Source organism: Castor canadensis, chromosome 15 (assembly GCF_047511655.1).
Source record: "Castor canadensis chromosome 15, mCasCan1.hap1v2, whole genome shotgun sequence".
Classification (NCBI taxonomy): domain Eukaryota; kingdom Metazoa; phylum Chordata; class Mammalia; order Rodentia; family Castoridae; genus Castor; species Castor canadensis.
This window is the reverse complement of record NC_133400.1, coordinates 36,461,835-36,606,013: the sequence shown is the minus strand read 5'-3', so window position 1 is coordinate 36,606,013 and position 144,179 is coordinate 36,461,835. Positions and strand designations below refer to the sequence as shown.

At 44.6% G+C, this 144,179-nt stretch overlaps 1 protein-coding gene across 1 annotated transcript; it reads right to left on the bottom strand.

Moving 5' to 3' along the window:
• Positions 1 to 74,180: 74,180 nt before the first annotated feature.
• On the bottom strand, positions 74,181 to 143,220 carry Abcc12 (ATP binding cassette subfamily C member 12). Its single transcript, XM_020155440.2, has 30 exons — positions 143,158 to 143,220; positions 131,765 to 131,933; positions 128,520 to 128,675; positions 125,840 to 125,987; positions 125,319 to 125,552; positions 123,834 to 124,007; positions 123,283 to 123,430; positions 120,011 to 120,159; positions 117,246 to 117,353; positions 115,040 to 115,315; positions 113,005 to 113,076; positions 109,828 to 109,952; positions 107,828 to 107,900; positions 106,244 to 106,447; positions 102,849 to 102,983; positions 102,664 to 102,739; positions 102,509 to 102,580; positions 98,929 to 99,018; positions 98,149 to 98,252; positions 96,163 to 96,360; positions 95,263 to 95,489; positions 92,933 to 93,070; positions 89,186 to 89,372; positions 81,540 to 81,629; positions 79,426 to 79,615; positions 78,818 to 78,977; positions 77,664 to 77,742; positions 76,598 to 76,711; positions 75,017 to 75,181; positions 74,181 to 74,908 (listed from the first exon to the last, which is right to left on the bottom strand). The coding sequence occupies exons 2-30, from the start codon at positions 131,881 to 131,883 to the stop codon at positions 74,822 to 74,824; spliced, it is 4,098 nt and encodes a 1,365-aa protein (XP_020011029.2). The 5' UTR covers positions 131,884 to 131,933; positions 143,158 to 143,220; the 3' UTR covers positions 74,181 to 74,821.
• Positions 143,221 to 144,179: the final 959 nt, after the last annotated feature.

Below are 144,179 nucleotides of genomic sequence, written 5' to 3'. Positions count from 1 at the left end.
AGATAGGCAGCCATGGGACAGAGTGAAGCTGAGAGTTCCTATACCCTAACAAATTTGGTGTGTTTACAAACCAGATGCTCCCAGGCATGGTAGGGCAAGCCTATAATCTCAGCACTTGGGAGGTTGAGGCAGGAGTATCAAGAGTTCAAGGCTAACCTGGGCTACATAGTGAATTTAAGGCCAGTCTGAGCTACATAAGAAGACACTATCTCAAAAAAGTGGTGGGGGTGGCTGGCAGAGTGGCTCAAGTGGCAGAGCTTGCTTGCCTAGCAAGCATGAAACCCTGAGATCAAACCCCAGTACTGCTGAAAAACCAAAACAGAACAAAAAGGAAGGAAGAAAGGAAGGAAGGAAGGAAGGAAGGAAGGAAGGAAGGAAGGAAGAAGGAAGGAAGGAAGGAAGGAAGGAAGGAAAAAAATCTAGTGTTGGAAAGTATGCACCTTACCATGGCTCCTTTTTTGCCTTGGATATCAATCAGGGAGCTCAAAGTAACATCTTACACTTATTGTAGTCAAGGTTTCCACAGCAGTATTTTCTGTTTTGCCTCTTAGAATATCTTTCTTACCATTTGAATCTTATTTTAATGCGCATAACATATTGCTTTTGTTTTTGTTTAGTGTAGCTAACACATCTTTTGGAAATCCAGGGAAAACATATAAATAATAAATAGCTCATAAGGAGTTTGACCCAGTGGTGAATATGGATTCCAGAGACATCAGATCCCAACCCACAGCATCAGAGCCCAGGCAGGAATGCCTCTCTGAGCTCTTCCCTAACTGTGATGTCACTCTGATTCACTGCTTTTCTGATTCTCCTTGGGTAGATTTTGGAAAGCCAGAAGAAACTATGCCCTGCCCCGACAGAAGAGCTTAAATTCTAGGCTCTGCACTCAAACTTTGCAGAGGAGGTTTCTCTTAATTTATTTGCATGGCAAATGCCTCTGTGCCAATGGAGGAGAAAAGTCCTGTGAATGAGGCCAAGTGGGAAAGGAGCAGCCCCAGGTGAGATGCTAGGGGAGAGCTCCATTCCTGCAGCTCCAGATACCTGGTGCTGAGCCTCTGAGGCCTGTTTGCAAGTAAGCCACCATCCTCTAAATCAAAGTTCCCTGATGGTTTCCCTCATTTGGAAAGTTTTGTGCTGAATAAGCCAAAGTAAGCCCCCTCCACCCTTCCTCACTGCACTCCTTCCCTGTGGATTTCAAAGCATCTTCTATTTATAGAGGAGTTTTGTGAGCAAACCCAGTGAGGAAGAGAGTTCTGGACAGAGCTCCTTTTTTGTGTGTGATGTTCTCATGGCCCACAATAAAAGAAAGTGACAGGCAGAGCAAATTCCAACTTAAAAGGACCATTGTCAGCCATGGCTGGCTGGTCTTTACCTTCCTGGTGCCATGAATCTGGGGTGACCATTAGCATCAGGCCACAGGAGCATCTGCCACCTGGGGCAAAGCTGTCAGCCCAGACTGTGAGTAGGGGAGAAGCCAACGTCAAGAGTGGGTGTTCTGCCTGTTCATTCAGATTTGTAGTGAGGGAGTCCTATATATTAGTCCCAGGACCATTCAAGTGACCAATATCATCTCTAATGAGGAGGGATCTTTGCCAAGAACAGCTAACATGGTTCCCCGTCTTCTCTCCTAACACTGGGAGCATGAAGCTAATTACTATCACTCATTTTCTGTCTCAATGTGGATGACAGCGGCTTTTAGGGTGAGGAAATTATGTCCCATCTTGCAGGAAACAACTGCACTACTTTCTCCTGCCTCATCATCCATGTTTGCAAAGGTCCTAAAAGCCGTGAGAGTTAGCATCTGCAGGTGCCTGGGTTTGGGATATGCCATAAGATTGTGCCTGCTTGCCTCAAGGTGTCACTCTCTTCTGGGACCTCAGTAACAGCAATTTTTGAGTTAACAATTCTTGGGTAATGAGGGTAAGAGTTTGGGGGGGCGGGTCACACAGGTCAAGAGTCAAATCTCTTCCTTTCCTGACTCACACACCACCTATTAAGTGTGTGGTCTCAAATAAATAACACCTCTCTGAGCGTCCTTGCTCATCTGTCCAGCGGGGAGAGTCATTGCTTCTGGCTGGCTGGAATGGTGTGAGGAGGGACTCAAAGGTCAGATGCATGTTAAAAGGCCTGGTAAAGGCCTGGCACAAAGTAAGCGCTCAGTAAAGGGTGGTGGTTGTCACCTAGTGTGTATGGTAATGGTGCTCAAGGCACTTCTTTGGAGAAGCTCCTGAAAATAGAAAGAGGGAATTTTGATGAGCCATTTCTCAGGGAATTTACAAACTCAGTCCTCAGTCCTCCAAGTTCTGCAGAACAGCACTCTGCAATCTAATTCTAACTTGCTCTGTCCACATAATTCAGCCAAGATATCACATGCAACCTTAAATAGTCAGAAAGAAAGCTGGGAAGTGTATTAAAATTGGTCACAAGAACAAGCAAAAATCAAGCTCTGTAATTAATGCTTAGCCTTTTATAGATTGTGAAGTTAAACAAGACTATCTAAAGGTCAGGGGCAGGACTTAGTCAACTAAACTGGGGGAGAGAGAGAAAGAAAGAGGAACCATCTTACTTCATGTCCACATCCACATTGTTACACCAGACCTTGTGTTGAGGAATTAGAGGAATTCCAATTAAGCCTTTTCATTTTGATGTCTCATTAGATCCTTAGAAAATCTGCAGAAAATTAAATTGAACTAGAGACCTCCAGCCGGGAGATTTATCTGATTTAATGTTTTGAAAGAGACTTATTATCTTGTCAGGAATAATTCGAAAATCCAAATAAGAGCAATTGAATCAGCAGAATTTAGGCCTGAGATAACAATCACTTTGTACGATGGACCGTAGCGTTTAAACTGCTGAAGTAGCTCTTCCAAGGCTGCAGCTCCCAGCAGTACAGTCCTTCCACAGCTCAGCCCCTCCTAATACCTCTTGCCTCCTTGCCTCTCTAGTCCCTTCTTTCAAGACCACAAAAGATCTCCACAATAGCATGAAAACTGAGCTGTCACCTGCATTGCTCACTCTTGCTTGACACAGCTTCATGAAACCAGAGTTTTAGGCCTCGGGCCCAGGGGCTCCACATGTCAGGTCTACCTACTCACCCTGATACACCAAATAGAGATGAGAAATTGTGAAGGGTGGAGAAAGGACATTTATTACACGGCACAGGCACAACGCAGAAAGAGGCAAAGTAGGCGCCTCAGCCATGAGCTTTTGGGTGAAACAGGAAAAGAATTTGGGGCAGGGAGCAAAAGGTATGCATACATGATGAAACAGTCCTGGCCAAAGTATGGCCTGGTCGATCATTATCTCAGTCCTGGTTTGGGAAGGTTCTGAAGAAGCTGTTATTCCACCATTACTTGAGGGGAGCAAGGTGGTCAGGACAAGCAAGTCATTGGTGGTAGTCTGTCCTGGGAAAGCTCTGCTGTTCTTTCTTTGAGGGTCCAGTTTCTTCCATCCCTCCTTGTAAAGATATTATTGATCTGTCCTGTCCTTCCTGGATTCCAAGGTGGCTGCAAGGTGAATGGCTCAGAGCAAAGATTGATACAAAATGAAGACAGAGGTGCCAGACTTTTCTCCTGATTTTGATTGACTCATGGGCCCAAGAAAGGACTCTGTGCTTTTTAAGAAAAGCACTTTCTAAGTACTTGTATAGTCACTCGATGTGCTCTTCTCATTTGTGAAGAGCAACTGATACCTGAAATACTGTCCCTTTCTATACTAATCCCTTCCTGCTAGCATCTCTGTGATCAGCTGTGCTCTCCACGTGAGCTAGCAGCTGACTGCTTCCCTCTAGCAGTGGTCTGCCGGAGTGGGAAGCCCACCACTAGAAATAATCACATGGCTGGGTATTTCTTCTTAGCCTCCAGATCATTCAGGTACGGTAAGCAGGATGCACCATTGTGGTCTCCCATACCATAGAATCCCTGCTGAGACCATGTGGAAACTGGTATTGACTCCAATGACTTAGGCATTGGTCCTGAAAGACTGGGTCCCTCCAAGCAGCCCCTGCTGCCCTGGGGCTGCCAGACCTCCAAACTCTCTCCAGCTTTGTCTGCTGAGCATGATCTGGGAGAGAGGAATGAAGACAAGGAGCACACTTTAAATGTACCAAATAATGCTCTCTCTCTCTCTCTCTAACTAAAGTCATTTAAAGAGTTTCTTTTAGTTCATTACAATCTCTATTGGGTAAATATTTGGTCACTTCAAAGATATTGCTTCTTCCCCTCCTCCTGCCTTACTTCTGGGTCTGGGAAAATGTTGAGTCTTCCTGGTATGGAGGTCATGGCATGTGGCCCACATGCTGTCCCCCTCCAGCCCTTGCTGTTGAGTGGCTGAGCTGATCTGATAGGTAAATGGTGTTTGTATATGTACCACTGTCATTGCTTATGGTCCTTGAAGTTCCATCCTTGGTGTCCTGTCTTCTTGACCAAGGCTTTGGTCATACCCATAGTCCTCTCCATGCCTATCAGCTTTGCAAGAACATGTGGGAATTTGTGGGCCCCTGAAGCCCATTCACAGGTCTGAGAGAGCCAGGAATGCACAGGTCTCCTATCTAACTCCTCATTCTGGAATGCTTCATTACTATCCCTACTGTGTTGGATATGGCCAAATAAATGGAGCATTTCTTTAGGCTGTGCCCACTGAAGTATGGTATCTTTCAGGTCTAGCCCTGTAATGATATTGGTTCCTACTTACCTATCAGGATATTTTTACCAATCCCAGCAAAGTTTCCCTCCGTGAGGGAGTACATGGGGATACATGTCTGACATCTTCACCTGATTTTTCCCCACACTTCATTATAATTGAGAGGTATTTCATCTCACCTGTTCTCTTTGGAAGGCACTTATTCTATTTCCCAGGGCACTCATTGCCCAGCTTTAAGGGCAGAAAGAGCCTTATCCTGTCCATATCATAGGAGAAACTCTATGATCTGAGTCACTCAGAAAAGGTTCTTGATATGGGAATTCCTGATTGTAGGAATAAAGGACTAGCAATGACGAAAGTAACACTGGTTTAATATCCCTACTATATTCTCAGCCTACTCTGCCTTCCTCACCAAGAAGGAGCCTTTGTTATTAATTAGGTGCCAGGTGTGAGGATGCTTCCTGGAGGAAGTGAACCACACTGCCTAGGTCAATTAAGGAAGGTAGGAACCCATAATACAGGTGGCCTTTGATAGGCAGAAAGCCAGGTCTGACATGGCTGGGAGGCTGTGGAAGGGCACTCTGGAAGAGCAAAGGGAATCAGTGGGCTGACATGAGAACAGGACTTAGGAGGCAGAGTAGCAATGTTTATAAGGAATACATAGGAAATTTGGCTTCATGAACTACGAACTTCTCACCTCCTGGAAACATAGCATTATGGACGTGGATCTAATTTTGGGGCGTTTGGAACCTCTGAGCCCTGTTTCAAGGTGGGGATTCCATGGGAATCCAACATCAAGTCCCATGTCTGTCTTCCTTGGGTTCTGCACCTAAACAAACTCTGGAGGTTGCCGAGGTCTATGAATATTCCTGACTTCCCTTAATCACTCCTCACTCATTTTTCAAAGAGTTTGTCCACACTTTTTGTTGAGATGGTGGGTTTTTTGTTTTCCTTATTTCAGCTAATAAGTGTTAAAAATTCTTTCTCAGTACCATAGAGTCACCTGATAAACAGTTATTGAGTGCCCACTTTTTGTGGCAGGCAGAATTCCAGGTACTTAAGAGAGTAAATACATCAGGCACAGCCACTATAATCATGCCATTTTGTGGAGAAGGCAAACATTAAATACTTGATTGAACAATGTAGTGGCCGTCCCATGCCTATGATGTACTATCGGAGAGGAGATGTGGGTAGTGCCCCTAGAAGGGGTCATCAGGAGACTTGGCTACTCCAAGAAGTCGGGAGAGACATTCTCAGAGAAGGGGCATTTGGTGGAGCTATTCCAAAGAATGGGCAGACATGAGCTAGGGAAGATGAGAGGAAGAAAAAGAGCCAATCAGTGCAAAATTTGAAGGCAAGAGCATGTACATCTCCTAGAACTTGAGAGTAGCCAGGATGGTCAAAGCATGGGAACTGAAAGAGGCTGTGGAAAGAAATAAGGCTGAGACATTATGAGAGTCTGTCTTGGTGGAGATCATAGAAAAGCAGCGTTCAGTGCATAGAAGTCAAGAAGTTCAGTGCATAGAAGTCAAGAAGTCTTGTCTCTGAAGTGGAAGAGTTTGGGCAACTTACTTACCCTCCCTAAATTATAGTTTGTTCATCTATAAAACTAGAATACCTGACACCTGGGTTTATGTTGAGGATGAAGTGAGATAACCACAAAAATCACTTCTCACAGTGATGAGAACCCTACTTATAGGCTACCAGGAGGAATTGGATTATACTTTCAAAGCAATGGGAAATCACTAATGAGTTTTAAGGAGAATATCATAATTGATCTTGTGCTTTTAAAAGTACTGTTCTGGTAGAGTATCAGTTCCACTGCTGGGCCTCTTCTGTGGAGATCTTCTGGATGTTATCCCTGAAGCTGAGCCCACACATAGCCTTCCAGTCCTTCCAAATTCCTTACGTCCTTCATTTAAAAGGTAAAGTAATTTCTATTTCCTACAGCTAGCCCCCAATTGATGACATACTTCAGACATGAAATAATGATGGCCTAAACTAACATATTATTGCAGGGGAGTGAGTAGAAGGGAATATATTTGAGAGATGTTTAAGCAAGCAAATTAGTAGGGCTCAGCGATTGATTGAATGTGAGGTTGGAGAGGAATAACACCTGACTTATAAATTATTGACTTAAGAAATTATGTGGGTGGGTGGTAATGCCATTTCTTAAGACTATCAAGACTGAAGGGGGAGCCATTTTGGCGAAAAATTAAGCATTTAATTCTAGCTACATCCTATTTTAGACATATTTGAAGAATCTATATGGAGATGTGGCAAATATATGGTTTTGACGTTCAGAGTATTTGAAATTCATTGTACAGAGATGGTGATTAAATTTTTGGAAATGTACATGATTGCTTAGGGTACGTGCAGAATGAGAAAAACAAACTTCTAGACAGATCTCTGAGAGACACCAACATTTAATGGGTGTTTAAGTATAAAAGAACTGAGAAGGAAGCCAAAAAGGAGCAGCTAGACAGGCAAAAGGAAAACAAAGATAGAGAAACCAAAAAAAAGACAAAGCACCGAAGAATGAGGGAGAGAGATCCAGTAGGGTATGAACTGAAAGGTGTCCGTTAGATTTAGCAATGCGGAAGTCAGAGGTGAAGTGGCAAGGGAAGAAACCAGATTGGAGTGGGTTGAGAAAAGAGTAGGAGGTGAGGAAATGGAGAGGTACATGTAAACAGCCCCCTGGGGCAGCATTCACCAGCTCATATGCCAGAAAACTGAAAATAACAGTAAGAATAGCAGGCCCTTTAGGGCTTCCGGCCAGAGCTTGATTCTTTCCAAAATCTCTAATATTATGATGTGGACCTTTCTAGTCTTCATATAAAGGAAGAATGTAAACATAAAAATTATTAAAAATCCAACAACTTTGCTGAAGTTTGAGAAGAGAAAGGCCAGGAGGTAGAAAGAAGAGGGATGAAGAAAGACTTTTTTAAGATAGAAGAGACTTGGCATAGTTCAGTCCTGATGGGAGGCAGCCAAGAAAAAGAAGGATTATTGATTGTGTGAGGTTCTTGGGAAGATGGAGCAGCATGGGCCCTGAGCACAGGAGGAGACATTGGCCTTGAAGAGGAGCAGGGGTCACTCTGCTCCAATAGGAGACAGGACGAAGAAAGGGTAGGTGGTTATCTTAGGTCAAGTTTCTCAGAAGCAGAGTCCAATATGGAGACTTTCATGCAAATGATTTACTAAAGAGTATTCTCAAGAAAGCATGTAAGAGAATATGAGAAGCAGGCTGTTGGCTGGATAAAAGCTAGGCAGAGGTGTGGTTTCCGAAAGCTAAGCTGGCTTCAGCCTGATCCCTCAGGGAGTTCTGAAGTGTGAATTGCTTCCATAGAGTCCATCTGTTCTTGAAGCAAGAGGGCTGATTTTTCTTTCCCTGCATTAGTCTGTCATTAGCCATTGGCCACTCTCTTGGAAGTGGGTTTAGGTGCATTACCTCTCAGGGATCTGTAAGTAAAGCAGCTTCTATAATCAAAGGCCAGTCTTCCAGAAGGGTACCAGATTCCACTGTAAATGGGGAACAGGTACCCCTACCAGTAACAGAGATCTTGTGGGGAAGGGGACAGGAGATACTATAATACTAAAGAAGGAACATTTGCATATTTGGTTTCAAGGGCTAATAATAAGCAGGATTTGGTTATTATTAACAAATAATAACCAACATTCAGCTCAATCATGTCTCTCTAGTTCTTGACTGAATAGGCCTTTTATCTATCAAGCTTCTTCAATAACATTAGGGTTGCCTTCTGTTTTCTAGAGATCCTCAGTCTTCATTGTGGTTTTTCCCTATGAGGTATGGTAAACTCAGCTGCATGTGGTACTTTAAGGAGAATCCATAAGGCTGTGGTCCAAGGCAGGCTAGCAGTCTTGTGTTCATGGAGCCAACATGTTCTCAGGGTCAGAGAATCTGGAGCTGTGTTCCAAGATATATGTCGAGACTTGTGTCCCCAGGCTGGTCTTTGTGTCCTTGGGATCAGTGCCAAGGTGGCACCACTTTAAGGACCTGTTGTGGGAAGAAGACCAGTTTTCTTTGGGAGATAATTTGATGTAAGCCAGCATATCTTCTGGTGCTTTGGAGAGCAGGTAAAACTACCTTCTTTCTCCTGATCTTGGGAAGTGGGCAGCATGGTTTGGGGTTTGGAAACCGTACCTGCCTGATTTGAGTTTCTAATTCCCCAGGTATGCTTCCTCCTCTAGACAATGGAACCAGTGACTCCATTTTGTCTTAACAAGCTTTTGGTGAGAAATTGATACATCAAACTCTTAGCACAGTTTCTGGCACATGAAAACTCCCCAGTAAAATTTAACTATTGGCATCTATACCAATATCCACCTCCCTTTGTAAGTAGTGAGGGGACATGGAAGTATTAGACTCTATGTCCAATATAGATTCAGACTCTGGCTTCTACACTTGTTGATTGTATGATCTCAAACAAGAGACTCACACATCAAAACATTGTTTTCTTTATCTATAAAGTGGGGATAAAAGGAGTTTCCTAAGGGTCAAATGAAATAATGTATATTAAAAAGTAGGTGGTCAGTTGCTGCTTATATTGTGTTTGTTATTTGTTTAGAGATACAGCCGTTAGCCTTAGCCTTATTGAAAAGAACTAGCTAACTGGACATTGGAGACTCAGTCTAAGGCTCTTTGACCAAAATAGCTTAAGATTTTTCAATATTGAGAGTAGGGAGAGGAAAAAGAACTTGTTACTCATATGCTTAGTTTAGGAGGAAATGGATGCATATAGAATATTGTGAGTATGAAAATCTATAAGAGCCTTTAGATGGTGTCCAGCTCACCCTGAGAAGCTGTAGCTGGGAATGTGATGGAATTACACATGTACATTAGTCAACTTTCTGATGCTGTGACAAAATACCTGAGGAAAAAGACTTAAAGGAGGAAAGGTTTATTTGGGTTCATGATTTCAGAGGAGTCACTATATGGTATCTTGGTTCCTTCACTTTAGGTCCATGACAAGGCAGAACATTATGACGGGTAGTGTGGTGGAGAAAAGCTAGTCACCTCATGACAGCCAGGAAGCAGAGAGAGAGAGAGGAAGGAAGGGACCTGACACAAACTACATCCTTCAAAGGCACACCTCAGTGACCTACTTCCTCCACCTAGGCCCCACCTCCTAAAATTTCCACCACCTCCAAATATTACATTCAACTCTGAGTCAATCAATAAATTGATCCATTGATGAGACTAGAGTCCTCAAAATCCAATCACTTCACAAAAATCCCACCTCGGAACAGTGTTGTGCTGGAGATCCAGCCTTCAATACCCAAGCCTTTGGGGGCATTCCAAACCCAAAGTGTGGTGTATCATCACCATGTAACCCATGCAAACAAGCCAATGCTAACTCAGCTATGCAAGAAGGAGATAATTTAGTCTTTAATAGAAGAGAAAATGTTATAAATTTCACTAAGCAAAGAAATCTGTTCCCACAAAAGGTATTGGACACTAAGCAATTTGTGGATAGGTTCACCCTTAGTATTCGAGGGCTGTTCCTCTTATTGGTAGGTGTGTTATAGGCATGGCAGGCCCTCAGCAGGGAGACCATGTTGATTCCTAATGCAAGGAGACAGTCTAATTGAGTTTTATCCCAGAATATGAAGATATTTTTCTAGAGCCACTTTTATTCTCATCTGGAATTTTTCATTGACCTGAGTTACATCTCAAAGGCAGAATCACCATAAAGGAAATATCATATTTCAAAGATAAAAATATCATTTACAGATTCCCTGGCAGGAAGTCTCCTTTTTGGAAGTCTGTGATTGTTTTATTTTCCTTCACCCAGAATTGGGCTGTGTCACTCAAGTCAATCCACACACGCCATGTGTCCACATTGTTTGCACACCTCATTGTGGTCTACTCTGCCACAGCAATGTTTTATTCATTGGCACCCGCTTCTCTCAGTACCACTGACACTTGTCTCCTGTCAGCCTTTCATCAAATAATCTTCAATCTACTTTAATAATTTGAGGGGGGAAGGAGGTCTGGACATGGTGTTCTCCACCATGTAACAAAAGTGCCAGTGATTTCATTTGAATTACAGCAATGGAGTGTCTACCTTTGCAATCAGTGATTTTCCTCCTTCCTTGGATGATAATAATTTTTTATTATAAGTAGTGTTCAACAAACTTGATAACAGTTCCTGTGATTTTCTATAACAGCAGCCATATGGAACTGTAATTTCAAAGTCCCTTTGATCTCATATAGTTTTATGCTGTTGGATTAAATGTCAAAGTCATCTTTGTACTATTTGCAAGATTTCTTCCATTCTGAATTCTCTTACCTTCCATTCAGTTATCTGGTGAATCATTCTGAGCATTTATTATTAGTACTAAATTTCTAACTTAAAAGGAAGCAATTCAACATAATTTATCTTGTTGCCTCTAGTTTTGAAGATATGGAGTAAAATTGATTCCCAAGTGTCAAGAACTACAGAGGTGAATCAACAAGGGAAAAGGTTGATTTTAAAAAGCATCATTCGAATACCTTAGTGTTCCAACTAATAAAAACATCCCATAACATCCTAAAGCATATTGGTTTATGTTTTCTCTTCATCCTCACCAAGAGAACAGAATTGAAAGTAATATGTTTTATAGAGGTTTATTATAAAGAACATTTTGACAATAGCAAAAACTGGAAACATTTCAAATATCTATCTTCCAAAGAAAGATTATGCAAACATGGCACCCCACGCTATGTATTTGGGGTTGTTAGAAAGCAGAAGTATGAAGCTGGGAGGACTGAGTCAGTAACCCTATTTGAATTGTTGAGGATGAGGTGGGGTTTTTTACCTATCAGATGGGCAAGTATGAAATTTTTTGATAATACTCATTTTTGTAAAGGTTGAGAGTAAACAGTGCTTAGACATAATCTTGGTGGGAATGTAAAATAATATAACTTTTTGGGAACACAATTTAACCCTGTTTAGTCTATAGAAATTTACACGTCTTTCATGTTAGCCATTCTTTTAGTAGTTTATTAAGCTTGTTGATGTATACAAAGTCAGTGTACATAAATAGGCTTATAGTGGCAAAAACATATGAAATAGCATAAACATTCATCTAGGGACCAGTTAAATAAACTGACACTCCATACAAGGATATTCTAGGAGGCCAATAAAAAAGCTGAAGTATATATGTGTGTACAGTGAAGGAAAGTTCTCCAAAATGTATTGCTAGATGAAAATATAAAGTTTCAGGACGATGTGTATAGTATGCTCCCATTGGCAAAAACATACAGACAGACATGCATCCAAAACCTATGAAAGTGTATACAAGATTTTAACCCTACTCTAAAATGGAGGACTGAGTATCTAGAAAAGGAAACTCTTTATTGTTCATTATTTTGTATTATTTGAAATAGTATACAGTACTCCTCTTTTTTAAAGTCAAGAAATATTTTTGAAACAAATGGATGAATATGATGTTTACTATGGGAGGTAAAAAGAAGAAAGCAATTAGAGATGTGGTCCCATGATCAGATAGGGCCAATCAGGAAAAATGCATCCATACCAGGCAACTAAATAAACAGAATCTAACATGGGGGATTCATGTCAGAAGATATGGGAAGCCAAACAGTGTTAATAATGCAGCACAGAGATTGGTAACAGCAGAATCCCGAAGAGCAGGCCATGGAGACTAGTCGCTGCTGGAGACGCCACTCCTCAGAGACTCCACTCCTCAGAGACTCCTCTGGCCTCTTCTCTCTCTGATGAGCTTGTTGGGTCAAGCAAGCCTGGGAAATGAACTTGGCAGGGCTTGGCTCCCTGGAGTGAAGCAGAGAGCAGAAGGCAAATGACTATCACATTCAATGACGCAGTAGGTAGTCCTCCAGAAAGGTGCACAGAAAACTGAGCTTTCAACAATGGAGGAAGTTTGAGGTGAGTTAGGAGACGAGGATGCCAGAGGTGAAAATAAGCACAAAGCTTTGAAGGACTGGAGCCCAGATGGAAGAGTTGGAGGTGAGAATGGATTGAGGGATCCCATCATGCACAGCTTCGAGCACTAGGAATTTACAGACTCAAAGTGAAGTAGGTATCTGTGCAGAGGACACTACTTGAAAGAGGCTTAAATTGAAGTTGAGGGTGCCTTTAGAAAGCCCACTGGAGCATTTTTTATTTCACAAATAAAAAAATGTAGAGCCAGGCATTGTAGCGTATGCCTATAATCCTAGCCCTCATGATTTCAGGCAGTCTGGGCTACATAGTGGGGCCCTGTCTGAAAAAAAATAAAATAAAATTCAATGTAGAAAGCTTGGACAAGAGCAATCTGATTTAATGTTTTATTTTGTGTTTTAGTTCTTTTTTAAAGTTTAGAAATAGAAGAAGCTTCATGTTCACAGAGCCCTAGATTTCCCAACAGGACATCCACGTCTCCTTTTATTTTCTAAAATAATTTCCCCTTTGGCAGGCAGAGCATGGGAATGTGGGCTGCATTACTAATTCTTAGTCAAAGAAAGGAGACATTGAAGGACATGTGCTGGATCATCTTGGTCAAACCATTACCCTTGCGCAAGCCAGATAATCCTGAGGTCGATATTTTTCTGCATTATTCATACAATATCCTTAGTTCTCTACTTCATGTTTTGGATACAGTTCTAGGCACAGGGTCCTACCTAGGTTCTTTGTTGAGTCATCTTTGTTTTTTCTGCCCCACACTGTCATCTTCTAAGGATGTCACCTTCTTCCTTGGTGATAACATTGCCGATCTCAGTTCTCTGCTTCCATAGCTATAGGGTGGTCCGTGCCGTGGAGTATCTCTCCAGGATCTTTTTGAGTTGGAGCTGGGGTAGAGATGTTCCTTCTCAATGTTAAATGAAACTCAATTTCAGCAGTGTTGTTTGCGTGGGTCAGAGAAAATGAAACTCTCACATAGATAGAGGCTAAGAACAATACGAAAACAAAAGGCCTTCTCCCTGGTTCCACTGTCCATGCGCCCAGCTGCATCGTGTTTTCAATACAATTTCAAGAACCAGAGCTGTTCCTTTTTTGAGCAAGCTGATTTGAATTGGGTTTCTGTCAGGGCTGATGGTATTGTCCTTGGGCTGTTTACCCTGAAATCAGACCTATTAACCCAGGTATGCACCAAAGCCACAGATAATCACTTCTGCCAGATCTGGAAGACTGTTCTGGAAGGGGTCTTTTGCTGGTGGAAGAGCTCCTGCTTCTTCCTAGAGGTCCCTGCTGGGAGGTGATGAGCAGTGTGTGAATTACATGAAAGGCACTCTAGCAGAGCATGGATTCTGGAATCAAACTGGATTTTAATCCCAACTCTTCTTCCTACTGATTCTGTAACCTTAGACAAGTACTTAACTTCTCTGTGCTTTAGCTCACTCATCTGTAAAATGGGAAAAAACATGTAGTCTCCAGACCCTAGACCACCATCTTAACAACTAGAGAACAAACAGAAGGAGCAAGGCTCTTTCATAATAGTTTCAGAAATTAGTTTGCTAGGCCAGCGTTGGGTCATGTACCCATTTATGAATAGCATAAAAATAGTGGACATTGGGCTGACACAAGCAACAGCTGTCACTCTGCTGTGGTAGACTGTGATTGCATCTTACACTTTTCTGAGCACAATCTTTGGCACTGTGAGCACATGGTAAGTACCCCATAAATGAACCATCCTTCCCCCTGGCTATTACAAACTCCAGAACATATTGAAAATTCCCTGGCTCTAATTGTGATTCCACCTTGCTATTTAGGCAGGAGAGCCCACAGCAATCTTCATGGCCTCAAATACAGCATAAATGCTTTTTAAAACCTTTTGATTTTGTCCCAAGTTCTGAATGGCACTCAAAAACCTCAGACTGAGCAGCAGACCTGGAAAGTGTCTTTGGAAACTCAGTTGAGGCTAATGGTCTTAAAGTGCAGGAGTAATTGATCAAGCTTGGTGTTGTTGCTTTCAATAGACCTCTACACAGACCCCACGGTAGGCCTTTGATCTACCTGAAGAGGCAGTGAGAGCTAAGTTTCTTTGGGGATCCTTAAGGGGATTTATGGCCCTGGCCATAAATCCTGAGCTTTCCAGGACACAGTTGAATTTTGTTCTTCAGCTAATATATTGTGGAGATGAAGTGTTTGCCTGCCCGTAAATCTGTTCAGCCCAAATGCAGAGATGATGCTTTAAAGGCAAGGGTAATCTGCCCAATATAAAAACGCAGATGGAGCCCGCCTAGTTAAATGTCAAAAACAAGGGAATTAGGATAATAACAAGAATGGGAAAGTCTCCCTCTGTCTTCTTACCAGCAGCTCAGAATCTGCTCCAACTGGGAAGTACACTGGACAGACTTAGGGAAGGGAGATTAGGATACCAGATGTGTTGGATTCCATCATGTCATTTGAATATGGGGCAATGGGCCTTCAAAAGATTTTGGTCTTTGACTAAAAATTTTTGTAAAGGACAAGAATACCACTGGGGGAAAATTGCATTTGAAGATCTTAACAGGTAATCTTTTGTTGGAGAGAAAGAGATGATTCATTTATTCCTTGTTGCTGGTAAGAAGAAGAAGACAAAGGAGGAGGAGGAGGATTCAGAGAAGGGGTCCTTCCTGCAAAAAGTTGTGCATCATAACAGGATGGGAGTAAACCAGGGCATAAGTGGCTTTGAAATACACAGATGGCTGATGGAGGAAGAGGAAATGAAGGGTGCGTCTTTTTTCTTTTGGAACTCCTTCAGCTGCTCACTTTATCCATATGGTTTCCATGGGATTTGTCATGGTCTTACATGCGCCAACCTTAGCCATAGTTGACTGATCAAAACTGGGCCCCTTCCTTAAGCTGGGCTGATGAATATCCCTACCATCCTGACCAAGACTGATTGATTCAGGCATGGGCCTCTGATTTATTTGACTCAATAAGACCCTCCCTTAGAATTTATATTGGAATAAAAGCTCTTGCTTATTCAGCATCTCTCTGGTAGATGAAGTTAATAAGATGCTGCTAGTAGCCATATTCTCTGCCACCTAGAAGCCCTTCAGCAGAGGGGCAGAAGGAGCTGACTTATAGAAAGCATCAAGGATACAGAATGGGACTGGAGTTTGATGGCATTTGAGACCTGGTCCCCTCAAAGAGGCCTATCCCTGCCTTTCTGTGACAGATCACTCAACCTTTCCTTGGACTCTTTTGAGCCTATAAATTTCCTTTATTGCTTTAGTAGGTTCCAGTGCTTCTGAAAAAGTGCCAACAGCACAGGCACTTAAAATGGTCCTGAGAAGACAGAAGGTAGGAAAATGTTTACTGGGGGAAGCAAGAGTTTGTTTACCAGGTACAGAGCTTCTGGAGTTTGGTTGCATAGCAATGTGAATGTATTTAACACAATAGAACTGTACACTTAAAATGGTTAAGATGGAAATTTTGTCTTATATGCATTTTGCCACAATTTACAAAATAATCCTAAGAACAAAACAAAAACATGCCTCCCCACATCTCTGAGTCAAGGGTCAGCCTCACTGTGGGTCCATTGCTAAGTATTATCTTCAAATCAGCTTTGTAGCTGAGCCTGAAACTTTTCCAATTCCAATTGGACTGTTCCCTGACCATCTAGATTCCATCATTAGTCATCCCTTCAATGTGTGGCCTCATTTTAATAACATGGACTCTTTTAGGCCAAATTGTAATGAGTAATCACAAAATAGATTGGCTCCATCAAAACCAAACTCATTCAATTCCTTCCAAAGCCATGCATAAATGGTGTGGGGACCTCAGACCTGCTGCCACCTCCACCAGTACAGTTGCCCAAGCAGCTGCACACATGCATGGAGGGAGGTCTTCAGTCTGGACATGGGTCCCATTAGAGCAAGAGAAAGAGGCTTTGATCACAACTCTATTTAAAAAATCCTTCTGTGTGGCTGAAATTGGGAGGAGTGGCTTTTAATGGACTCAATCTGGTCCTGATGCATGTACCACTTTCTCTCCAGCTGCAGCCTTCTGAGCAAGTTGGCTGAATGAGGCTGACAAGGGAGGGTAAAGGACATGCCACAGCTCATCTTCCTGCTCACCAAGGGTTGAGCCAGAAGCAAAGCAATCAACCAAGACAGTATTTCCATAGAGAAAACTCAAGTGCTGGATTATGTTGAAAAGACTTAGCAAAACCAAATGCTCATCTTTGTCCTCCAGACCCCCAAATATTTTGTATTCATGTGTATAATATTCTGATTCACAAACTGACAAATCCCTTTCTTTCCTAAACAAGCTATTAAAAAATATACAAATCTTCAAAACTCATTTCAAGGGAATTGACTTGGGGAAATGGAAAATCCTCCAAAAGAGGTGAACACAAAAAGATTTTTTGAAAGACTATGAAGAATGTGAACCCAGATATGAAGCCACAAAACTATAACCAACTTGTCTTTGACAAAGGCACTAAAAATATACGATGGAGAAAAGACAGCCTCTTCAACAAAAACTGCTGGGAAAACTGGTTAGCAGTCTGCAAAAACTGAAACTAGATCCATGTTTATCACCTATACCAATATTAACTCAAAATGGATCAAGGATCTTAATATCAGACCACAAACTCTAAAGTTGATACAGGAAAGAAGAGGAAATACTCTGGAATTAGTAGGTATAGGTAAGAACTTTCTCAACGAAACCCCAGCAGAACAGCAACTAAGAGATAGCATAGATAAATGGGACCTCATAAAACTAAAAAGCTTCTGTTCATCAAAAGAAATGGTCTCTAAACTGAAGAGAACACCCAGAGTGGGAGAAAATATTTGCCAACTATACATCAGACAAAGGACTGATAACCAGAATATATAGGGAACTTAAAAAACTAAATTCTCCCAAAACTAATGAACCAATAAAGAAATGGGCAAGTGAACTAAACAGAACTTTCTCAAAAGAAATTCAAATGGCCAAAAAATACATGAAAAAATGCTCACCATCTCTACCAATAAAGGAAATGCAAATTAAAACCACACTAAGATTCCACCTCACCCGATAGAATAGCCATCATCAGCAACACCACCAACAACAGGTATTGACGAGGATGCAGGGAAAAAGGAACCCTCTTACACTGTTGGTGGGAATGTAAACTAGTACAACCACTCTGGAAAAAAATTTGGAGGCTACTTAAAAAGCTAGACAATGACCTACCATTTGATCCAGCAATACCACTCTTGGGGATATACCCAAAAGACTGTGACACAGGTTACTCCAGAGGCACCTGCACACCCATGTTTATTGCGGCACTATTCACAATAGCCAAGTTATGGAAACAGCCAAGATGCCCCACCACTGACGAATGGATTAAGAAAATGTGGTATCTACACACAATGGAATTTTATGCAGCCATGAAGAAGAATGAAATGTTATCATTCACTGGTAAATGGATAGAATTAGAGAACATCATTCTGAGTGAGGTTAGCCTGGCCCAAAAGACCAAAAATCATATGTTCTCCCTCATATGTGGACATTAGATCAAGGGCAAACACAACAAGGGGATTGGACTATGAGCACATGATAAAAGCGAGAGCACACAAGGGAGGGGTGAGGATAGGCAAGACACCTAAAAAATTAGCTAGCTTTTGTTGCCCTTAACACAGAGAAACTAAAGCAGATACCTTAAAAGCAACTGAGGCCAATAGAAAAAGGGGACCAGGAACTAGAGAAAAGGTTAGATCAAAAAGAATTAACCTAGAAGGTAACACACATGCATAGGAAATTAATGTGAGTCAATTCCCTGTATAGCTATCCTTATCTCAACCAGCAAAAACCCTTGTCCCTTCCTTTTATTGCTTATACTCTCTCTACAACAAAATTAGAAATAAGGGTAAAATAGTTTCTGCTGGGTATTGAGGGGGTGGAGGGGAAAGGGAGGTGGCGGAGTGGGTGGTAAGGGAGGGGGTGGGGGCAGGGGGGAGAAATGACCCAAGCCTTGTATGCACATATGAATAATAAAATTAAAAAAAAACAAAAAACAAACAAACAAACAAAAAAAGAGAATGTGAGTTTGAGTTTTAAAAGATGTGGAAGAAGCAACAGGAGTAGACCAGTCTGCAGAAACATTTCTTTTTCTGCACTAACTGAGGGAGGCATTTTAAAGTGCAGAGTGTAAATTCTGTAAAGTCTGTGGCTTGAGATCTATGCGTGTGTGTTCCGTGAGAAGGCCCTGACAAGCCAGGCCTCTTGCTTTTGCTCACATTAGCATTCTAGGCACCGGGAAAAAAATGATTTGATTCTACCAAATATGAGAAGCTATTAATAAAAACAGAATTGAAATAAATCCCTATCAGGAGAATGCTGGCTGCTGGACTTTGAGGGAAGGTAAGATTCATGAGACTGTACAGCATGAAAAAAATTATTCCGACTGAGATGCTGTGGCAACTCTGCCAGCACAACCAACCCTCCTGCTGGAGCCAACTTGGCTCATGCCAGAGCAGGGTGGGTGTGGACGAATCTGTAACCTGCCTCCTTATTTCAGAAGGCTCATACGTACACTGAGTTCACCTGAACTGCCTCTGGGAAAATGGGATTTGCCTTTTTAAGATGGTCAATAACTGTAGAAGAAGCTGTTAAGGCTCAGAACTGCTCTTTGCAGATGACCAAGCTAAGGAACAGACAAAGTATTACTCAGGCCCATTACTCTCCAAGTCCCAGTGCCATCGCCCTCCTCTGAGCACCTCGGCATCACTCCTACAGCTGTGTGGACCTTCTCCTAAACCCCTAATCCATTCCTCAGATCCCTCTCTTTTTTAGGGAATCACAGTTCGTATTGGCTTGTCACCAGATGATAAACCCCTCTTGGTTGCTTTTCAAGAGAAGAAACCCATAATTTAACTAGAATATACATTTCTAGAAAACCCTTCCTGTCCAATTGGTCCTATTGATAGATATTTAAAACACAGTAGGAATCTAGTGAGATGGAGTGGTTGGGAGCAGTTGGGTGTTATGGCATTGTTTCCTTCTTGGCTCTGTCTCCGTCCTTGGGCTGCCACTAGGATTAAATCTCAATATTTGCCTTTCTTTTCTCCAGAGCATGCCGGCTTAATTTTCTGCTCATGGGTTTACTGAAAACAAAAGTAACTGCCTGGGACTTAAGCAAAGCATCACCATTACCTTTAACCAAGACAACAAGACAACATCAGGAACACTGTGCCCATCAATCAAGATGCCACCCAGCTTGGAGCGGGGCGGGGGGGGCGGGTGTCACTGCCATCTTCCCATCTCACCTCTCGGTATTGATGGTGTGGCTCAGATATGTGTGGGGCTAGCCTACCAGAATGAAGTTGAGAAAAAGAAGAGTTCAAAACTTGTCATTCTTACACTGAGGAAGTGATGTATGGGTCTGTGTCACTAACTCTGATAATGCTAACAGTTTATGGGGCTGTTTTGTATGAGAAAACATAAAGCTATAGTAAAAAATGACCTCAATCACTCCTTCACTGATTGAGTTAGCCTGGCTTATATGGCTTTTACAATCACTGGTTCCAAGAAGGGGCCAATGTCATCAGTTTTGGTCTGGTGTTCAGGTAGCTGGGAAGGTCTGGGGTTGGTAGCCACCATTGCACACCATTTGGCACAGCAAAAAAATGTAGAAGAGAGCAGGTTGCTAAATTTAATAATAACCATAGTACAAAGGCTGGTCAGGGGATTGCTCTATTTGTCAAGATGTGCTCCCAGTGTTTTTCTGGGTCCAGGTCTATTTCCTTTGGCTACACAAGCAGAGTGAAGGTGCCAGACTTAGGCACTGAGAGGGCCACAGGCTGGGCTTGTGCATGCTGCACATTTATAATGAGAGCCGAGACTTCAAAATAGACTGTGCACACCTAGAAGCACACAGAGAGCATCTGAAGTCAGTGCCATCAAGTGTGTGTGACACACTAAGATTCCACCTCACCCCTGTTAGAATAACCATCATCAGCAACACCACCAACAACAGGTGTTGACGAGGATGCGGGGAAAAAAGAACCCTCTTACACTGTTGGTGGGAATGTAAACTAGTACAACCACTCTGGAAAAAAATTTGGAGGCTACTTAAAAAGCTAGACATTGATCTACCATTTGATCCAGCAATACCACTCTTGGGGATATACCCAAAAGACTGTGACACAGGTTACTCCAGAGGCACCTGCACACCCATGTTTATTGCGGCACTATTCACAATAGCCAAGTTATGGAAACAGCCAAGATGCCCCACCACTGACGAATGGATTAAGAAAATGTGGTATCTACACACAATGGAATTTTATGCAGCCATGAAGAAGAATGAAATGTTACCATTCGCTGGTAAATGGATGGAATTGGAGAACATCATTCTGAGTGAGGTTAGCCTGGCCCAAAAGACCAAAAATCATATGTTCTCCCTCATATGTGGACATTAGATCAAGGGCAAACACAACAAGGGGATTGGACTTTGAGCACATGATAAAAGCGAGAGCACACAAGGGAGGGGTGAGGATAGGTAAGACATCTAAAAAATTAGCTAGCATTTGTTGCCCTTAACACAGAGAAACTAAAGCAGATACCTTAAAAGCAACTGAGGCCAATAGGAAAAGGGGACCAGGAACTAGAGAAAAGGTTAGGTCAAAAAGAATTAACCTAGAAGGTAACACGCATGCATAGGAAATCAATGTGTGTCAATGCCCTGTATAGCTATCCTTATCTCAACCAGCAAAAACCCTTGTTCCTTCCTATTATGGCTTATACTCTCTACAACAAAATTAGAAATAAGGGTAAAATAGTTTCTGCTGGGTATTGAGGGGGTAGGGGGGAGAGGGAGGGGGTGGAGTGGGTGGTAAGGGAGGGGGTGGGGGCAGGGGGGAGAAATGACCCAAGCTTGTATGCACATATGAATAAAAAAAAAGTGTGTGTGACATTGTTGGCAGTGTACATATTTGGTGCTTTATGCTAGGAAAACTACAAAAAGTGACAAGAAGCAGATTGAAGACAGCATGAACATATCCTGTTCCCCGAAATAACCACCTGCTTCTCCCCCAAAAGCACAGAGCTGTCCCACACTCCTCTGGCAACAATGTCTCAGCTCCCTGACAGGTCCTCTCCAGTTCATCATTCAAAGCTGAGCTTACGCATCCCTTTCAAAGCTGTGAGCCATTCCCTCCTTGTTAGTCACCACCCCTCCTACCCTGCTCTGATAGAACATTAAGCCCTGCAACCAGCATTTGCTTTCATGTTTCTGTCCCTCGTGGCTCAGTGAGAGCATGGGTTACAGCAGACAAAAGAGCCTCTGGTAGCCACAAGTCTGCACTGTGCAGAGCACAAGGCGCTTATGAAGAAAACATTAATTCAGTCTGATGACTGACCCCTGGGCACCCATCTGCAGAGCACCATTTGTGCACTTTGACAAGCTCTTTTCTGCCATCTTATGAAAATTCCTAGTAAGAACTTCACAGCAAGATCTCAAACCAAGGGAGGGAGTCAGTTTGTTTCAGATTCTGTTTGAAGAATATTTTGATATTCCAGAAGAGCTTTAGAAAATTAAGATTTCATCCTGGGTATAATTGATTTTTCTTGATGTCCTTTGCATATGAGACAGAAAATTTTAATTTTGTAGCTCATCTTAGTTTTTGCCATATTTGCTTGTTTACTCATTTGGCTGATGTTTATTTGGGCATTTGAACTTCAGCTCCAAAATTACTTATGCACCTGAACATGACACAGAATTGTTACTCAGATGGAGTGTTGTGGTGTGACATTTTGAAATTTTGAAAATAAGGCCACTTCATTGCCCACATGTGGTAAACAGCACCCCAACACATCTTTTTCTTGAAGCCCTGAAATCCCAGTCATGGAATTTACAGCGAGCTAATGGTCAAATTTCTTTTTTCCATGTACAATGAGAAAGTGAATCAGGGTGAGTGCCGACATGAGACAAGGAAATCAATCAATATTCATTGAATGTGAACTACAAGCTTGACACGAGGTAGACAAGAGGAGAAAGCAAGCTACTGGCTCCCAGCAATCTTACCCCAGTCTTACTGAAGTGACTGACCTCACACATGGGAAATGATTACAGATGACAGAAGACAGTTTCCTTCCCTCACCCGGCACCTCCTGAACTGGGAGCACCCGAAAATGCAGATGATAAAATTTCAATCTCTGACCTTAAAGGGCTGGCAATCTAAGAGTATCTACACACAACTCGCCACAAGATGGGATGATAAGCAATAACAGAAGAGATGTATGATGCCCATGAAGCAAATCATGCATCTACTGGAGGTCAAGCAGACTTTCAGAGGGGAGGACAGAGCAATTAGCTGCTATTGAGATGCAACATTCTTGTTATATTGAGGTCTGATGTCAAAAAAGAGTTTGAAGGAGAGAGAAGAGTTTCAAGTTTTGCCAACCTCTGATTCATTTCTTAGGATTATCTTAAGCCAAAATGGCTCTGAATAGACACATACATACATAAAGGCTCTTAGTTGCTGTCTTTCTCATTCACTAATTCATTCAAGAAACTGTGTTGAAATCCTAGGTCAGGCAGGATTCTAAGAACTGAGGATGCTGCTGTTCGCAAGCTAGTTTTTACCTTTAAGGAGCTTTTATTCCAGTGAGGAAGCAAATAAGATTTTATCAGATTTTGACAAGTGCTATGAAGGTTAAAAGCATAAAGTGATTGAGGGGAGCTTTATCACACATTCTGGTCAGGGAAGGCCCCTGGAAAAGGTGGTGTTTGAGCTGAGACCTAAAAGATAAGAACTGAACCTTCAGAAGAGTTGGTGGATAGTAGAGAAGAGAGGTTGATGGAGTTGAAAAAAATCCACTGAGCAAATTTGCCTTCAAGCTGTGGTCTTCTTATGACCCCTTTGGGAAAAGGACTTGACCATCATTTAGGACAGACTGGTTGCTACAATAATAAGTAATACCTGATCTCTGGTTTATAATGGCATAAGTTTGCATCATATTCATGGCAGCAGAAGATCAGGGATAGGGTATGTGTGGTGGTGGCTTCATCTCATCTCTCCTTACTCCAAGACCCCAGCTGCTGGAGCAGTCGTCCTCTTAATACTGGCAGAGGGAAGAGAGAGAGAGCATGATCACTTACCCACCAGCTCTTACAGCATCCACCTGGAAGCACCATATGCATTTCATCGGCTAAATCCTCACCCATGCTCACCTAACTCCAAGGGGATGGTGAGGTGCAATTCTACAGTGCACCAGGAGAATGAAAATGTTTGAGTAGTACTTGTGATCACCTCACATGGAAAAGGCAAAAGAATTTGTGTTTCCTCCTCTTATGTGGTAGATGAAATCAAGAATTTAAGGCTTGGAAGATTGGCATCAAGCTCATGAGATTTGATCATAACTTGTCTAGGTCTGAACAAAGAGGAAGTTGGTCTGTTAGGGCTTCTATAACAAAATGGTGTAGACTCAATGACTTATACAACAGATATTCATTTCTCACAGTTCTGGAGACTGAGAAGTCCCAAGATCGAGGAAATTTGGTGCCTGGTGAAGGCTTGATTCCCAGTTCATAGATGATGCCTTCTCTGTGTACTCATGTGTCCTCTCTTCAATATGTACTCACAAAAACAGAAAGCTCTGAGCCTTCTTCTACTAAGAGGAGCTAATCCCACCATAAACTTCATTACCTCATCTGAATCTAATCACCTCCCCAAGATCCTTATCTCTGCACATTGGACATATTCAAGATACGAATTGGGGTGGTAAGAGGACCCAAACATTCAGACCACAACAGTACCCTCCTCTCATGTAGCTTTCAAGGCCAGCTTTATTTCTGAACTCTAATTCCTGCTAAATGAAAGCTACTATAGGCAATAAAACCTCCAAAGATTCTAGCAGCCAAATAATGGGTCTTAATGCCCACTACCTTAAAAGCCCTGGGAGTCACACAGGGAGCTATGTCCTGAGAACAAAGGAACCACAAGATTGCCTAGAAGTTCAAAGAACCAATGGATTAACTAGGGAGGAAGAAAATGAACACAGAGGGATGGCTTCAGCGTGAGCCTGGGGAAAGAGTTTGGAGTATGGGAAGAAAGACAAGCTTAGTGTTATATACCACACCACTCCTGTATGCCCTCAGCAGTAAAAGTGCAGAGAGAGAGAGAGAGAGAGAGAGAGAGAGAGAGAGACACTTCATCTCCCTGAATCTCAATTCTCTGAAATGCACACTTCAAAGTCATCAGAGAGCCATCAAGGAAAGCTTCTGGCCTCCCACGTGCTTGGACCACAAGTAAAGCACAGAAGGCAGTAGAGGAGCAAGGCTTTGGTTTTTACTGAAAGTGGGGAAATGCCAGAAGAAGGTTGCGGAGAAAAGGAAAGATGAAAGATTTGATGCATCTCTAATGAAAGAGGTGGAGTGAAGATAATGTGGAAAAGATGGGTAAGAGACACAGGCAGCCAAGGTAATGGGGCAATGCCAGCACAGGGGGGAGGGGGAGGTATCAAAAGAGGAGGGTGTCCTTTTAAGTACGGGCGGTGGGGCAGGGGACATGCCTGGCTGATACTAGCTTGGGACAGCCCCCACTGCCTGAACTCTGTCCTTGGAGAAAGAAGACATTGGGTCATATCTGTGCCTTGTAAAACACAAGAACAGAACAAAGCAATAGACACAGGATTTGGCTAGTGAGTGCCTGGGCTCCACCATTTCTCCTCCAGAGAGGATGGGTTCAGGACAGCTGCTGACCTTGCCTGCCCAGCATCCATCCCTCCACTTTCACTCACAGAATCCTGACTTTCATTTGGGGACTCCCCTAACCGATGGATAACTTCCTCCTACCATTACCACAAAGTTGGGCATGTGACCCAAATTTGGCCAACGAAAATACAGCATCAACCAATTGGTTGGTATGAGGTTGGTATGTGAACAAACTGAACCAGCCATGTCAACATAAGAACTCTTGACTCACCAGGAATGATGGGATGCCTAGGTTCTCTTTATGTCTGGGGCCAAACTAAGCAGGGTGTCACTCTACCATCTGGGGAGAATGCCGGAATGGGGCAAAGGGAGGGAGCTGGGCAGAGGATGGAATATCTGGACCCAGCTGTGCTTGAAGGTAGACACAGCACATCCTTAAGACCACTCGAATTGGATTTCTGATACTCCATGGGCCTTCATATGGTTCCCACCTCTTCTGCCCTGAGCTCACTTTCTGCCCAGCTTTTCTTGCACATACTAGTTTGGCTTCTTCCTATGACCATAGCCCCAATCCAAGATCATAAAGTGTAGTTTGAATCCTAGCTATGCTGTTTACTAAGTGAGTGACTTCGAGTGAGTTACTTGAGCTCTCTATGCCTGCTTCCTGATCTGTAAAATGGGATGATAAGTACACTAGTATCTCCTCAAGGTACTGGGAAGCATAATGAGTCAACAGAAGTCAGTTGCTTAGAACCTTGTCTAACATATAGTAAGCTCTCAATGAGTTGCATTAGCTAGCTCATCCCATCTCATTTCTGTATGTGGACCCAGGAGGAGATGAACCACAGTGACCCTACCAGAGGTCTTTCCTCCTAAGCCTGCTCTTACGATCATGGGCTGACACAAAGTAGCTTTCTTTCTGCATCTTCTATTACCTTTAAGGCATGCCAAGGGTAAAGTGAGTGTTGATATATGGGACCAGATCTTGAGGTGCAATTTAGCCATGGCCCCAGGGAGATGGCAGCAGGAAAGGCAAGAGCTCTGAAGGGAGGGCACGGCAGCCTGTGGCATGGAGGTTATCAGTCAACAGGAAGGGTTTTCCTCCACTGGGCATTAAACAGCTCCAAATAGGAGAGAGCCTTGTTCTGTCATCCTTTGAAACTTCCCTGATAGATCTGGAACCATGTTTAAAAGTTATTTGTAGGTCTGTTGCCTGCATAGTGATTCGCTCTCAGCTATGAAGACTTAAATTGTCCTTAGTTTAAAAAAAAAAAGACAAAAAGTGAACTTTTAGAGAAGAACAAGCTAAGGAACTCAGGTCTGTAATATGCTACTTGTTGGGATTATTTCTGCAGGGATGATACCATTTCTCTTTGACATGTGGCAGGATAGCCCTCCAACTGCCCAGGATTCATTTTTAATTCTCTCCATGTCAGAACACACACAAGTCCTTTTTTCATGGACCCTCTGCTAGTTATCCCTGTTGCCATAGAAACCGCTGCCTGTGTCAGAGCACTCCAGAGAGGGTGGGAAGGAGGCAGGAGCTGCTGCCATAGCAACACCCGTCTCCACAGTATTATCCCACTCTCTGTGCCATCTTGTTTTCAAAGACAATGAATGGTTGTTGGGGATACCTGAGTAGCTTCCTCAGGCTGAGACTGTCTTGACCTTTATCAGTAGTTCAGACAGCTGTCCATGCCTGGGATGGAAGAACCAGAAAGTTGATTGCAAAGTGCTAAGAAAATCACAGAACCCACTGAAACCATAGTATCAATCATCTACCGTCATTGAAAAGGTTGAAGTATCAATACTAATGTTTATACTAACATTGTGCATATATAACTAACATACACAACATCATGGTCAAGAGTGTAAGCTCAAGAAACTCACTCTCTGGATTCAGACTCTGGTCTGGCCACTTACTGGCTGTCTTTTTGGATAGGTTACTTGCCTGTACATCAATTTTCTTTTCTGTTAAAGTGATGATAATAAGACTTCCTACCTCAGAGGGTCATCATGCAAATTAAGTGACTGAATTTACAGAAAGCTCAAAATTCCATCACGTAGTAACCCCAATAAACGTTACCTATGATGACTCTCACTAATGAGAGAAAGATACTACTTACGAGTGCTTAGATGCAGATGATCTTCAGTAGCCCCAAGCTGAGTGGCAGTCCCCTCAGACCTCTCTTTCTGGAGTACGCATTCTCAACAGGGTGACGTCACCCCCAAGAGGGCAAAAATTGGCTCCTGGGGGTGCCAGTGCAAAAACTTTACTGTTTTTATGTATAAAACACAGAGAAACAGACTGCCCGTTATTACACACACTGTATCTGTGCTGTTACATTTCATGGGTAGCAAGAGAGAGGAAAGCAATTAGGGGAAAAATGTTTAGGGAGGTGGTAACACAAACATGGTTGAGAAATCAGAGAAGGTTTAGGTAGTCAAACTGTAGGCAAAGCCAATCCAGCCTGTACCCTGTGCAGGGAGTCAAAGCCATAACTTCTGAACTCTCTTTCTTTCACCCCACTCTATGTTAAGAACTGGCAGGGAAGCCCTTTACTTCCATGACCTTGGAAGATATGGGCCCAACATCCAAGTAACTAACTTGAACTTGTTAGAAGAGCTGTGTGCAAATCCAGAGGTGGCTACTGATGATACGGACCAACATTTTCATGGGAATAAATCCCAAAGCTCTTCTCTGACTTTTTTTTCTTATTATTTCATTTATTCATGTGTGCATACAATGTTTGGGTCATTTCTCCTCCCTTCCTCCCGCCCCTTCCCTTTCCCCCTGCCCTGTCCCTCTCCCCCCACCCCCTTGCTACCAGGCAGAAACTATTTTGCCCTTATCTCTAATTTTGTTGAAGAGAGAGTATAAGCAATAATAGGAAGGACCAAGCATTTTTGTTAGTTGAGATAAGGATAGCTATACAGGGAGTTTACTCGCATTGCTTTCCTGTACATGTGTGTTACATTCTAAATTAATTCTTCTCAGAATAACCTTTTCTCTAGTTCCTGGTACCCTTCTCCTATTGGCTTCTGTCACTTTAAAGTTTCTGCATTAGTTCTTTTGCATTGTCTTCTCTGACTTCTGAACAGACAGATGTGCAAAACCTTTAAGGGGACAGAGTCTGCAAGCTCCTGTCCTAACTCTCCCTGGGGAGCTGAGAGCCAGCTATTGAGATGGGTGAGTTGAGGCCCTGACTGGCCTGGGAAAGGTTGACAGGCTGAGGCCTCCTAAAAATACTTCCCAGAGGACTAGAAGCTTTTCCATCCCTGTTGCCCAAGCTGCTATCCTCTGGATAATGAGATTTTAAATGGAAGAAATGGTACCCTGTGGGTTGTGGCAGCCACAGGACAAAAAGATGGGAATCTCCATCAGAGCCCACCATGACAGTCCCAGAACACCCAGCTCCCCTATTACCCCTTCCCATATGAACAAATCCACTCAGAAAAAGCAAAAGTCATCCTGGAGTTTATCGATGCTGAACATTTTATGATTTGCTAAGCAACTTCACATCCTTCATAGTTATGAGACATCATTTTCATTAATATTGTAATTAGGAAAGGCAGGGAAGGAGGGTAGAGCTTCAACTCGAAACACCCATAGGCCCCCCATCCCCCCTATAGACCATAGTCTTTCAAACTGGTTTTTGTCTGTGACTCAACTTAGGAGATACACTTTGCACTGTAAACAGGTGCATGCATATGGACACGTCAAACTGAAATACAAGGTCCTGAGATAATGCTTGTCCTCTACGGTAGAACATGATCCACTAGAAGGGCTTTGTGGATTAGAAACCAAGATTGGAAATGCTCTCAAAGACCTCAGGTGACTCTCCAGGACCCTGAGGCATAGGGGTTAAGAACCTGGGATCCAGAGTTAGACTCCAGCATCACCAGTCACTGCTGTAGAGATGTTAGCCGAGCTCCTTCATGTCTGTATCTCTGACTTGCCATATTTACAAGGCAGAAATCGTGTTTGTAAGGACATTGTCCAAAGGCTGCTTTAAATGTAAGTGAAATAGCTTTTCCAAGGCACTGAGCACCTGCTGGACACCTGGGAAGGGCCACCCCATGACAATTAGCACCATTTTTACAGTTGCAATTGTGGTGGCCACTGCTTTTCAAAAATATAGAAGGGGCTGTGTACACTGAGTTGTGATCTCTTGGGGCTTCAAACTGGATGAGGCAGAAGTAGAAATAAAGCCAGGCCCCAAAAAAAGAAGACGTGTGCCCTAGTAAAGAGCTCAAGAAAGTGAGGGGCAACCTGGGCAAAGAGGTGGGAGGAAGAATTCCAGGGTAGAGGAGTGGAAGGGATATCATTCCCACATCAAGGCTGTGGAGAGAGAGAGAGCGAGAGAGAGAGAGAGAGAGAGAGAGAGAGATTGAGGTGAGGAGGGGGCTGTTTGGCCTCAGAAATTCTCACATAGGAAATATTTTACCTCCCTTACATAAAGTCCAAGACCCATTTGCTTTTGGACCACAGCCAACTGCAAAACAAATTCTAGGAGACTGCTGTGGCCTAAGCAAACCTAGAAGCTTCTGATGCACTAATCGAAAATTACACACTTGGTTTTCTGACTGCCAACTCCTGTCCAGGGATGATCTTAAATACAGGTCTGAGCACACAGTCTTCCCACTCTTGACTCACTTCCCACTCTTGAGCAGCTGAAATTGCCAGAGAACCTACAGAGACAGCCTGGTTTGGCCCACAAATCACTATGTTCAGACCAGAAGCCAAAGGCCAGCTCCTTGACTCTACCCTCACCCTGCTGGGCATATGGTCCAGGAACCATGCTGTCGGGGAGGAGACATGCATGTTGAGTGTGCACACATGAGCACACACATGTGAATGTGTATGCACCTGCTACTCTGCCCATGTGGAGGGCAGCCAAAACAGATGACTCCCAGGAGCAATGACAGAGGAGGCAATAGCCAGGCTGTGAGTTGCTTGTACCCGAGACCCAAGACTGGAAAGGGAGAGATAACCGCCATGATTGTTATGATTATCGTAGTAATATAAAAATGACTAAGATTTGTTGAACACTTACTCGGAGCTACTCATAGTACAAAATGCCTTAACAGAACCACGTGGATTATTCTCCATGACTGTTTGAGGCAGCTGTGACTAACACCCTCTTTTTAGAAAGGGAACTGGGCTCACAGAGGTTAAGAAACCAGGCCAAGGTCAAGTAAAATGTGACTTAGAGCATCACCTTAGGAAAGCCGACAGTGAATGCATTTTCCAGGTGGGAGAATCTGGTCTTCTGAATCAGGCTCTAAGCTCACCCAGATTTCCCAATTTGCATTGCAAAGCTGCTGACATCTTCAAATAGGCTCAAGTGTTGGGAGTCAGGAGCCATGGGTGGAGAGCTGTCAGGTCTGGCTTGACCACTGTCCTCCCAAGTGGTAAGGGAGTAAAGTGTCTGGGCTGGAAAAGCCCTTTCGCTTTGTAGACAGTGAAAAAATAGGGACCCAGAGAGAGGAAGGGGCTCACTTAAGGCTACACAGTGAGTCAGTGGCAGAGCCAAGATGAATCTTCATAGACAGTTTCCCTGTGTAAATGTTCCTCCCACAATCCCAGCAACAGCAAGAATAGCAAGAAAAGTAATAGCAACATAATCAACATGTACTGAGTTCTTATCTACCAGAAACTGTGCTAAGTATGTTATTTGTATTGACTCAGTTATTCCTCACAACTTTGTATTATTATCCCTATTTTACAGCTGGAGCAATATTGGCACAGAGAGGTTAAGCATCTTGCTGAAGAGCACATAGCCAAGACATGCTCTATGTTCTTCAAGACCATAAAAAGATGTTATTTTACGCTGTCACCCTCTCAATTTTGCTCACAGCTTTCTGCTGTCCAGCTACTCTATCCAGAACCCATATGGTCTTTTCCTGGCCTTAAACTCAAGGAGTTAAAGCTGCAGGATCTGGAGAGATGCAGAAGGAAGCTTGGAGCAGCAGGAACGGGATGTGCCCTCCTGAGCAGTGCACCCTTGACCTCCTGCCATTGTCCTCTGCATCTGACAGGTTCAGTGAAGGCCCAGCTGGCTGCACTAGGGAGCAATTGTGAGCCATGACTCATGGCTTTGCACATCCCTCGAAAGATTCCATTTTGAATTAGGTGTCAGCCTAGGCAGAAAAGACTTTTGTTTACCCAGGTTATCTGCATGGCAGCTTTTTATTTGTCTGTTTTTAGCCTCACCGTACCCTTTTTATAGCTGTAGAGAATCTTTCTTTGTGTAGGCAGGCGGGGGGAATGGAACTGTATTTATGGGTCAGGCTGCGCACACACAACCATCACTCAGCTCAAGATGAAGCTGTAATCCAGAGCAGTCCCAGCCCCCCTAGAGCTGTGGCCGCCCTACCTGAAGCTAGCTCTTGTGGAGAGCGGGTGAAGGTGTCCTCCCCAGAGTTTGAACCCCGGGCTTCGCACTTCCTAGGAAGGCACTTTACCACTCAAACCATGCCCTCAGATCTTTTTCTGTTTTAGTTATTTTTCAGATAGGGTCTCCTGGTTTTTTTTGGGTGGACTTGGACCACCGTCTTCCATCCTATGCCTCCCAGGTAGTTGGGATGACAGGCGTATGTCACCATGCCTGGCTTATTGATTGAAATGGGATCTCCCCAACTTTTTGCTAGGGCTGGCCTCCAACCATGATCACTCTCTGTCCTGAGACTCTGGACAAAGTGTACGCTTAAGATCTATAAATATTATGTATATAATGCATAATATTTAAATGGTATACAACCATTTAAAATTGCCAGCAAATCCACTACTATTATTGTACTTAGATTCAATAAATATCTGTGCATGAGTTAAAAAAAAAAAAAAAAACAATGTTCAGAGACCAAACCACATGTTGGACTCATGGAACCCACTGCTGCTTTTTTCTCCCACCAGACTGTTTCCTGTGGCTGTTATAATTTGCCATTCCAGAGCTGGAATTCCTCAAGTCAGCCTCCCTCTGGAGCCTCTCTTGCCCACACTCCCTCCACCCCATCAGCCTGGCTGAGCTGACTCCTGGGAGGACAGGGATGCTCTATCTGCTGGTGTTTCTGTGTCTCTGAGGCCTCTCCACCTCTCTGCTGCTTCTCTGAGCCTCCCAGCAGGCGTCCTGTTCTTGTTGGTCCTCTTCACGGTGCATGCACATTGTCTTCCACTGTCACTTGTCTCTCAGGACCTGCACTGTCCAATGTAACAGCTATTGGCCACCTGTGGCTACTGAACCCTTGAAATGTGGTCAGTCCAGTGGATGTGCTGTGAGTGCAAAGCTCACACCCAGTTCAAAGGGAGAATTTGAAAAGAATGCAGGAAACTTGTTCATGTGTTGACATGAAAACATTTCAGACATATTGGTTACATGAGAAGATACTAAAATTAATATGCCTGTTTGCTTTTCATCAGACTTCAAATTATACACGTGGCTCATCTCATAGTTTTCTTGGCCAGCTGTACTCCAGACCAGGTGTCCCCATGAGCCTGTTTCATTTTCCACAGAATTCCTAGAACCTGGCATTGAGCTGGCATGCAGTAGGTGCTCAATAAATACCTGTTGAGTTGAGTTCTGGGAGAGGGATTGTCTGCCCATCCCCCTTACCCCTGGGCTAAGCATAGAGTGACATTTGCATAAGGCACACACTTGATGAGCAAAGGTGACACGGAGGTTGGCAGGCATCAGACTGGAGCTCTGAGTGACTTTGGTGGGGACTGCTGCCAAAGGACCAGATTGGAGAATGAGTCATGTTACCTCCTAATAAAAATGACTCACAGGAGAGTTTTAGAACTCAGGACTCTGACAGAAGATACACCGGCCCCTGGTGACCTGTTTTGCTCAGCAGGGAGGTTGTTGCATGCCAGTCTTCCTGACAGGAGCACCCTAGGATCTGCTGGCTCTGGCATTTTCACCTGACAAAGGGGAAGTGCGTAACCTTTCCTGCTCTGAGGCCATCAGAAGACAGGTCTGCCCTCACAGAGTCAGAGTTTGAGCCTCGCCCTGCCACGAGCACTTCAAGTGGTTACTTCATCAATCCCCTCAGTGCCCCAATCCCGCTTCACTGATGACAAAATGAAACTCTGAGAAGTGATATAACTCGGCCAGAGTCAAGAGCAGAGCTGCCATCAGCACAGAGTTCTCTACGGCCTCCATCCCCAAAGTGAAAGGGGACAGTAAGTGAGTGAGAAGGAAGGGGAGAGTGGAAAAAGAGGGAGGAGGAGAGGGGTTTAAGGAGGGGCAGAGGATGACACACAAAGACTCATGTAGTGCTTTGATGACAGAATTTTTCAAAGCAGTGTAAGTGATCTCTCTTTCAGAACATAACTCAGTGACAAAGAATCCTGCTGTAGAATTCTAGAATCAGCACCTATACCTGCCTCTCTGCCTGCCTGCTTTTCTGTGTCTCTAAGGACAACCTTACCCAGTTGTGTTTGCACCTCCCTCTTCAGAAAGATAGACAACTGAGATGTGTGAATCTTCAAGCTGTCCAATACATACACATAAGACTCCACCTGTTAGCCCTTTGACCTTGGGCAAGTACAGCACAGGCAGCAGTCAGTTATTGCTGTGTACAAAGCAGCCCAAATGCTTGTTCACCCAGGTCTATGTACTTGGCTGGGGCTCCTGCTGTGCCCAGCCCAGGGCCCAGACTAAAGGTTCTTCTCATGCTGATGGTAGGGAGGCACTCACTCAAGCACACCTCAAGACTCTGCTTGTGGTCCCAGTGTTCAAAGCAAGTCACATGGTCCTATCCAAAGTGGGAAATGTCACTCCTTACATGGAGACTAAATGAGACAGGTGGGACGAAATGTTTTTTGAGAAATATTTAATTTGCCATGTCCTTTACTAAGCTAAGCCTCAATGACTGTTGGATTCAATGACTAGATGGTCAAAAAATAGAAGCACACATCATGCTTAAAGGATAATGCTGGAGATATATAGATCTAGATATAGATATAGATATATAGATAGAGACAATGTATGTAGCCCAGGCTGGTCTTGAACTTGAAATTCTCAGTTTCTCAAGGACTGAGATCACAGGCATACCACCATGCTTAGCCTGGTGATTTCTGAAATATCAATATACCAGTTATCAATTATATTCAAGTTCATTATTCCTTGATTTGAACAACTATGTTTGATTTGATAATCAGTTCATATATGGATCCATTTTTCATTGCCAAGCTAGTAGCCTGAAACTTCCCCATTGGAAATGGGTTTTCTCTAGTTGCAGTTTTCTCCCTGCACGGATCATTAATGACAAAGTCTTTCTTTATATATCTACTCACTTTTCTGTGGCCTTCCCAGATTTAAGAGCTTTTTCCCTTAGGAGGAGGGTTGCGTGACATTTTGCTGTGTACGTAAGAGCAAATGAGAGCATTTATTAATCAAGTACTCATATGTATTTAGGCACCAGACATGCAGAAGGCACTGTGGCAGGGAAGTGAAGCAGGACTGGGGTAAGGTTGCAGCTGTGTTCAGCCTGCATGGACACCCACGATGTTCCCCATGTTGTCACAGACTAACCATTTTGCAGAAAGTATCACCATAAATCCCATACCCAAGGCTACAGAATAGCATGGTTTTAAACAGGTTTCCCAAACCTGACCTTTGTAGCTTGGATCTCAGAAGCAAATTCAAAATGTCAGTTTTCTGAAATGACAGCTTTTAAGTCTAATCAACAATTCTGAGGCTTCTGTACCATTCATTTCAGCTGAATTTCTTGTCTTGTGAAGGGTATTTTTTTTATCAATTGATGAGTGAGGACTAATTTTGTTTGATAAAAGAAAAATGGAAGCGGTGGATGGCACACACTCATCTTGCTTTCAGTTTATGTTTTCTTGCAAATTTCCATTGCATCTGACACTCACATTACCAATCTTTGGATACATCATTTTTGAGTTAAGACAATAATTTGCCTACAAATTTGACAAAAAAAAATTTGGTAATGCTGAAGATCCATCATACAGATATAATTTGCTACTGCTGTGATCATTTTCAGTAAAGTGATCCAATTATACTCCACATAGCTTGTTATTAGGTTCCTACCCTCAGCCAGCTGGAAAAGAGAAAATAGTGTCATTAGTAAAAGGCTAAAGTTTCCTTTGCACAACTCAAGGTCTGATTATAACAATGAATTGTAGGGACATCGCGCTCCAAGCCCTGTGGTCATTTATTTATTCAACAAATACATACCAAATCCCCGCACTTTGCAAGACGCTGTGCTGAGTGCCAAGGAGGAGCAGGAGGAGCCGCACAGAAGGAGGAGGCAGGAGGATTGCAAACTCAGAGGCTGTAGCCTCCAGCAGGCTAAAATAAGTGACTGAAATGAGCACAGGAAGGCTCAGCAAAGAGGTGGCTGCAGGTCACCAACCAGGCCCTCATCCGTTACACTGGTACAAAGGCAACGCCAATCTGGTATGCATAGATCATTTGGATTTTTAAAAGAAGCCAGAAACCCAGGCGTTTGGTGAAATCTGACTTGAAAAACCTTTCTTGTCCTGTGGACCCTGACACAGCAGACAGGTGCTAATGTGTGGTAGCTGTATCGCCAAGTGGAAAGCAGAAGGACAGAGAGCCCTCCAATGGCGACCCCACCAAGGGTCTTCTTTGTATATTCTGCAGGCCACAGACACACTTTTCTTTAACAGTCCCCCTCCCCACAACACAGTAATCATAGGAAAATACATCCAGTTCCCATATTAAATAGAATGTTTTGTTGCCAAAAATACTTCATGATATTAAAAAATATTATTTTGACTTTGCAGTTTTCATATGTTGGAGTTGATTACTTCTACATCTTCCACCAGGAGCCTTGAATATTGTAACAGTCTTCTGAAAACCTTGCAGGGCCTGTTGGGGTTTAAAATGGTGCCACAGATCTTGGTTAATGAAAGATTTCCCCCAGCTCTGCAGATGGGAAGCCAAAGGGCTTTCCAGAAAGACTGGATGGTGGTACAAAGTTCCCAACAGTCTGGGAAGAATGAAGCATTCAGCCCCAGTCAGAAGCAGGTTGGAGAGAAGTCTGGAAAGATGAGTAGGAATCAAATTGTGGAAAGTGTATGTGAATTCCTGAGATCATTCTCCAGGCTGGAAGGACCCCTGATGGTTTCCAAAACGAGCTTGCAGAGTCCTGCAGGTGGGACTTCCTGGGAGAGCTTCAGGGCAGCACAGCTATTCTTGGCTTTGAAGAGCAAGCCTCAGAACAGAGTACCATGCAGAACCCTGATGTCAGCACTGACTCTACTCTGATTGACTTAATTTTTTCTGGTCACATTGCTCTGTGAGGCTCCTCATTTCCTTTCCCTGTGGCCCAACTCCCCAGAACTACATTCTATTCCTGCTGCCTATGTCCCACAATCCTGGGCCTGGTCTCAGTCTTCTCTCTTTCACTCTCCCTTCCTCCCTCCCTTCCTTCCTCTCTTTTTGTGGCAGTACTCTGGTTTGAGCTCAGTGCCTTGCACTTGCTAGGCAATTGTTCTACTGATTGAGTTACACTCCAACACTTTTTGTTTCTAATAAGATCTCCTTTTAAAAAAAAGGATCTCCTGCCCAAGGTGGCCTCAAACTGAGATTCTCCTACCTCAGCCTCCCAGTAGTTGGAATTACAGGCGCACACCAAAATGCCCAGCCCTGTCTGTCTGCGCTTCTCAGTCTTTCATTCATGACTAAATTTGTCTCCCCCAAACACATTTCCATCCAATTCACACTATAACTTCACTCTGCCATAGAAAAGAATTACTTTATAGAACTTTAATGCTGAAAGCCTACAGCCTACTGCCCGTCATTTCTCTTGAGTTTGCAGCAAGGAAACTGGCTTAGGGAGGAAGCATGGCTTTCTGAGACCACCAGAATCAGCTCTGGAATTGGGACAAGAATTCATGTCATCTGGTTCAGATAATTCTGTTTCTCTGCACCAGGCCATCTCCCATGGGTATAACCTCAGGATTAAATCGACATCTAGGCAAAATTGTGAATCTTCAGACACTAGAAAGGAGTTCTGTGAGTCTGGCTCTGCTTTATGTTCTAATCCATCCTAGGAAAAACAAACAGCTGTAAGCTTCCTGTACTTCTCCCTGCTTTCCCTGCCATTTAAAAGAAGTTCCTCATATTTTAAAAAAGAGATTTAGTGCTGAATCTTCCATGCCAGTCTGTTAATTCCAACATAATCCATAGTGGTCTGGTGTTAGAAAGACAGGGGAGGGGTGGTGGCGGCGGTATACAGTAGCCATAAAATTCGTCCTAAGTGGACCTGTCCTCCTGCCACATCTGTCATCATCTTCTGGGTGGCTATCCCTCCCTTTCTGAAGATCTCCAGCAGGGAAAACATCCTGCCCTGCCTGGAAGCCTCCACCTGGTGTTTGTCATTCGTTCCTGATTCTCCTATCAAGACTGCAATCCCTTTGACATTCATTTGGCCTCTTCCTTTTCCAGTCCAGTCCCTACAACATGGAAATAATGTTCAACCTTGTAATTGTCTCTTCCTATGCTGGAAGATGTCACTGTTACTGTTGAGACCAGTGCAGAGAGCACTAGAGGACAATGGCAGGGTGGTTCCCTTGGACTCAGGGCCCAGGTGCCCACCCTAAGCTGGATACAGGTAGGTAGGGCCTCTTGCAGAAGTTGGTAACTTGTCTCTCAGCTGCCTCTTCATTTCTTTGTCTTGCCAGTGAACCTACTGCATGCAAAATGAGTTTTTCTCTTATTTGAATCCGTGCTCCCACCCCTAATTAAACAATAACTTTCATAGCACTCTGCTGCTTTAAGTCTAAACGGCACTTCCATTACCTCCTCTTACTGAAGTCAAAATTACAGACCTGTCATTTCCTGGGTTTTCTCATAAATTCAAGCATTAAATTATATCTACACTCACCCATTAGTAGCTTCTCTTTGTGGTGGGTGTTTAAATGTCTTATAATGACTCTACTAACTCTTCAACTTTCCATCCCTCTTAGAATATTAATGAATTCCACCTTGTTCTAGAATTCTTGTCTAGTTGTCTTCTAATTTCATCATGTAACATTGGTGTGATTTTTTTATAAAGTTCTTTTTCTTTCTCTCAGGGGCAGGAGAAAACAAACATCTTTCTTACACAGAGTGACCGTTATTTTCTCCAGGGTGAGGACCTGAGAGGAGAGAAGTCACCTTATGGTTTCAAATGGTCTTTAAGTAGAATTGGGTCTTCGTTCACTTTGGGTTGGGGTATTTAGTCGTCATTTGTCATTTGCTCACACGTTATGTGTACAGGCTCTTTCAATATTCACAATATCCCTAAGAATTAGGCTCTGCTTTTATCCCCATTATAAGATGAGGAAACTGAGGCAAGAAGTTTCACGGACTGCCTCAAGATCACATAGGGAGCAGGGGTCAGCTCCGATTAAACCTAAGCACTCAGAAGCCAAAAATCTGTCAGTTTCTTGAACTAGGAGGGACAGCACTTGAAATAGCTAGGCAAAAAGAGTCATTTCTTTCTTCATAAAACCAACCCTTGAAAACAGCAGAGGATGAGCTGTTCTTTGAGAAAGCAAGGCTGGGCATTTTATTGCCCTGGGGACTCTATCTCTACCTTGTTCCCATAGTTCCCTCAGACTGGTTTCTTCCACAGGGCTTGTGTCAATCTGCTAACTATTCCTTAGCTGACACCCTGCCAACCTCATAATAAAAACAAAACACTTGCTCTCCAGCAACTAAAAAAATTAAAGAAGTGGGAAAGGATGTTGATTGGCCAACTTGGGTCATATGCCCAGTCCCTGGACCAATCATTGAGGCCAGGAGGATGGGATAGTAGGATTGGTTCTGCCTGAGTTATGTGCCCATCCTTAGATAAGTTATTGGAGATAAGGAGAGGGGGGTCTTCAGCTCCAGGTTCCCCTTTAGGTGGGGGGACAAGGACCATCTACTTTGCCTAATTCCCCATCAGGCCTGCTTTGCTCATTTATGGCAGCCGCCTGGCCCCTGCAGACACTTGAGTCTAGGCTAACTGTGGCTTGGTTCGCATATCACCAAATAGTACATCCAATCATTGGGCTAACAAGAGCATCCGTTTCCTCCATTCTGTTTGGCCAACAGCCAAAGGAGAAGGTTAATGCTCTAAGGAAGAAAGAGCCAAGGCAAGGGATCTGGCAGTTAAAAACAGAGTTTTCTTGACAGCATGGCTTATGGCATTTGACAGAGTTTTTCAAGGCACAGAAAACAAGTTTGACAGCATGTGTTTTAAGCAGAGATGTATACATGGCACTTTCAAACTCCATCACTGCCAGGCTTTGTGGGGGGTGGGAGCGGGGAGTGCCGGTGATTTCTTTTCTCCCTTTTTCCACCCAGAGTCTCAGCCTGCCCTCTTCAGATGGTTGCACAAAGCAGGCAAACCCATTTGCCACTAATTTCTAGCCATTCTCTTTGTGACAATGCCTAGCTGCTCCCACTCCCTGCCCCCAAAGCCATAAGCCCCAGGGCATCACACAACACTGGGCTTTTCAAACTGTGGCCCCAGAAATTCTTTGTTGCCTAAACCAAGAGGTGTTTTTCTGGCAAGATGCCTGCTGAAAGCCTTCTAGAACTAGAGAAGAGAGATTTTTTTCCTCCCTGAGGAGCTGAGACAGGGAAGGCTGGTAGTACAGAGGAGGTATGTTTTATGTTTCTCATTCTGTCTTTATTTTTCTCCACATCTGAAGCTGCAGAAACATCAAGAGCCACAGTGGGGAGGAGAGGACAGTGACACTGTACTGGGAAGTGGAGACCCAGGGAGCAGTAGAAGGCAATCATTTAGGAAAAGACATGGCGTCGGTGAAGGCAAGGTGGCACTTTGCATCTCCATCTCACTGAGCGCCGACAAGAAGATGGGTCTCTGGCTTCTTTTTACAGGATTATTGGTTCTATTATCGTATTTGGGGTGGCAGCAAACTTTGCTGCCAGTGACCGTCTGTCTCCTTCTACTGTCCCTTTTAGATTAACAACTTGTATTTCCACAGCAGATTCTGTTTCCCTGACTGTTTTGCTGCCCCTCTGGGCACCATTGTTCTCTGTGACTTGTGTAATTACCTCGCTACATTGCTAAATGATTTCACTTTTAATTTGCATGTTTTCCCCTCATTTCTTTGAGGGGAAGCAGTCCATTTTCCCATAGTTGCATCCCTAAAGAATCTCAGCTTCAACTTAGAATTAGACTAGAGTTATCCAACCTTTCATTTTCGTGATTTTTAAGGCAAGAAATATTGCCTTTATCAAAGTTAGCTGTTGGCCAAGAAGTGAGGATGTATCCTAATTTTAATTTTTTTTGAAATTTATGTAAATGCTCAAAGTCATCCTTCATCCTTACATCAGATTAATCCATCTATCCAGCCATCTATCCACCCACTCACTTATGCATGTATGCGTGCATCGTCTATCCACTCATCCATCCCTCCATCCATTCCATTCATCCAACATTCTGTGAAGTGGTTACTGTGTGCCACTCTGAGCATGCGCCTTGCTTTTCCTAGCTGCAAGTGACATTTATTTGGGTGAAAACATCAGATTCCCCACCCCCAAATCTCTTTGACTATATATCTCAGTGACTATATATCTATATTATATATGTAATACATATATACTATGCAGTATGGTGGTACAGTTTATATTAATATACACACAAAATAATGATTCCACGAGTTTCTCCATGAGTAAACACATATGCATGTATTCCCTGGTTTTTTTTTTATGGCAAGCAATCTCAAAAATCTCCCATACTTTTAGTAGAAATGGATGAGATGCACGGGTCATTTGTTCCTTGCTTTTTGACATCAATTTAAAGTCCCTGGCTGAACATCAGTGCTTTGGTGTCAGCAATGTCTCGGCTTAGGTCGAAATGAATTTGGCATAAATTTGTAAAAATGTAATTAGCCCAGATCAATTAAAAATTAAAACCACCTGCTTTTACAGAGAGTGGAGCATTATCAGTTTTCCCCAGTGTCCTTCCTTAGTGGGGGCTGGGGATTCAGAAAGTAGCATATCACCACTCAGATTTCCACAGGCTTAGCCTTTTTCCAACAACACATTTACTCTTAGCTCTCTGTCCCTGAATTGAAAGCGAAAAAATTGCCATCCAGGGAAAAATAACTTGAACAAGAGTGTCTTAAAGCATGGGGCTGTCACTATATCAAGCTCAAACTGGCAGTAGCCAAGGCATCAACACAGGGTCTTACGTCAGGATGTTAAGCTCGCTGTCACTCTGGCAGGAGCCTTTTCTTCACATCATTAATTCATTGTGATTCTCTTTTTGCTCCATTCTGGCAGTAGTGATTATAATAATTCATTTGCCTTTAACACAGTGGAGTCACTCTTCGTCCTCTGCCGCAGTCATCACTAGCTCTGCCCCAACATGATTAAGAAAACCTGGAAGTTACCTTTAACAATGAGGTCACCATACAATACACAAGGAAAAATTTCCAAACTGAAAGTCTATTTTGTTATTATTTTTTTCTGGTATAACTGGGGTTTGCACTCAAGGCTTTGTACTTGCTGGGCAGATGCTCTCCCTCTTGTGCCATGCCGCCAGCCCTTTTCATTCTGGTTATTTTGGAGAGAGGGTCTTGCTTTTTGCCCAGGCCAGCCTGGACTGCGATCCTCCCATTTTATCCTTCTCACTGTTGCCAGGATGACAGGCACACACTACCACACCCAGCTTTTTTCAATTGAGTTGGGGTGTTGCAAATTTTTTTCCACCCTGGGCTGGTCTGGATTGTGATCTTCCCAATCTCAGCTTCCCAAATAGTTAGGATTACAGGTTTGAGCCACCAGCCCCAGGCTAAAATAGGAAGTCTTTAAGCTTAAGAAATGTACATCTGAGTTCTGTCAGTAGGACTTATGGATATATTCAAATAGTCTGTGTAAATATGAATAACCATGAATGTTACCCTAAGAATCCAAGTTAAATGATTCACTCCTACAACAGCTTTTCCAATAAACCCAGACTCCTATTCTTTAGACTGCTTTTTGAAGAGTAGAGATCATAGTTTTTAATAGTTTGAGTTTACTATCAAGAATTTAAATGTTGCCAAATCTGTAAAGAAGAAAGTAGAAGAGTTACCCCAAATCTAACTCCCAAACACAGGTATTATTTCTTTTTAAAGTAAGTATTTCAAAAGTTATAAGACTATCATTCCAACCATCTTTCTCTTTCACGGATATCCAGATAGGAGCCAGTTGAACCCACTAAACTACATTTCTATGATGTAGACACATGTTACTTTAAAAATACATTTAATTTAATTTTACTTGAATTTAGTAGGAAAAAAATGACACTAAACTGAAAGAATTTATGAATTTCAAGTAAAAATTTCTGTTCCACCAGAGCTATTAATTTTTAAAAGCCTTCTCAGTTCAAAATGAGAATAATTAAACTTTGAAAAGGCTGCAGTCATTTTTAGCTAGCTATATCAATTCTAAATAATAGTTATGCACTCTATTCTAAGGGAGATAAGGAAATTAGCACTTCCCTTCCCCATTTTTGTTACAACTTTTGCAAGCTATCCTGTAACTATAGTTTGCAACTTATTTGGTCCTAGTTGTTATTTACATGGCTGCAGTGCCCAGAACCTGCCCTTTCCAGAGGCTCCTCCACCCTAGTTCCATATTATGAATTGGAAAGCTATACTTTGTTGTTGGGATTTGTCGTCAAGGGGACACGGGGTGTATCCAGAGGGCTTTCCTGTTGAGAATGTCTTCTGCTACAGCTTCAGCAGAGTAGCATCTTGTTGGAGTACAACAGTATGGAAGGTGTTTCTGTCCAGATGCTGGAGTCGAGGGCAGAGATGCTGATAGCGTTACCTAGCCTGCTGGGTGGCAGTGGCAATGGTCCATATTTGGTGAAGGAGGTGGGGTGAGGAAAGGAGGAGGGAGAGGAAAGGCCCTCCACAGAAGGAAAATGTCCCCCAGCTCTTTGTAGGTGCTAAGGAAAGGCCGCCCAGCAGAGGGTCAACCCCACTCTTGTCCCAGCTCTTGGATCAGCTGCATTTGGAATCCAAAGGAGGAGGACAAAGACTCCGATGAAATCACAAAGTCCAGGATGTGAGTCAAAGCTAGGCTGCAGGGAAACTAAGGAGGATACTCTGCCACCTGAAAACCAAATCCTCTGAGGAATAAAGCAGGGTAAAACTAACCAAATAAACAAGTCAGAGCAAGAGCAAATGAAAAGGGACAGTGAGGACCCAAGGGTCACAGCTGGCCCACTCATCATGGCAAACTTGTCACGTTCTGCTCCCCCACTCAATCTTCACAGCCACTCTTCAGGGCTGACAGGGCCAGCCTCATTTCATGGAAGAGGATGCCAAGTGGGAGGCGGCAAGCTGGTGGCACATGCTGATCCAGGGGCGTGTTCCCTGTGATGGTGCCTCTGGTGTGTTCAAAAGACAATGCAAGAAAAGACAAAGAACATAAAACTAGGAAAGTTGAGACACTTACCCTCTATTTTTCTTTTGCTTGCCTGCAAGACGGAGGCCGAGACCAACTACACAGTGGTCATCTATCATCTTTGCCCACCTGGCATCCATCCCCTTCCTAATAGCTTGCTGCTTTCCTACTGGGGAATTTTCTCCTACCCCTCTCATTGGGGTGGTCCTGATGCAAAGTAATTTCAGATGCCCACCTTTTATTACAGGGTCACCTGGAGAAGGGTACTGTGTCCTTAGATTTGAGTCTTGAATTTTTTTTTTGCAGTGGGGGGGTTGATTTTTTCAGACAGTATCTCACTATGTAGTCAGGTTGACCTTGAACTCATGATCTTCCTGCTCCCCAAGTACTGTGATTACAGGTATGTACCACTATACACAGCTTGAATCTTGATAAAGTATAGCAAACAAGAGTGTAAAAGGTAGCACCCACTCATGGTGGCAATGGTGGAGGTGGCAGTGGTGTGGTATCCGCACTGGAGACAAAACAGCTACACTTCGTGTGCCTTTCTCCTCAATCTCCAATTGTATAAAAAGGCCAAAGTTGCTTTGTGTTGCATGCAGTCCACAACCCTAACTGATAAAAAAGGTTGGCAGGAGTTGCAATCTTGGAAAAGCTCCAGCCTCATACTTAGAAACCAAGGTCCTAAAGGGAGAGCCAAGGAATTAGGGAAAGGGCAGAAAGGAACAGATCTTCCCTGGGTCATGCAGCTACAGGGAAGCAGATCCTGAGCTTGGTAGAGCTTAAAGGCCATTACCAAATCCCAGTGAAAACCTCCTGGTGCCTCCAGGATGGTGGATTGGTCACTGGGATGGCTTGAATACATGTGTTCCTCTGAACTCCAAGATGACAGTGTGAAGAAATATGGCCTTTGGGAAGTAATTCCTCTTGAATGGACTTAATACCCTTATAAAAGAGACTTCAGAGAGCTGCCTGACCCGTCAGTCCCTCATGTCGTATAAGGACACAGCCTTTGTTCCCTCTCAAGGATACTGTCTTAGAAGCAGAGAATAGCCCTCAGCAGATACCAAACATGCCCGGATCTTGGACTTGCCAGCCTCCAGAACTGTAAGAATAAATTTCCATTATTCAGAAATTACTCAGTCTGTGGTATTTTGTTCTGTCAGCAGGAATGGACTAAGACAATACTGAGCCCAGGAGTGCCTGTCCCAAAGGGAACCCTGGGCCTAAAGGCTGCATGAAGCTGGGTTGTGTGAGGAAGGCACAGGCTCTGCATAGGAACATTCCAGAAAGCCTCTCGGTTGTAAAGCTCATTGATGGTATCACCCTTCCTGCAAAACGTTCCCTGCTCTTTAGGTGAGGATTGAGATGCTAATAAAAAAAAATAGTGTCCGATACCACAACAGTAACAGAACTTTGCTGTTTACTGGGGTTTTGCTTTTTACTTTTTCTTTTTGTTTTCAATGGAGTGTGCTGGATGTCTCTACAATTTTGTTCGGGTGACTGCAGAACGTGGAAAAGCTGTTGCTGCTATTGATGCATAGCGTACTCCTATTAGTGGTCTCTCTATATATACATAAACATATATACATATATATGTACACACGCGCATGCATATAATTTGAATTTTTGGAAACTTCATCTGTACTGTCAACTTTGGAAAAAAGTATCCCAGTTTATCATGTTGAGTTGGCATTATACAGAAATTAATAGCCATATTGTTCTAGAAACATTAAACTTAATTTTTTCCCCATTGGTGCTGGGGTAACATACTATATTAAATATGTAAGGTCTTATCTATATGGGTTTGATTATGGAAACTAATAAAGTCTGCTCTAAAATAAATAAATAAACATTCCCTGCTCCAGCAGAGTGGCCAGTGTCCTGTAGAAAGACAACCTCCCAGTTAGTGCCGTTTGTGGCCAAGTGATGTCTGAAAGTCTGTCTGGACAATGTCTGGGAGTCAAGGCTGAAACCTTGGCCCCTGAACTCTGCCAGGGCCAGAGAATTCACACCTGGGGCTGCCCACAGGTGAGCCTTTTCCATTTTCTGGCAGAGCTTGTTTCCAGAATGTTCACTGGAGTGGCCTGGCACTCAGCATCTGTAAATCCCACCTCGGGCCCACTTCCTCCTGGGCTCTGAGGGTGACACATGGCTGTCTCCCTGAGGTTGCAAACTTTCTGCTTCTCTCTTCTTTCCTCCTCTGATGGAAGTTGGTGTTAAATGAAAAAATGTGTGGCAGAAAACAAAAAGCTTATTTTACTTTCTTCATTCCCTCCTTAAGAAGCCTGCTTACAGAATAGACTGGAGAAAGACCCCATGGGAGAAGCAGCAAAGCAGAAGTTGCATTTGCTCTGGTCCCTGCTAGGATGAACTTGACCCTGGGGGCTCAATAACAATGGTGGAAAGGAAGTTGGGAAGGTTCTGTGGAGCCACGTGACACTGTCTCTTTTTCCTTTCTTTCATAGAGTACGGAATAAAATGCAGAGCATAAAGGACCTTAGAGCTGGTCACCACTGGACTCGTCTCATGCTGAAGCTGCAAGGGAGTGAAATGATCCGCCCGCTTTTCAGGTCACACAACTGGGCAATTCTGTGCAGACCACAGAAGTAAAACTCTTCCCAAACTGTCCATTTTCCAGGTTACTTTAGAACTATATACACTTGCTTCAGTGCCAGATTTTAAGAGAGACTCGAGAAGAATTTCCTGAATGAGTTAATGATGTAATTACTTTGACAACTGGATGAGCTATAAAATGACAAAGGCATCTGGAAGCCATGTCATTTTGAGACATTCTGATCAGATGCCTGGAGAAGGGACACGAGGTGTTATCTTCACATAAGTCTTTCCTCACCCCCAGTGCTTAGCTCAAAGTGGCTACCCATAAATATTTGTTGCATGAGTGAATTAATTGTCTTGCAGAGAGAAGAGAGGACCGGCTTACTCCACACTGCTTCTGAAAGCTCAGTAATAGCTAACAAGCAGGAAAGTTTCCGAGAGCTGGCTGTCCTCGGGGAGATATCTGTCAAAGCTGAGGAAGTGTGCTTCTCATAGCTCAATGTGTTCTGGAATCATCTGGAGGCCTGGTTAAAAGGCAGATACTGATTCATTGGATGTTTTAGTTCACTGTGTTGCTATAACTGAATCCTGCAAGCTGGATAATTTATAAAGGAGAGAAATTTATTTCTTCCAGCTCTAGAGGGTATAGAGTTCAAGGTTTGGGGTTTCTTGATGCACTGTTACATGGCAGAAGACAGCACGTGGGCAAGACAGAGGTAGCAAGAGCCTCAAGAGGACACTAATCCATTTGTGAGGTGGTACCCTTATTAATCCCTGTCCAACACTGTTGCACTGGGGATTAATTGCCACCCTATGATTTTGCAGTGCATTCCAACCACAGTATGAGGTCTGGGGTGGAGCTGGGACTCCATCTTGTCAATGGGCTTCCTGGTGATGTGATGCTGGTTCATGGGACCCCTCTGGGCAGAGAGAAGTTACAGGAAAACTGAGACAGCTAGTGTCTGTAACCACCTAAAGTCATTGCTGAGTCCCGAGTGCTGAGCTGTCCCTAAAAAAGACAAACTTGAGAAATCTGGCAGAGTGTGATTTTGAGACATACTAATTCATCTTTATGTTTATGTAAATCCAGAGATCTCTGTGCTGGGAGCTGTGATCAAAGGAAGGAGAGGTATATGTCTTTGTATTTTCACACCAGAAGAAAAGCCTTCTTGGTGGCTATGATTCTACCAAAATACCCAGCATATGTGGACTGCATTTCACAACAAATCTGCTGTTTGATGCACTTAAAACTGTCAAATGTTTTACGAGCAGAAAACACATAACTCATGCAGAACCCATAAGACACTAAGAGCCCCTCAGCAAATGACATCTTCCCTATCCCACCACTTCTCCTATGAGTAAGGGGCTCTCTGGTTATCAGCTTTCCATCCAGATTCTTCACCTTCATCCTGATGTTGTTCCCGACCTGGCCCTGGAGAACCCAAGGAAGTTGTCCTTCAGCCCCATGAGCTGACCACACTGACCTTTCGTGACCTAGAGGCTATGGTCAGTCCTGAGGTAGGATGCCAGCCCTTCCTCAACTGAGATCGCTGAGCTGACAGCAAGATGACAGGAAAGGAAGAAGAGGAGAAGGCAACCGTATTTGTTGAGCACCTGCTATGTGTCAGATAATGGACCAGGCTCATTTCATACATCCCCCCCTAGTGCTCATTACAGCATCGTTAGAGAGAAAGAAGTTGCCTGACATGCATGGACATCAGAGCATTTCCCAGACTTCTTTCCATCCTTCTACACACAGGGCCTGAGTTTGACTCCATGTCCAGAAATCCAGAAGCCAAGACAGACACCAAAGCCTTCCTGGATGGCTGCTTCCAGTGACCATGGCTTCAAGTTGTACCCTCCCGTCCCCCATTGTCTCCTCCCTGGAAGGGCTGTGGACAGCAAGGGAAGAAGTCCCCCATAGATTCTCCCTCACAAATCCTCTCCTAGAGCCTAAAGAGCCAAATCATAAGACTGCCCAAGTGCAGACCAAAATGCAAAGATCTGGTGTTAATGCTGCTGATTTCAGGCCTGTTTTCAATCAGCTGAGACTGGGTTTTGTTTTGCTTTGCTTTGCTCAATTGAAAAGGCCTAAACTGATAAGAAATGATGCATGTCCTTTGTGGTCAATTGCTCATACTAGCAAAAAATATCCAAGATAAAAATGACAAAAATAATAAAGAATAACAATGCTACCATGACCTTTTAACAACATGAAAGAAATCACACTCCAGCAGGGATTCATTTTTCCAGCCTTCATGGTTTTTAGCCACAGGAAATAAAACAAGCATTGCAACCTACCCTTTAATTCTCTGTTTCTCCCATCCAGTTTCTATTTCCTGGGAAATTAAATGGCTGCAATTTGCAAGCTTTTCTTACTTTCCTAGCTCCTGTGAGCCCTGCTTTCAAAAGCCTCTCTGCTCTTCTCCCAGCCTCCATCCATTTAACTTAGCTCTCCAGAGACCTGATGCAGGTGCCGCTGATACTATGCAGGGTATCCTGCCATAGTCAGTGCTCAATTAATGCTGAGTTGGATTAAATGAAAGCCCTAACTGCTCTTTATTTTACTCTTAGCCAGAATCTGGGGGGTGCACTGATCATGCCTTGCCCCCCCCATCTAGTTTCTTCTCTTCCACATTTGTTACCCAAGACTTGTGACTGAGAATCCAGTTCTCATCTGTATTCTCAGAGGAGCTGCCCAGAAGGAGAGCCTCTCTCCCTCGCCATGTGTTGGAGATGAAGCTCCTGTCAGCCATGACAGCCTGCACCTGACAACACAACCTGTGGGTCAGACAGAGGACTTTCTGATAGAGCCATCCTGGCAGGCCACTGTATGAGAAAGGAGTCACACATTTGCAAAGTGCAGGCAGGGGCCAAGCACACTACCCAAATCCTCTGAAATCACGAAATTAGTTGTGAACCGAAATAATCATTGCTTTGTCTTTTTCCTTTTTCCCTCTTTGTAAACAGCTCTGCGCTTGGTACTACTGCCTGACCACAGCAGCCCCTAGTGGCAGCAGCTGGAACACACAGGACTGTGGGAGGATCCAAGAGGAAAGGCTGCCTGTTCCAAACGTGTTGCCTAAAGCCCTCCTCGCTCACTTCATTGACCTAAGCTTTATTTAATAGATCTGAGGTCAGCCTTTTGATTTTTCAACACACACACGTATGAACAAGTGTATGCTCACACTCACACTGTGTGGAGATGAGCAGACATGGAGTCAAGGAGTAGGAGACTGGTTAGGAGAGGGAGGGATTCCCAGCACAGCCCCACAAACACGGGGCTGTGCTCTGTGACACTGCAGCCTGGCTCTGACTTGATTTTTGTCTAGAAGAACCAGCCGTGAGGGAGTGAGAGATGGGATGCCAGGCTTCACTCAAGGACTCACGTCTGCTTCTATGCACTCTATCCACATGTCCTCACAAGGAGCTGCCACCAGCCAAGGTGAGGAGAGCATGACAGCATCCTTGAGACAGCCCTTTATTAAGCCATCGAATGTCTTCTCTTCCTGGAGAATGACCTCCAAAAGGAGGTTTTAACAAAACCTCCAAAGCTGGGATGGCAGTTGAAGCAACTTTTCTTACAGAAAACCTAAGTGAAAAAGCTGATGGAAACCATATCCCAAGAGTAGCAAGTTGATGCCAAGCCCACATTCCCTAAGGGAACCTAAGAAGTCTAAGTCCTCCACCACCCCTTTCTTAAATCGTTGGAGGCGGAGACTCCTCACAGAATAGGAAGGGAGAGATGTTGGGTTGTGAACACCTGTGAGGGCTGAGACCATGCTGGGTGCTTTTCTCACTAACCTTCTATCTTAGTACACTTTTTGTTGCTATAACAAAATACCTGAGGCTGGGTAATTTATAAAGAAAATGAATTTGTTTCTCATAGTTCTGGAGGCTACAAAGTCCAGTTGGGAGGGGGTGTGTCTAGTGAGGGCCTTCTTGCTGGTGAGGAGTCCTGAGACAGCACAGGGCATCACTCAACAAGAGAGGTATAGACAAGAGACAGAGCCAAACAGACCCACTCTGAGATACCCCATTAAAACCCTAATCCATGAGTAGACTGATCCGTTCATGATGGCAGGGCCGTCATGGTCCATCCACCTCTTAAAGGTCCCACTGGCTCCCCCTCTTTTTTTTTAGACCAGCTGTTGCTAAGTAGCCCAGGCTGGCCTGGAAGTCATGATCCTCCTGCCTTAGCCTCCCAAGGGCTGGGATTACAGGTGTGAACCACCATGCAGAGCAGATTCCATTGCTTAAGTCCTCACAATGGAGATAAAACTTCAGTGTGAGTTTGGTAGGACATTCAAACCACTCCAGGACTCACACCAAGAAACCCAGCGTGTAAATAATCCCCTGGGAAAGAACTGAAACCAAAAAATGGAGCTGTGAATTTGTCCCCTTTAATTGGCTCTACAAATGTTTCCATTGATCAAATACAACTGAAACTGAGCCGGGCAATTTTTGCATCACTTCATATATTCTGACAAAGTTAGCAGAGGAAGACTGAGCTAAACACAAGAAAAAAAAAAGAAAAGAAAAAAAAAGCAGGCCTTATACTTTCTGCTTTAAACTCTCACAGAGCATACAGGGAAATTCCCCCAGGGCTTGTCACAAAGATTCGGGTGATGTTAACCCACTGGGAAAAACCCAAAGCTCTGGTTCTTGGAGGGAAATGTGAGTTAATCAGTAAAGAGACAATAGGTGCTTTTAGCCATGTGTGATACATGTGTGGTTGGATGAGTGAAGGATGGATGTCAGAATGACCCAATGGGGCACCAGAGCTGACAGCCAAGCCAAGCTCTCAAGGGACCCCTGCATTTCAAGAGCCCAGTTTCCTCTAGTCATGCCCCCTCCTTTCCTTGCCTGTCAGTCTGGGTGTGTGAGAGAAGACCAACCCTTCCTCATGGGCCTCTGGTACTGGGCATGGATTCCCCAAGCTCCAAGTGCAACAACTCTGGCTATCCACTCGCAACCCCTGATGGCCTTGTGGAAGCTTGCCAGCATCTTCTCAACATCCAGACCCACAAACCCTTTGGCAGGCTCTGCCTCTTCTCTGAGCTGTTGTCCTGAGCTCCTGACACACAGCCCCTTCTGGAGTCTCCTCTCCACCTTGTTTCTTCAAGTTCCTCAAGCCGGTGCCTGTGGGTGCTCTGAGGATGCTCTCAAAGCTTCAGTATCCCACATCTGGTCTTTACACCAAACCAGCACCCACCTCCCCTTCATTCACTTATTCCAGAAGACAACAGACAGAAGTCTCTGCTCTTGTGGACTTAGCATCTGGTGCTGGGGGTGGCAAACTTTTTCCACAAAAGCTCAGATAGTAAATATTTTAGGTTTTGTAGCCAATATGGTCTCTATAGTAACTAAAATTCTATGGCTGTAACTCAAAGGCAGTCATAGACCACACAAAAACGAGTGGACATGGTTGTGTGCCTCTTGCTCTCTCCTCTCTCTCTCTCTCTCTCTCTGTATGTATATATATACACATATACACATCTATATACATATACAATACAATGAAAATGTATAAAATTATATATATCTAATGTAAATATATAAAATTATATGTTAATATATAAGTATACTTTTTTTAATTTACAAAAATAGATGGTAAGAGGGAGAAAGATGTGTCCTCTTTCTGCTGCAATTTCTAAGTTGATGGAATGAAACTTGGGCCATCATGGCCATCGCACATTGCCTGAGAGTGAAGCTGTCCCAGGAAAGCAGGTGGCCTCCATGACATCTTCTGAGCACCTGGACTCAGCCATGTCTCCATGTGTGACACCCTTCCCACCCTCCCCCAGGTGTGGTTATCAAGTTCATACCCATTCTTTCCTCCTCCGCTGCTGTTTTTCTTAAGCAGTTGAGTTGGGGTTCTGTCACTTGTAACCAGTCCCAACTGACACAATTCCTGGCAATCTTAACTACCTCCCATGGCTTCTGCTGTCCTCTCAATGGAGGTGACCCCATCTGTATTTAAGTCCCATATTTCCTGTTGTCTACCAGACATATCCTGCCAGTATAACATGCTCAAAATTCAACCCATTGTCTCACCTGCATCCCTCAAAACATTTTCTACATTTCACAATACTAAAAACAATAATGCCATGGAGCTGCCCTGCCCAAGGCCCTAGGGTGAGCACCCTACATACATGACTTAGCTTCCCAGTTTGCATGCCAGGCAGCCATGGTTTAACTTCAAGCTGGCTGTTCCAAAGCCCTGCTCCTCTGCCACACCAGGGGTTAACAGCACCATCTCCCGTTCAGTCACCCAGGAAGGAATTCCAACATCCCTTTTGTCACTGGAGCCTGCTGACTCTTCCTCCAGAGCATCTTTTCTACCTTCCTCTCTCTGCACAGCCACTGTTTTACTCCAAACTCTTCTTCCTGAGGTAGTATAGCAGCCTCCTAAATGTTCTTCCTCAGGTCCTTCCCTTCCTCCAACCCTCATGACATTTCATGCATTGTAAATCCAAACCCTCTGTGAACAAAAAGAAAAAAATCTGTTTCTTGCACTTCCCTGCTCATAAATCAACAGCTCCTTCCTACAAAACAGAAGCCACATTCCACAGCTTACCTGTTTTCGATCAGCCCACTACTTACCTTTCTCAAGGTGTACAACATGTTTTAATATTCATACATATGTAGAAATGACAACACAGCCAAGTCTTCTCTCCTCTCTTACTTAGGCACCTCGTAATGCATTCTTGATCTAGACTCTCCTTCTAGGAAAAAACAGGTGTAATCTGCTTTTCTAGAACTCTTGAAACCAGACCTACTTGAAGTGACTCGGCTTTGGGTTCCTTCTCAATTTCCAAGGGTTCCTTTAAGCACTCCTTGAGGCTCTCACCTCCTCTCATCTCCCCATTTCAGAAACTTCTGGTCTCCTCCACTCATCGGGGAGCTCCCTCTCTGTCAGGTATGTGCTGTTGGATCTGAATTGTCATTGTCTTGAATTGTCCTATTTCACTACTCACCATGCACAGTTACTTAACTGCATCCAGCTTCCCTGACTGGCCAGCCAGTGACTAGAGGTTGGAGATACTACTTTTGATTCCTCCAGAGTTTCTAGCACACTTCTTATCCTGATGTGCAGCCCTGGCCACACATTAGCATCTCTGGTGGAGCTTTCTAAAAAGTACAAGTGCCAGGTCCCACAACCAGAGATCTGGATTTAATTGGTCTGATGTGAAGCCCAGGCATTGCTGGGCTTTCCAGATAGTTCTAATGTGCATCCAGACGTAGGGGCCATGGGTTGGCATACCACAGATACCCAGAAAATGGTTGATGGGTGTTTGGTTGATTGACTCGAGTCCTAAATTAGCTGGGTACCATAACAAGGTCCCTAATCTGGCTGACTTAATAAATATTGTGTGGGCTGAAGATGGTCACATTGATGATGAAACAAATCCCCCTTGCATTGCTCAGGCAATAGTTGCCCCAATAAGAAACCAGGTCAGATCCAGTTCAATTGTCACAAATTCCTTTCTTCTGAAACAGTTATCTTACGCCTTTCCAGTCACTTCATACAAGCTCTGCGCAAGATGGCAGGCTTCCTGCATCACAGAGAAGACTCCCTGGGAATAACCCAGTTCCTCCTCATCCCCAAGGCTGCCGTCTATAAAAAGCTTAGTTCATTTGTCATTCTGAGGAACTCTTGGACACAACTAAGTTCTTTTCTTAATGAGGCCTGGCTCCCAGAGAATGGGGAGGACACAGCCTTTTTTAATCTGTGGCCTAAAACACTCTTGGACGAGAGGGAGTTAACATCAGTGGTTGTCACCTGTTATTTAGAGACGCTTACTAATGAGGCTAGAGTCACGGAGCTGTGAGCTTTGTTCTGTTGTGAGAGCAGGACCATTCCCAAACTCACTCAGCACCTGGCAAATGCCTCAGAGTATTCGTACCAATGGGAAGAGAGGGGGAGGCTGAGAGAGAGCATCTTTAGCTCAACATTCAGTGTCTGGAGGCTGTTTTTGCCATTCTATAGCAGATCTGATTCAGGACTTAATCTTAGTTAGACATAAAATGAGATTTGAGATGCAAAAATCGAACATGCTTTTCCTTCTTCTTTAGCCCAATTTCCATTTAAAGCCTGTCGAATCTGGGACAGGTCAGGACAGATCAGAAACAGAGGAACTTAGGCAGTGCCTGCTTTTGGGGACCATGTGGAGCAAAGAACCAGAATGTGGTGTCATAAGAAACACATGCCTTGGAGTCTGAATGTCCATATTCAAATCCCACGCTGGGCTTTGATTTTCATGTTTGCAAAACAGGATAATAGTAAGTGATAGCAACAATCCTAGAATGTTCTAAGGGCAGAGGAAAATTGTGGGAAATATGGCACTCAGTGTCCCCTTTGATATGATGACAATGTTGACCCAAATCCTTTTTCTTTGCAGCCTCATTTGCAGAACACTCATTGTGGGGAACTGGCCTTCTGTTGCATTGGCCCATTAAGGGTAATGGGAGTTTTTTTGTCCCCACCCCACAGGGATCCTATATTTATTAGCATCCAGTCAGAGAAGGAAAAATTACTCCAGGCCTTCTAAACCAACCCAGTTTAATATGGGGGAACTGGTGACACAAATAATGCAATAGCTGAGAAGCCAAGCAGAGGATGACGCCAGGCAGAAACAAGCAACAGCAGGAAGCCAGTGTCATCCTAGGGCTGGAAGGCATTGAGGAAGAGATTGCACTACACAGTCCAGAAGCAGCCAGGCCCTGGAGAAGGAGATCAAGCATGGCATGGGGTGCTGGAAAGAACCTGTCACCATGGAGGGTCCAGTGGCAGTTGAAGCCATGGAGGAGAAACAGCTACTGCCAGAAACACCATAGTAAGCAAGAGAGACAGAGGCGGGAAGAAATTCCTGGGCTTTTCTCCTCCTCTCATCCCACCCAAGGAGCAAGGGAGGCTGGGGAATGTAGTTTCCTAGGATACCAAGTGAAATTGGAGAGAATGGACTGAGAGAAGACAGGTAGGTGACATACACGGCCTCCTTTCCCTCTTCTGAGATGCATGTGTCTCCCCTGGAATCAAGACAGAATGTTGTCTCTGTAGAAGAATTAAAATGCAAAATTACATTCTCATTTTCAAGTGTCAGAAGCACTGGGTAAACTGAGGTAGAGGGTCCTGAAGCCATACTGCAAAGCCAGGGCTGTTCTGTAGGCTAGAGCAGGAAGCCAAATGCTTCTGGGATTTGGGGAATTAGAATTGCTTGTTTTCTTTAATTTTTTATTTTTGGCAAGTGCTTCAGTTCTTTTTATTGCAAATCTGAATTTTGTTTTGTTTTTTCATATTCTCACCACATCTTTGGAAGATTAATTTAAACTAAATCTTCAAATTCCCAAAGGGTTTATTCATTTTTCTGACTTTTGGAACAAAGAGCAACTATTATTTCTTATCAAGAGAAAAGCCCAACTTTCTGAGTTAGGAGATAGAGTTGCCTGCCTCCTGGGCTCCCTGGAGGCTGGAGGCAGGGACTGGGACCTCAGCATGGGCTGAGTTTCTGGTGGGACTTTCATCATGGTGGTAGAAGAAGGAGGGGGAGAAGATGGTCTTCCTACACCAGGGGAAGACTTTAAGACCTTGGGCCCCTACTTACCTTTATTCTCCTCCCACCCCAGTTTTGTGAAAAGCTTAAGGTTTTCCTCCACCAATGAGCAAACACATATGGGGTACCCCAGTATGAGCAAATCTAATATTTAGTTTGTGACCTGCAGTGAGTCTTCCACCTTCTGTCCAAAGTCCAGAAGCTGAGGCCTTTGGTACAGGCTAAATCATGTCAGAGAACACCTATAGGGAGCTGAGAGACACAGCTAGTGCTGGAAATGCCACGGACACAGGGAGACTGGTGAAGAACACCTGGCTTTCCTCCTTCTTCTGCCCTCCACATCTGGAGGAAGGATCAAGGTGAAGATTGTCAGACCAGACAGTCTGAGGCTGAAATGTGCAGACTTCTATCAGATGACCACTTCCCAACCTACTCAGCAGAGACCCTGACCCTGCTAGAATTCCTCTAGTTCCGGGAAGTTCACTGTCCCTGCATCTTGCTGGTGGCTGGCTGTGACATTCCAAACTTCTTCCTTTCACAGGCCAAGTCTATCCCCTGGCTTCCAAGTCCAAGGCTTCGTCTTCTCCCCTGTCTAACAACCCTTCATAGACTTTTCCCATCTCATGTAGCTTCTTAACCATCTTTCCTCCTGGTTGAGGACTCCCAGTTCTTATAACATGCACAACATTCAGCTTTTGATTAATTTATCTACCTGCTAAGTGTCTGAACCAGGTTATCTAGTCCACCATATGGAAAAGAAAGTCTTGTAATCAAATGGACTTTGAAGATGTTGGGTTCATAAGCTTGGCAATAAAGGAAATACACATCAAAACAACACTAAGATTCTGTCTCACCTGTCAGAATGGCAATCATCAAGAAAACAGACAATGACAAATGCTGACCAAGATGTGTGTGTGTGTGTGTGTGTGTGTGTGTGTGTGTGTGTGTGTGTGTATGCATGTGAGCAGGGAAGGAACTCTTACACAGTGTTGGTGGGAATGTAAATTAGTGTAGCCACTGTGAAAATCAGTATGGAGTTTCTTTAAAAAACTAAAAATAGAACTATCATGTGATCCTTCGGTACCATTCTTGGGCCCATATCCAAAATTATAAGTCAACATACAGTAGAAATACCTGCACCCCTACCTTTATAGCAACACTATTCACAATAGCCAAGTTATGGAATTAACCTTCATGCCCCAAAACTAATGAATGGATAAAGAAAATGTAGCATATACAAAATTGACTGTTATTCATTAATAAAGAATAATGAAATTATGTTGTTTGTAAGAAAATGGATGGAACTAGAGATCACCATGCTGAGCAAGATAAGCCAAGCTCAAAAAAATAAATATTACATGTTTTCACACATGCGTAATCTAGACATGAAGGAGAAGAAGGAGGAGGAGACATGATTTTAAAAGGGGAATTGTTTGGGAGGAACCAGCAGGAAGGGGAAGGGGAAAGGAGAGGGTGATGGGAAGGGTGAATATGATGGAAGTACATTAGATATATGAATGAAAGTGGCATAATGAAAACCACTAAAAACTTTAAAAGGGGTGAGGGGAGGGCTTAAGGAAGAGTAATATAGATGAGGTGAATTTGATCAAAGTACATTGTATGTATGTATAGAATATCATAATGAAACTCCTTTGTACAATTAATTAATTTGTATTAATAAAATATTTAATAAGCCTTGGCAGTTGCAGTCAGTGTCCATCCATATTCCTGGCTCTTGGAGCTTCAGAATATGTTCACCCGATTTCATTGTCAGCATCAGCATTTCTTTATCCAAGGGTTTTGACAGGCCCATGCCCACCTTACAGCCCAAGGCAAGCAAGAAGTGTCAAGGAATTAACATTCCCTGGGAGCAGCCCTAAACCAAAGAAGAGCTGGTTTATAACTACCTCTAACTCCCTCAATGGCCTTTTGGGATCTGCGTTCTAATGACTGAAAAAGTTCCCTGGTAAGACTAAGCTTCAGCTCGCAGTGGGAACTGGCTCTGTAAGATATCCTCGATTGGCTGCTTTCTCTTCTCCGTCTCACTTCCCATACCTTCCAGGAAACAGGAATTGTTGCAGTAAGTGCTTTTGGGGAACAGGACAGAGTCAACTTGTGCTGTAAGTCTCCAAGTAAGAACCAGAATATGAGGCCATCCCCAAATTTATTTGGCTGGCAAGCCCTTTTCTCACAGTCCATCTTGAGGGTCTAGGGTTCCAGAGAGCACTCTTTGGGAAGCACTGTTCTAATGCCTGGACTGGACAAAAGCCTGTGGCAGAGTTCTAAGAGGGATGAGATGGATGGTCAGGGTGTGGGGCTGTAAGATGGTCAAGATGTTGGCTGGGGAATATTACTGGAGTTAGACATCTCAAAGGCCCAATCTGCTGGAGAGTGACTGACGTGGGCATTTAATAGGTCCATCTACGGCTGTGGGCCTGTCTGGACTTCTCGTTCTCATACTTCAAGTACAGTGTGTAGATTAGGCTAATTCCTAGAGGAGTCACACTTCGCACACATAAATTATATCTTAGCTGCCTGTAGGGAAAGTGACCCTCCTGCTCTGCATCCTCCTGTGAGGAAATGGTTGCAATCTCCCCAGGCTGTGAGACCGAGAGGCAGGGTCAACTCAGGACTGGCAGTTATGCCGGGAAATTCAACGTCTGAGACAATGGAAGATGGCTGGAGACTTTTCCTCAACCACTTGGCTTGAGCAGAATTGTTCCAGGCCTGGGAAGCATTCAAGCAACACAGTGCCTGCAGTGTTACAAAACAGGGTCATTTCGTAGTGAAGATCAAAGCACGGGCATTTTAAAAAGGTTGAGGATACTGACGCTGTGAGGAAGGAAATTAACTACAAAACATCAGATCGAACCCACACTTAAAATCTGATCATCACAGAGATACATGGCGTCATCCTCTGAATTTCAGTCTGGGCTGGGAGACTTTATCTTGCCTCTAAAAGTACACCCATAGAGCTGCTCGGGTGTTCTCCATGGTGTTCCAATGCTGTCTGGTCCTGCAACACGGATGCTTCGATCTCTGCATCAGGTTCTGCATTTGAAGGCCTGTTCTGTATGTGATGGGTAAAATGTTTAAAGAGGAATGTTCCCAGTCTTTCCTGATTTCTTTTTTTTTTAAATTTTCATTTATTCATATGTGCATACATTGTTTGGGCCATTTCTCCCCACTACCCCCTGTCCCCCGCCCCCTCCCCTTCTCCCCTACCCCACCTTTCCTGATTTCCTACCCACTAGTGAGCATCCAGGCTGGACCTGTTGCTGACCCTTCAAGAGGGGCACTCACTGGACAGACCAGCTCTTTGGTCTCAGAATCTGGAAAAAAGGAGGAAGGAGAGAGATAAAAAAGGCTGGGGGAAGAATTTGGAAGATAAAGTTTTTCCAGGTGATTGGCTAAAAAGATAGGTTCAGCAGTTGAGCAAAATGGATGAGTAAAAGGGTCTGGGGAGGTGTGCTAAGAATGGCTGGCATCTATGTGTGCCCTCCTTGTGTTTGAAAAATGCAAATCAAGGACAAGAGTGCTTGCTTAGAAATTACTCATAATGGCTGGACTGGATTGCCTTGACCTCAAACCTACCTTGAAGACTGAATTTTGTGGATCACAACTTAAAAAGCTACACAGATGTACATCCAAGACTCTGAGCCTTTAAACAAATCTACCCACCCAGAAAAAGTATGGCCAAAAACCAGACCAATGGACCTTGGGATCTCCAGCCTAGTTTACAACCATCTTGGATTGTCTTCCCTCTGCCATACTTGGTCCTCACTGTGAACTCTACTCCAGTCTTTCCTGACTCCTTTCTTTCCAATAGTTCTCCAGTTTTTGCCTCTGCACTTCCTCTTTGGGTTTGAGGATGGAGGTTGACTGCTATTGTTGTTGATCCTTACTGGCCTTAGGATCCATTCTCCACTATCCTAAGCCTCCAGTTCCACCTGACTCCAGGTCTGAGTCTCCTCTGACCTGTCTGAGTCTGGCATTAGCTGAGCAGGTTCTGCACCTTTTCCTTCTCTTTTGGGGCCAACAGTGTAGTCTATGTCTGTTTCCCCTGGCAGATTGTCATTCTCCTGTGTCCTATCTATCACGGTGGCCTCCCTACTCCCAGCACTGTCTGACCCATAGCAAGGGCTCATGGAACATCTGTTGATTACTAGACACAGGACCAGCTTTAGGTCTCAGCAGAGGAGAAACATCAATAAGAACTGTGACACTTGGAATTTACTATCGAGTCACTGAAATGTGTTCACAGAATTCCAGAGAGGCTCTTGGATAAATTAGAAATGATAGGGAAGAGAGATGCTATTTTTCTGGTCAACAGCTGTCCACTAATGATTTCATAAAGCCAATAGCTCATGGGACCTCTGTGACTGTACCACACTGAATTGCTTCTCCTCCTCATACTTTTAAATGTTGTTCCCCTCTTGGCTCAGCTGATTTTTCTCAGCTGGGCTGCCCTTTCTCTAGGTCCCTGGATGCCTGTTTGTGTAGACCTTCCTCTCCATCATCTTCCTCCTCATTATACCTAGAAATTGGAGCCACATAAAGCTCAGATTTTTTTTTTTGGTGGTGGTGGTAGTACTGGAGTTTGAACTCAAGGCTGCACATTTGTTAGGCAGGTACTCTACCATCTGAGCCACTCTGACAGCTCTTTTTGCTCTGTTTATTTTGGAGACAGGATCTTGCTTTTTTCCTAGGCCAGCCTGGACCATGATCTTCCCAATATTAGCTTCCTGAGTAGCAAGGATTATAGGTGTGGGCCACTGCTCCTGGCAAAAGCCAGAATTCTTTAGGTCTATGATGAAATCTTCAGTTGTTTTTGATTGAATTGCTCACTTTTTCAGTTCTTTATTTTTTCACAAAATTTTTAATATTTAATATGGGCCAAGACTGCTTTGGGGCACGGGGAACACAATGCCACCTGCACCATAAGAAGGTTCTGACACAATGGGGAAGACAGACAAGGCTGGGGAGAATGGCAGTCCAGGGTGCCGTGGGGAAGAGATGAGGACACCTCACCTAGACTAATGTTTGGGTGTATGTATATCACAGTGGGGAGGGGAAGGGAGCAAAATGGGAAAGGGCTTCAGGAAGGGTGATACCTGAGATGAAAGGCCTGTGTGGGAGGTGAGTTAGTGCAGGATGAAGCAAAAAGAAGTTCTGATCTACTTTAGTCCTCTGTCTTGAATGCTCACTGAGTCTACTTTACCTGACAAATTTGTGCACTTCCTCCCAAGCCCAGTTCAAGGGATGCCACCTCTGAAGGGTCTTCCTGACCCACACCCACCCCTCAAGTTTCAGGGATTAAGTTCTCTGTTTCTCTTCCTACCTCATTTTTATGTACCCATGAGCCTACCTTCTCTGGATTTTGTTCATCTCAGTAGCCTGGGGCAGCATAACGCCTGCAACTTGCTAGTTTTTCAGTAAATTCTTGTTGAATTTCAGTGATCAAATCTTAAGATAGCTTACTGATGTCAGACCACTTGGATAGTGTTGGTACCTGTGAGGTAGTATATTCCATCTGAGTGTGTTGGGCTGTGCTGCCATAACAAAATCTCAACCCAACAAAGATTTATCTCTCACTTAACATTTTTTTCTTACTTATACCACATGTTCTATTCAGGCCAGCTAGTAGTAGGAATACAGAAGATCAGAAGGATTCTTCTTAATATTTTACTCAAGAGCTCAGGATGGTGGGGGTTCTACCATATGAAATGTCATTTGTAGCCAAAGCCAGGAAAGAGACATCTAGCAGGTTTTGTATGGGCTCTTCCAGGGATCAGTCCATGTTGACTGGTGTCACTTCCACTATTAACCAAAACTGTAAAGGAGTGGCAAAAATCCCTCTCCTAATAGCAAGGGGGCTGGGAATGGCAAGGTTGTGTGTATAGCAGGGGGAAGAATATGGAGCATTTGGTGCTAGAAGCCTACTGGGCAGTGAATGCTTCCCTTACATTACATCCATCAATGTCCCAAGTCTGTCCCCAGTGGAACTCTGACCCCAGAGACTCCACTTTGCACAGAACCACAAAGCCCTGTTATGTAACAGCATGCTCTTTGCTCTCTTGATTTTCACCTTTCCCTTTACTCTTGTCCTTATTCTTTTCTCTGGCGCCAATACCCTGAATTACTGCCATGTTTTCATGTTTCAGTATAATCAGATAGTTCATCTCTGGGATTGCTGTCACCAAGGGCTTCAAATAAATAACTTTGGGCAATCATTTCTACATGACTTCCCACCCTCCCCTTCCAAACATCTCTTCCCTTCCTCCATTTATTATCCAAGTCATCATTCTGTTCCTAACTTGGACTCATTTATGAAGGTCATTTTAACTTGTTTTCTGCTTTGGTCTGTCACTACAAAGCATTTCAGTGCTGTAGCCTTCATTAATTGACTTTGACTCAGGAGATAGCCATTCTTCCCCAGTGTTGGTTTTTTGGTGAAAGAAGGGAGTGCCTTCCCTTCCTGGGTAGTGCTGACATCATTTCTACTGACTGCTTCCTTATTACTCCTCTGTGTGTGGGGTGGCACATTTCCATTTACGTGGATTTCTCTTTCTGATCTTGTCTTACTGCCTCACCTTGGCTGCAGTCTTCCTTCAGGCTGTCACCATGCCTCCTCTGTGCTAGTGACAGCCTTAGGGCCTGCCAGCTGTGGCTGTGTAGCTGACTGGTCAAGCCCTCAGTTCCCAATGTGTGAGGGGCAGAAGATAAGACTCCTCTGGGTGACTCTGTGGGACAGAGTAGCCCTGTTGTTCCTTGGGGATGCCGATATCTTTATTTTTCTTTCTTAACATTTCAGGGAAATCTGAAAGTCCCTTTGCTATGTTGGTTTGAGCCAAAAACACTATCTAACCCATTGGAGGTGCTGTAGCTACTGTGGTTCCTTTGTTCCTTATGATTAAGAAATAAGTCATCATCCTGCATCCTGTGATGGGGAGCTAGGGGTGTGGGTGGAGAGTAGTCTCTGGAATGTGTGTGTGTGTGTGTGTGTGTGTGTGTGAGAGAGAGAGAGAGAGAGAGAGAGAACATGGTAGAATAAAATGGGCTGAGAAGACCCCAACTTACTCAACTTGGATTGAGAAAATCCCTTCTCCTGCAGGACTGTCTCTCTTCTGGGTAAATGAGATATTGGAACTCTGTGGTTTCAAAGTTTCTTCCAACTCTGAGCATCTATGCTTGTATGAATGAATGCTGATTTGAAAATCATTATTTGGCCATGGGCAATTTATTTCAACTTTGTGCTTTGGATTTTTTATTCAAAATAAGGGAAAATAATCTCAATCCAAGAATAACAAAAGAGAATACAAGGAAGAATTAATATGCTAAAGCACTGAAAATATCTAAAGGCACTTTAAAAATGCAAGACCCTTGGGCGAATTACTTAAGCTGTCTAATCCTCAGTGTCTCTGTCTGTTCAGGTTGCTGTAATAAAATAGGCAATTCATAAGCAACAGAAATTTATTGCTCAGAGTGCTGGAGGCTGGACATCACAGGTTAAGGCACTAGCAGATCTGGTGTGTGGTAAGGGCCATCCTCATAGATTGTATTTTCTTGTCCTTACATGGCAGAAGAGGCAAACAAACTCCCTTATGCCTCTTTAATAAAGATGCTTATATTAGTTACTTTTGTTAAGGGAGGAAAGATTTGTTTTAGTTCATGGTTCTAGAGGCCTCAATCCATCAGCATTTCTGGGCCCATGGTGAGGCACAGCATCATAAGGAACAAAGTTGGTCAAATCATATCACTTAAGAAGCAGAGAGAGGGAAAAAGGGACCAGGAACACAGTACAACCTCCAAAAGCCCCCAGTAACCTACTTCCTCCTACTTCTTCACCAGAACCTCCTAAAATAGCATCACCAGCTGGGGACCAAGCATTTAACACATGAGTTTGTAGGGGGACATGTCATATTCAAACCACAGCAGCACTAATCCTGTAAGTGAAGGAAAACATGAAATTTGGAACCTAATTCAGATGACAGCACTCAATGTCCTCATCAGCAAAATGCAGATAACAGAAAGTCCTTGCTGAGCAGTTATGAGAATTAAATGAGGTAATCCAAGCAAAACTCTTAAAACAGTGTCTGACGACAGCAAGCACTAAATCAATGTTTCATTATTTGTATATTACAAGGCTCAGGGTGGGGACAGAGTAGCAGTAAGACCCACCTGCACCTAAACAATGCCACAGAGACTTTGCTCAGGGGAGGACTGGGCCTGAAACAGCATTTAGTTAACAGGCTGGCCACATGGGCTAGGGCTAGGACATCTGGTGAGGGTCCTTTTCCCCATTCAGGACAGAACACAGCATGGCTCTGGCACAGTGAGCACATTTTGGTACTTTGTAGGCTAGGAAACTCTGGGAGTCCCTGGGAGTCAGCACCCTGGGACAGATCATCACTAGCAAATCCATTGTTATAGTTCAGATTCTGAATGTCTCCCAAAGGCCCATGTGTTAAATGAAGGCTTGGTCCCCAAGGTTGTACTGTTGGAAAGCAGTGAAACCTTCAAGAGGTAAGGCCTAGTAGGAGGGCCTCAGGTCACTGGGGGTATGCCTCTGAAGGAGATGGTGGAGCCACAGTTTCTTCCACTTCCTTTGTTTCCTGGCTATTAGGTGAGCAATTTTTCTCTGCCATGTGCCCCCTACAACGTGCTGCCTTGTCATAAGACCAAAGCAATGGAGCCAACCAATAATGGACTGTAACCTCCAAAACTGTAAGCCAAAATAAACCTTTCTCTTTGTACATTATCTCAAGCATTTTGTGATGGAAAACTGACTAACCCATCCACCAATGAGGATTGTGCTGTCTCCAGGAGATGAGGACTGCGTAAGGTACACAGAGACGCCATCTGTACATCTCCACTTTGCTTTCTTCTGTGCCGGCTTCATTCCCAGGAAAACTCTCTCCTTGTGATATTAAAAATGGTGTCTAGAAGCTTAAAGCCTAAGAGTCTGAGTTACCCACCACCTAAGGAGAGTTCACCCCACACACACCCTTTAGTGCTAGCTGAACTTCTGGTTTGACTCTGATTAGCCCAGCTTGGGTCACATATCCATCACAAACCTCTCACAGCACCACTGAGCTGTGGCTCTGGTCTAGATCCCAGGCCCAGGGGAATCGGTCAGCATTACCTAAACCTCCTAGGTTCTAGGCCGAGAATAGAGTGAATGGTGATCCCCAAGGTAGTGGAGATTTGGAAATTATGGGTTGGAACTGGAGCTCAGATATCTTTGACCCCTACCCCCTGTGATAGGTCAGATTTATAACCTGGTATGAAGATTTATATACTTGTGATTTATCAAGGAAGTGCTCAGAGGTAAAATAAGGAAGGAGAGGGAAGCAGAACAGAAAGGAGACAATCTCAACAAAGTCCTGCAGAGGCTAACTTCACCCTGAACCCATAGAGGAATTTGGAAGTATAATTTATACTTCAGGATCATCTTCAAACCGGGGACCTGAGCCTACCTGTTCAGAGCTACCCTGGAGGAATGGAAACTTGTAGGCATTTACTGCCTTTCCTTGGGAAGCCCACAGTGGTCTGGAAACACACTAGCAGTGAGGGATTGGTCAGAGAACCACTGACCATGTTTACAGGAATCTCAGAACCCATGCCTTTTTCTCTACACCACGCTGCCAAGCCCTCCAGTTCACTGGTCCAGACAGTAACATGTTGCCTTTGCCAAGATTTAGGACACTTGGCTCTAAAATCCCCATATAAGAGAAAACTAAAGAATTAGATAAGGGCTGTAGTGCCATTATGACCACTTACGAAAGAACCCATTTGGTTGCCAAGCCAAATGTGCTTTCTGCAGAGTGGCTCCTGTCATTTCCTAAACAATCCTGCTATGCAGATGATCTTTGATTTACCAATTGCAGAAGCAAAGAGCCAAACAATTTAAATGGATGCATGCACCAGAAGGCACTTGGCTCTCCTGTCTTTTCTACCTAACACCCAGGAAAGAGCTTTCTGCCCAGAGGGCAGTGTGCACTGCTAAGGACTGGCAAATGTGACCCTGGCATGTCCCTGGCAGTGTTGGCCCTCAGGATGCTCATCCTGGTCTAGAAAGTGTGATGTAGTGGAACCAACCCCATTTCCCTCCTGTGGAACTTCACTGGCTTTACTGCAGGTGGATCATCTGGGCTTTTCCTTGGCCAGGCTCCCCTTATTGCTAATGGGCTCTTCTCAAGTGCCTGACCTAATTATGTCCACAACAAACTGTTCTCCCATCACCAATCATGCCCAAGCTTCTGATGGTCACAAACTGTGTTTGGAGATGCAAACAGTGAAGTACCTGACAATTTTCCAAATAGTCCTCAGCCCAAGTTAAGCAGCCATTGGCTGCCTGCCTAAGTCAAGCTCATTTCCCTTCCATGTCTTGCATGGAGAATTTCTACAAGCAGGAACACCCTTCCCAGTCCTTACTGCCTTCATGGCCCCTCTTGTCCTATAAGGATGTTGGTCATTTCCAGAATCCTTTTCATTTCTTCCAAATTTCATTCATTCCTTTGTTTTTTGTTTATTTGTTTGATGGTGCTAGGGATTGAACCCAGGGAATAGGCAAGTGCTCTACCACTGAATTATATCACCAGCTCCATCCTCCTTTCTTTTCTTTCTCCAAAGCAAATATACTATATTAGTTACTTTTTTCATCACTAAGATCAAATACCTGACAGAAACAACTTAAGAGAGGAAAGACTGATTTGAGCTCACAGATTCAGAGGGTTTAGTCCATCATAAAAGAGAAGCATAGCAAAGCAGCTTACATCATGGTGGACAAGAAGCAGAGAGGGGAGCAGACCAGGGACCCAGTATAACCTTCAAAGTCACAACCTGGTAACCTATTTCCTCTAGCTAGACCCTACCTCCCAAAGTTTCCACAACTTCTCAAAACAGTGCCACCAGCTGGGGACCAAGCATTCAAAACATGAGCCTTTGGGGGGCATTCCCCATCAAACCACAGCATTCTGCCTCTAGCTCATGTCCATCTCATAATGCAAAATCTATTTAGTCCCAAAATCTTAACAGTTCCAACATCATTCAAAAGTCCACATTCAAAGTCTCTTCTGAGGCACCTGCACACCCATGTTTATTGCAGCACAATTCACAATAGCGAAGTTATGGAAACAGCCAAGATGCCCCACTACTGATGAATGGATTAAGAAAATGTGGCATTTATACACAATGGAATTTTATGCAGCCATGAAGAAGAATGAAATGTTATCATTCGCTGGTAAATGGATGGAATTGGAGAACATCATTCTGAGTGAGTTTAGCTTGGCCCAAAAGACCAAAAATCGTATGTTCTCCCTCATATGTGGACATTAGATCAAGGGCAAACACAACAATGGGATTGGACTTTGATCACAAGACAAAAGCGAGTGCAAACAAGGGAGATATGAGGATAGGTAAGACACCTAAAAAACTAGATAGCATGTGTTGCCCTCAACACAGAGAAACTAAAGCAGATACTTTAAAGCAACTGAGGCCACTAGGAGAAGGGGACCAGGAACTAGAGAAAAGGTGAGATCAAAAAGAATTAACTTAGAAGGTAACACACATGCACAGGAAATCAATGCGAGTCAACTCCCTGTATAGCTATCCTTATCTCAACCAGCAAAACCCTTGTTCCTTCCTATTATTGCTTATACTCTCTCTACAACAAAATTAGAGATAAGGGCAAAATAGTTTCTGCCGGGTAGCTAGCGGATGGGGGAGAGAGGGAGGGGGCAGTGGGGGGGTAAGAGGGGGGTGGGGGAAGGGAGGGGGAAATGCCCCAAACATTGTATGCACATATGAATAAAATAAAAATTAAAAAAAAAAAACAGTCTTTTCTGAGAATCAAAGCAAACTCTTAGCTGTAAACCTTTGTAAAATCAGGGAAAGGTGCCTACTTCCAACATGCAACGGCATTCCAAAAGGAAGGAGTGGGAGCACTGAGAGGAGGAATGCGGCCAAAGCAAGACCGAAACTCAGCAGGGCAAACGTCAAATGGTGTAGATCCACATCTGGCATCCAGAGCCCAGGGTGTTATGATTTGAGCTCCAAAGGGCTTAGGCAGCCTCTGCTCTATGGCCTTGCTATTTACAGCACACATAGCTTCTTTCCCAGGCTGGCTCCACTTGCTGCCTGTAGCATTCTTGGCAGACGTTGCTTGCTTCTGGCAACTCCAACATCCTGGGGTCTCCACCACCACTTAGGCTCCACACTCCCAGCTTCACACATCACCCTGTCAGGTGCTGACTACAGAGACTCCCTCCTTTTTAAAATTTAATTTAGGATTCATTAATAGTGCAAAGGGGATTTGTGTGAAAATTCCATATGCATACAGTATACTTTGAACACGTTCACTCCCTCTATTATATTCCTTTAAACCCCTCCCATCTTCCTCCCTTTAAAAAGAAATATTTGATGGCTTTCTTTATGTTGTCTCCATACATAAATATGTAACATAATTTGATCTTCTCATACCCCCCCTTCCCCTCTCCATTTCTCTTCCCCTCCCATTGAACACCTCCACAGTGTCTCTTTTGCACTTGTCTCATTATTTTTGGTTACTTTTTATCATTTTAGGCCTAGATTCCACATATGAGCAAAAAAATGTGATATTTGTTTTTTTGAGCTTGACTTATTTCACTCAATATGATGATTTGCAATTCCATTCACTTCCTCCTTTTTTAATAGGAGGAAGGATGAAAGGAATAAATGATCAGGCAAAATGCCCAAGGAGTGAATGAATGCTGATTGAATGCATGAAATAGAGAAGGAAGGAATGGGCTCACCACCTGACCTCCATCCTCTGGCCTTTTACTATGTGCTCTTTGGTACCTTTAAGTCATTTCTCCAATAATATTATAGGTTTCTTGGGAGGAAGGAATTATTATTTTAATTTCCTTTATTGTTCAGCCTTTAGGAGAATAGGCTGATAGAATCTAGAATCATTGTGGACATAACACTGAATTGGAAATCAAGATCCTAATCCTCCCCCTGTCACTCTGTGGATAAATGTGGCCCAGTTTTAGTCTTTCTTAACCCCAGTTTCCTAATCTGTAAAGTGAAGAATTAGACTAAAACATCCATCTCTGGGGTGAGAACCCAGGTCCCTCCACTCCCATCTGGATAACCTAGGGGAGGTTATCCAGATGTACACCCTCCCTAAGCAAACAGGAAGAATAGCTCCTACCTCATCAGAGAATGCTATATTAAATTTCACTTTGAAAGAAATGCAAGGCCAAACCAGGTATCATGGCATATACCTGTAATCCCTGCATTTGGGAGGCTGAGACAGGAGGATGGAAAGTTTGGAGGCAGCCTGGGCTACACAGCAAGACCCTGTCTCCAAAAAAATAATAAATGAATAAAAATAAAAGAAGTGGAAGACCAATAAGCACATGAAAAAAACATTCAACATTACTAAAATCAAAGTCCCAATGAGATAACACCTACTGACTGGCCTTAAAAGGAAACGAAACATGACTGATCCTTGACATTATGTTGACAGAAATAAGCCAGACACAGGGGATAAATACTATATGATTCCACTTAGATGAGGCACCTACAGTACTCCAATCCATAGACGGAAAGCAGAAGAGAGGCACATAGGTGTCTTACACTGTCTTCTGTTGCTATAGCCAATATCAGAGAATGAGTAATTTATAAAAAGTAAATATTTTTCAGCTCCCAGTTCTGAAGACCACATCCATTAAGGGCCTTCTTGCTGGTGGGAACTCTCTAGAGTCCCCAGACAATACACAGCACCATTGTGTATCTTACACTGGCACATGTAAGATACAGGCTAAACTGACTTCTATAACCAACTCACTCTGAGAGAACCCATTATCTAACCCACGAGTGCCCTCATGACCTCACTTCTTAAAGGTCCCACCTGGTCCCATCTCTTAATCCTGCATCCTAGGGATTAAATTTCAGCGTGAGTTTTTGTGGGCATGTTGAAACCACAACACCAAGAGCTGGGGGTGGGTAGGATGGGAACAGAGTTTCAGTTTGAGAAGATGAAAGGATGTGACCATACTTAATGCCCACTGAACAGTACACTTAAAATAGTACATTTGCTTTAAATATATTTGACAATAAGAAAAAAAAATTTAAAGATACTGAAAAACAATTGCCACAACCTAACCTTAGATTTTTTTTTTGCGGGAGGAGGTTAATTTCAGATGAAGATCAATTTGGCTGGCCGTGTTTTGTGCTAAAACAGTAGAGGCTGACTTGACTTGGTCTGGCTCTTTAATGCTGGTCCCCCAGAGCAACAGCTTTTCAGCAAAGCCATGAACACCCACCTCATGGAATCAGGCAAGGACTCTCCATGGAAATCAGCATTTATTTGAAGAGTTTAGTGCTCAATTTAGCCTTACCCAGGCTGACCTTCTACACATGGCCAAAAGAAAAGTGATTTCTTTGATCTTCCATCTAACCTTAAATTGACCTCCTGCATTTTTCAATTCATTTTAAATCATGCTATACCAGCCAAAGCGATTCCAGTCCTTGGAAAAGAAGAGCTCACATTTTACCAACAATTCTGAGCCAACTTCAGTTTTGTTGACTTGAATAGAGTAGAATAAAATGTATGAGTGCTGATGCCTACTGACCCGGGTCAGTAAGGGGGTGGGGCACAAAGGTTTGGGGAGAGGTATGAGTTGGATGTGAACTAATGCTTGCTTGAGCCACATGTAAGTTGGAGGAAGAATTACATGTTTGGCTGTGGCTCTCTTTTCCTCAGGTCAAGATCATCATCATCCCAGGAGGAGGACAGCCTGAGTCTTCTACCTTCTATACCATTTATGATGCTTTGGGCTGCAGATAACACTTGAGCTGGCTTACACAATAGGAAAAAGGTTTCCTCTTGTAACAAGGCAAGGAGGTAAGGTGACTGTGGGATTGGTAATCAGCAGTTTAATGTCCTAAGCAAGGGCTGGTGCTCTGTCCATCTGTTCCTTTCCTCTGACAGCATGGCTGCCATTGCTTCAAATACCACATATAGATAAAACAGTGGAGTGGAATGCCCTCCACATCCCACCCGAACAACCAGTACATTTTCTTCTCATGTGAATAAGACAACGTGCCAGTGCCAAAAACCAGGAGTCAGAGAACTTACTCTGTAAAGGGCCAGGATAATAAACATTTGTGTCTTTGAGGTTATACATTTAGTAACAACTACTCTATTTTGCCATTAGAATTGTGAAAGCTGACATAGATAATGTGTCAACAAACAAGCCTGGTTGCATTCCAATAAAGCTTTAATTGTATAAGCAGGTAGGCTGTCATTGCTTAATTCCCTGCCGGATAACAGCTATCCTCCAACAGGACACAATTGACTGTGAAACGTGTCACAGGCAGTTTACTAATTTATAGTGACAATTTAAGTGGCTTCTTCCATTCTTTGCTGGCATCTAACAAAGGATATTCAGGAGATTCTCATTTATAACATTGAGCATAAGATCACCCAACAGGCAGATGAATCGAGCACAGAAATAAATGAGAGTAAAACTTCAAAGAGTGCATGTCCTACCGAGCATCAGAGTAGATGCTAAGGGAAGACTCAGAACCTGAATAAAATTCGTTCAATTTACTTTACAAATTGAACATTTAAGAAAACATTAATTACATTGAGGGGGTACTTCGCCTCTCTGAATATCTAAATTCCACTGCTAGCCCCCTAGAAACTGTTCTCAGATCTCCTTTTTGTTTCTCCTAAATTGAAAGTTGGGACTGAGAAGGTCTTAGCACTCAGTCCAAACCCCAAAGTTTACAAACAAGGGAGTGGAGGCAGAGAGAAGGCAGATCACACTGCCACCCTGTGGCAGAACCCAGACCCAAGCTCAGGTGGCAGTAGATTCAATACCATTCCGAGTATTTGCTGCCTCCTAAAAGGAAGATTATACAACTTCCTTCAGAAACAAGCTTAACGGTTGTGCCTTGTGGCACTCCTCCCTGCAGATACAGTGTATACCACGTCTCACACACTGTTGAACTCAGGAGTGGCAGTGTGACTTATTTTGCTCAGAAAATATGGATGAAAGTGGCAGCTGTCACTTCTGATTGCCATGTCTGTTTACCCTGTGCCCCAAGGCTGGTGATGTTCCAGGCAGAGACTGCTCTGTCAGCATGCTCAAAGAGTGAAGAGAATAAGAAATACAGCCATAGTTGCCTGTAATAGACATGTCACATGGACAAGAAATAAACCACTGAGATCTAGGGTCATTTGTTACTGCAGCATAACTGATTCCATCCTGACCAATACACAAGCTTTACAACACCCAAACACTGTGTTCTTTCTCACCTGAAGAATATCAGGCTGCCAGCAATATTACATGGAATTTAAAACACAGGTTTTAGGGTCAGCCTACCAGGGTTCAAATCTCCCCAGTGGGCTTAACTTGGTCAAGTTATTTCCTCAGTTTCTCAGTTTCCACATCAGTAATATTACATTGGTATTGTTTAGTCTGTTTGGGCTGTTACAATAATACACTCTAGACTGGGTCATTTATAAACAGAAATTTATTGCTCACGGTACCTGGTGAGGGCTCTCTGCTTCACAGATGGTGCCTTCTTTGTGTCCTCCTGTCATAATAGTTGTGGACAAGTTATCTTAAACCTCTTTTAAAGGCCACTAATTCCATTCATAAGGACTCTGCTTCATGACCTAATCCCCTCCCACAGGCCCTGACTCCTGACACTATTGTACTGGCCAGTTGGCTTTACCACATGAGGGACACAAACCTTCAGATCTTGGCAGGCATCCACTCTAGAAATGTCATTCTCCAGGGATATATAGTAAGGATTCTAAGAACTAAGCTTACTGGTTTAATGTCAGTTATTACTGTTAAACACCGTCTCTCTCTAGCTGATCATGCGTGCAGTAGGTGCTAGGGTGTCAGGGGATTTTATTGGACTGTTCTATATTCTATAGCCAGTAATCACCCCTCAGGAAGTGATAGGGTGTGATGCTGACAACTATCACTGCCCACACAATAGGCCAAGGGAAAAGGGCAGGAGGGGCTCTGTGGTGGTCAGACTGTCCTTCTTTCCTGGGTACCTGTAATCAATTTCCTAACCTTGATGAACCACTGCATCCATCTCACAGTGTGAGGTGAGGACTCAGTGAAATGATTTATGACAGAAATGCTTATCACAGAGTTTGGCACATTACAAGGGCTCTGCAGATGTCATGATCAATATCAGTATTTTTCTCTCCTAGTACAGCTGAGGAGAGTGGGCAGAAAAGGAGCAGCAGGAGGTGACTCATGCCTTGAGATGTCTGAACAAGCAGCAGAGATCATGGTAGCCTGCCCTGATCCTCTTAGAAACACCTTGAAATCACAAACTGATTGTCTGGCTGGTGCCAAATTGGCAGAAAACCAAGCATCCCTCTCCCACATCAAAGCTGGTGTGGATTCCCATGGGGAGAGGGCTGCTAGGTTGGGTTGCAAGGTCAGGAGAGTCACTGGGCATCCATAAAAAAGATAGCCACTCTCATCCTGCCTCAGAGCCCTGTGAAGACAGTATGACCACCTCAGATTGGGGGAAGCATTGATCACATGAAAACTCAGTGTCCCTTCATGGGGAGTCCGTGTTTAGTGTGGAGCCTCCCTTTGTGGCCATATCCTTCTGGGAGCACACTGTCTGCAGATGGCAGAATCCATGCCAAACTTCCCAATAGAGGGCTTTAGGAGTGAGGGCTTTAACACAATTGCCAATCTGGGAGCTCCACCTGGGGGACCTGTAGAGGCCTCGCCTCTGGTTTCTCAGAGTGACTGGAGGTAATCCCCACAAGTCCCAGCCTGGAGATGCTGGCTGTGAGCTTGTCTGCTAGTCTCTAGATTAATCCTTCATACACAGGTGACTCACCAGGCTTCCTGGTTGTGTTTGAATGAGCACAACAGACATTGCCATTTGTACACACCACAAGTATTTCTTGACTGCTCCTGTGTGCCAGACACTACCATTCTCCATGTTTGCAGGGTAGGAGGAGTATGTAGCCAGGACTCAGAAGGGAATAAAGTGAAGAGCATCCAGGGGAAACTCTGTTGACTACACTGCCCATGCCATAATTAGGGTCTTGGTCTGAGGGCTGCAAAGAAAGTGCAGGGAACCTCATGGAATGCCCTGAGGGCCCTGTGTCACAAGGAAGGAAAACTGGCCAAAACTGTGGGTGCACACCTTGGCAAAAACTACACAAGAGCCCCACAGACTATGTTTTTCCCCCAAATGTCACCATAAACTAGCAACACTTTGGGGCTACAAAACAAACCTTGAGAATAGAAAGAAAGCATTTTATTTGGTGAAAAATGGTGTAGGTTTATTACTGAGTCAAGGGAGATGGCAGTGAGGGTCTATGTGAAAAAATAGCACAAAAACCAGAATATTTTCAGTAAAATAACTGCAGGACGACATTTCGGGATAGTTTAATTTCCTATTGCATTTTAATGACAAATAAAGAAGATATAAAAATGTCATTTATAGAGAAACCCCAGCCTTTTGTTTCCCTGGTTATTTTAACAGATCAATTGGAACATACAATATGATTTTTAAAAATTTTTTGCCAGACACTACAATCTTTCACACTACAGATCTGTGTAGTTACTGCTTGTCACAGAGTCAAGACAGAAGTGAATAGAAGTTAAGCAGAAAGAACACTCTGCTCTTTGCTCTCTGATAACAATGCAAGGAAGCCTTTGCAAACCCCATGCCTGCACATCTTCTCATTCTCTTTGCTTCGACTGGCTTTTAACAGGAAGTTGTAATATTTCCATTCTCAGGCACTAAGGTGGTATTGGTGGGACACATGAAGGACTTGGGCTTTTAGGAGGTGAGGGGCAGTTTTTTAACCCACTAGCTTCATCTGCCTCTGTTTACCACCCAGGACCAACCCCAAGCCTCCAAGCAAGGTGAAGAGGCACGAGTAGGGAAGAGTCACCTCTCAACCCAGCTCAGCCCTTACTGCATGGGTAGGAGGGGCTGTGGCCAGGGCTGCCTGTTGAGATGACAGCCCCTCCTCCCCACAGACTCTGCCCCCTCCTGCCTTCCAGTTTGCTGCTGGGAACCTCACAACCTGACTTCTGCTGCTAGCAACATTGCAAATGCAGAATCGGGGTTCTCAGCAAGGACTTCGGGCTTATCAAACTCGATCATCTGAAAGACAGAAACAAACAACAGAAATTTTCAGAAAATATGCTCTCACCATAAAACCCAAACCAAAGAAGCCTTTGAGGAGGCGAAGCCAAGCAGAGCTTCCTGCACCTTCCCATTTTCCATGACAAGGACAATGTCACAGTTGAGAACAGTGTTTAGGCGGTGGGCGATGGTTAACACCGTGCAGCCTTTGAAGGCATCTTTGATGGTGCTCTGAACAAGGGTGTCCGTCTTGGAGTCCATGGAGGCGGTGGCTTCATCAAGGAGAATAATCTTTCAAGGAAGAAACATTGCAAAATCATGCTAAGCCAATGCCATGCCAAGGGGGAAATTTATAGTCTCGGTGCTATTTATTAAAAAGAAGAAAACAGACTGTGAACTAAGCATCCATCTTACAAAGTTACAAAAAAGACAGTGAGATTAAGGTGAAATCACACCACATTCATCTTTGTCAGAGGACTTACTGGAGAAACAAGGTTGTGTATTCTTCACTCCTCTGTTTAAGTGGTTACTCTAACACTACAAACGGATAGGAAAGAACCATAAGCTTTCTGTACTGTACTAACCGCATGGGGTGTGCATAACAACACTTGCATTTGTTTGCTACTGCTGCAGTAACAGATTACTACAAACGTAGACACTTAAAACAGCACAAACTCGTAATCTTACCACTCTAGAAGCAGGAATCCTTTTTGCAGGCTCTTGGGAAGAAACCCTTGCCTTTTCCAGCTTCTACAGGACACCTGTTTTTTCCTTGCCCCTCTAGCTTTGACTCTCTTTTAGAGGCACATGTGACTAGACTAGGCCTTCCCCGAGCCAGGACAATCTCTTCATCTCAAGATCTTTAACCTAATCATATCTTCAAAGTTCCTTTTGGGAACATATTCACAAGTTGCGATATCATGGCACAGACACCTCTTTCAGAAGGTAGGAAGGAGCATTTTTCTACTTACCAAAGTGCTAATTGGATTTTACAAGCCAGAGGGCTTAACCTCAACCCCTAACTCTGCTTGGTCTTGGCCAAGTTACTAAACCTCTATGAGGCTCTGTTTGCTCATATGTAAAAGGGGACCACACCTTATTATTTTGCACAAAACCCAAAAACACATAACCCTTAGCCATGAGTATAGCGACAGCAGGCTCAAATGCATCCTGGTTCCCTTTCCCCTCCCACTAGTGCAGCTAGAGAACACACACAAAGTTACACCTTTGATGAAGAGTCAGAAGATAGGATTTCTAAAACAGTGACATTCCTTTCCTTGAAATCAGTAAGTGAGGCTGGCTAAGTCACTAAGAAAAAGAGGTATAAAGTTTACAAATCTTTGATGCTGGTATTCTGATGGCCTTCGTGAGAGTCCTGGGTACTGTTCCTGAGGACTCAGGAACAAAGGAAAAAAGTTGAGAGGCAGATTTTTCAAAGTTAAACCACTTAGGTGAGCAGAGAGAATATCTAAGTGGGACCTCCCAGGGCGAGGCCCAGGGAGGAAGGTGCTGTTGCTGTAAATGGCTGTTATTTTCCAATTTTTACTCCTTACAACCTTGTCTGAAGAAAAACCGATTGGTTTTTAAATGCCTCAATTGCTCTGTCTTTGCTGAAAGACAAACGCATGGCTTCTTCCTCCTGGATTGAACAACGCTGCAGGAAATATCCAAAATTTGACCAATCCATTTTTCATGCTGTTTCCTTACTTTTGAATTACGGAGAAGTGCTCGGGCCATACAAAGCAGCTGGCGTTCCCCTACTGAGAAGTTTTCCCCATTTTCTGTGACTTCTGCCTGTAATTTTTCCGGGAGTTTCATTATCTATAAAACATAGAAAATGCCACATTTATGCTGATGATCTATAAAATTGTTCTGCATCGTCTGTATTGATTGCCCCCTTCTCTTGCATTCATCAGCTTGCTTTATTTTACTGTAGAAAGAAAGCACAGAACAACAATCACTTCAATATTGCAAACAGGCACAAGGGAGCGACCAGGGAGTAGGCGGACGTTAATAATTTACGATCACAGTATGACTCATAGAACCCCACAGACAACTCACCAAAAGAGTACAAATGATGCGTGTGCGGTTCCAGGGAACACACAAACAAGTGGAAAGGGCTTTCAGAGTCGCTATTTTCATGGGCAAAATAGAGATTTCTAGGGAGGGCAAGATAAGGTTTGATTATCCAGGGCAGCAAGGCAGAATGGCTTGGGGAGGGCTTGCCTTGGCACCACCGGGCTGCAGAGTTGGGTATGGCACACGGCTGAATCCAGCCGTGGCTGCAACTCCAATAGAACAGGGTCCCATGTCATGGACGGCTCAGTCCCCTCAAACCAAACACACCTACCACACCTTGTCATTTTTATGTGGCTCATCTGTTCTGATAAGCCAGTGGGGACACGGGCAGAGTCATAGGGCATTCCTGCACCCCAGAATCAGATGGAGCTGGGTTTAAGTCTCCATTATGCTACTTACTGGCCTGGACACATCACTTCCTTGAACTTTAATTCTTGGAATCTTTGAAGCAAAGGGTGAGAGTACCAACCTCAGAGGAATGTCTAAGAAGTGAGTGAGATGACGCATTTAGAGCCCCTGACTGCATGGGTGCAGAGCCCTGACACAGGTACCTATGCTTGCTTCTGATAATAAGAGAAGCAAGGATTGTATTCTCTTGACCTCTGTGGCCAAGTGTCACATTTAAACCAGGTCAGGCATGTGAATCACTGGTGGCTGGGGAAGGGGCTTATCCTTTACAGCCACAGAGACCTACCGTGTCTCTCATGAATGTTCTTTCCAGAACTTGCCAGAGCGTCTCATCAGTGTGGCTCCCAAAGGGATCCAAGTTGAATCTACAATGAAGGAAAGAAGAGGCAGCTGGATTTCTAGGAACAAGAGAAAGGGGGAGGGGGTGTAGGGGGAGCGTTCTGAAGAGGTGAGATGTGAGGCCAGGAATGGGGCCTGGGGCCAAGACACACAGTTGGCCTCTAGAAGCTGAGAAAGGCTAGACAATGGCCTCTTCCTTGCAGAACATAGAGAAGAACAGGAGGTGGGAAGCAAGGAGCCCTTGGCTCCAAGATCAGCGCTTAGCCCAGCCCTTGAGGACCTGTGTGATGTAGCAGAGAATGCAAAGGCAGGCAGGGAAGGTGAGGCAGACGCTCGGGAAGACACACTCAGGCCTCTCCACGTCTCTGTGTAGCAAAGTAGATTTGCCCTCACACAAATTCTTGGCAGAAAGAGGGAGAGTGAGCAATTCAAACTGGCATTCCATTCACTCAGCCTTCAGAGGCAAGAGGCAAATGGTCTACTCCCATGGCCTCCCAGAGGGTTGAGCCTCTCACAGATAGGAGGGGAGCCTAGTGTCTCAAGACGCTCGCTGTGCTTTTCATACAGTCAGCTCTATGAACAGAAAAAACAGCTCCCCACTTCACCTGGTGCTGAATGGGAGGACTGTCTCTCTCAAGGGACCAGCTAAGAAGCAGTGGTATCCCCTGTGCTTGGAGAAGTTCTTTAGTCAAACAGCTTCTGTTTTCTCTTTCCTAGCAACGAATTAATGCTGTTTTCTGGAGATGCCTACATACATAGGCATACCATTTCTTCTACTGTGTACTCTGGGGTACTTCGCTAAGCCAATGGAATTCTGGGACACAAGCATAAAATAGGACTATCCAGGGCCACTGGGATACCTGCTCTGCTCACCTTGTGTGTAGAAGCATCTGCCTATTAAAAATGTAGTTTCTGAAATACTGGTAAGGGTCAGCTCTTCCCAAGGCTTTACTCAAAAAAAAAGCTACCAGCAGTGGGGATGCAGCTTCCCTGAGATAGGACAGTCCAGGCCAGCCATACCCTGGGGACTCCACAAAGCTCTCGGCTGGTCTCATTTCACTATCCACAAAATAGGAATGCATGATGATCAAAAACAGCTACCTTACTGTACCTACAAACAGGACAGGATCCTGGGGGATCATAGTCAGCTTGCTTCGGAGGTCCTCCAAGCCCACAGTGCAGATGTCCACCTCGTCAATAAAGATGGTGCCACTGGCTGGCTCCACCAGGCGGAACAAGGCAATTCCCAGGGATGATTTCCCTGGGAACAGTGCAAGCAAGAACAATAAATCAAACACCAGTTTGTACTTTCATCATATCCAGACATTTAATGAAAGGAATTTTTAATACCATAAGAATGACTGTGTGGATGACTGTGCTGGCAGACATTTCTCACTCTGGGGGTGGCAGGTGGCCCTAACATGGCTAACCTGCATGACCCTGCTGGGGCCCTCTGGCCCACAGCTCATCCTCTGGGTTTCATTTCACCAGAATGACTCTCATTTAATTAATTCAAACACTGGTGTGTGTTTGCTTCCAACTCTACACACCATTCAACCTGAAATCCTAATTTACAATAAAGAGATTTGAGGGAAAATAACAGTCAGTCCAACACACATACACATCACTCTCTGGTGTGGTTTAACTGGCACACTTGGTGGAAATTCAAAGAAAACAATTGGAAAGAAACAAAACAGAGCTCTCCTCACCGGAACCTGTTCTTCCAACAATCCCTACAGTCTGCCCACTCTGGATGTTCAGGTTCAGCCCATCAAGAACAAGGGGGGTGTTATCTCTGTATCGCATCCGATAGTCTTTGAAAGTGATCTCCCCATGGCTCGGCCAGTCCTCAGGACAGGTCCCCACCTTGAGGGGATGAGTCTGCTCAGGAACACAGGTCTGAAAAGCAGAACCAATAGCTGCTTGTTTTCCATTTATTTATCAATTCCTTCACACAATTCTCAGTACTGATATTCTTGGTGGTGAACTAGACCAATAAGAACCCTATTCTCAAGAAACACATTCTAGTGGAAATGCAGACAGTAAAACAGAATGCTGTAACAGAATGCAGAATATGGCATGTGGTATAAGCAGAGAAACTTGAGAGTTGAAGAAGGTATCAATGAGGGTGTGACATTAGTGCCAAGACCTGAAATGCTGAGAAAATACCAGGTACAGAGGACTTGGGTCCAGAGCCTTCCAGACCAGGGAGACAGCTAGTGCAAAGGTCTGAGGCTAGAACTAGAATGAGGTTGCACAATTTGAGGAATAGGAAGAAAAGTCAAGTGTCTGGAGCTTGGTGAACAAGGGATGGATGGGAGGAGGGGGAAAGCAACAGGGCAGCTCACAGCTCACAGTTCACACTAAGCCTTATGGACCTGGGCAAGTGTCAGCAGTGTAACCAAGACTGTGTGACAGAGTCAGACTGAGCCTTGAGATTTGCAGAACTCAATCAGATATCATTTCAGTATCTACCAGTCATCACAGTAACTGGTAGGAGGATGACAAAAATAAAGGGGTCAAGTTCAAAGGTCTTTAGAGTTCAATAGAAAAGACCTTAAAGTTTCCTTCATAAGAGTCCAAGAAACTCAAAGTCTAATTAGGACCAGCTTGGTGTCATTACAAGACCAATTCCTCTTCTTACCTTAGGACTTCTATGAGCAGCTAGAAACAAGAGTCCCATGAGCTCCACCAGGGAGGAATGACCAGCTCGAATCTCAGTTTGATACATAAGCAATCTCAATTAGCTGAGAAAATTATTGCATTCTTTGAGAGTACTTTAGCCTCTAAAAGATTTAGAATTAAGAATAAAAATATTTGAGCTGGTCAGGATGGCCTAGCACTCTACGAATAAAAACATTTAAATTAAAAATATTTAATACTGTAACAGGAATATTTTTAGTTTAAGGAATCCGTATATTTTGTGCTTCAAGTATTTATAATAGTCATAGAGTGTGGGCTTGTAATTCTACTTTCAAATACATAATTGAATAACTGATTCAAGCATGATTTTAAGTTATAATCTTACTGTTTATATACGGCCTTGGAACTACCTTGAGAGTTTAAAGCTCACTATACTTACAAGTTTTAATTTATTAGATTTATACAAACTCAAGAAGTTTCATTTGTTGAATCAGACCACTGAGGTATTTAAATGGAAAATTAAATGTATTAAATTTTAAAATGCGGTTTAGGATGCTTTAAAGTGTTTAATTAAGTCTGTGAGTGGGGCCACATGCTATTCAAAAGCCCTTAAAAGTGACTGCTGATTTAGTTAGACTTCTTTTCAAAAGAATGGCAGTATTTGTAAGTTGAACAGAAAAGCTTTCAAAAAAGTTACATTGTTTTTGCTTTTCAATTTACAACTTTAATCAAATATTAATTTTTAGAAAGCAATGTAAGCCTTTTCTGTGTAATTCTTTACTGCTGTTAAAGAACTATATTTTAGAAAAAAAATTTCACATTCAACATCAAGAATTTTAGATTAGGGCTGGAAGTATGGCTCAAGTGTAGCAAGTGTGAGGCCCTGAGTTCAAACCCCAGTGCCATCATAAAGAATAAAAAAAGAATTTTAGACTGTATTATAAATACAGGTTTTAAGAAGAGGTGGTATAGTCAGATTTGGTTTTTTAAAAAAATTCCCTTGAGGGCTGGAAGTGTGGCTCACATGGTAGAGTGCCTGCCTAGCAAGCACAAAGCCCTGAGTTCAAACCCCAGGACTGCCAAAAAATACCAAGCATACAAATAAAAGATCCATTTGAATACCTGTCCAAGTCCCCCAGGAGGAAACCTGTCCCTCCTCTTTCATGCACTCACATCTTACCGAAATATACTCCCTTAACTGCTCCACAGAAGTGAACTTGGCTTGAGTCTCTGTTCCTGTTCGCACGCACACTTGCAGCAGTCCACTGAGCTGTTGTGAAGGAGCACAGCCACTGTCAGAGCCCTTTCCACCTTTGGGTCCTGCTGCCCCACCTTCCCAGGCAGCCTTTTGGAATGACCACTCCCCTGGGGCCACACACAAAGGAGGCCTGCCTCTCAGCCTGGCGACCAGAAATAAAGATACACCTGGTGGGGGGGCGGTGTTGTTCTAAAAACTTCCTTTGTCTTTCAAAACAAGCAGTAATTACTTCCCCAGTTCCCTGGCACTCCAGATGGTGAGAATCAGCCCACTGCAACACTTGATGTCTGTCTTGGAGCCCATTCAAACTCCCATTTCACCTGAGAAGCTTAACTGCTAGAGATTGGTTGGGTCCTGCACCCTGATCCCCTTTTCGCACCACTCCACCCATGGCCAAGAAGCAACTGAAAGCTCAACCCCCACAAGAGCCTGCAAAGCCATCAAGCATGCCAGACTCAGTGGATGGCTTGATGTGACACACAGTAGGCCAAGATCCTCCAGAAGTCAACCCCAAAACTTGAGTGTGATTAATAGTACATTAGGGTAGGTGGAATAAAGCCCCTACTCCACCCCACAAATGATATGTCCATATCCATACTCCTGGAACCTGGGAATGGTACCTCATTTGGAAAAAGGGTCTTTGCAGGTATCATTAAGGAATTTAAGGTCATCCTGGATGACCTGCATGGGTCCTAAACCCAATGACAAGATGTCCTTATAAGAAACAGAAGAGGGAAAAACACAGAACAGAGATGGGGATGTGAAGACAGAGGCTGAGGCTGCAGTGTTGTAGCGACAAGTCAAGGAAGGCTAGCAGCCACCAGAAACTGGGAGAGGACAGGAAGGGTGTCCCTGAAGCCTCATGGGGAACACAGCTGCCTACACCTTCTTTGTAGTCTTCTGGCCTCCAAAACTGAGGGAGAATGAATTTCTCTTGTTTTATGCCACCAGGCTTGTTGCCACAGCAGCCTTAGCAAACTAACACAGTTGGTGAGCCCAGAAAGTACAGAACAGGTAGAAGAAACAAGAGAAGAGAAGGCTGCCAACTCAGGGTATGTTCATGAGAGTTTATGCTATGGGCAACCCAGATTCTGAATCTCCAGGGACTTCTGAAAGGCCACACCCTAGAGAGACCCCATGCCAGAGCAAGACACTCAGGCTCCCTTGGTATCCTGCGAGGATTATAGCTGTGACACAGGACACCTCCACCACTTCTTGCAGATCCCCCAAGTCCTCAGATGCTCAAGACCCTACATGGATGGGAAAGTCCTTGCATATAATTGTGTGTATTGAAAAATCAAATCCAGATTACTTTGAATATTCAGTACAGCCAGTGGTTCACACCTGTAATCCTATCTATTCAGGAGGCAGAGATCAGGAGGATTGCAGTTCTAAGCCATCCTGGGTAAATAGTTCGCCAGACCCTATCTTGAAAAAAATCAATCACAAAAATGGGCTGACAAAAAGAACAATGCTGGAGGTATCACAATACCCGACTTCAAACTATATTACAAAGCAATAACAATAAAAACAGCATGGTACTGGCACAAACACAGAAATGAAGACCAGTGGAACAGAATAGAGGACTCGGATATGAAGCCACACAACTATAACCAACTTGTCTTTGACAAAGGCACTAAAAATATACAATGGAGAAAAGACAGCCTCTTCAACAAAAACTGCTGGGAAAACTGGTTAGCAATCTGCAAAAAACTGAAACTAGATCCATGTTTATCACCCTATACCAATATTAACTCAAAATGGATCAAGGATCTTAATATCAGACCCCAAACTCTAAAGTTGGTACAGGAAAGAGTAGGAAATATTTTGGAATTAATAGATATAGGCAAGGACTTTCTCAATGGAACCCCAGCAGCTCAGGATCTAAGAGATAGCATAGATAAATGGGGCTTCATAAAACTAAAAAGTTTCTGCTCAACAAAAGAAATTGTCTGTAAACTGAAGAGACCACCCACAGAGTGGGAGAAAATATTTGCCAGCTACGCATCAGACAAAGGACTGATAACCAGAATATATAGGGAACTCAAAAACTAAATTCTCCCAAAATTAATGAACCAATAAAGAAATGGGCAAGTGAACTAAACAGAACTTTCTCAAAAGAAGAAATTCAAATGGCCAAAAAAAACACATGAAAAAATGCTCACCATCTCTAGCCATAAAGGAAATGCAAATCAAAACCACACTAAGATTCCACCTCATCCCTGTTAGAATAGCCATCATTAGCAACATCACTAACAACAGGTGGTGGCGAGGATGTGGGGAAAAAGGAACCCTTTTACACTGCTGGTGGGAATGTAAACTAGTACAACCACTCTGAAAAAAATTTGGAGGCCTCTTAAATATCTAAACATAGATCTGCACAAGATAAAAGCAAGAGCACACAAGGGAGATATGAGGATAGGTAAGACACCTAAAAAATTAGCTAGCATTTGTTGCCCTCAACGCAGAGAAACTAAAGCAGATACCTTAAAAGCAACTGAGGCCAATATGTGAAGGGGACCAGGAACTAGAGAAAAGGTTAGATCAAAAAGAATTAACCTAGAAGGTAACACACATGCACAAGAAATTACTGTGAGTCAACTCCCTGTATAGCTATCCTTATCTCAACTAGCAAAAACCCTTGTTCCTTCCTATTATTGCTTATACTCTCTCTTCAACAAAATTAGAGATAAGGGCAAAATAGTTTCTGCCAGGTATTGAGGGGGTGGGAGGGAGAGGGAGGCAGTGGAGTGGGTGGTAAGGGGGGGGAGTGGGGGCAGGGGGGAGAAATGACCCAAGCATTGTATGCACATATGAATAATAAAATAAATAAATAAATAAATAAATAAATATAGATTTGCCATATGATCCAGCAATACCACTTTTGGGGATATACCCAAAGGAATGCGACACAGGTTACTCCAAAGGCACCTGCACACCCATGTTTATTGCAGCACTATTCACAATAGCCAAGTTATGGAAACAGCCAAGATGCCCCACTATTGATTAATGGATTAAGCAAATGTTGTAGTTATACACAATGGAATACTACTCAGCCATGAAGAAGAATGAAATCTTATCATTTGCAGGTAAATGGATGGAACTGGAGAATATCATCCTGAGTGAGGTTAGCCAGGCCCAGAAGACTAAAAATCGTATGTTCTCCCTCATATGCGGACATTAGATCAAGGGCAAACATAACAAGGGGATTGGACTTTGATCACATGATAAGGCGAGAGCACACAAGGGAGGTGTGAGGATAGGCAAGAAACACAAAAAAAAACAAGATAGCATTTAATGTCCTCAATGCAAAGGACCTAATGCAGAAACTTTAAAGCAACAGAGGCCAATAGGTGAAGGGGACCAGGAACTAGAGAAAAGGTTAAATCAAAAAGAATTAACTTAGAAGGTAACACACACACACAGGAAATCAATGCATGTCAACTCCCTGTATAGCTATCCTTATCTCAACCAGCAAAAACCCTTGTTCCTTCCTATTATTGCTTATACTCTCTCTTCAACAAAATTAGAGATAAGGACAAAATAGTTTCTGCCTGGTAGTGTGGGGGGAAGGGGGGAGAAATGACCCAAACATTGTATGCACATATGAATAAAAGAAATTTAATAAAAGGGCTGGCGAGTGGCTCAAGGTGTACGCCCCTGAATTCAATCCCCAGTACCACAAAATAAAAATATTCAATACAATGTGAATGCTGTGTAAATAGCTGTTGCACTGTATTTAGAGAATAATGACAAGAAGAAAAAGTCTACACGTGCAATTCAGAAGCAATTGTGTTTCCTAAATATTTTCAACCTGCAGGTGATTGAATGCATGCTGTGGAACCCGTGGATATGGAGGGCTGACCCTCTACAGTTACTTCCTCGGGCCTTGCTGCGGCTGCCCCTGGGTGGGAGAGCGCCTTCCCCCATCTCCAGCCTGCCCAGGGCATGGACTGGTGGTCAAGGGGCCACCTGGAAAGGTGGGGCATCCACAGCATCAGCATGACTCGAGGTAGGACAGGACTTCTCTCACTAGGTGGCACACATTTCCGGAGCCAGGGTGATGGCCAGGTAGTGGCCGGCACTGGTTCCTGAGGATGACACACACGGCAATTTTAGGAATGATAAGAAGGTTGGTAAGACAGGACAGTGTGGGAGAGTGGCTGAGGTTTGGGGCCAGGGTTACCTCAGTTACAGTGCTGTGATAGTCTTACTTCTGTTTGCCAGGCAAACTTCCTCTAAGAAAGCTCTGGTGAGCCACAAGCAGCCCGCTCAGAAAGAAGGCCGTGAGGTAGGGAGCAGAGCGACCTAAGCCCTCAGACAGCTCTTCTTAACAGGCCTCCCTTACTACTTCCTGCTTAGCATGGGCCCAGGGCTGCCCACTGCCCTCAGAGCAAAGGCTTCCAACCTTTGAACTTCTGAACTGCATTTCAGAACACAGACAATACCCCACCAGTGGCGTACAAAGCCCCACCCATTCTAATCCCACAAGCCCTCAGACCCTCAAGTACACGAGCTCAGGCCCCTCTGCCTCAAGAACTCTTCCTCTCAGGCTTCCTTGGCTTGGGTCTTTATCATCCAGGTCCCAGGCTGGAATTCACCTCCCAGCGGAGGCTTCCTCTGATTGTGGGATGTGACAGGGCTTCCCTCTCAGTCACGTTATGCCATGGTAGTATCTTCACGCTTTCCAAAGCCTCCCGTTTATTTACTTGCCTGCTTTATTCTAGCTGCCCACTGGAATGTAAGCTCCTCATAGCCAGGGCAGGCCCAGATGGTTTACTGCTGAATCTACAGCAACCAGTACAGCTCCTCACTCAGGCGACTGCTCAGTAGATTATCTGGTGAATGAATGAAAGAACCTGGCCCTTCCAAGGGACACATTCATATCTATCCAGATCTAGAATTCCCACATGGGCACAGGAAGTGCTTGTTCTCTACCAGGTTATAGGATGTTACTTTGTACTCAATTTCTGCCCTGTGGCATTGCACGCCAATTTTTCACCGGTCTAGGGAGTCTCCTCTTTTCTCAAGTGAAGCTCTGTCATTTGGATTCTGTATTCTCCAAATGGAGCCAATGCCAAAAAAAATCCACAAAGCCAGCTGGAGAAGAAGTGCTCCCCGAGCCCTCAATGTGTGCAAATTCTTCTCCAGCCCTACAGGAAGGTTTGGCAACAATCTCATGGAAAGCTGACAATATCGCCTAAAAGCACGACCTTCGTTGGGACAAGCTGTTTTTCTTGGACCTATTAAGGGAAACTGTTTGATGTCATCTGCTTGATATTTTACCAGGCAACAACAAATGAAGACATCCATCAATGAGGAACACTGGTTACCCAAGGAAAATTCATTTTTCCCACCTCAGATAGAGAACTGAGAATGTAGTTTTATTCCTCCTCCTTTTCAAAATGCCATTAAAATAATAACAAAGAAAGTCTCAAAAAGACAAGCCTTTCAACATCAAGGGTATCAGGAAGAGATATCATTGGATAAAAGAGGTACAAAGTTCTGTGAGCTGGAAAGAGGACAAGAGACTTTGGATGAGATGGAAGCAGAAGGGGCAACCAGGGCTTAGCTAGCCTTCTGTCCAGTGGAGTGTGGAGAGGCTCCAGATGTGAGCAGGGGGCCCGCAAAGGCTGGTCAATTACTTGACTGTCTACAGACAACTGCTCCTGGGGACCTTCTGCTTTCTCCCAGGCTCACACTTTTTCCCCAAGCATAGGAGTGAATACATGTGTTACACCCCCCACACACACACACCCACACACCCACACCCACACCCACACACACACACACACACATCTCTCTAAAGAAACTGAGTTAACTATCTGGGAACAAATGGGGCTCCAAGAATAATCCCCTGAATAAAAACTCCTTCAAATCTAGCATCTGGGTACCTAAAGGCCAGATCACGGGCTGATTGCCCAAAGAGAGCACGTCTGTGAAAAAGCCCCACCATCCGGGCCACCTACAGTTAGAAAACCTCCTATCAGGGGAGACCTGGCAAGGCAGGCGAAACCCTGAAAATCCAAACCAATCCTTCATTCTTAAATGCAGATAGATCAAGAGGCAGGGGAATGAGTACAATGGCATGAAAGAACAAGAGCTGGGTAAACAAGAAGAAAAACCACACTGAGAAGAATAGACAGAAAAAAAATCAAATTATATTCTTGAAGAAATTAAAAAATATATTTCATCCATTAAAAAATAATTCTTCTAAAAACTGAAGGAAGCTGGACACTAGTGGCTTCCTTCTACATAGGAGGCAGAGATCAGGAGGATTGCAGTTCAAAGCCAGTCCTGGACAAATAGTTCTAGAGAGCCTATCTCAAAAACATCCATCGCAAAAAAGGGCAGGTGGAGTGGTTCAAGCAGTAGAGTGCATGAGGCCCTGAGTTCAAACACCAGTACCGCAAAAAAAAAAAAAAAAGAAAAAGAAAAAACCTGAAGGAATAAAAGCTTATGGAAATTAAATATATGGATATATAATTGCCAAACTTAAAATTCAAAGGGATGATCGGATGACAAGCTAAGGAAAATTCCCAGAATAAATACCAAAGACTAGAAAATAGAAACTGAGGTGAAAGAAAAAAAACATTGAAGATTGATTCAAGAAACCCAACATGCAAGAAAGAAAACCAAGAAAAGGAGGAAATTGTCAAAATGAAGAGAAAAAGAATTTTTTTCTGAGTTGAAAGTGAGATTTGACTTCCATCTAAAAGAACCAATAGAATCTAACAGAATATATTTTAAAAGATCAACTCTCAAAACACCTTGTCTTGGAATTTCAGAGCACCACAGCCAAGAACTTCATTGGAAATGTTTTCAAAGAGAAAATGTAAATATCAAGGGAAACCAGACCAACACTAGCTTCAAATCACAGCTCTCACATCACAGATGAGTGAGCTTTGCCAAATTTTTCTGTCTCAGTGTTCTCATCTGCAAAATGGGACTTCTAGTAGTGTCACAGGGCTTTTGCTGGGGAGTAAATGAACTCACTTAGGTGAAGAACAGTACTTGAAATCCAGTGAATGTCATGGGTTTACTGCTCATTATTATTCAAAAGGAAAAAACCCAAGCAACCAAGAAGTGAGTAATTACTTGTCATAGACAATGCGGTAGCCTCTCCAGTATTCATTTCACTCCTCCCATTGTGGAGCAGCTGTGTGACTTGGTGGAGGTTAACTTCACCTCTTAGCCTACATCAATCACCCTAACCTCATAAAGCCACTAATTCACTCTGGGATGCCTAAAGTAACCCTGGAGGAGCAAAGCTTAGACTTTTTGGTTCAGTGGCTAAGATAGGCTGCTTTTCCTTGCTTTCTTCCTGCTGTAGACTTCAGAGACTATTGGTTACCATTGCACACTATAAGGGAAGCCATCACAGGACAAGGACAAAGCCAAGAGCCATGATCCAACTGTGCCTGAAGCCCACACAACTGCCAAATTTTAATGATGTGAGCCACTTAGGCTCTCTTTATTGTTTAAATCTTTTTGAGTTGATTTTTCTGTTACTTCCATCCAAAAGCACCCTCCCTGATAGCCACGCCCAACCTTGCACCAAATGTCACCTGGATGATGTAAGACAATGACAAGCCTTTGGATGAAGCACTGATTGAGGAGAAACTCAGGGTCACCAACAAGGCCACTATGAAGGTGACAATGTTCATGAGCACGTCCATTCTTAGAGCAAACCATCTGAGAGCGCAGTTGAAGTACAGGAGGTGGCTGGAGTTTTCATCATTGAGCATCTTAAACCTCAAATTGAAAGAATTAAACAAAACAAGAGGTCAGGTTGGGCTTCATAAGATTAAAGCTACTAGAGAAATAAAGGGAATTTTTAGTCAAGGTGAAGTACCTTCTTACACAGTAACTTAGAAGAATGAGCATACATCTATCTGCCACCATAGGCATCTTTGATTTGCACCTATTTTGAGAACTCCCATGTGGCAGTTGAGAACGCTGCTAAGTGGGCTCTTCTGTCTTTCCCAGAACTGGCAAGCAGAGCCCACAGCTGAGAGCAAAAGCTTCTGAGAACCTTGTACCCTAACTTTAAAGGATCCCCATCTGGGAGTCAGCCTCCCCTTGGAGACATCATGGAATCTTCACTTGGCTCCTTGATCTATAAAAAGGGTGGACTTTTGTGGAGGGGTCACCTTTAGGAAGTCAGTGTTTGTGACAGCAGAGCAGAAAGGGAGGGTAATTGCCTGGTTCCCCTCCTTACATCAGATATACAGGTTCAAGATCACTTAGAAATTGGGGGTCTTTTCAAGGAGAGGAAGCTGATGTCCTGTGCCCCGCCACATGTCCACTGAGCCACAGTGCTTGCTGGAGGATGGGTAGAGGGAGAGCACAGGGCAGAGCCACAGAGAGATGACACAGCCAGAAGAGAGAGGCAAGACCCATCCTGGGGTTCCTTTTTCCCCAGATGTAAGTGTGTAAAGCTGAGGGTGGGGAATAAGGGTGACATCTTGGCTGCAGCTGTGATGCAACTATCCTCAGCATGAGAAAAGGGTCCACCTCTGAGGAGTGCAGGGAGATGCTTCAGGCAGAGCTGGCTGGAACCCCAGCTAACCTGACTGATGCAGCACTGCCTAGCAAAACTCCCTGGATCAGGTCGTTTGGGGGCCCTGCCCTACTAAATTGCATCAACTCAGTGAGCTGGGTCGTGGGGCAAGAGCAACAGAAGGAAGAGAACAGCCCAGAGGCACGGTCACCTGAGGACGTGACCTCCCTGTTCCCCTACCCAGTTTCCTGCATCAGAGAAACAGGCTCAGAGGAAAGGGAAAGGGGATTAAAGAAAAGACCGACCTACCCATGCTTGCTGACTGCAAACCTGCCTCCCACCCCAAAACACGCACACTACACACACATGCACGCTCACACACACACACACAGCCTTGCCACACCAATCCTATGGGAGGAAAGAGAGTTGTGATTTAAATATCTCCAAGATGGATATTTTAACCAGTTGAGCCAACCATTAGCCATAAGAGACATCAGTTCCATGGCCCCAGAGAGCACCCTGACCTAGTGGGAAGGGCCTTCCTCAAAACTATTGGAGGAATTATTGGGATGAACACAAAAGTCTTTCCAAGAGCAAACCCTACAGAGTTACTATTCCTTCATAGGTACAGCCATGAGTGTTCCCAGGCCATGCTGCGCCAGTGTCCTTAAAGTCCTGCAAGGACTCAGCTGGGGGCACCTGTGACCAACCACCTTGGGCTCTGCCACACCTCCTCCTTTCCATTTCCACTCTTCCAAGCACCATGATGTTTCTGTTTGTTTGCAAATGCAATATGCATCAGAAGCCTAAACTCTCTGGAAAGAAAGTGTTAAAAAAGGGGCAACCACATGGTCACATAGGCTCAACTTCCTCTGGGATCCTCTTAGAAACCTTGGAGGAGGTTCTTTGTGAAAACCAAGGTTGAATCTGTTTTCTTTGTCAGAGTGAAGCGATGACTGACTCCATAGACTTCCCTCATGATCAAGACTTTTGAAGACTCTTTTATTTTTTCTTTAAATGACTCCTCTTGCTATATTGAGGACTCTTGACAAATAATTAGAGACCAACTATTTTTCCAAGTGCAGTGGTTTAAGCCTGTAATCCTAGCTATTTGGGGGGTGAAGATCGGGAGGATCATGGTTTGAAGGCTAAGCAAGACCCCATCTCAACAAATGACTGGGTGCATAGGTGCACACTGTCATCTAAGCTATGCAGACAGCATATATAGTGACAGGCCAGTCTAGGCAGAAAACATGACACTATCTCAAAAAAAAAAAAAAACAAAAACACAAAATGGGCTGCCAGAGTGGCTCAAGTGGTAAAGTGCCTGCCTAGCAAGCGTGAGACCCTGAGTGGGTACCACCATGCCCACTATCTGTTAACTTTTTAAGGGAAATATAGGAAAGAAAGAGCATCTATGTGGTAGAGACTTGCTATGGATTCATCCAACTCCATTTTGATTCCCTCCTCTGGACACAGCTGGACTTTTATTCCCCAGCCTTAGGTGAGCCCAAGTGACTGAAATCTGGCCAATGAGCATGCAGAAATATTGTGCATCTTTGCCAAGGTTGAGCCATAAAAATTTCCCCCAGGGAAATATTACATACTCATGTATGAAAATGGAAAAATGAGACCTGTTGAAACTATTCTAAGAATGAGGGAAGGGAGATAAAGAAGAATGATGGAGAGAGTGAATTTAACTAAGATGTAGTAAGCACTTTTGTAAATGTCATAATGTACCCCCAGTACAACAATAATATGATAATAAACTTTTTTTTAATTTCCCCAGTGATCCACTACCTTCCTTTCTTCCTTTCTCTTCCCAAGGCCTTTGAGATGGAAAAGCCCAGACGGAAAGAGATTGTGTGTCTGAGTGTGGAGAATTCCCTCCTTCTGCCCATGGACCGTCATCAAATTGTGACTTGGAGAAGAATAAACATTTACTGTGCTCAGATTCCAAGATGCAGGGATGTTTGTTACTGCAAGGACCCTTCTGTGGTTGATACATTTTCTATGGCATTTTAGAAGTTTGGAGCTGGACAACACCAAAAATCTAGTCCTCCGGATTTAAAAGAAAGAAATTGGTGTATCTGCTGAGTGAAATGAAATATGGCTTTTAAAAGTGATTTTAACAAAGAACATGTAATAACATGAAAAGTATTATTTAAAATGGTAGCTTTTTAAAAATAGAAAAATTATTATAAATACTTAAAAAGAAAATCTCATTAATAATTTTTACAAAGAAAAAAAAAAGCCTGGAAAGAAATACAGGCTGAGTATCCCTTCTCTGAATTGCTTGGGCTGGGAAGTGTTTTAGATTTGGGAATTTTTCAGGCTTTAGCATATTTGCATATGTATAACAAGACATCGTGGGAATGAGACCCAAGTCTGAAGTTCATCTGCGTTTCATGCACTGTTAACCACCAGTTTGCAGATGATTTTAATATGATATTGTCACTGTGCCCATCTTATGAGGTCATGTGGAATTTTCCAGTGTCACGTCAGCACTCAAAAAGTTTTGGATTTTGGAGCATTTCAGATTTCAGATATTCAAATTAGGGATGGTCAACGTATATGAAAATATGAACAAGACTGGGAGTTAGGACCTGAGTGATATTTTTCTTCTATTTTCTGTGTCCCCTTATTTTCCTGAATTGAACACATTTTTCACTTTAGGGTTGAAAATAAAACATAAAGTTACATACTGAAGCCATTATTGAGTGAGCTAATTTGCATGTCAGCACACTCTGACCAGTCCTGCCAGTGCCCCCCCCAATCCAGCCCAGACTCCCCACCCAGGGCCAGGACTCACTTGTGAATGCAGTCCTCCTTCCTGTTGTAGGCATGGATGACACCCAGGCCTTGCATGGAGGAGGTGATGTGAGAGAACCAGGGTGAGCGGCTGATGTTCTCCACCTGCTTGAGCTCCTGGACTCCTCGGTGGAAAATGCTGCCAAGCAAACAAGAGGACCAAGAGAGCCCAGAGCAGGTCTCAGTGAGCTCACCCTCACACAGGACAGTTAAGTCCAAGGCAGTGATATCTAACGGGAGAATGAGCAGCTGCCATAACTCTCTGAGATGTACTGCCTGGTTGTGAGAGAGATGGCCTCTGAGAAGGTGGTACACTTTCAGACCCACATGCTTCTTGAAGCAGGAATGTCGTGCAGCACAAGATGCAGTTCTAGTCTTTGAAGACCAGAGGTTCTATACAGTGCAGCTCCTGGACATGAGTTGACCACTTTTGATGCCCAATCAGAGGAAAAGTGATCTGTTCCAGGTTGGAGGAAATTCTGGTGTCAACTGCCTATGTGTGGCCTTCTAAAGGCATCTTGAAAGGTAATTTTGAGCAAATATTATGATAGCCTCAGGAGATGACTTTAAAACCAAACCCTCCCAGGAAGTAGCCCCCTGCACATGGGAGCCCCAGGAACCCTGCTGAGCTGGAGATCAGTGACCTGGAGCCTGTAGGTTAGCTGGGTGCCATGAGAGAATTTAATGTGGCCTCTGGACTCTTAGCTAAAACCAAGCAGAGGGAGCAAAGGGAATGGGGACACCTCATTAGCTCAGAGCTCAAGCAAGTTAGTTGGAAACATTTGGATAATTCAGTCAGGGGCAGATTGGTCTGTCTTGTCTTTATAGGAGGAAGCAGAGGGAAAGGGGAGAGGAGAAAAAAGCTTTTATGAAGTCAGTCAACAGAATAAATAGGAGAAAAGATAGGAACAATGGCCAGAAAATGAAGATACAAAAATGAAAATGAGCCAAGGAATCCATCTGAGATGCAGACATCCACAATGTGCCTTATCGTTGTAAATAAATTTCAGGAATTTTTTTTTTATCATCACAGTAAACATTTGAGTTTGGAGACTAAGGCCATGTGTCCTTTCTCAGAGTCACTAAAGGGTACTGCAGCGAGAATCTGGCTTCCCAACTCCCAGGGCACTGGTATTAAGTCCCATGGATGGCCACACCAGCTCCCACACAGGTACCAAGTCTGGTTCTCCAACTCCAACACATCCCTGCCCACACAGCCATTGCCCACTGGCTCCATCATCAGACTTGATGACGGAACTCAATCATCCAAAACCAAAATGCAATCGTGACTGCTCAAACTGCTACCCCATGCCACCTGCATCTCTCTGCACATCAGCCCCACCCTGGATCATCCTTGGTCTCTCCCATCGCCCTAACACCCAACACTTATCAGGCCCGACTCTGCCTTGTAGATGGCCCTCCAATGCCTCCCAGAGTCTACCTTTTCTGCTGCCACTACTGCTGCCCGTGCCTGGTCCTCGTCCACTCTCACTCAAACTCTAAATCTCTTGAGTTTCAAACGTTTTATTCCATTTGTAATTGACAAGCAATCCATCACCTAGTCTTTTTTGATCCCCATCACCCCTCTCAAACAAGTGAGTCATACCTTTTAGTGGTTATGAATTTTGGAGACGAGAAAGCTGGGGTCTGCAGCATTTCTGACTTCTCCCAGGTGTTCCAGCTAGTTTTGTGGCAGAGCTGGGACTCTCGTACAAAGTTTTCTGACTTGCAATACCTTGCCCTCACCCAATACCTGCCATGCTATCTGCCAAGAACACCTGTTCATCCCAGGTATGGCGTGGGGAAGCTGTGTCCCAGGAAGCGGGGATCACTGCTGCCTTCCTGCTTTCCCCCTGGTAGGCGTGCCCTGCCTTAGAGGCACCCCAGAGCCAAGCAGGCCTTTCTCTGACTGCATCACCTGTAGATAGCATGGGGCTGTCTCTCAAAGCTCAAAGAGGCTGAGCTCTGGGGCTCTCTCTTCCCAAGGACAGGAATGGCAGAGTCCAATGGTTAAGAATATATCAGCTGGCAGACAATAACCATGGTTACTAGTTTCCTGGCCTGGGAGCAGTGACTTTACCTCCCATCAATATCCACCAATCAGGGTTTCTATGAGGCTAAAATGCCAGATTATGCAAAGCATTTAGCATAGCACCTGGCTTTTAATAAGTGCTAAAAGTCAGTGGCTTCTTCTATCTGAGCCGACTTTAAACACTCCATTATCACCTGCCATTGTGCATATTGTGTGTGTATGTGTGAGCGTGCGTGTGTGTGTGTGTGTGTGTGTGTGTGTGTGTTGACTTCCCCTTTTAAAGCAGTGTATAAACCTACCGTAAAAGAATGAAGAAGACTACAGCAAGGCCAGCCAGGACCAAAAGAAGAGCAGGAAACACAGCAGCCAATATCACAAGAATAAACACCACCATAAAAAACTGTTGCAAAAAGTTCTCAGCATGAAACGGAAGCCTCACATCTAGCTCGTCCATATCTTTGGAAAAACGGTTCATTAATCTGCCAGTAGGAGTCGTGTCAAAGAAGCTCATTGGGCTCTTTAAGATCTGTGGATAAAAGCAGAGAGTCAAATAGAGCCCGCCTAAGTGTTAGTAAACCCAGCCGCACTGCTGGGGCTGGGACTGTGAGTACAGGATCTGACTTTTTCCTAGGTTACAATCCAATGTCCAAGGTGACCATGAGAAAGGATGGGTGCTCCCCTTTCTTGTGGCCACCCTCAGTGAACATGGGGGAGATTCTCCTCTGGGTGGTGTCCTGCAGGTCTGCCTGCCTCCCTCCCCCCAAATATGGGAGGCACCCCAGGGTGGAGGAGCTGTTGCTCTTAGAGGAGGGAGGGATTTGTGGCTCAGGCAATAAAAAGCCCGGGTACACTTTGTCTCTCTACCCTCAAAGAGTGAAGCATATATGTATACTCTGGCGAGGGACCTCACAGCCAACAGCTGCTGCCCACTACAGCAATGGAAGGCAGAGGGGAATGGAAGTATACCTTGAGGCCCTTGCTGTTATCCCTCTTGGCTTGCACATCTCTACAGCCCCAGCCTAGCCTAAGGGCCATGGCTTCCTGGGATTGGTCTTCACAGTTGGTAGTTAGACATGTGACAGACTCTTCACAGACTGACTGAAAGCTCCAGGAGGGCTGCTCTTTCCTGGCATGTAACAGGGTTCTGAAAAACCTGTTGACTGAATAATTGGATAGGCCCCAGATCTTGTAGGCAGTACCTTGTCAAACACTTTGTCATGCAGCGAGGAGGATGCCATCAGTGCAGTCTTGGTGAAGGTGAAGCCTTTGATGGTGCCAAACACTACCACAGACGCCATGCTTGCTGCATACACCCACTGGTACATGTGCTGCACAGTGTCAGCCAGGACTTCGCCGACCTCACACGTGGTCTTATTGCCTTGGGGTCCACAGATCATCTTTGGAATGAAACAACAGATGGATCAAGAACTGGCCTCAGGAGAAGCTCTAAGAAGAAGAGGAATATTCCAGAGAATCTTTCCAAAGAGAAGAAACTAAAAATGAGCATGATTGTTAAGAATGAGTCATCTCCCTTGGGGGACTTCTGAGCTTTGCAATGGTTCCTTCCCAAAGGGCACCTGACTTATGAGCATGGCACAGTCAGTTGGGAAAACAGATGAACGGGGGCAGGTCAGCCATTCCAGAAGCTACTGGTGCCTCAGGAGACCAGAAACAATGCTGGGCCTGGAAGGGTCAGAAGCAACAGGAAACCTGGATTCCAAGATGCTGGCTGAGCAATCCTTAGGTACCCCAGACAGCAGAGGGAATCAAGGACCAGTCTTCAAATTGCTGAGCTGCCCAGCAGTAGCCTCCCTAAAGGGAGACTGGGGTGGGGGGGAAGGCCTTCTCCATGGGATGTACCAGCTCCACAGCTCTTTCCCTGCTTTTTTCCAAGGGCCAGCTGTGAAGGTCCTGGTACACTGACCTGGAGTCCAGGGGGCCTAGTGAACAAGAGGCTCTTGGAGAACCCATCCTGCCCTGAGAAAGGGCATAACTGTACCAGTTTTTCTAGGGAGAAGTCATCTTTCTCCTCCTGAGAAACTCTCCAGACTGTTCTAGGAGTCAAGAGTTCCTTTAGGGAGCAAAGGTCTTTCTTCTAAATAACATTCTGCTGATTACGGTAATAGAGGAAATGTAAACCAGGCAGCTGACAGATGAGCAGTGGTAGAGACAAGAGCATTCCTGGGGGTGCTAACTGATGAAAGGCCCAGCTTGAACAGGAGGCTTTCCTGTGCCCTAAGTTGCATCCACATGGGGGTGAGCATGTGGTCTGCCACCATTGCTGCACACTGAGAGTGCAAGAAGGCACTCCACCTTGACCCTACACCTGGGGCTGTCCAAGAAAAGGACTTCTTGGTGCTGATGGGGATTTGGAAGAATACATCATTCCAGAGATAGCTGTCAATTTCTACATAGGGCAGGCTATCCACTGGCCTCTTCCTTTGGGAATGGCCTCAGAAAGCTGTGCCAAATAGCCTCTCCTCTTCCCTCCCCAAGCCTCCCCATGTATTTTTATTTTGGTTGTCATAGCAACAAAACTGTACCAAAATGTATTCTTGGAGGATGGGCAGGCACCCTGACAGCATTCCCTGGGGCTCCAGAAAAGCTTTGAAATCATTGGCCAACAGCTGGAAGAGATTACGACAAGCTCCAAAGAAAGCAAACTTATCAGTCCTACCCAGGAGGGGCCCTGGCAGAGATGGGAGCCCTGGGAGTCAGGGAAATCCCCCCAGTGGTCAGACTGAGTTTGACTCTTCCATGTCCAGTCCTACAGAAGTGACTTTGGGAAGCAGAACTCCAGGCAGTGTCAATGACAGGAGACCAGTTTTTCCTCAGAGGAAGGAAGACACCAATCTGTGTTAGCCTCTCCTGGTCCCTCCCTGCCCCTCATAAGAAGAAACTTAGGACCAAGTCTGTAAAACTGCACTCCCCTGTGAAGGCTTGAGTACTTGACCAGTGTGGTCTTTTTAAGTCAATCCTTTTAAAACTTCAGGTAACACATAAACATCCAGATGCCCTGCTTGTCATGAAAAACCAAAGGGAGTTTGAATCATGTGGCATAAGCAACTGACCTCAACTTCCTGAATGGGGCAAAGAGACAAAGGTGAGCTCATGTGTGCTGTTGCCACATTTGGAGTCCACTCAGCATCTTTTTGGCTCCAAAACATTGCTAAAGGGAAACTCACCTGTGAGCCCTTGTCTAGCCAAAGACCCAGCCACCAGGTGCTGAAGGCGGAGCTGCCCATCATGAGGAGGAAGAGGGACACTATGAAGAGGGACAGAAGGTAGCCTGCAAGAGGAGGGGCAAGGCCCAGGGGGTTACAGGTGGGAGGAGGCTCATACCTACCTCCCTCAAAGCCCAGCCCTTGGAGGTTTGGAAATTCAAAGCCCATAAGAAAAGGACTCCCACCCCCGGGGAATGACCTTTAGTTGGTCAACTAAAGGTGTCTGGATATTGGGCCCCTGGCACCTCAATAAGGACATCTGTTCCATCTGCTTAGAAAATGGGTCCCAATTGTCATCATATTGAAAAATACTTCAATGTGAAGTTTAATAGGAGGGATTCAGAATTCTCTAAAAGCAAACCGATAAAAACCCCGTCTTGTTGGGGAGAGATTGGCCATGAGACAGGCGTCTTGTGTAGTGACAGGTGATGAGGTGGTGGTCACCGCATATAGCCATCAGAGTGAGCATGTGTAGAAGAACCATCACTGGCTAGAGCGGCTGCCCACTCAGCTCCAATAAAACAGAGCCTGGCAGCTTTAATGTAGATAAAAAATGATTCCACTTAAAAGACTGTATTACCAGACTTTAGCTTTTAAGGAGGGAAAAATAAAAGCATTGATAAACAGCCCCAGTGTAAAGAGAGTAATGATAAAAGGAATCACAAAATATGAACACAACAGTTTAAGAACACATTTTAAAAACGCAAATGAAGTCAAGAAACCCATTGTTTTATACCAAACCTCCAGAAGCCTTAATGTACGTGTGATATGTTCTCCAGGTCACAATTCCTTTCCGGGGGGATTCAGACTGGACAAGCTGGTGCACAGGAGCTGTGGAGACCAAGATAAAGCTGTGGCCTTCTGACCAGGGTGGGAGGTCAGTGATGCTGGCACACACCACTCCACCACCGAGGGCACTTATGACCCTCCTTCTATTTGCCTTGTGCTCCCAAGTTTCTAACACACTTTTGCTCATCTCATTTTATTTGATCCTCATCAGAGCCCTGTAAGATAGGTGACTTCTAAGAAATATCTATTAAGTAACTTCTCTGCCCAGCCCTGGGGTTAAAGGAATTGTGTTGGTCTTTCTCCTAAAAGCAGACCCTAGGTAGAAGATATGAATCTATACAAAATCGGCCCTTGGTGTCCATGGGTTGTGCATCTGTAGATTTAACTAATCTTGAGTTGAAAATATTTGAAAAGAATTGCATCTATACTAAACATACACAGATTTTTGGTGTCATAAGTAGAACAGAGGTGACATAAAGTATATGGAAAGATGCATGTAGGTTTTATACAAATTTTACACCATTTCATATAAGGGCCTTGAGCAACCCCAGCTCTGAGCATCCCTGGGGTGGTCCTAGAACCAGTCCTCTGATGATACTGAGGGGTGACTGCAGTTTATTTATTTGGGAGCTAAAGGGAACTTACTATTCCTCTTACTATTGTAAGCAGAACAACATCAAACCAGCAAGACCTATGGGCAAGTTGAGCTTAGCTTATGCTTGTGTAGAGAGGTATCCCTGTCTGTGGAGACAAACAGCTCGGTGCTTCTTGTCATGCAGCGAGGGATTCAGATTTTCTTGTGTCAAGTCCTCTTGGCCATTGGGGGGAGGGCTACTCCTTCAGGAGGTTAATTTCCCAGCTTGACTTGCAGCTACCAGAGAGAGTCCCCAGGAAAAGTGACCAGAGCACCCACAATGTCTTCTCCAAGGTGAGCAGGAAGGAGGCCATTCTTCTCAGAGTCCATACCATGCAGAAGGAAGCCCGGGACATCTTCCTAAGTCAGCTTCTGTGTGGGCTCCAGACCTCCTCCACAAGGCTGTCTAAGGCCTCTCTACTCACCAACGTGAAGGGAAAAGCCCTCCAGGAATGCAAGGCACAGCAGCTACCAGCATGGATACTGAATACTGTCTCCTCCCTCCTCCATAGACAGGCACAAAAAAACGCTAGCTCCAAAGCAGAACCATCCACTGTACTTGGCTTTGATAAACAGAGATGAATAGAGCTGGATGAATGGGGCACCTGACACATGACTCTTTCACACCTCAAAGGCACCCCACTAAGCACAGCCACCATTATATTCTCTGCCTGGGAATCTGTGTGCTTCTTTGAAAATGTTCAGCTGGATGTTCGCTTATTGTGTCTCCCTCATGGGCTGCAGAATGAGGGAGATGCTGGCATGTGGGCAGAGCCTAATGAACCATATCCTAGGGTGCTCAAGGAACCCCTTGGTCAATCCCTCTGCATCCTGCCAGGAGGGTTGCTGGTACCCTTTTGGCCTTCACTGTGTTTTAGAAATCGCTCAGGTGCCAGGCGAGGCAGGCAGTGCTGCCTTTGACTAGTGTGTAAGCTTCTTCCCTTCCTACAGCTTTCAAAGAATTGAGGAGCCCCGTGTTTTATCCTGGAGGATGGGGTCTCTCTCCAAAGTGACATTTCGCAATTTCATTTTCCTCTCCTGAAGAGGGTGGGTGGTGAGGACATGAGGAGTAGGGATTACTCTTGCCACAGATCCCCAATCCTGGGCAGCCTGGACTTTTCCCTGAAAAGCACAGAAGACACATCCGGGTACTTCCCTTCAGCTCAGGAAGCCTTCAAAGCAGTAAAAATAAGTTGTCTTTGCAAATGTGCTTGCATACATGTCACAAGCAACACTCTTGGTGCCAAATGCTACCCATTCCCTTCATAGTTTAACATTCCTGAAATCTGGATATGCCTTCTATCCCATAGTAGGCAGTGTCATTTAATTGGTAGAGACATTTTTCTAAGTGGTACATAAAATGACTGGGCTTAAAAAATGGATGGGATCCTAAATTTGATGAAATGCATTAAGTTTGCTTGCTTTTTTTGTTTTTTTTTGAGACAGGGTCTCGCCATCTAGCCCAGGCTGGACTTGAACTTGCTACATAGCTCAGGTTGGTCTCAAACTCATGACCTGCCCGCCTCAGCCTGAGTACTGAGATTACAGGTGTGCCCTATCTATAATCTAGCCAAATGTAAAGTTTGTTTTTGTTTTTTGTTTTTGTCAGCTACACATTTGTGAGGATCAGGACTCTAATCTAAAAAGCCACCCTACTGTGGGCATTTTGAGGAATTGTGACTCCTGCCCTGTTAGAGTCTGGCACAGGGCAGGTTACAGACTTGGTGCTCAGGGAATGAGGAATGACTGACAGATGGAAGGCAGCAGTCTAAGAAGTCTGGCCCTCACCAGGCTCATTTCTCCTCCCTAACTTCTTGGATGATTCTGCCTGCAACTTTAAGCCCTCTATTCCTCTCTGATCCTCTCACCTTAGCATCCCTAGCAAAGCCTTTGAGGATCAGCCCAAAGGTGCCCCCACTGGGAAGCTCTCCCTGGCCTGTTTGTTACTCCCACCTCAACTCCCCTTTACCCTATCACAGTTTCCCACAGCTAACCACTTGCTTGTGATACCCACTAAAATATAAGACCTCAAGAACATGGGTCTCTCTTCTTTCTCTCCCTGCCTAGCTTAAAACCAGCACACAGTCCAGTGCTATTTCTTGAACGAATAAATCACCTTATCCCACCTCAAGCCTGTCCCTGTTTCCTCACTTTTGTGCTTGCTTTTGTCTCTAGTTAAATCCTGGGCATTGCACTTTGATAATAATAACTATTGAAGGTCACTGTGCTAATCACTTTATGTAGTGTCTCATTTAATCTTGCAGGAATCTGTGAAGTTGTTTCTGCTCTTTTCCCATTTTATGTATTAAGAAACTAAGGTTTAGAGTGGTTGAGTATCTTGCTCAAAGTCACAACACTAGCCAGTGGTAGAGCTAGAATTTGGACTCAAGCTCTGTGTTAGTCAGACTTTTCATCTCTGTGACCAAATAGCTGGGAGAAACAACTTAAGGGAGGAAAGATTTATTTTGGCTCACAGTTTCAGAGTTTTTCCATCCTTTGTGGCAAGGAAAGCATGGCAGAGCAGCTCCCATCATGATGGCCATGAAGGAGGGAAAGAGAGAGAGATTATGCTAGAGGGTATCCCTTTTTCCCCTTTTTAGTCCATCTGGGCCAGCCTATGGATGGGGCTGCCCACATTCAGAACAGGGTCTCTCCCTTAGTGAATCTTCTCTAGAAACACCCATAGACATACCCAGAGTGTGTTTTCCTAATGTCCTAGGAGTCCTTCAATGTAATCAGGTTGCAATCAAGATCAGTTATCACAAGTGTTACACTACAGTGCCCTGTACAATTCTAGCTGCCCAAAATGACATCCACCATGCCCATGCTTTTCTATCCAAACCATAGATGCCCAGCATATCCTGAGGATATGTAACCAAGGGAAAGAACAGTAAATACCTTTCATGTCTCCAAGTTCTGAAACTGCTTCAGATTCTTTTCCTTCAACTCCTGGAGCTCCTGGAGCCAAAACTAGGGTGAGAAATAAAGAGAGCTCTGTGTCCATTCCTGAGCTAGGAGCAGTAGGAGAGGTGGGACTGTAAGTGTGACTGTACCAGCCTCTTCATCTCTCTCAGCAGAGCTCTCCTTCAGGGCTTCCACCATGGCTGCATTGTAAATGTGCTCAGGGTCCTGAAGAAAAATGAAATTCCTTCTGAAAGCTAAATGACAGAACTTCTTCCAGGTAGGAAATCACAAGAGGAGGCTCTGGCATCCCCCAGCCAGGTACATAGAGCATTACCTTGAACTGCAACCCTCGGAGATTATAAATCAGCTTTGCATAACGTCCTCTCTCCTCCATTAACTCCTTGTGGGTCCCCTTTTCACAAATCTCTCCATCTTCTAACAAAATCACTTCATCACAGTACTCCAAGAACTGCAGAGACAGTAATGTGATCTACAATGAACTTCTGTCTTGGAGGCAGGGAAACAAGAGCCCAAACCAAACTCCGTGTCCCGGGCTTGATCTTAGCACTATTGACATTAGGGACCAAATAATTCCTTGTTGTGGGGCTGCCCAGTGCAGTGTAGGATATTTAACAGTCTCTCAGGTCTCTATCCACTGGATGCCAGTAGCAAGTTGTGACAAGCCAAAATGTCTCCAAACATTGCCAAATGCCCCCAGGGGACCAGATGAGAATCAGTGATCTAGTTCTTGTCATCTTCTGTACACAAAAGCCAGCTTTGGGCTGTTGCAGTAAGTCTCCCTTTGCTTCTGTTCCCTAAATGAGCTGCCCTACAAAGATATGTGATGGTGGACATTTGGAAAATGAAGTCAACAGTCACTGCAGCCAAAATTGGGTAGAGAGGAAAGACGATCTCTCTCTCCTTCCCTCCCCCATCTTCTTGATAGCATTACAAGGTCACTTGGCACTCCACTGAGCTTAGGAGAAGAAGGCCATGTGCACAGGCCACACTCCTAGGCCTGACAATAATGTGGGCATGCCCCATTTTGCCCAAAGCACCCGTTTTTCTCATTTGAATTACCTTCATTTCCACACCACTCCTGTGATCAAAGTGTTCTGTTAAGAGGGGCTTCCTGTCATTTGGAAATTAGACAGAGCTCTCCCCATAAGATCAACCCATCAAGGCAGGAAGGCCCCTCCTAGAGATTGAAGATGGCTCTATCTAAAGAAGCAGTAGGGACCAGAGGCCTCTTCTTATACAACAGTGTCCATCCAAGGTCAAGTTAACCTTGGATGCTCTCGATTAGAAGCCTAAAAGAAGCTGCATTTGGTCATTGTGCACCAGACAGGGGTGGGGCAGTGCCCAAAAGGTTAAAGGACAGCAGTTCTTACAGCTCAGACAGTTCTGGCCTTTATGCCTCCCTCTGAATAACTGTCCGGCTGCCTGTCCACTTCCCCAGACAGCCCAGATGGTAACAGCCTGGTTCTTAGTGTCCACTTGAGACGCTTCCTGACAGAGGATTTTTCCAGAAGACAACTTCTCACTTTTGCCCAGGGTCTTCTAATTTTCAAAGCTCACTCGCTCTCTCTCTCTCTCTCTCTCTCTCTCTCTCTCTTTCTCTCTCTCTCCCCCGCCCCACCCCACAATCCAGTATTTCAAGAAAGCAGGCAGCTTTCTTATCAGCTGATTTTCTGAGGTACCAGAGGGCCTGTTACAGTCCCACAGCCTTTTCTGCCTGTGCCAGGGCCTATGCCCCAGCTGTGGAATCCCCAGATCACCCTAGCAATACTGGGCAGCTTTGTTCTGCCAGCTGTCACAAGGCTGACTAGGGTTAGACATTAGATGCTGGCCACTGGCCTCATTTCATTTGTTTCTTCAAGTCAATAGAAGAGCGATCATCCAGCCCAGCCACTCAGAAGCATCCAAAGGAAAAGCAGTACAGAAATGCTCTCTGGAAAAACCCAAGGGCTCCAGTTCTGAGGCTCTGAATTCCCTCCTCCCTGACAACACAATGGATGGGATGGCTGGGCCAAGAGTCTGGTGCCACCTGGTGGCTGTGCATTTTCTAACACACAAAAAGTGAGCTATAATGACCTTGGAGAAAGGTAGACTCTGAGGCTGGGGAAGTGACAGTGCTTGCCTAAGGTCATGTTGCTCACTGGTGAGTTCCAAAGATGACCAGGGCTGGGGCTCTGACCGCTCCATTATGACTCCTGAAGGAACAACTCTGACTCACACTTGTTAAGTGTGACGTATCACCCTCTCAGGAGAGCCCTCCCACTGCTGTTTGTCTCCAGGGACTGGACATCCATGGGCCAGTGCTATGGTTACCACGTGTAACACCCTGGCAGGTCATTACTTGGGGACCCAGAATAAATCTGACCTTCCCCTCTACCTTGACACTTAGGAAACCAGGAGCTCATGTCCACCCACCTGGCATAGTGCTTCCTGGATGCACAGAGCCTGAGGAAACAGGCAGAACCACATGTACAAAGTTATAATGCTTGGAGCTAATTCTGGGGCCAAATTCTAGCCCTGGACAAAGGCTGGCTAGGGGGAAGGGCCACAGTGATGGCAAAGCTACTTTCCCAGGTCTGTGAGAAATCCCTCCCTTTTCAGGGTGGTCCCCGTGGCCTCTGTCAGAAGATCCTTAAATACTGGCTGCAGCATCCAGTAGCCATAGCAGCATCACTTGTTGCTGCCCCCTTCCTATCAAGCTTGACCCTTGCAAGGAAATGAAGACTACCTCATGCCTCAGTTCAGGCCTTTGTGGAACCTGTTTTCCACAGGAGAGAGAAGATGAGGCTTCTGTCCCCCTGCCCCAGTGGGCTGTGTCCTAGATCAGGGCAATTCCTTCAGATCTCTTCTCCTAAGATAGACACCCCCAACACACACACACACACACACACACACACACACACACACACACACACACTGTACATCTCTGTGGACTCCCCATGACAAGAAGAGAGGGAGACCACATGACAGAGGGGAACCTTGGCTTCTCAGGGTGAAGGATCCTAGATTCCCAACAGACATGCAGTACCCTTATGTGGGATGGTGCAGCAAATACAGTCCCTACCCTACCAAATCTTCAAGCTCACTCAGCACAAGCCTAGTCACTTTCTTCAGCAAGATTCATGTTCCACAGCCTGAAAGAGACACCTCCCCACAAAGGGCAGGCTTAGAGCAGGGAGGAGCTCCCCCAAACCCTCAGCCTTAGCCTCAAGTCCTGACCTCCAGTCTCTTTCCCTTGGGGTAAAGACTGGAGCATAGGGGCCTCTCATCTAAGGGGTATCCCTTCCCACCATCCTCAGTTAAGGTGCCCCTTGCCTCAGACCTGTCCAGCCCTTGTTAATAGAAAGGTGGGGTCTGAAGAATATTCCCAGATACTCTGCTCCTTATCACCAGTGGCCCAGAGCTCAGGAGGGATCTTGTGCCCACCCACATGGAGGGTCAGTTGCTCCTGGACAATTTATTCCCTGGTGGAGGAAAGGTCTTGGCCCCACTGAACCCATAGGCAGAACTAATGGAGGCCATGGGACTACTTGAAAGCCAGAGTGGCTTCTGGAAAACATCACTGTCTCCTACATCCCCTGTGCCATCTGCAGCCTGCCCAGGTGAGGATGCCTTGGATGTGAAAGGCAGGTTTAGACAGAAGAGAAGGCTGTCAACATTCAGGTACCACACTCATCTTGAAACCTCATGAATCCTGCATGTCCTGGTCACCTGCAGCTGGTGGGTCACGAGGACAACAGTCTTCCCCCTGAGTGTCTTCTTAATGCATTCTTCAAAGACATGCTTCCCCACATGGGCATCCACGGCTGACAGGGGGTCGTCCAACAGGTAGAGCTGACGGTTGGAGTAGACAGCGCGGGCCAGGCTGATCCTCTGCCTCTGTCCCCCAGAAAGGTTGAGACCCCGCTCCCCAATCTGCAGACAGAGACAGTGACACTCCCCATCATCAAGTCCTTCCTGCCTCACTGCAGTCCTCAGGACTCAGGGCAAAGACAGACAGACTAGGTATCTCCTTGTCCACCATGCTAGACACAGGTGAAGGCAAGAGCTCCACTTCTCACTCCCTCAGGAAGTCCAGTGGGCAGTGCCAACTAGGAAGCAGCTCTTCCCACCAGAGTGACAGATACCTGCCTCATGGCATCCCCAGCCCAGTGCATTGCTCTCAGGGAGGAGCTACATCTTGACCAGTAACACTAAGTGAAATCACACAGGAAGCTCCGGAGAATGGATCAGTGAACAGGAGACATGGATGAGAGCAGAGGGACAATGAGCCCTGTGCTCATTATCATATCCCTAAGGCCTGACACCTGGCAGGGCACAGAATAGATACTCAGTACCTCTTTATTGAAAGGATGTAAAGCCAAGAGTTCTTGCTTTAGGGAATTCTATCCTACTGGGCCCAAGGTGCACCCCCATCGTGTTCTGCTATTCAGGTGTTGTTTGGGTGCTAGAGACACTTGAAGCTGCTCAAGAAAAATGACCTATTGGAAGATCACACTTTTGCAGAAAGTTATACACAAAAAAATGGCACCAAGCAGAATTCACCCAGTGCCAACCCAGAAGCATCCTGGGAGTAATGTGAGGCTATGGGCTTGGGAAAGTCCTCCTCGAGGAGGTGAATTAGGAGATGGACCTCAAAGTGGGTAACAACTGCAGGAGCAGAGACCAGGAGGCTAGGAGGTGGGTGGACACAGGTAGGGGTGGTAAAGGCATAATCTGGAAAGGGAGGCCAGGACTGAGCACACCAGCCAGGAAAGCTGGTGGCTTCCCTGATAGGCAGACTGAGGACACCATCAGAAAAAGGCCATGCACTCTCAGATGGTCTTTTCTTCAGAGATTTTAGCTTTCTGAGCTCCTCAGGGCTCATGGGGAAAGTGCGAAGACCGAAAAGGGCCCAAACAGGCAGTGGAGATAGGAGAGTGACATGGTGACTCGCCTGTGTCACCTGAGTTAACAGGCTCAACCAGGATCATGCCAACACTTTGGGCAAGCACCCCAGGGCCAATGTTTGGAGATAACACCACACTCCCAGGCTGGGCAGAGTCAATGAGGCAAAAAGGGGCCCCTGAAACTCCAGCTGTACTCCAGATACCAGCTCTGGAGGACACAGCTGGTCCTGGAGGTGAAGAAGCCTAACTTCCCCAGAAGTGACCACAATGAACCAAACACGAATGGGTTTGGTGCCACAACCATTATGATCCCCACCAAGGATGGAGCATCTGCATGTGGGTTCATGGGCAGCTGGGCAAACAGACCACCTAAGCTGGGGTGGGCTTCCATCCCAGCTCTGCTCACCTCAGTCAGGTCTCCATAAGGAAGGCTACTCAGGTCCTTCTGAAGACCACAGACACGGACAGTGTGCTGATACCTGTGGGCACAGAGGTCAGAAGGCAGTGTGGGGAGAAAGACACCTGTTGTCCCCACTAGGACAAGGTGAGGAGCTGTCAAGTGCAATAATCATGGCTCCCTGGCCAGTTGCTTTGTCTTTGAAGACCCAGGGCAGCATTCCCTTGACTCCTGGATCTCTCCTCGACCTGACACAGAGTTGACTTGGGGTTGGCCCCATCTCTTTCAGGGTTCCTGTCATACAGAGAAGGTGACATCAGTGTCATGAAAACCTGGAGGAAAACATAGGGGTGCCAATTGTGGATGCTGCTCCTCAAGTCAGAAAAGGGGGTCAACCATGTGGGCTGAAGTTACTGTGGATGACTTCCAGGAGGATACATGACCTGAATAGAGAGAGGATGTGTGTGGTGGAGCCTGACAGCAACAGCTTGGGGTGACCACAAATGCCAACCTGGCATCTACTGAGCCCGTTCTGCTCCTGAAAGCCACTCTCTTCACCCATGTCTCTTACCAGGTTGGTGACAATAGGCTTCTCCTCCTAGGACAACCAAGAACACTGAGGCACAGAGCACACTGCCTAAAGGGGAGAGAGACTAAGCAGGAGTTTGACCCTAGCTCTTGGGCCTTTTGACCTCTCTTTTCTTCCTCAACATCACCCAATGTCAAATCCATTCAGCAGATCACTGCCCTTTCTCTGTACCTTTCACAGCCCCTTCAGACTTCAGAACCTTGGAAGCAAAGATTCACTGAGCCTTCTGTGTGTCCCCATGGTGTCCTGCACACTGCAGGTATTTGGTAAATATTTGCCCTCTGAACTTTCATATTATTAATTAAGGAAGTATCCTTCCAGCCTGCTTCTATGGAAAAAAAGCACTCCAGGTGGGGATGGGAGAGGCCTAGTTACGTGAAGGCCAGAGTCAGGAGACTGGAGTGGAACACTTTCACTGGTGCTAAGACTATCATTCTGGTCAGGCCTTCCTGCCACACTTGAGCCTTCTGGTTACAGGAAGGAGGAAGGAAGGTAACATGGCTCTTGCTGGAGTACACATGCTGGCCAATGCTAGCCAGCAGTATTCTGATACAACCTACAAACTTTGTAGTTTCAAACAATAAGACAAGGAAGTTTAAACCAAAGCCAGATTCCAACAACCAACTCTGTTTCTTCACTTTCAGCACTGTGATGCTTGGAGAAGGTCTGAGTGCCCCAACCACCAGGCAGCTCCAAGACACAAATCTACCATTTAATAGTTTTGACCTTGAGCAAGTCAACTCACCTCTCAACTTCAGCTTCCTCATCTGAAATGGGAATCTAATAAATCTAATAAAATGGGGATCTAATGCCGGGATCTCTCCTAAACAAGTGGTTATGGGACTCTAATGAAAGGATGCCCGTGGCAGTACATCAAAGTTGACAAGGAATGCTAAGAAGCCATTACTTTCCAGAACTTACCATAATGGCCACAGGGTATGAATAATTATAACTGGAACTTTGCTTTTATTGCAGTAGATCATTTTGAGGACACCTACAGCAATATATCCTGATGGCACTGATGTGAAGTGACAATGTAATGGTTGATTAATTCCATGTCTTCTGCTCACGTTTTCAAGCAAAGTTTTGGTTAGTCAGCCTAAAGCAAAATTACCAGATTCATTTTTCTCCCGTCAGACAACATATGCTGTGTTACAGAGAACCTCAGAACATATGGTGCTCTGCCCTGAGAATGAAGTGTCAATTGCATCCTCTTCTCAGTGTGTGTTCACAGGTCTGCAGAAGGTGCCCCTCCTGAACTCTTAGGTCAGGAGCAGAAAAACCAGTGCCCATGTGGATCGATGAATGTTTCATTAGAACTCATTAAAGAATCCACTTAGCAATCATTACCAATGGTGTCAGCATCTGTGACAGGCATACCAAATACAACAGAGCCTCATGATTTAAAAGTTAATTTTACCTTTGGTGATTGTACTTTTCTCCAAATAATATGTTTTCTCTCACGTTTCCATGAAAGATCCATGCTTGCTGTGAAACATAGGCCAAAGGTCCTTTGACTGCCACAATCCCTTTCTGCAACTGCATCTGGAGTGACAATGGCAGAGAAGCCTCAGAAGCCAACCTCCATGTCTTTTCCCAGTGCCTTGGCACCCTGACATCCACTTATTCCACAACCATTGGTCATGCAGGTGCAAGAGGGTCCACAGGATGCATCATGGAGAACCCAACTGTGCGACCAGGGTCTCAAAGTCAAACACCTGAGTGGTACCAGGAAGAGAATGTTAGCAAAGAGGTAGTGTGGGGAGGGGGGAGGAGGGTTGTCCTGCTGCCACTTGGAGAGCCCTAGTCACACATATTACCCATGGCAACTACAGCAAGAGCCCATGAGCAGACTGATCGAGGCCCAAGAGTCTCCCTTACCTCCAGGTCCAACTCTCCCTAGCCACATTCCCAGAAGCAGGGCACTACTCATGGATAGTGACATGGTGGGCCTATGCAAAGATGCAGGCCTGGTGAGGTCAGAGTTTCTGGTTTTTCAAGAGGAGTGGAAAATCCAGTTTCATGTGGAACTTTGGGATCTTTTCTTTCTTTCCCCTTCTTTCTCTTCCTTCCTTCTCCTCTTCCTTCCCTTCCTCCTTCCCTCCCTCCCTTCCTTCCTTCCTTTCTCCCTTCCTTCCTTCCTCCCTCCCTCCCTTCCTCCCTTCCTTCTCTTTTCTATTTGGCAGTACTGGGCCTAAAAGAACTCAGGACTTCACGCTTGCTAGGCAGATGCTCTACCACTTGAGCCACTCTAACAGCCTCTTTTTGTATTGGGTTTTTTTTGAGATAGGATCTCACAAACTATTTGCCTCGGGTGGCTTCAACTCATGATCCTCCTGATCTCTGCCTCCTGAGTAGCTAGGATTACAGGCCTGAGCCACCCATACCCACAAATCCACATTTGTGGAATCTGGAGCTAAAATGACAATGACAATAATGATAACAATAACAGGACTCGAATGTATATGGGGGGACTGTCTGTGGGGTCAACAGCAGGAGGAAGGGAGAAATGAAAGGATTGTGAGGGGTAAAGAGGACTGAAGTATGTTGCATATATACATATGAAGACAGCATAATGAAACCCACCAAACACTGCTTGAAAAGGGGAGGAAGGGAGCCAGGGAATGGAAATATAATTGAGGGGGTGAATTGCTAAAGGCATAATGTACAAATGTAGGGAATTATCATAATGAAATTCCCTCCTGTTATTAATGTATCATAATTCAAAAATAAAACTTAAAAATTGAGCAATCCAATTAAAAAGCATGCACATCTGTGGAATTATCACAATGAAATCCCCTATACTGTTACTGTATGCTAATTTAAAAAAAAAGAGCATGCATGGGCTCCAGTATGTGCCCAAGTACACAGTCATTGTGCAGGGTGCTCAGGGCTGATGCTCCCAGGGCAGCAGCAAGGCTGAGGACAGAGAGGAGGGCAGCAAAGGCTGTCAAAGGATGTGGTGCCACTTCAGTTTCTCACTGAACTATACTGGGAGAAGAGACAATGACATTTAAAAAATGACCATAATAATAGTAGTAGTAGATAACAGGTACTGGTACATTTCAGGCACTGTGTTAGGTGTGTGAGATGCCTGTCACCACAATTGGCCTTGGGATTATCCTACCACTACTATTACATGCATTACCTCATTTAATCCTCACTATGGCTATCCTTAGCCTCATTTTATAGATGAGAAAAACAAGGCTCAGAGAAGTTCACTTCTTTGCCAGAGGTTAGACAGCAAGCATGTGTCTGAATCATGTGGTGAACAAGGCAGTCAGGAGCCCCTTGGCTTAACCACCATACCACCCTGCCTCCCCCCCAACAGGGTGAGGGGCCTGATCCCACCTGTCCCATGGGTGAACTTCTGTCTTCTGTGAGAAGTTCCACAGTAGAAGGATAGAAAATAAAAGGGAGCAAATTTCATTCCAATAAACATCAGAACACTCCAAAGAGGGAATAGGCTGAGAAGTATCTGAGCATGGTCACATTGCCTTCTCAGCCTCCTGTGTGTCAGGAGAATTGGGCTGGGTCACCTCCAACATGACCACCAACCACAGGATCATCACAGAAGTACGCACTGAATCCCAGAGCATGGTGGTCTCCCAATCCCATATAGCCCCCACCTCTACCTCCAGGCAGGCAAGAGGCAGTTACTCTTTCTACAGATAGTCAAGTAAGGCCCAAAGAAGTTACTCTTGTTGGTGTTTATCACACACACACACACACACACACACACACACACACACACCCCATTGTGGTGGGGGCTCTACTGAGCCTGGTGTCCTCATTTCTTTAGAGGCACCCCAAGTTCTTCTGTCCATAGGCAATCCCAGCTGTTCTTTAGGAACAGCAAAGTAGGAAGGAGGACTTAAGTTTTCCCCCAGAAAGTTTCTCATTCATTTAAGATGCAACTTTAAAACCCTGACATCATAGAGACCACCTTCAAATACAGTAAGTGGCCTCACCATTTGCCCTGGCATCCCAAAGCTAGAAGCAGCAGAGAACCAGCCCCCTCTCTCTTCCTATGCAAGGTTTGCAGAGCTGTTGGGGCACATGGCTGCTTTAGTCCATGCACTCATCCAACACTCCTTCATTGGGGCAGGTTTGGTGGAGCATCTGCTCTGGGCAGACACTGGAGCACATATGGGGGCTGTGGAGATAAATGAGGGCAAATACACCAAAAGTCACCAGAAGTCCACCTAAGCTCCTTCCTTTTCCACCACGCTGCCATGCTGGCTTTTCTAAACCATGACAGCCCCAATCATGGGAAAAACTATGAGTGTAATGATTTATCTTTTCCTTTGACCAAGACAGAGCTTCAGGGAAGGAAGCCCTTACCATCTAACATATGGCCTCCAGGCAAAGCCATGAGTGTGTGAAAAGCCTAGCCCTTGTCTAGCCAAAGGGCACAGAGCTGCCAGGCAGGCCAACCTCCCAAAAAGCATCATTAACCGTGTGTAAAGTGCCCAGTGCAACCAAAGCCATCAGTTGTCCACTGTTCTGCAGCCCCAAAGTCTCCAAACTCTGCAGAAGGGAACCATTTCATCGCTGTGTCCCTGGGCCACCTTCCCATGCTCGCCATGCTGCTTACCTGTCCTAGCAGAGCTGCGATGAGGGAGCTCTTTCCACTTCCAACGTTCCCACATATTCCCAGGACCTTCCCCTATCAGAGAGCAGAAAGAAGGCACAATCACCCTCCCAAGTTCTCAGAAGGTCTTGGGCCAAAGGTGTCGTTCCTGGACTATGCTGACCTAGCCATGTGGGGACAAGGGACTATTGCCACTAGGAGGTGGCAGCTGAAGCCTCACACCCCAGCACCACTACACACAGCCTGGGAGGATGCAGGGATGTAAGTCTTAATTACATGCTATCCCTGGCACAGCACAGCAGAGCACCAGAGGGCTTCTAAAACCGTGTGCAGGCGCTGATGAAAACAATCAGGGGCAGGTCTGGGGGAAACAGGCCTTGGACCTGAGGTTCATCCTACACTCAGACTCCAGGAAAGCAAGTCTAGAAGGAAGACAGCCCAGGGGAACATGAGTAACCTTTGAAGTGTGGAGAGATAGTTGCTTTTCAAAAGTAACCTTTTTATGAATTCCTCCATCATAACGGCTCAATTTTAAAATGCTGAGCAGTTCTCTACTTCAACATGTTGGCTCACAGATTACACTTACAGCTACAAATTTGTTAATCCTGCCATCAAATTGTTATGGAGTGCATTGTTCTGAACACCAGTAGTAATACAATACAGCAAGGAATACGACAGATGAATTTGTGTGTCTCCCCCATAGAGCTTAGGTTTTAGTTGGGGAAGAAACAAGAGAAGTAAATCAAGTACAGAGAAAAGTAAAGCCAGGGAGCGACAGGGAGTGATAGAGGTAGGAACACAAGGAAAACCATCCTGGGAAGAGATGAACATTAGCTTGAATCCTCCCACAAACTGAGCATAATCAAGGATTTAAGTGAAAGCAGCTTGTTTGGGATGTGCAAGTAGCACCAGGAGGGAAGATGGGAAGAGATACAGGAAAGGGAAGGAACCCATGAGATGATATGGGAGGCAAATGAAGCTCCATAGTGAAGGAAGCATTGTGAAACTGAGCGTGATTTTATATAAACACCTTAGCTGTCACTGCGGGAGGGCTGTTCCCTCCTCTGTCAAATCTTAGCACTCTGGGGGTAGGGGAAAGAGCTCTCGGGCCCAGATGCAGATCTGGCCTTGGAAGATGGCCAGAGCACACCAAGACACATGGGCCATGGGCAGTATCTACAGGCGTCACTTCAGGTGACACTGAAGTAAGACCTGTGGGAGGTGGGGTAAGGACAGAGGGACAGTCCATGTGGAGACTCTGAGGAGGGAGTGCACCCCTGCTGCGTTCAAGCAGATAGTGCTTGTGGGCCATTCTGGAACATTCTCATGTAGACTTGCTCCCTGCAATTCCTCAGAGCAAAAATGCTCAACATGGTGCCAGATATGGCCAGCACATGTGGGTTGCCACCTGTCATCAATAGCTCCTTTGACAAATCTTTACTGCATGCCAGGCACTGTGCTAACCATTGGTGAGAAAACCGTCATCAGGGCAGGTCCTTCACAGGTCCACAGTATCACTGAAGCTGCAGGTATGTGAAACTGATCCTTTTTAATTCCTCTATAAAGACCTTGAGGGACTGGGACATCTTGGAGACTTTAGGTCCAGCTTCTCTGTATACTTCGCTGTCCCTTGAGTCCTGGCCATTTCTTGTAACCAGATCAAAGCCTTCTAGATCCATCCTTGTCTCCAGTAGAAACCCCATGGAGCCTACACCCTTTGGCTTTATTCTTTTGGCTTTTGGGGGAGGAGGGTTGTTTTATTTTGTGGGTTTTTGGTCATTGGAGGCGTGCCCTCAAAGAGATTTTTGGGACTCAAACCTCTTCTTTTTCTGTTTCCTGGCACACAATGTAAGTGATTTCCTCTGCTCCAAGCTCCCTGTTATGATGTTCTACCTGTGAGAGGCCACAGCCATTAGGCAACTGATCTGGACTGGAACCTCCAGAATTTATGCCAAAATAAATCTTTTCTCTTTATTAGTTAATTGTCTTGGGTTTCTCACTGTAGTATAGTAATAGAAACCTCATATAATATACCCACCTTTCTCACGGCAAAGTTTATATTGTGCAGAACTGATTTGGGGCTGCCACTTTGCTCCTCTGGGGTAGATCCCTGGGCTGATGGACAATGCCCACTGTGTATGTCCAGCTTCTGTTTCTTGAAAAAGTGCCTTTTCTGGTTCTGCACTTTCTTTGGGTCACTTTTCCTGTAGGCTCCTTGCTCCCATGTCAAAGTAGCATTTGCCAAAAGCAACATAGTATCTGGGTCTTCTGGTTGGGTGATGTAAGATGGGGGTTTTTTAGCTATGAGAATTTTCTAAGATTAAAGAGACAAAATTAAGTGGGCAGACATTACCTAACTGTATCTTCTAATGATCCCAAATCCATTCTACTTAGGACATCCAGGACTACCCAGAAGCTATTCCCTGGAGAAGCTGCAGCAGAAATAGTCTTCTCATTCCACTAGGCTACTACCTGGGACGGATGCCTCTTAACTGAGTCTCCCATATTTGAGAATGCTACCCTTGTGCCCAAGAAAGTCAGTCTTAGTCAGTTTTTTCATGATGCTTGCTCTTCACTGCTTGACTCTGAAGCAAATGGAACCAAGGGCATGTGCTCAGTCTCTGCTCTGTCTACTTCCCAGATCCCCACTCAGCTCAGTTCAACAAAACATTGCCAAGTGGTCATCAAGCCAGGCTATGGGGTAAATAGCATCACTCTTGCTTTGAAAAGATTTGTCTGGAAGTAAATGGGAACATGCATAGGACTTGTCAGTGAAATGTGACAAGGACAAAGAACTGTAGTTGCCAGTGAAGGAACTTTGGGTTCCTCATCCTGAAGGTCCATGTAGTTGGTACCTCAGCTGCGCTGAGTGTCAATCAAAGATGAAGGAGCGGGGATAGAACGAGGATATTTGAGTGCAGGACACAGCATAGGTAAAGACAGGGAATCAGACAAAAGCCTGGCTTGTTGGGGTGTGGGAGGCATGAAATAAGTGATGCAGCACTACTGGGTCCCAGAGCTCAAGGAGGAAGGGGATGGGAAGCAAAGTGAAACAAAGCCGAGGACCCACTGATGGAAAGCTTGAGTTCAGGATGGGTGGGGGGGGACTAGGATTCAAGTATTTGGAGCAGGTAAACCAGTCATCCTACAAAGATTTTAGTAGCACTCTAGGGGCTAAGTGCAATATGGATTTGAGGAGGACAATGTTGGAAAAGGAGGCTTGGTTTATAAATCACTACGATAGTTCAGGTTCAAAATTATGGGGTTTCTGAATAAAGGTGATGGTGATAGTGACAGAGTAGAAGTTGGGGGTTCAAAAAACACCCTTCTGCTAGTCTGAGAAGCACCTTTGGACTTTTGTTTCTGAAATCACAAAATATACGATGAACGTGATGGTGGTGATTCTTGTGTTGCGCTCAAAAAGTGGTTAAGAGGGCATATTCCAATCAAATCTTACAATGGCGCCTGTTAAAACTGAGGCCACATGGTGACCAGAAGGTGACTCAGCAGGGTTCTAGATTGGCTGGATGTGGAAAGTAAGACAAGGGGCCCAGGAATCAAGGATATTTGAGATGGCTTCCAGGTTTCTGGTCACGGTGAATAAGACCACCCAGTCATTTCACGGATGTCTGAAAGGATGTCTTCTTCACTAAAAAGCCCTTCAGTTTCCTTTCCTCACCTGAACTGCAAGACCACTTTATCTGCCCTTCTTGTCTGTACCATGTACATAAATTACTAGGGTACCTGGTCCTATGCCAGAATGACATACTCTTAGAAATAAAGACTCTCTTATATTTGCATCTCTCACATGTCTTAGATACAGGAGACACTTAGTAATTCTTTAATGGATGAGTAAAGTGACTAATTGGTGACAATGACAAGGCACCCCATCACCACACCCAGCAGAGGATAAGCAAGGTAAAAGTGAATTGCTCAGGGCAAGCTCACCCCCACTGTGGAAACAACTTAAGATTTATGGCTCTGATGAAGAACAGAGTTCAGGAACATCATCTCCATGTACAGAGACACCATCTTGTGTTTTCTACAAGGGCAGGCCACCTACAAAACTCTGACAGCTCCCCTCCATGCACATTCACTGCTCCAACTCTGAATGGATACTCTTTTCCCAATGTCAATCCAACAAGTGACTTGTCCACTGCATTGGTAGAGCACCCCGGGAATTTGGGGATTTTCCCACCCTCAAATGAAATCCCTCTTCCCTACTCACCCAGTGTTAGTTATACCTTCATTCTCCTTAGAGAGACTCTGGCTTCAGCCACTGCTTTGACCGAGAAAGGCAAGATTGCAATTGAAAACTTCATTACATTAAACATGGCAATGACACTAAATGCCTGAAGAACAAAAGAGAGGTATGAGCATTTAGGATAGGAAGTGGCCTTAGCTCTAAACCATCCTGTCCACGGGGGATAAACTTACTGACGTAAGGAACAGCAGAACAGTTGAAATTCACAGAAGAACATTTTTCATTTCATGGCTCAAAAACCATTCTTTGGCAAATTCAGGGCAGTGACTTCTTAATCTATTTTGCCTTTTGATTTTCACTGAAATGGTGGGAAGTACATCCCCCTGTCTCTGTGATCCAGAGGGAAGAAGATGTGAGGCAAAGCCCTTCACTGAATGCCTTTGGAAATATCCCTCCCTATCACATCTTCATTCAAACTTATACCATTCACTCAAACTTCTGCAGATTCTCCCAGGTCATACCATGCTCTCAGCTGCTCAGGGTGAAAGTCTCCTTTTTCACACACGCAAAACCCCAGGAATGGAGAAGGTGGCTGCCTGGAAGGACCGTTCAGTTCACCCTGCTAGCTGCTAGAGTGACCTCCAGCTCTCCAGCTCCCAGAACCTGGTCTCTATATCCTGCCTCCCATGCTCAGCATCAGAGCACCCCAAAAGCCACCTCCTGTCTTCACTGGAGTCCTTCTCACTGAGCTCTGTGTAGGAGGTGGCTAACACCGGAGATGCTTAATGAAGACAAGTTTCCACCCTTCTACCAGTAACCTGGATGCATGATCTCATCGCTCAGATTTCATCTCATGTGTCCAACTTGTAATTAGCAGCTGCTCTCTAGCCACCTCTCTAAGAAATTAATAACTGCCTACCACAAATCCTGAGAGATCCCACCTGCTGTTGAGCGGGACCCATGGGCAGGGCCTCAGGCTTCAACTAATTCTAGTTACTTTACTAAGAGGATGATGAAGGATGTTCCTATCACATCTGGGCCTAAATACATCCCCACAGAGAACCCAACTCTCTCAGATCCCAAAACACCACCTTGACTGAGGACACCCAGGCCTTGGTAGACAAAACACCTGGCTGCCTGCCATGACCAAGCCCCTCAGGACTGACCTCTTACTGATGAGGCCTTGGCAGAGAAGCTAAATGCAAGGGATTCTGAGCCTAAGAAATAAGAGCTTTGCATTCACAGGATTTGATTTGACTCTAGCTTTCTTCTACAACATCACACTGGAAAATATTAACTACATGCATGTAATTTTGTTTCAAATTGATTTGCTTGATGTACTGTTGTTTGTGCTCATGCAAAGAAGCCATAACCATTGGGCTTTGGTGCATGATTGCCATTTGTTCTGGCTTTGGGTTCAAAGCCCTAGAGTGTGTGACAGTAGCCTGGGCGTGAGTTATTACTTGCTGCAGAACCTGGAAAAACAAAAACACACAAAACCAGAGGGCAGTAATGGAACTAACAGCCCCAGTGATGGTCAGAGCATCCTGCCTGCTCAAACATGACCCTTCCCTTCCCCTAAGATCCCTCATTTGGGGTACATGCTTCCTTTGTAAGCTGAGATACTTGCTTCTCTCTCACCACCCCTGCCTGCCCCTCCTCTCTCAATTTTCCTATAGCTACTTGTGCTGCAGACACTTGGTTTAATATCTTATTGACATCAGGTTAGGGCCATTTTCCCTGCAGCTCAGTGTTTCTTTACTTTGAATTCTCAGGTCCCTTGTAAAGCAGGTAGCTCTCACATTCACCCCAATTTCTCAGGTTCACAACTCACACCCATCTGGCCTAGGTGAGAATTGGGCTAGCAAGCACAGCAAACGCTGACCCAGCACTTAGCGACCAGTTCCACTTAGCAGTTCCACCTGCTTTACCTAAAGTTATTCATTCAGTCCTCACAAGCACGTTAGCAGGCAATAAAACCAATAAAACCAGGACCAAATTCCGTGATTTGCCACAAGTCATAGCTAGGAAGTAGTGGAGTCAGGATTTAAACAGGGCAGACCTGGACCCCACCCTGCCTCTTCCAACCTCCATCCAATTCTGCCCACTGAGAGAATGGCCTCAAGTTCGCCTGTTTACAGTGCACAGTATCTGGACAAAACAGCCAAGTTCTCCTTCGGTTTCGGTTTTTCCTCAAGTATAAAATTATCCTCAAATATTAAGTACCACCACGCCTGCCATAGACAGGGACGACTCATAAAGGGGGCTCCTTGGCAGCCCAAGTGCTTGTTTAAAAGTTGGGGTACCTTAGTCAGGCTCACACTTGTAATCCTAGCTACTTGGGAGGCAGAGATCAGCAGGACCACAGTTCGCAATGAGCCCAGGCAACTAGTTTGCAGGACCCTATCTCAAAAAAATACATCACAAAAAAAAAAAAAAGGGCTGGTGGAGTGGCTCAAGGTATAGGTCCTGAGTTCAAACTCCAGTACCACAAAAAAATAAAAAAGAGGTTGGGGTACCTGTAATCCTAGCCACTGGGAGGTTGATATCAGGAGGCCAGTCCAGGCCAAAAAACAGGCTGGAAGAGTGGCTCAGGTGGTAGAATATCTGCCTATCAAGTGTGAGTTCCTGAGTTCAAACCCCAGCACCAAAAACAAAAAAAGTCAGGGTCAGATGTTAGCATCATCTGGCCTATCATGGTTGCAGGTTCTGATGCCAGGGTGGGACAGAGGTGGGACAGACTTCCCACCTGGGCCTTGCTGGGGATGGGGAGCAAAAACAACCAGATCTAGAAGTGGTTCTTACCACTGGGGCGGTGAGCTTGCGTTTCAGGAGGATGTGACAGGTGAAGGTCGACACGATGGCTATGGTGGACACAATGGGGGCCAGGGCTGAGTTCCCACTTTGGACATATCCAGCTTTCTCCAGTATTTTTCTTTCCCTCTTTCTTATATCTGAAAAATAGAAAACAGTCTGAGGTGGTCAGAGTTTGTATGCCAAGCACCAGCATTAGGAAATGTATGTCTTCTGCCTGACATTTCTGAGGGTTAATGGCTCCTGTCACAGAGTATAAAGGTAAAAGTTCAAGAAACCCTGGGTACAAACCCAGCACAGACTAGGAGCTCAGTACGAGCATGTTGCTGCCATAAGCAGGTGACCTCCAAGGTCCCGTCCACTCTGGCTACTCTCTCTACATATGTGTAAAGAGTCCTACACTCAGATGCCCACAGGGGCCATAAATGACTGGAGTGTGTGGAGGGTGAGACCAGAGGGAGAGTGTAGAATGTAACAGAAGGGGGAGCCCAGACCTCGACCAACAGGGCAGCCGTAGCTCAGTGCCAGGAAGCCAGATGTTACCAGGCCTCTGCTGTTCTGAAGCCTGAGACCTGGACTTTTCTGAGCTGCATCCCTACTTTCAAATGTTGGGAGTCAGTTGGAAAAAAGTTTATAAATACTGTAGGAGTCAAGCAGAATTGGCTGGCCTGAGGACAGCTAAATTGGAGCCATTGTCCCAAGAACAGCCACAAAAGCTGAGGAGCATACCATTTCCTAAATCCCAAGGTCCCCAGGACTTATCCCTGCTCACAAATTAGATCCCTGGTGTTTACAGTTCCCAAGGCCAATTCCAGCCTCATCTGCAAGAGCTTTCCATATGAACACACGCCAGCCGCACTGTCCATGCTGCCCTCTCCACACACTGTCCCATTAGGTCCTGGTCACCATGGTTGACAAGGGAGCAGCTATTGCAATGACCTTTGGACAGGAGGATGCACAGCCTCTGCAGGTTGTTTGCCTTGTAGGTGACAAGGCAGAGCTGGACCCCAAGCTCAGTTATCCACTGCCCAGCCATCCCTTTCTCCGGTGCACCCCACACCCCCACCATCACCTTTGCTCCTACCTGGGGGCTTCCCCCCATTCCTGAGCCCTCTGGAGCTTCTCAGTTCCTCTGTAGCACCTCCCTCACATTATATGACAGAGTGGTTAGCTCACCTGTCCACTCTTTCAGCACATTTTAGTCTAATGCCTACTGTGTGTCAGGTGCTGTGTCAGGTGCTAGGGAATATGGGAGTAAACGGGGTCTCAGGCCTCTGCCAGTGACGGAGATGGGAAATAAATAAACAAACATGATTACAAATAGTGTTGGGTGATCTGAAAGACATGGTCAAGGTGAAGTGACGAAGAAGCAATGGTACGGGCATGTTTGGGACACTTGTCCAGAAATCCTCTTTGAGTCAGTGACATTGAGAGAAGACCTAAAGTCAAGGCAAAGCCACCATGAACATCTAGCAGAAGAGCATTCCAGGCAGGGGCAATAGCAAGTGCAAAGTTCCTGAGGCATCAAGAAGTAAGACATATTGCTCTAGAAACAGAAGGTGGTCAGGCATGGTGATACAGGCTCAGGACACAGAGATCAAGAGGACTATAGTTCAAGGCCAGTCCAGTCAAAAAGTTAGTGAGACCCTATCTCAACAAACAAGTCAGACATAGTGGTAAATGTCTGTAATCTCAGCTACTTAGATGGTCTGAGAGGCCCCAGGCAAAAAGCATGAGACTCTATCTGAAAAATAACTAAGGTAAAAATGGGCTGGGGGGTAGAAGGGCAGACAGATCAAATGGTAAAAAAACAAGCACAAGGTCCTGAGTTCAAACTCCAGTCCAAACTGAAAGAAAACAAAGGAATTTAGGTTTCATTCGAAAGATCCAAATTTCAGTAATCCAAGGATGATAAGAAGCCGTTAAAAAGCCTCCAGCAGGGGAGAGGCAGGATCCAATTAATATTTTAAATAACGAGGAGTGGCTCAAGTGGTAGAGTGCCTGCCTTGCAAGCATGAGGCTCTGAGTTTAAATCTTAGCACTGCCAAAAAACAACAACAATATTTTAAATAATGGATTGCAGTGGGGAGAGGGGAAAGCAGGAGTGTCCACGAGAGGAGACTGGCTTGGGCTTCTCTCAGTGGGACTGAGAGAAGCAGAGGATTCTGGGTATATTCTGGAGTCAGACCCAACACACTTAGGGCTAGCTTTGAGTTACTTATCCATCCTCCCTTTTCCTGACCATTTGTGCAGCTTCTGCAGTTTTACACATAGTAGAAATTTGATATACATTTACTGAACAAAACTGACTTGAGTTACACTGGGTTGGGTTACGTTGAATTAAGTCAGATTGAATCATATCAAATTAAATTGTACTAAGTTGAGCTTGGAGTATGGGAAGGATTTCTGAGTCTTTAGTGAAGTCCTGCAGGACAACTGGTGTCCCAGCCAGGGGCCTTTCTTTCAGCAAGCTCAGGAGCAGGTTTTCTTTCTTTGAGACAAGTTCTTACCATGTAGTAGCCAAGGAGGGTCTTGAACTCATGATCCTTCTGCTCAGCCTCCCAAGTGTGGGATCATAGGCGTGCACCACCATGGTTGGCAGAAGCAGGCTTTCTAAAGCCACTCCCTCAAGTGCAGATACATCTTCAGCCCCAATTACATGCTGTCACTATAGATCCAGAGAGCAAGTGCAACCATGATTCAGACCATTAGTCGACCAACCCACCTGAGTTCATGTCGACAATTATGTAAATGTCCCTGCAATTAAGATTTGCATTTGTATTTGATTGAAATAGTTTTCATATCAACTTTAAAAACCTATAGATGCATCCTTGGGTTTGCTCAAGGAATACTGAGTCAGTGAGCCAAACACATGGAGCTGCTGCAGATGAGGACATACAAGGGGAAGTGCAGGGCAGGAGAGGGAGTAGACATCTTCTAAGTCAAGCAGGTAGCTTGAGCCTACTTTTTTGCTAATCCAATGTGTTAGCAGATTATTTTTGTGAAAGGCACCTGGTCAGTACTAGGACCCATATGTCCCAGTGAAGACCGAACCATATGTCTTCACCCTTGGGTTCATCAGAACAGATGTCTGAATCTGTTATAAAACTGCTATCAACCTTGGAAAAATCCTTTGACCTGCAGAGCAGCTCAGATGGTCCCCTCAGCCCCCTTCTGCAACACTGGCCCCAGGAACCTTAAGAATCCCTTAGAAGAGCACATTCTACAACATAAGTGGCTCTCTAAGCAGCCTCTTGTCCTACCTTGAATGGTGTTTGTGAAAGATTTCTCCCAGGCATACATTTTAATCAGTTTGATGCAGGTCAGAAACTCATTTGTTGTCTGAACTCGCTTGTCTGTCATGGAAACTGCTGATCTTCGGAAAGCTGAATTGAGCTTTGCCATAAACATCTGAAATCAAGGTACAAGCACTGTGTTCAGGGAGAATTGCTGAGTTGCAGTTGGCCTAAAAATCCAGGGATTGGAGCGCAAGTGCCAGAGAAGTTCTAAGGAAAGTTGTCTGAGACCCTTAGTTGAGTCCTTCCCTTGAGTTGTGGTGGCTAAGGTGGCCTGAGGGAACCCACTGGGAATCAGGGAGTAATAGAATGAATTGCCTGAATGCAAGGACTTTGGCAAACTGAGGAAGCTGTCCCCTTCCCCAGAGCATTCAAATTCAAGTTCTTGAAAAAACACACTGTGCCAGCTGAGCTCCAAGCAGGCACAGGCTTCAGGCACACACCCTGGAAATGGGCCTTCTCTCTGATTCCGTGAAAGCCAAATGAAAGGATCTCCAATTGCACAGGCACATCATTACCTGGATCGGGATGAATATGACATACACGGATATCCCAATGAAAGCTGTGGACCCCAGAATGAAAAAGGCGTACACTGCACAAACGACCATTAGGATTGGGATGGTGGCTGGCAAGGGACAAAACAAAGCAGCTTCAAACAAGGAATAGCTGTCACTTGATAGTACATTGAGCACCTGCAAAGAAACATATGGGTTCAGGCTTGGGAAGGGTCACTCAGATGTATCCTCAACCCAGGCTTTCCAAATGCCTGGGAAAGGGAGGGTCACCAACATGATGAATTTTGATGTCTCATTCTGGCATGACTTTGGAGAAGCCAGTCCCTTAGCACTGAGAATCCCAAAGAAGCAAGATGTAGAGCAATGGACATAGCTAAAACCTGCTGCAGACAGCTTGTTGTCTCCCCTGCACCTATCAGCCCTTCTGGATTAACACAACTCTGCTTTGTTCAGGGCAGCAACAGACTGCATCTCCTGGTCTCCTTTGTGGGAGGAGTGTGGCCAGCCCACTGTGAGAGGTAAGGCTCTGTGTGACTGTATGGATGGGAACATGGGGATAAATTCTTAAAAGTAGCTGACTCAACTTAGAAAACACTTTCCTCTTGTTTTTCTCTCCTTCCTCCTAACAACCATCTGAAACATGGTTGGGATGGCTGGATTTCTAGTAGCCATCCTGAGCCATTAGAGGAGTCATATGTTAGGACAATGATGAAGAAACAGGAGGACCCCAAGGTACCCTACCACCCCAAGACTGCCCTCTTCCATACTCCCTTTAAATGGAGTGAAATAAATACATATTGTTGAATCCTCTGTTATTTTTGGTTTCCTGTTATGTGCAGAATCTAATCATAATTGATGTGGGATGCTTTGAACACAATGAAGGAGCAACTTAGCAAGTCCTTTCTCTTACCTCATGTCACCTGGGGCTCCCTTGACTAGGGACATTTTTTTAAATAAGCAGCAAGGATTTTATTGCTAAGGATTAAGGGCTTAAGAAATGTCAGCTCTGAAATACAGAAGACATGGGTTTTATTGTGTCTTTGGCAACCCAGAGACCATACAATTCAAATTATTGGCTCATCAATCAATCAATTTTTTTTGAGCAGGGTCTCACTACGTAGGCCAGACTGACCTCAAACTCTCTATCCTCCTGCCTCAGCCTCTAAGTGCTGAGACTGCAGGTGTGAACCACTACATCCAGCTAGTCAATCAGTTTTATTAAATGCCCACAGCATGTTTTATACTGCCTCAGTGTCCTCATGGACAATCAGTGGGACTGGGTGAGGTCACCAGTGAGCCCTGTTCCAGCTGGAATGAGGACTTCTCCAGCGTGAACAGGGGCCTCCTTTCTCTGAATTCCTCCCTTTTTGATCCCCACCATCTCACTTAGCAGGGAGGTAGGACATGATGGGCAGCGCATGGACCAGTGAGAGGGAGCTTTTGAACAAGAACAAGTATCTAAAGCTAGACTTCTCTGGACAAGCTTACCTCACCAGCAGAAACATGTGTCAAGGTCTTGAAGGACACCAGGTTTTCGAAAACCAGGGTGGAGAGCGCCACCTTCAACCGGATCGCTGTGCGGTAATTTATGGCCCAGGCAAGAGCCCAAAAGAGGACTTTGGTAAACTCAGTGGCAAAAAGGGCTAGGCACAGGCCGATGCCAACCAAGACTTCCCCAGAGGTACTCTCGGTGTGCTTGAGGATGTGGTGAATGAGAACTGTCTGTAAAACAGCACGGTGGGGAGAGGAGAGGGCACTGTGGGTGGAGGCTGGCACTGGGAGGCCTCATAATGTCAGCAAGCTGACTTTACAAGGCAAACTTTTTAATTAATTTCAGTGGCTGCTGCTGTGCTCGACAAGGATTAGCTTTATGAAAATTCACCCCCAAGGAACACAAAGATAATGACAACGTGCTAAACCCACCAGCTCGTAGAGAAAGCAACTAATGGCTTGCTTGGCCCAGCTGGAGACCTGCGAGATAAGACAGATAAAGGGCCAGCCCTACTCACTGGCCCTATAGCTGCCATGACTATGCACAGGACGTTGGCCACGACATCCATCAGAACACGCGTCCTCTGGAATCTCCAGGCCACTCGGCCCAGAGAGGCCTTCTCAGGACCCGCCCTTTCTATCTCCTCATCCCAAAGGATGCGAAATCTGCAATGAAAAAAAAGGAAAAGTGAAAGGAATGCTACCTGAAGCAGCTCTGATGGACAAATCCCTGCGAGAGGCCATGACACAGATCTTATCCCTGCAGTGGGACTGAAGGACAAGCAGCAATCATTCTCCTTCCTTCCTCTTCCAAGCAGGTGAGATAAGAGAGGAGCAGGAGACAATGCCTAGACAAAAGCCGGTATTAATGTGTGGTACTGGGACATTTTCCAGACCTTTCTATCATCTGCTTTATGGCCACAACATCAGCTCTGACAAGAAAATAAGGGTGACTGAGAAGTCAAGAGAAAGGTCTTCTTCAAGGGCAAAAAAAGATAGTACATTTTAGCAGGGTGCTGGTGGCTCACGCCTGAAATCCTAGCTACTTAGGAGACAGAGATAAGGAGGATCATGGTTCCAAGCCAGCACAGGCAAATAGTCTGCAAGACTCTATCTTGAAAAAACCCATCACAAAACAGGGCTGGTGGAGTGGCTCAAGGTGTAGGCCCTGAGTTCGAGCCCCAGTACCACAACAACAACGAAAAGACTGTTCATTTCAAAGACCTGATTGGCCAGTGTGACAGGAATATGGTGTGCGGAGAAGGGGGCTGAGTCAGATCTCTCAGGACCTCTTAGGCCTCAGAAAGGAGCTTCGATTGCATGCCAAGTACAAGGGAGCTGTTCCAGGCTTTTAGGCTGTTGTGACAAGTGACAAGATCCTTTTTTATATCTGAAAGATCCCTTAGCCTCTGAGTGAAGGATTATGGGGGAGACCAGGCAAGACCCAAGGACCACAGTTGGAGACTGCTGGCATCCAGGTAAGAGGCAGCTGGTGAGGCAGAGGACTCAAAGACAGGTAGACAGGGAGCAACAAAGGACTTGCAGATGGATTCGATGTGGGAGGAAAGGAGAAGGGGGATCAAGGGTGGAGCCCAGTTTCTTGGCTTGACCAACTGTGTGAATGCAGTTTGCAGAGGCAGGGAAAGAGGAAGAAGAGAGCATTGTCAGTTGGAGGATGACTGCCAGGAATGTGCTGGCCCCAGCATGTGGCCTCAGCATGTGTAAGGCCCCAGGTTCTTCCATTCCCAGCAAACACACACACACACACACACACACACACACAAAGAAGGCTTAGGTATAAATGCTTGAGAGGCATCCAAGTGCCGCCATCCAGTCTGACATCGGGATGAGGGTTCAGAATCTGGAAGAGGCCTGGACTATAGGTGGGCGTGTCATTCAGTAGCCAGCATTGCTTGTTATTTAAGACCTTGGAGCGGGTGAAATCTCACCCACTAGGAACAGAGGCTAGCATGGAAAGAAGAGGACACAAGCTGGTGTTGGGTAGATAGAAGGAAACAATAAAAACAGATGGAGAAATACTGGCCAGAGAGTTAAAAGGAAAATCCAATACTCAGCAGACCCCAACCCAAACCCTAACCCTAACCCTAGCCCTTTCTCTCAACTCTTCTTGGCAGCTTTCTCTAGACTATAGATCTAGAAATTACCACTGTTTGGGATTTCTTCAAGGTAGGGCTGAGGAGAAGGAGAAGCACACCTCTAGAAAAGTGATTGCAAGATGATGGCTACCATTCTCAACCGTTTAGTATATACCCCAGCCTAGGCCATGCACTCTATCTCATGTAGCCAAAGATAGGGTAACTTTCAGGAGAAATGAATGCAGGGGCTTTGAGACCTTCCTCCTTGTTTAAGGCATTCTAGGTCATCAGGACCACAGTGTTCCATGTGCTGTTATGAAGAATGAAGCTGATGTCTTTGTGCAGACATGGACAGGTCTTTATCAACTTTCAACTGAAAAGAGCTATCATCAACAGCTGTATAGTGTGCCCCACTTTCTCTTTCAATGTAAAAAGCACACCCTGTGAGTGGGGAGGCAGAAGAGGCATTTCTCTGCAGAAGATAGCAGGACAGGGTATGTTTAATCCAAGTAGAAAAATTCTGGGCGGGGCCACATCTACATATTAATGGTGTTTGCCTTTGGGGAGGTAAAGAGGAATGTGGTAGAAATATTTCCACTGCTTTAATTCTGCTGCTTACAATTTTTACAATGTATGTGAATTAGATTGAACCAATGACAGTTTCATTTTCACCAGTTAAAATTGGCAGCTATGGGCAGTTTCATTTGGTTCACCCTAAATACATTTTGTAATGTAGAAATCCAGTAACAATTCTTAAAGAGGAGCCAGAAGGACATCTAGAGCCACATGCAGCAGCCCAGGTAGGGTCGCACCAGCAGAGAGAAAGCGAGGTCCCAGCCACCATTGTCCTGATGTAGTGCTCCTATAAACAGCCCAATGGTCCCGAGCCTCAGGCTGTAGCTTTCCTGAGCCATCTCTCCCCACCATCACTTCCCAATCTTCAGCTCCTCCAGAACTGGAGGCAGTCCAGCCAACTGGTATGGAGCAGCCACTGAGAAAGTGTCAAATTCCACATGGGAGAAGTGGGTTGACAGAAAAGAGTTGACAGAACCTTTTGCTAGTCGGTTCCGCACGCCCAGGCAACACAAGCGAATCCTGGTACCTTTTGGCATTGGTGTCAGATGAGTCATACGGTGACAATGGCGGCAGGGTGTCCACAGTCAATGTGTGCCTGTAGCTTCTAATCATCACAGGTGTGAGCCAGGAATATGTGGCAAAGGAGAGCAGCCCTGCATCATCCACGGGGTTGGGTGCCAGCCTACAGATGGTGAGATGCTTCATGTTCAGGTGTTGGGTCATTTCCCCGAGCCCCTGGTTTGAATTTGTAACCACAAAACAACCACAGCCACACACAGAACCTGGGACTTGCATTCATTAGCTCTTTAGGCTAGCTCATGAGAATCAATTGCTAACTCTTCAGGAATTTTGGCAAGTCAGTTGCTAAACACAGCCAATATTCAACATTAAGTTACATAAATTTACATAACTATCTTAATGGCAAAGGTAATCATATTCAAAACTCATCGTTTCCAATTGTTTTACTATTATCTGTTCTCTTACAGTTATTTGCATCTGTTTATCATCTGTATGGTGGAAATAGCCTAGAACGGTGAGCCACTGTGGATCTCTTTCCAACCTGCTGTTTGGTGATGTCATATTGATAGTTTGAAATTGACTGTGGTGTGGTATCTACACCATAAGGAAATTTTTTCCATGAACCAGTCGTTGAACATTGACTGATATCTGAACCTCATGACCACCTTGTAGAAAAGAAGGTGCTTGTTGTATTTGATATAGGAGGAAAGGTGATCCATTAGCTGACCATTAGAAGGGTTAGATTGATGTCTTTTGCTTTAAGAAGCATGGGGAAGGAAGATCCAGAGCAGGGTGTGCTAGGGTGGGGTGAGATATCCAAGAGGGCAAGAGCTGGAGGCAAGTCCTGGTTTAGTATGAGGGCTGAGTGGATTAACATATATAAAGTGCTACATAAACATTACTTGCCAGAAAAAGGAGGAAGATAAGGAAGGCAAAGAGGGAGAGGAAAGGAGGAAGGGAAGAAGAGGAAAGATGAAAAGAAAGAGGTCGAGGGCATAGCTCAAGTGGTAGAGCACATGCCTAGCAGGCATAAGACAATCCTCAGTACTCCCCCAAAAAAACAAGAAAAAAGAAAAAGAAGGAAGCAGGAAAAAGAGGAGGAGGAGAAAACAGAGGATGGACATGAAGGGGAGAAGAAGGAAGCTGAAGAAAAGGAAGGTGGGAAGATACAAGAATGAGAAGGGGAAGAAGTAAAGAAGGAAGAGGAAGAAGAAAAGCAAGAGGAAAGCAGGAATAGGAAATGAAGGAAGAATAGACCTTGGTTTGGCTCTTGAAACATAAACCGTCTAAGAATAAAAGTCAAAGACACAGAGTATGATCTACCAATTACTGAGTGTTTGTTATTTTCCAGATTTAAGAGCTCTTTGTTGTAGCAGATGCTGTACAGGAACACTTGCATCCATCCACCTCTCCACTGTGGGGGACAGCTTCCTGCACGCTCATGCTAGCAGCATCCCATGTCAAATCTATGCCACATCTCTTTCCACCATCTGTTTCAGGACCTTCTCAGGAGAATAAGCACAGCCCAGAATTGCAAAGGGTTAATGCATGGGGAGAGGAAGATTCTTAATTATTGGAGTATGAGAGCCCATGAAGGAATGCCTCACCTCACATCCTTTGGGTGGAAAATTGGACATTTCTCAGGAAAACCAACAGAGTCCTATCCCACTTGCCCACAGCAGTGACACACCCATGTTATCTATTCCTCCTTTCCTGCCTCACTCTTTCTAAATCTGCCCCCCACACACACACACTTCTTGGGATCGCCTCCCAAATAAGCTACCTGCTTCCAAGACCTTGACTGAGACTTTTGAGAGAACCTAAGCTAATATTAACAAGGTACTACATGTCCAGCACATAGCAAAAGTTTCGTATAAGATGGCTTTCATGTAATCCTCACGACTCAGACAGATGAGTTAGCAGAGTAACATTCTGACCCCATTTCATAGACAAAAACATGGAGGCACAGAGTGATCTGAGAACAAGAATTCAGACCCACTGCTCACTGACTCCAGAGTCTCATCGTCACTACCCTGAATTGCCTCTCCACAAAGCAATTTTAAACTCAGCTAACATAATGAACAGTTAGAGTTTTCCCTGCTAAGGACAATAGCCCATGCCCCCACCTTTCAACTTTCACTTCTCACCTTACAGGACTCAAATGTACATGTTTGGTCCAGAGATGCTGGGAGAGAGCAGTGGAATGTCACCTCACTACAGAGATGCCATTTATCCTTCTGTTGTTCATAGAACAAGCCACAGGGTCATTTTAATGAAGGAAAGGCTGCATTTTATTATGTTATGGTTAGGCTACTGTTAATAATGAATATGATAATGTAATTTACTGCTATGTTAAGCATGTAGTCTTAGAAGTCAGGCAGTCTAAGTTCCTATCCTGGAGCTCAAAAATGACCCCAGTGTCTCTCCCCATCTGTATCGAGCCCCTTGAAATGTGACCTAGTAGCTTCTTCCAGTAAGAGGTGGGGGCTATTTCCCCACACTCTGAATCTCTGCTGACTCCAACTTCACTTTGGCCAACAGAACGCACCACCAGAAGCAGCCAGTTGTGAGTCCTATGTCTCTAGAGCTCTTCAGGCCTCCATCCATTCACTTGGAAGCCCAGCACCTTCCTGTGTAATCAAGCCTGAGCTAGCCTGCAAGAGGCTGAGTGACTGTGTGGCCCAGTTGTCCCCACTGTCCCAGCCAACAGTCAGTCAACCCCAAGAAGCACAGCCACCTTGCTGAGCAGCAGACACATGAATAAGCCTGGTCAAGGCCAGATGAAGTTGCTTTATTTGATGGGTCACCCATAAAATTGTAGGCTAAATAAGTGGCATTTGTTTTAAGCTGTTAAATGTTGAGGAAGTTTGTTAAAAGGTAAAGGCTACCTGCTGAATTTTAGGGAAATTACTTAACCTCTCTGTGCCCTAGTTTCCTCTCCTATCAGATAAAGATAGTAGCAGTACTTCTAGGTGGCTGTGAACAGTACATGAGATGCTTGGAAAGCATTTGGACAGATCCTGGCACGTGGAAAGCCCTCCTTTAACCTTAGCTATTGGCTGCCTCTCACCAGTGGACAGGAAGAGGCAACAAATCAGTGGCCAATAAATGAACGAATGTGTGGGTGGACAAAAAGACAAGCATATAGAATAGCACGTGGGGAGCAGAGGTAGTGCCCACTCTCCTGATGGGCTAGAAATTATTCCCAGAGGTCCTGCCCTGACTCCCCCTTCAATTCTCCACCTGACTCACCTAGCGTAGGGTCGCACTGGGATCATGGTCTTTAAGCTGGGGTCATATCTCTCCACAAAGGATCTCCGCTGACCTCGCCGGTCCAGATCTGAGATTAGGTAGGGGCCTTCACCCACCATCTTGATGGCAGTCTGGAGCCCTGGGCTCTTGTCCTTGGGACACTTTCACTCTATGTCAGAAAGAGGAAGAAGACTTACTGAGAAATGAGGGCACCTGGAGGAGAACATGACATCCCCTATTGCACCCACACCTGTTCTCTTGTTTTAACTCCTCAGACCTGGTTTCACTAACCAGTCTTCCAAGTTTAGGAGGGAATGTGGCCACAGTCCCACCACATCCCTTACTTCCACTCTGAGACCTCCTTCTTAGTAAGAACATTTGATTCCTCTTCTGTTCCCATGTTGAGTTAGCTGGGAGCAAAGAAGCCTACTGTGAGATTTCTGTTTGGAGCCAGCTCATGTCTGAGACTGAGTCCCAGGCCAGCAAATGATCCCCAGAGGAAATGGGTTTGCCTTCTTAGTGTGGCCCACAGTAAGGTTTGACACACACTCTTAATTCTTCTAGATTTCCTCCACGAGCTTACGTAGCTTACACCCCCTCCACCTGCGTATCCAATGAACTGCAACATAGCCACCCCTCAGGACCAGCTTCATCTGGATCAGTATTCCTCCTGTTCTGTGCCCAGGGCCTCCAGAGAAAACCCACAACCCAGGTTAAGAGAATATGTTTTGTGTGTCTGTCTGGTCCACAAACCAACCAACCCCATTCATGGAGAAATGACCCTTTGAAGTCCTTTTCAGAGACCTAGCCCTGTCCTTTCCTTAGAGATTCATGACATCTCTCTCCCTTATCCTATAAATAAACTCTCATCTTTTACCTAAGCTGTGTTGAGTTGGTTTATGTCACATGCAATCAGAGATCATATTATTTCATATACGCAGAAGTCTTTCATATACTGGAAGTCTTTAGGGCTCAAAACACTGAGTAAACTAATTCCCACCATGGTGTTAATGGAGGATAGACTCATGAAGAGCTGGCAGTACCCTCAGATGGAATCACTTACAAATTCCTAATGATATGCAAGAGGGAACAGAGGCCTGGAAAATGGAAGGACTTGATTAAGAGGTACACAAAATGCACTCGCTATATTATCTGGGGCAGTCCTGATACAGGGAAACTAAGTGTCCCTCCCTTTACCATGACCCTGCAAATCCCTTTCTTGCTTTATATTACAAGAGACACTCCTCTGGAATAATATGGGAATTTTTTTTTTCTTACAGCAGAATTTGAAATTTAAAGTGACTTTACTAAAAACAAACAAACAAACAAAAACCAAATCCTCCAAAGTGAAAACAAAAGCACTATAGTCAGCTAGAGTGGGTACGTGTTTTATGGGCAGTAGGCCTGTTTCAAATCTCTCTAATCATTCAATCAGTGAATATTACTGACATGAATACCATAGAGGCAGTTCTAGATTCCTAATTCAATCAGAAATCTGAAAGCGCCTAACTCCCTAAACTTGTTGCAAGCCTGCACCCTCTGCTCACTCTCTGTATGCACCATCTAACATGAGCTCTGGCCATGCTGAATGTCTCACCACTCCCTGAGCAAAACATCAGTTCCTCCTGCCTCTGGATCTGTGTACTCATTGCTGCTACTATCTCGTCTCCCTCCCTTTGTTTGACCAGTTCCTGCTCAGACTTCAAGGCTCAGTTCAGACATTTCACTTGCTGAGAAAACCTCCCTACTTGCTTTTCTATTTACCTGAACCAACTGTGGGCTTCATATCTGTCTTAACAGCTATATTTCTAACACCTAGACCAGTCTCTGTGCATACGAGATGTTCAATACATATTTGATGAATAGATTAATAATGATGAGTATAAGACATGTCTAAGACATAAATCCTCCCCCTTGGAAAACACAAATAAGCACACAATAACGCACATTAAAATGTAAGCCATAGCATAGTGTTGGCCCTATAAAAAGTAGAAAACCTCCCCTACCAAAAAAAGATAGGCAAGGAGGGAGAGAGGAATAAAAATGTAAGGGATAAGTAGAAGACAAATACCAAGTCAAATAGACTTAGACCCTACCATATCAATAATTAACATTAGATCCACACTGAAAAACATTTCAGTTAAAAATAAGAGATTGTCAGACCAAATATAAAAGTAAGATCCAAAGACACATTACCCACAAAAAGTGAACTTAAAATATACAGGCATGAATACATTTAAATGGAAAGGCTAGAAAACAAAATCATTCTAATGGCCAAAAATAAATAAATAAAAGTAAGTATAGGGAGATACATCTATCATCTTTGGATAGGGAGGATTCTTAAAGCAAATTCAAAGCGTAAGTCAAAAAGTAAAGAGTCAATGAATTCTACTGCATTGAAATTATAGATGTATTAACCAGAAGGTATATTTTTTAAAGATTAAAAAGAGAGCAACTTGCTGGTATAACTATGATACATTCAACTATTAATAATTAATATGCACAATTTATAAAGAATTTATAACACACTGATAACAAAAGTACAAATAAATAGAAAAGTGAGCAAAAGATATAAACAGGTAATTGATAGATGAGCTTAATAAACACTCTTTGAATACCAGGGAAGTGTGAATTAAAACGACAATGACAGCTATGTCTCATTCTTCAAATGGGCAATATTACAAAGTCTGAAAGTTTCAAGTCTTTGTGTAGGTAGGGAACCCAACAGCTCTTAAGCACTGATAGTGAAAATATAAATTGCACTATTGATTTGTACATTGGTTTGGCATCATCTGGTCAAGCCAGCACTTAGATGTGTATATGACAGAAGAAGTTCTGCCTGTTCAAGAGGTCACAAGCAACAAGCCACAAACTTTGCTAGCTGCTCTCCATTCTCCCCACAAATCCTCCCCTGCCTCTTTTAGAGCCTATTTCTTCCCATATGTATTGATGTTAACACTCAGATTCAATACAGAAAAATACAAGGAGGCAATATGCAGATGATATAATCTCATGTAAAAATATCTTTGTGGCCTCCCATGAGAATTTGTAGCTGCTCTGTTTACAACATCTTAAACATCAGGGAACAGGAAAATGGGTGAAAAGTAGTACAGTGTGAATAGAGTATATCACTATCCAACACTGAAATGAAATCCACATATGTGAATAGCACACATGACAAAGGGGAAGAAACAAGTCAAAGAAAAGTACATACACACTGATACAATTGTATAAAGTTCACATACTTCATTTTTCACTTATCAATAACTATATTTGTAATAAATATACAATGTACTCAAGACTTTTTATTGGAGAATAGTATCAAAAGCCAAGAGCTGGACTGTAGGCTTGTCCTTTGTTATAAAGTGGTGTTGCTTCTAGGACAGAGCAAGGAAATATATGTGTAGCGACTAATGTTTGAACACACAGCTCCAGATATGTCTATATATATATAGAGAGAGAGATCTATCTTCTTAAACTAAGCAAGAGTTCATACTGATTTTCCAGCCTCAATTCATTGTCATAATCCTCCTCTTTCTTATCTGTAAACTCTAACTCTAAAAGTGACAAACCAAGCTATCACCATCAGCCATCAATTTTATTAATTTTTCAATTAAGTATATATGTTTATGAATGCAAATAAATCTGGATAAAATACTTCCAAAGCAAATTCAACAACTCTTTTCTGGCATTATTAGAGTTTGAATGAGTACATGCTAAGCAGGTACTTGTATCACTTGAGCCATGACACATCACTTTTTTTGCTGTCACTTATTTTACATAGAGGGTCTCACTCTTTTTCCCAGAGTAGCCTCTAACCACGATCCTACCAATCTTTTCCTCCCAGATACCTGGGATTGAGGTAGAAGCCACTGCACCCTGAACTACATTTTAAAAGGATCCTATACCATGATGAAGTTGGTTTCATTCCAGGCATGCAAGGATGGTTCGACATATGCAAATCAACTCATAATACAGCATGTAAACAGAATAAAGGATAAAAATCACATGATCATCTTAATAGACATAGAAAAAGTCTTTAACAAAATTCAACATGCCTTCATGATAAAAAGCTTTGAGGAAATTGGAAGTAGAAGGAATGTACCTCAACATAAAGAAAACCTATACAGAAAATCTATAGCCAATGCTGCACTAAGTGGAGAAAAACTGAAATTGTTCCCTTTGAACTCAAGAATGCAACTACGGTATCCAGTCTCTCCATTCTTATTCAATATTGTGATTAAATTCCTAGCCAGAGAAATAAAACAAGAGAAAGAAAAGAAGGGATACAAATAGGAAAAGAATAAGTTAAAACTATCCTTATTTGCAGATAGATCTTATACTTAAAAGACCCTAAAGACTTCACCATAAAACTCTTAGATCTGATAAACACCTTCGCAAATTAGCAGAATACAAAATCAACATACAAAAACCATATACCACCAGTGAATAGGATGAAAAAGAAATCAGGAAAACAACCTCATTCACATCCTAAAAAAAAAAAAAAACCTAGAAATAAACTTACCTGAGGAAGTGAAAGACTTTTACAATGAAAACTATAATTATTATTCTTTTGTGGTACTGGGGATTGAACCTAGGGCCTCATGCATGCTAGGCAAACACTCAACAAATGAGCTACATCCCCAGCCCTACATTGAAAACTATAAAATATCGAAGACACTAGAAAATGGAAAGACATTCCGTGTTCATGAATTGGCAGAATTAATACTGCGAAAATGGCTATACTATTGAAAACAATCTACAGATTCAATGTAATACCCATCAAAATTCCAATGTCATTCTTCACAGAAACAGAAAAATTAATCCTAAAATTCATTTTAAAAAAAGACCCCCAAGTAGACAAAACAATCCTGAGAAAAAGAGCAATGCTGGAGGTTTTGCAATATCTGACTTCAAATTATACTACAGAGCCATAGGAACAAAAACAGCAAGCCACTGGCAAAAAAAAAAAACCAGACACAAAGACCAATGGAACAGAATAGAAGACCCAGAAATAAACCCACATAGCATAGTCATTTGGTTTTTGACAAAGGATCCCAAAACATACATTGGAGAAAAGACAGCCTCTTCAACAAATGGTGCTGGAAAAACTGGTTAGATACAAAAGACTGACAGTAGACCCATCTCGCCCTGTACAAAAATCAATTAAAAACGGATCAAAGATTTTAATATAAAACTGTGAAACTGCTACAGGAAAACACTGGAAGATATAGGAATAGGTAATTAATTTCTGAATAAGACTCTAATGGCTCAGGAAATAAAAATAAGAATTGACAAGCGGGACTGCATCAAATTCAAAAGCTTCTGCACATCAAAAAACAATTACCAGAATGAAGATACAACTTACAGAACTGGGAAAATCTTTGCAGTTATTCATCAAAGGGTTAATGTCCAGAATATATAAAGAGCTCAAAAAATCAAAACCAAATAATCCAATTACTAAATGGGCAAATGAACCGGTAGTTCTCAAAGAAGTACAAATGGCAAATAAACACAGGAAGAAAGGTTCAACATCATTAGCCAAAAAGGCAATGCAAATCGAAACATTGAGGTCCCGTCTCACCCCAGCCAGTGGAACTATCCACAAGAAAACAAATAATAAATGGGGGGCGAGGTGGGGAAGCCAGGCAGGAAAGGAAATCCTTACACTCCCTTGGTGAGATTGTAAATTAGTGCAGATACCATGAAATAAGTATGGAAGCTCCTCAAAAGAGTTAAACAGAACTACCATATGACCCTCCTGTTGCCACTCCTGGGCACATACCCAGGGAATGTAAGTCAGTGAGACCCCTGCACACTCATGTTTATTGCAGCGCTATTCACAATAGCCCAGCTATGAAATCAACTTAAGTACCCAACAACCAATGAATACCTGAAGAAAATGTGGTACATATATACAATGGAGTGTTATTCACCCAAAAAGAATAAGATTTATGTAATTTACAGGAAAATGGATAGAACTAGAGATCACCAAGCTCAGTAAGATAAGTCAAGCTGAAAAAATAAATACCACGTTTTTGCTCATATGTGGAATCTAGACCTAAAAAAGTAAATAAATAATATGACACAATTGTAAATGGGGTATCGTTTTGGGGGGGGACCATCAGTAGGGGAGAGGGGAAAAGAGAGAATCATGGGGAGTGAATATGACCAAAGAACATTTTATATGTATGTACGAGTAGCATAATGGAACCAACTAACAACTAAAGGGAGAGCGAGGGAGGGTAAGAAAGAGTAGTAGAGGTGAATGTGGTCAAAGTACAATATACACATGTATGGGAATAACACAGTGGACCCTTTTGTACAATTACCTTATGGCAATAAAAACAACTTTCAAGCATCAATATTTGCTCGCAGTGTAACACACAGCCTACAATGATACAGATGTTAATAGGAAGGGAACTGGATGTGGGGTGCATGGAATTCTGTGTAGTATATTCACAGCTTTTCTATAAATCTAAAAAAAGTTTGTTTTTGAGACATGAATGGGAAAGCTATGCACTCAATTCAAAACCATGGTCACCTCTGGAGGCCAAAGATGAGGTCTGGCAGTTACAGGTGTCCTCCCAGGTAGTAATATTTAGTCAGAGTTTTAGGGAGTGAGTCCTGCCCCCAGGCTGCCCAGGCTCAGGGTCATGCAGTTTGCAGAGCCCCTGTGCTACAGCAGATCTGAACAACAAGATGTCAGTGAGGGCCGGAAGGAGGATGGAGTCAGGAGAACCTCCTAGGGAGGTTGGAAATGAGGGGAGAGGAAAGAAGCTGAGGCTTTCGGGTGAGCCGGGTCTGAGTCTGCATGGTGAGGCTCCTGAGGGGACCGTGTGCAGCAGGCTGGGATGCGAGAGTCAACAGTGTGATGGGCTTCAGATTTGCTCCTGCTTTTGTCACCAGCGGTCAGATCCCAAAGGAGGCCCAGCCTGCACAAAAGTGCCACTGGGGAACCTTCCTGCCAGACTTTCATTTGTCTGTTTATCAGAAAGTCCTTCACAGCTGAGAACTTGGCCTCTCACCCTGGGGTAGGTCCTTGGCTCCCTAAGTAAATGCAATCTAGCTCTGAGGCAAGAAGGCCCTGGACCCTGTGTGCAGTCTTGCTAGCACACTCCTATCTTCATCACTGCCCAACAGGAGTGGGAAGGCCAGCTGTGGGCCCTGACTGCCCATCCCCTCACGCTCCCCTGCACCACCCTAGCCCCCTTGCCCACACACACCTGGGCAAAGAAGAGGAAGGAGAGCAGATTGGCAGATGACTAAGAAAGAGCTCACAAGTTCTGAAATTCAGTGGAAATTATCTTGGGGAGAGAGAATCACAGAACCCTAGTATCTAAAGAGCACAAGAAGACACCAGACATGGCAGACTCCTCTCACATGAGAATTTCCCTCTGGCCAACTCCATCATGCTCACAAGAGCTTTGGCAGCAGACCCACACCACAGCTCAAGACAGGCTGGGTGGGGGACCCAGGAAACGCACAACCTAAGTCTGGATTAAGCACAGACACGCCGCCCAAAGGGGCATTCTACAAAACAACTGGCCCGGCTCTTCAGCAGTTTGGTATCATGAAAGACAAAGGAAGGCAAAGGAATATTCCAGATTTAAGGAGAGTAAAGAGACCCGACAGCTAACTGCAGCATGCAATCTTAAAGGGATGCTGAACCAGAAAAAAATAAGATTAAAGATGTTACTAGGCCAGCCAGCTGGAGCAATTTGATACGGACTTTAGATTACAAAACATTATATCAAAGTTAAATTTCCACTAGCCCTTTTTTTTGTGTATGTGTTGGGTATTTTTGAGATAAGTTCTCACTTTTTGCCTGGGCTGACCTCAAACCATGATCCCCCTAATCTCTGTCTCCTGAGTAGCTAGGATTACAGAAATGAGCCACAGGTGCCCAGTCTAAGCAAAGAGAATTCTTATTCTTAGGAAATACATACTGCAGTACTTAAGAATATTGGAACATATGAATAAAAAAAAAAGAATACTGGAGCAAAATATCCATAATTGACTTTCAAAAATAATTATTAACTAATCTGGGGAGTGTGGCTCAAGTGGTAGAGCACCTGCCTAGCAAGGGTGAGGCCCTGAGTTCAAACCCTAGTACTGTCAAAATAATAACATAAATAATAATCTGAGTGTAGTGACACGTTCAGAGAATTCAAGGGTTCAAGGCAAGCCTGGGCTACATACCAACACTCTTTCTCAAAATAATGATATTAATGATAACAATAATGCATAGAGAGAGAATATTAGAGCAACTGTGGCAGAATGTTTATTTGTAAATGTCAGTGTAGGGTATTAGAATTTCTTAGCATTACTCTTACTACTTTTCTGTAACTTGAAACCATTTCAAAATAAAATGTTAAGCACTTTTAAAAGAAATAGGCTTAAAGGGAATGAATTGTTTTCCTTTGCTGCAGTCTCAGGAGCCATGCAGAAAACACCTGCCCTCTGACATTTGAAGACAACCATCATTTCCTTCTCCCTGCCCCAGCATATTCATCTCTTGTCCTCCTTAAGCTTCTCGGCCCCTCCATCCTGAGAACCCTTACTATGACTTCTGGATTTTTATTCACATTTTTACTGGCCAAGAACCCTGGCAGGTCAGCAGCTTGTCTTGAGAGCTCTGAGTCTCTTGCTGGAGATCACAGAAAGCCAGCCTCCCTGGCCAGGTTTGGGGAACCAGAAAAGGTAGGAAACTGGTGCCGGGAGATAATTTCCTTGAACACTCCACAGGGAGTGCAGAGTTATGATTACCTAAGATGGCTTGGAAGCTGCAGCTGGAATGGCACTTTGCTAAATTTGGCAGCCCTGGGGGGAAATGAGAGTTTTTAAATCAGGAAATCTGCTTTGGCGAACGTCTCTATCCGTCTGTCATTTCGTCCTCTGCCAGGAGCGAGGAGCTGCCTGGAGTGAGAAATCTGCTTGCTGGCAGTCCTGGGAGGAGGGGAAGCAGCTGAGGAGCTCTGGGAGGAGCCAGCACTGGCCCAGGCCAAGGCCCCTGCAGCCATCACGACTCTGCTCTTGGCGTGCCTTTCCACTCAGGGCATCTGAGGGTTGGCAGGGATGGCAAAAAGTGCCTGGTGCACCCCTCTGCTTACAGGCAGGGATTCCTAACCTTAACCTCAATAAGCCACCTGGGCAGAAGCAGAGAGGCCTCTGTTCAAGAGCAGAGGACACCAGCTTGGGGGTTGGTGACTTAAACAATTTACAGGTCCATTTTATGTAAACTGCATGGTTCAATTTTTGTTTAATCTATGGAAAATATTTAATAACCAGGAGACTTTTTAAAAAAAAGAAAAAAGATGCTCTTGCCAAAAAAATCAGCAACTCTGCTCACATGACTGTAATCAGCCTTTGCTCAGTCACCGTGAGACCAGGGCAGCCAGACTGGACTCAGTCACAATCCCCAGGGCTCCTGCTGCTCCCTGATAGTGGGGATCTGGGTCACTTACATTATCGTCACATTGACACTATTTTCCTCCTTATAGTGGATTCATTTCTCGATCCCTGTCTTTCTCCAAAGTGGGAGAACAAAAGATGCTAGCCCATGCTTCCTTCTCTCACAGCCCACTTCTGCCTCTCTAATGTGAAAACTGACCATGCTGTGTTTGCGAACTGGAGTCCCAGTCTTCCTGTGTGCCCACGATGGAAATCCTTCCATAGGATTCCATCAACCCAACGAACCCACACACAAAATCCTTCCCAGATGACAGACTATGGCCCCTGCCTCCTTCTCAATAAAACCATTCTTTTGCTGTTGTTGTTTGGGGGGTTTTGGTTTTTATTTTCATGCTGTAAATCAAATCCAAGGCCTTGTGCATGCTAGACAAGCCGTCTACCACTGAACTACATTCTCAGCACAATAAATCCATTCTTAATGTAAAGCCACCAAAATGACAACGACTGACAGTCTCACTCCCCCACCCTCCCCCCAGCTTTCTCCAGGGCCTGAGCAGCCTCCTGCTCAGAAGAGAAGCATTGGAGGGTTTCTTCAGGCCTGCCCCTCACTGCTCCTGTCTGTCTGTCCACATTGGGGGCATTTGTGTGAGCAGTCAGTCAGGGAAAAGGATCCTGAGTGATGGGGCCTGGCATCTAAGTGAGGAGGAGGCAGAGGAAGGAGCACAAGAAAGACCCAGGTGAGACAGCACATGACCAGGGATACAGAAAGGGGAAGGGGAGTGCTCAAGTCCTCTCATCCCCAGAGGGCTGAAAATGTGACCTGTGATGCTGTTTCCACAGTGAGGTCACCCATTAGTACAGAGATGTTCTGACCCGCTGAAGAAAGATGAGAACGCCCACTTAAAACCCATGAGAGCCACGCAGTAATGCACTGTGAATTCAGGGTCTCTTTTTCAAAAATAAATCCTACAATTAAATTGTGAACAATATTCTGTGTGTGCGCACGCGCGCATATTGAAAGACCTAATTTATTCACTGTAGGCTTTTGGATATCACAGATTTTGAAATCCTGTCAGCATTTCTATTTTTAATTTCACATATCAGGAAGCTCCAAAAATGCCTCAGGCCTCCTTCACCCTCTGAGAGCCCCAGCCCCAGCTCCCTCCCAATGGGACAATGATTGACCATGTCCCCATCTCAGCTTGCCCTAGGGTGAGAGACAAAGGCCCTCAGGACTAATGAGTACCAATAAATTGCAACAGAGAAGATCTTTACCTGGGCAGGGATTGTACAAGTTCCCAGAACAAGAGGGGGAAGAGGAGGGGCCAGAAGTCATGGGCTGGGAGGGTGGCACCTCCTGCCCACTTTACCCAGGCCCCCTTCTCTCTGCGGACCTCAGTTTCAGCTTCTCTTTTCCCACCTGCAGGTGCCTTCCTCTCCAACTGCCCCATTCAACTGCCACTTCCACCACACCTGAGGAGGGAACTCTGGGGGTCCAACATTCCCTCCACTCACATTAAAGGGCACTGCCCCCTCCAAGGATGGGCCTGTGGCCCGGTCCAGCTCCTTCAGTGATGGTCGGAGCTCATACAGTGTGTTTGTCTAGCCACCTCCTCTGGCCTGTCCCAGCACACCTCTGTAGTGAGAGGGAGTCTCCCCTTGAACCTCCCCGCCCTTTGAGCAGGAAACAAAGGGCTCCTGCAAGCTGCTTGGGGCAAGACTGGGATCAAAACCTGTTTCCTAACCCCCACTCCAGGCCTGTGAAATTGCACTCCAGGTCTTCCTTCGTGTTCCTGTGAACTGGGGTCGGAGAGGGCAGGGAAATCCAAGCTTCAAAACAGAGAAAAAGCTCATTCGTTCATTCATTCCCCATTCACTGAACCAAAATAAAAGCCCAAGTAAAGCCTTTTGTCCCTGAATTTAACAGAAGGTCAATCTGAGACTGGCACTAGCACCTAACATTTGCACACAGAGCTTACCAGTTTGTCATACTGCAAGCATTGCAAACTCTCGAACGCAGGTCTTGTCTGATCCTCTGGGGCCCTTCTGTGCCTTGTACAGAACAAGTGGCCAATCACAAGTTAGCAGAGGATTCCACAGAGGCCAATGAATTGGCTAGGGAGGAGCAAGATCTCTCAGTGCAGAAATAACAACTCATGCCCTAGAAGACCAAATCCATCTAACTCAACATGGACTCCAGACAACGCTACTGTGCCACAGGACTGGCTTTGCTTTCCTTCGCTTCATTACCTGCATTCAACTGAAAATATTAAATGGAAAATTCCAGAAATAAACAATTCAGAAGTTTTAAATTGGGAACCATTCTGAGTAGGGTGGTAAAACTTCATGCTGTCTGCTCTGTCCCGCCCAGAACACAAATTGTCTCTGTCCAGCTCTATTGTTACTTAGAAGCAGCTTGGGTTATCAGATCAACTGTCACACAGCCTCAGGGCTCATGCCACGTTCAAGTGGCCCTTTTTTTACTTAATCATGGCCCCAAAGTTCAAGAGTAGTGATGCCAGCGATTTTACCAGAGTATTATTGTTACAATTGTTCTGTTGTATAATTATTATCTATTGTTATTCTCTTAGTGCACCTAACTTATAAATTTAACTTTATCATAAAAATGTATATATAGGGGAAAACATAGCATACATATGGGGTTCAATGTCATCTGCAGTTTCAGATAGGGGTCTTGGAACATATCCCCTTCCCTCACCCAATATAGGAAGGGTACAACTGTATTTCAGACCCTCCTCTTATCCTGGTCAATGCCTCCCTCTGCTGGCTGACTCTGGCGTCTGTACTTCCTGGAGATGGGAATTCACTGCGTCGACCTGATCTGGGATTTCTCTGCCTACAAAAATGGAAGGTAGAAGTAAAAAGGGCCTGGAGACAGTAGTGTAGGAAAATGGGTCCTTTGAGGAAGTTTCCCTGGTCTAAGGAATGAGGTCGGCCAGCACAGTTTTTCTTTATGCATGTCTGAAATATCCCACTTCAT

What these genes read in the sequence shown, in the direction of transcription:
- Abcc12 (XM_020155440.2), bottom strand. Translation starts at nt 131,883, where the DNA reads ATGGTGGGTGAAGGCCCCTACCTAATCTCAGATCTGGACCGGCGAGGT. An exon ending in TCGCAGCTCTGCTAGGACAG is followed by an intron (nt 109,953 to 113,004) that starts GTAAGCAGCATG and finishes TTGTCACTCCAG; the next exon opens with ATGCAGTTGCAGAAAGGGAT. An exon ending in ATGACAAAGTGTTTGACAAG is followed by an intron (nt 95,490 to 96,162) that starts GTACTGCCTACA and finishes TTTTATCCACAG; the next exon opens with ATCTTAAAGAGCCCAATGAG.